At 37.7% G+C, this 104649-nt stretch overlaps 2 protein-coding genes across 3 annotated transcripts; one reads left to right on the top strand and one right to left on the bottom strand.

Moving 5' to 3' along the window:
* Positions 1-4940: 4940 nt before the first annotated feature.
* Positions 4941-48952, top strand: LOC149963066 (E3 ubiquitin-protein ligase SHPRH). Its single transcript, XM_090180363.1, has 20 exons — positions 4941-5178; positions 6209-6458; positions 8419-8662; positions 9711-10005; positions 10617-10968; positions 11587-11821; positions 12596-12799; positions 13359-13522; positions 13591-13945; positions 24889-25450; positions 28962-29132; positions 29329-29525; positions 29595-29665; positions 30466-30609; positions 31505-31606; positions 31949-32203; positions 32702-32794; positions 33107-33199; positions 33630-33808; positions 48791-48952. The coding sequence occupies exons 2-20, from the start codon at positions 6210-6212 to the stop codon at positions 48948-48950; spliced, it is 4125 nt and encodes a 1374-aa protein (XP_090036489.1). The 5' UTR covers positions 4941-5178; position 6209; the 3' UTR covers positions 48951-48952.
* Positions 48953-49295: 343 nt separating this feature from the next.
* On the bottom strand, positions 49296-93055 carry tor (tyrosine protein kinase receptor torso). Of its 2 annotated transcripts, XM_090170445.1 has the most exons (18): positions 92900-93055; positions 89785-89845; positions 89159-89352; positions 87685-87808; positions 86566-86670; positions 86405-86484; positions 85107-85278; positions 60709-60890; positions 60504-60633; positions 60316-60440; positions 59520-59718; positions 55209-55393; positions 54453-54555; positions 54209-54250; positions 51991-52067; positions 49834-50051; positions 49629-49766; positions 49296-49570 (listed from the first exon to the last, which is right to left on the bottom strand). In XM_090170445.1, the coding sequence occupies exons 1-18, from the start codon at positions 93047-93049 to the stop codon at positions 49444-49446; spliced, it is 2412 nt and encodes an 803-aa protein (XP_090026571.1). In that variant the 5' UTR covers positions 93050-93055; the 3' UTR covers positions 49296-49443. The 2 variants fall into 2 exon arrangements, with proteins under 2 accessions (XP_090026571.1, XP_090026572.1); XM_090170446.1 differs by lacking the exons at positions 49296-49570; positions 49629-49766 and having other exon boundaries at positions 49883-50052; positions 51984-52067.
* Between the last annotated feature and the right edge of the window lie 11594 nt (positions 93056-104649).

Genomic DNA, 104649 nt, shown 5'->3' with positions numbered 1-104649 from the left:
ATACGTAAATAATTACATAGTAAATATACGAACAATAACGTTGTCGTGTGTACCCCAGAATCCCCGCGCCTTTGCGCCGGATACCCGCTATAATTATAACAAAAAGCGCCAGGCTGTGGCGACATCGCGTTACAAACACTATTACTAAGACGCGCGCGATATTCAAATGTTAGACCCCAAAACTTGCCGCATCGTTGAAGACAACAAACTCATAGAGAATAGACAAAAGTTTGAAAAACTAGAAACATCGTACGCGAGAAGTTATAACAACAAGGTTGCGAGGCAACATTTAAAAAAAAAATCAGATCACTCATCTAATTTTGAAATATGAAAAACGTAAAACTAAACACAGTCTAAATCGTTTTTAAAATCACCAAATTAGCGTTAAACGAGGAGAGCCATCGTTAATCTGAAGAGATAGACCAATAACCTCCGCGGAAAAAAGATCAACTCTGGAGGGGTAAAAACTAAAATTGATTATGATAAACGCGGTACTTCGTCCAGTAAGATTTCACTTGCAAAGCCTATCAGTCGAAATATAATATCACCATAAATAGTACAAAAACCATATACAAATAATAATGAACGAGGAAGCTTTTTCTGTGCTATTTATCTCTACAACTTATTACAGTATCGTGCAACGGAAAAAATTATAGGACATATATTAATATTTCTCTTCAGCGACCCTTAGGTACCGTCGGCATTGATTGTTTTAAGTTTTGTTACTTTTTCTTACTATTTTTACCAGTCATTTGCTAGTACAGGCTATTTTAAAAATTTGGTTTTAGCTTCCGAGAAGCATTGGTGATTGTATTACAGGCTTTTCATAATTATCAAACGCATAATAAACCTTGGTAACCAGGCAGTGTCTTTATTTCGGCGCGAACCGGCAAAGCGTATTGAGAAATGAGCATTATGAGGGGGACGGGACGGAAACGACGATACCGGACATGGAACTGAATACAACGGTATAATATTTTCGTGAAGCTAATCCTAATCATCATCTTCAGTTTCAAGTTCTTCAACCGTACGAAATTTTTGTAGATAACAATGGAATGCCACATAATATTACACAGGTATGCACTGGTCAGAATAGGCCAAAGTGAAAAGCTCTAAGGTACAGAATGTCAGTTTAATATGCGAACATAACCGTGCAGAACTGTATGAAATTTGAATAAAACGATAGTGATAATTAAGACAGCAGGCCCGTAGCCAGTATTTTTCAGTTGAGGGGGCCCACCAAATTCCTAAGGGGCACCCTTAAAATCAATTTGTTTCCAAAGACCTATGAGGCTACTTTAAATGAGCTTAAGTGGCCACACTGGCGTTATTAGGCGTTGGAACACGTGGTCTAAAAAATAGAAACTAAATTGATATAAAACGTAAATCGAAATTGAATTTGCAATCACCTTAGTTGGTCTTTATTTCTTTGTGTTTTACCACAAATTTATCCATACTTGGTCTTACAATGAATTGATTAGCAAATAGACTACAGTACTACGGGAAACTAACCTTAGTTAGTATAGTCCAATCAATATTTGTACTTGATTACGTGCCATATTATTGTTTCTGCTTCAGCTAAAACTTTCAACTTCAAACGAGGGAAGTGATACTAATATAGTATATTACGCAAGGTACACGAAATTAAATGATATAGTTTGGACAGTTGGACTTAACTCAATAGAATATAAGAATAGGCTATTTTTATTGATTTTGTTTATTTACTTTGATATTTTTCTCTGAGCACAATGATATTTTTGAGGGGGCAGGGCTTCTCAAGCTACGGGCCTGGATAATCCGTAAAAAAGCGAGCGAGCCATTGGTCGTGTATCCCGAAACGAACAACCGTGGCATTACCATACAGGCCCACCCTTCGTTCTCCCACATTGATTTACGCTGTTGCTCGGAGAAAAATGATATTTTTAAGGGGCACTCTCAGATTTTTTGAGGGGGCACAAATTATTTTTGAGGGGGCTGGGCCCCCTCAAGCCCCTCGCTTCCAAATTTACTACGCTGCTTGAGCGAGGGTGAGGCCTTGGGTATTAGCCTAGCTGATTATTATTATTATTATTATTATTATATACTGACCAAAGTCGATAAAAAGTTTTCATCGACTTTGTGAGTGCTGGTGGGTGAATGGCGGACAAGTCGAAGGTATCGGTGAGGGCGCAATATACGAATAATGTCTTCTCTTCATCAACGGAGGATTATTTCCCTTAGTGGTGTGTGGTTTTGTGGGTGAATGATATTGTTGAGGTCTGGATGCTGGGTGTTCTTCCAGGGAGATGATTTTTCAGCACCAGGTGGAATTAGGTATTCCTGTTGAGAGTTGGCCGGTTTATTCACTTCTTATAGAGGAATAGGTGAGGTCGCGGTAGAGGTTTCGTCCGCTTGGCAAATAGTGATCGCCTGGAGCGAAGTAAGATTTTGTCGGGTAAAAAGGTTTTTTTTTAGGCCAGCTTTGTAAATTAGTATCTGATGTAGCACAAGAGAGTCATGAATTGGTTTTAAATAGCAGTTTCGGGCTTGAGATCGCCACGAGTGTCCCTAGCCTTGTCCTCACGTATCCCCCCGTTGGCGGGGCCGTTACACATATCTCGCCCTGATTAATCAGATGGACGAGAGGACTGAATTGTCCCACACGTTACAATCAAATAAATAAAAGATGGTACATAATTTAAAAAATTGTATATTGTATTGTTTCTTTACTATTAATTACTATAATCAAGCTAGTAGCCTGATATACTAGTCTTTTATATCCCACTAGTCTTATAAGGTTACTAAAGTTGTGGAAACTGGTTCATTTAAATTAAAGGAATATTTTTCAGCATTAAAAGTTAGTTTATACTATGTTTATACTCATTTTAAATTTAATTTCCTATAGTTTCTTCAATAAAAACCAGCTAATAATAACACGACTCGACTTCAATATTACTCGACTCGAATACTCGTTGAAAAAAATTCGTACTCGATACCTGACTCGATTGCCTAAAACCAGTACTCGCACAACCCTACCGGAAGTGTAGGCAAGTAGGGCTTGATACTACCCTCCTAAGCATTGTAACCCGGCCACCTGTTTAAAGGCAGAATAAATAGCTAGATGACTTGGGGCGTAAGGTGGTTCCTTGGGTATTAGCCAGTTTAGCCTAGCGGATTATTATTATTATAACAAGAACCAGATAGCTGATTCTTGTAAGAACGAGACGGGAAAACGTAATTTGATAAATAGTTTCGTCATTGAAGTTAATGTCGTTTAGAAAGATCTAAATAGCTTCCATATTATTAGCATCGGCAAAAGATATATAGTAAGCGTTAAAGGGAATATAACCTCTGGTATTTCTGTCGCCCTCCGAGGGTTCCGATATTGTCCGCTAGCTACCATAGCTTTTCACACTAGCGGCGCTGATAATCGCGGATTGTGAAGGGAATAAAGGAAATTGATGGGGTCTTCCATAAAGAACGCGTTGGAGGTTCTATTCCCTTTAAACTGTTGATCTTGGTTGCCCTCTATAGAGAGGTAGCTACCACCAACCTAACATTCTGATCTAAGTTGGGTGGAAGTGAGGAGGCCTGCATTTACTTACGTAATCCATCCATCGTGGTCTCAAGTTCCGGCAGTTGAAGGCGAGACTGAGTTTGTCGGAGCAATGGGAAGTCGGAGTAATGGGAAGTCGGAGTAATGGAAAGTCGGATAAATGGGAGGTTGGAGTAATGGGAGGTTGGACAAATGGGAAGTCGGAGAAATTAGAAGTGGTTGAAACGGGAAGTGGTTGAAATGGGAAGTGGATGAAATGGGAAGTGGTTGAAATGGGAGGTCGGACTAATGGGAAGTCGGAGCAATGGGAAGTCGGAGTAATGGGAAGTCGGAGTAATGGGAAGTCGGAGTAATGGGAGGTTGGAGTAATGGGAGGTCGGACAAATGGGATGTCGGAGAAATGGGAAGTTGGAGCAATGGGAAGTCGGAGTAATGTGAAGTCGGAGCAATGGGAAATCAGAGAAATGGGAAGTCGGAGAAATGAATCCTCGGAAGAATGGACGAGTCGGAGAAATGATGTTGAACCCCGCCGTCTAGTAGCCAAGTTCGGATGATCGCACATAATGACCACTATTGGCTCTCCGTCATCCAACAAAGAGGAAATGTGGATTCTGTTTTAAATCCTTTTCTTCGAGGGGCTTCTCTAGACTGTTTATTTTTTCTTTAATTTGAAACCGTGTTGTTTTGTAATTCTTTCGTCTGTCTTGTAATCAAGTTCAGTTTTCTTAAGTGAATAATTTTCACTTAGAATTTGGACGCACCCCTTATGTTTGTGATCATTTTGTCCATAGAGATAGAAAAGAAATAGAGGCACTATTGTATCTGGCGAAGTTGACCGCGAGTTCCGACCCCTTTTCGCCAGTGTAGGAAGCCATGAGATGGGCAGATTACGTGGCGCCATCGACGCGCGGTGAAATGAAATACATTATGCCTTTTGGAAAATCAACTGTCTTTTGATGTAAACAAAGAAAGGATAGATGGCGTTGCAAATTCTGCCATCTGAGCTTTCATACATGCGTTGGGGGGGTTGAATTTTCCCGGTCAAAAACAGGGATGCCTTAACGCGGTAATCTTCCCTCTATTTCTTTTCTATCTCTATGGTGCCGACCCCCTTTTCGCCACTGTAGGAAGCCATCAGATGGGCAGATTACGTGGCGCCATCGATACGCGGTGAAATGAAATACATTATGCCTTTTGGAAAATCAACTGTCATTTGAAGAAACAAAGGAAGGATAGATGGCGTTGCAAATTCTGCCCATATCCGCTTTCATACATGCGCGAGGGGGGATGAATTTTCCTGGTCAAAAACAGGGGTGCCTTAACGCGGTAATCTTCCCTCTATTTCTTTTCTTTTGTCATTTTGATTTTTATTATATGTCGTCTGCTATTGAAGTGAAGTCTGCTATATAGTCCCTATCCACTTTTATCCAGAAATGAAACAAAAATAAGGAAACTAACTTATGCGTTTATTGTATAATTTATTATAATTATTATAATTATTGATTCCGTAACTCTCTGAAGGTATCTGTCGAATATCAAGTTTGGGGGAACAATTATCTTAGAAAAAAAAAGGGTCCTTCCTAGATATAGAAGCATGACAGTCCGCGGCAGCTACTTATGTTCCAAGAAACATACTGAATAAAGTAATATAATGTATCACTATACTTATCGTATTATGTATGTTGTTTATGATTTTGTCGGCTTATTCCTTTGGAACAAATGCCAACTAAATACTAACTAAAAACCACTTAATACCAACTAGTCCAGACTTAAAACCAACTCAATTTCGCTTAGTGGAGCCCACTTAAAGCCAACTTAAAACTAACTTAAAAATAATATGTAATTTTCTGACCACTAAAAACCAACTAATTACCAACTTAAAAAAAAAGAAGTATTCTCCATCCAACTTAATAATAACTTATTACCTCTTAAACTAGTTTATTAAAATATGCTGACCACTTGAGCCTACTTAATGTCAACTAAAATGTGAATACCAACTAAAATCCAACTTATTTTTTGGTAAGGGTATCGTTCTTAAAGTTTATATATGGTTCCTACTGATTCAGAGCTAAAGCATCGTAAGTGTTGAAGGCTCTTAAAATGTTTTCCTTTTCTTCTTTTTTTCATCCCATTTGTTAGCTTTCGCTCAGACCATCATATACTTTAACCAAAATCGCAATCACCGTTTTAATTATCTGGGGCAACTTTATAATAAACTAATAGAGTAGTGTCAGTGCTACATCACGCAACGTCACCCATGCTTTTTCCTATAGAGAAAAAAACGCGCCTAAAATGGCGGCCATGGCCAAAGCTACGAGGTGATACTACTCTATTAAGGCAGTTTTTCAATGATTTCTGGAATATATTGCATTATAGTTTGAGGTGATATCCACTTCTGCCACCAAATGTAATATATTTCTTACTGATTAAATATACCTGAATAAAAAGTTTACCGACTCAAAATAATTTTATTATCTCTAACATTTTATCCGAAAGCTTTATGACTCTTCTAAACCTAAAATCTAAATCTCCCAACTAAATGTATTTTTGAATTTTACAATTACAGCTTACACATTTCATTAGTTTTGCTGTAAATACTTCTTTTCACTTGAATTTTTAAAATACGTTTAAAATATATTCTTGCAACAAATTAATTCTGTTTTCTAATTTTAGGATGTCAAAGAAAAGAAAATTAGATCCTGTTCTTCAAAATTACTTAGACAATTGTGATTTTTATGTAAAGATTTCACCTCATGAAGATCAATTTTTTAAAATAGGGAGTTTTAATTTGAAAGTGCATCTATCCGAACAAAATTTATTTTTAACTCATAACAAAATAAATGATGTTCTATATTTATATGTAAGTGGAGATCCTGAAAAGTGTTTCATTTACTATGAAGAAATATATGATAAAAACAAAAAGGTACGATTTTAAAACTATTATGTAAAAACCAAGCATGGAATTCTTTAGAAATTGATTTACTTCATGTAGATTTTTATATGAATTTACTTATTTGATGTGTAGAATGGTGAATTTTTAATTATTAAAAAAACTATGAAAATTTTTTATAAAACATTTTTTTATTTGCTATATTTTTAAAAGTGGTTTATAGTAATTAAGAAATGTGTTCATTGAATTCCCTCCAAAAATCACGGGTCTAATGGGGGGGGGGGGGGGGGCGGGGGTATCAAACCTTATTATGTGAGCAATAATTGGAATGCTTCTTCATCAATAACTTGAGAGCTAAGCATCTAGTTTTTCTTGATAACGAATTTGTAATTGCACACATTTATTTAAATATTACCCCTTACCAAAAAATGAGTTGTCTTTCAACTACTTAAAGATGGTTTTAAGTTTGTATTTGAGACAAATACCAACTAAATATTAACTAAAAACAACTTTACACTAACTAGACTACTAAAACCCAACTAATTACCAACTTAAAGAAAAATATATTTTCCCACCAACTTAATAACAACTTATTACCCCTTTAATTTGTTTATTGAAGTATGCTGACAACTTGGGCCTACTTAAAACCAACTTAATATCAACTAAATACAAACTAAAATCCAACTTATTTTTTGCTAAGGGACTACTTTAAAATATTATGAATAACATTTCATAAATTAAAAACATTTGTATTTATTCTTTTTATTCGAAGCATTTCAGTGTGTCAGACTCATCAGCTTTATTTGAAAAACTGGTAAATGAAAAAAGTTAGTGTCATCAAAATTGGTTAACCCCCGGTAGCCATCCCTTCTTGATTAACATGGAATTACCTAGTTCCAAAATAAAAAACTACATGTATTCCCTTACCAAAAAATAAGTTGGCTAAAAACCACTTAGGACAACTTGTATTTTAACTTGGTTTTCAGTTTGTATTTGGGACAAATGCCTACTTAAAAATAACTTAAATCCTCTTTATTAATCAACTTATTTCCAACTAAACCAGAATCAACATTTACATTTAACTACTTAAAAGCAACTTAAATCCTACTAGGGAAACATATAAAAACCAACTTAAAAATATTATGTAATTTCCTGACTACTAAAAACCAACTAATTATAAACTTAGCAAAAGCAGTATTTTCCTACCAACTGAATAACAACTTATTACCCCTTTAATAGTAACTTGAAATATGCAGACAACTTGAGCCTACTTAATACCAACTCAATATCAACTAATAATGTGTATACAAACTAAATACAAACTGAAATCCTACTTATTTTTTGGTAAGGGTTAGATGATTTTTATTTTGGATCTTGCCTGTTTTTTTCCTTAGCATCCCTTACCAAAAAATAAGTTGGCTAAAAACCACTTAGGACAACTTGTATTTCAACTTGGTTTTCAGTTTGTATTTGGGACAAATGCCTACTTAAAAATATCTTAAATCCTCTTTATTAATCAACTTATTTCCAACTAAACCAGAATCAACATTTACATTTAACTACTTAAAAGCAACTTAAAAATATGTAATTTCCTGACTACTAAAAACCTACTAATTATAAACTTAGCAAAAGCAGTATTTTCCTACCAACTGAATAACAACTTATTACCCCTTTAATAGTAACTTGAAATATGCTGACAACTTGAGCCTACTTAATACCAACTCAATATCAACTAATAATGTGTATACAAACTAAATACAAACTGAAATCCAACTTTTTTTTTTGGTAAGGGATTTCCGGTGTTTTTATATAACTTTTTCATGTACCTGGTACAAGGTCTGATTTTTTTGTTAAATTTCATTTATTTATGTTACACAAATCTAGAAAAATGGTAACAATTGAAACCAAAATATTTTTTTTGTGGGACTAAAAATGCTTACACTTAATCAGTACAAAAAATCTGAAGATATACGTTTTTTTAAATTAATTTCAGATTTGTTTTTGGCCAGTGTCATGTCCTCTTTCGTATGATCTACTTTATGGCATGAAGAACTGCTTTTCTCTTTCAATTTCAAAAGTACAATCAGTTGATGTATGTGCACTTGATCTCACTATTAGCGTTCAAATAGGAAAAGACATAGTGAAAGAACATGAATTAAGTGATCCAAACGATAAACCAAATGAGTCACTGGTAAATGTGATCCAGAAATTCACTGATGATATAATTGTTCCCCAAGGTAATATCTGTGATTTAATATATTCAATACTTAAGGTTAATTTGGTCAAGAAATAGATTTCCTGATCCATGCCTAGTGTACATGTACCTCTCAAACAAATTGACATAAACTCATGAAGTTTATTCCATTTTGTAGCTAAGCAATTGTAGACTCCTAACGAAATTGTAATTATTTGTATATTCCCCCATCTTAAACGTTTTATAAGATTTGAGCTATGACCTCAATGGTTATATCTGAAAATGTCTTATTTTAAAAGTTTTTGATTGAGGAGTTGAACAATAAATTATTTTCTCAAGATAAAAATAATTCTTTGAGATTTTAATTGATTTTGGTTAATCAATATATGTATCCTACATCAAACTATTATCCCATTTCAAATAATTAAAGAGATTTCTCTAAGAATTTTACAAAAAAATAGTATTACAAGTCCTTTGAACAAACAAGATTATATAAGTAAAAGCTAACACAGTGGTAAATAATTAAAAAAATGTAATTAATTTGTTGTTTCGAATTAATTTCAGACAGATCAAGAGAAGAATACTTATTTAAAAGTCAGGTTTCACTCGTTTCGAGACTTATAATTTAATGTGAAAATTTACAAATGGTGCCAAAGTAGCTTCACATAATTTTATCATTTAAGTGGTACTAGTAAAGCAAGAATTGATGTTAATATTTTTTTGTGATATTATCAAATAATAGACCATAAAAACATTAACAAGAGTTACATTTCAGTTTTAGAATGGGCAGCATCACACTAGACAATGAAACAAAAAATTTTACTATTTTGGTATTTTTCCACAAATTGGATATTTTTTTTTGCCCACAAGTAAAATTTTACCTGTAACTGATAAAACAATAATAATTACAAATTTAGTTGCTGCAAAGGAATAGGAAAGGGAAAAGAGTATAGAGGCCAAGACAAAAGTCGGATGAAAAAGAAAACAAATGATCCTGGGAGTGGGCTGCTGGGGGAGCTGCATACATTTATGAATAATGATATAAACATTTTAACTTATACTCACAACCTAATAAATATACTTTGACTTAGGTAATGAAGAGCGTGTGGGAATCTGTGATGATACCAATTGCACAAAAAATTCTTTTGAATTATTCTATGACCAAATAAGATGTATTCAAGAAAACCTGCCTTCGGAAAGTTTGTTCTGTGAACTTCAAGATATGTCCGCTCTTACAGTAAACTTAAGACCATATCAAACTCAAGCCATTAAATGGATGTTAAAACGTGAAAATGTTAATGCCAATTCTAGAGATTTGCACCCATTATACCTTCAAATTAAAACTCTGGATGGGAAGATAATTTACATTAATAAGTACAACGGAAAGTAAGTGTACTTGGTACTTTTGATCACCCTCTCAATTTTGGTAGGGCTTGTAGGTAATTTTCATTTTAAAGGACCCCACCAGTTTTTGAAATTCGAAATAAAGCATTAACCGTAAATTTTTTGAGAAATCACTTGGTATGCAGTGTTTGTATTGGCATAGTATCATTTGTGTCAATCCGTTGATCCATGGTAGAGTCGTTGACCGATTCTATGTGGAATTACCCTTAGGTTTCATTACCACTTAAGCTTAAATAAATAAATTCAAAAGAAGCTGTATGGGCTGACTCCAACTCTACCATTTTGTGTGCAACATGCCTCATATTGCAGCGAAAAACCATTATTACTTGGCAGTTAAAGAGGCAGTACGAATGCACAATTTAATTTAACACCGATTGTTTTAACAGATTTTTATAATGCCTGTACAGTAATATCAAGTTTGTAGAAGTTTTTTAGAAAATAAATGTGTGCTCTCACATCAGAATGACAAAAAATAATGGTTCGCGAGAGATAATCATTCCTAGGCTGCATTATACATTTCTGAATTTTACCCATCTAGGTACTCTATTCATATGTAAATTTTATGTAGTATTTTCATTATTGTATTTTTTTAGAGTTGTAGAAACAGACATTCCATACAAACAACCGAGTAATCCTGGAGGAATCTTAGCAGATGAAATGGGATTAGGAAAAACTATTGAAGTTTTATCGTTAATACTCTTAAATCGTAGACCTACTTGTGAAAGTAATGACGTGCCCTACCAGTTTTTACCAAGAAGCCACGATGAAAGTATGGCTTGCGAATTTCAATGCATTTGTGGATCATCAAATGAGGATGAAGACAGCCTTGATTATGTACAGTGTTTTCTATGTGGTTTATGGCAGCATGGTTCATGTTTCAATTATGATATTAATGAATGTCCAAATGGCTATCTCTGTCCTCACTGTTGGGTGGATTCCAAAACAGTAAGTGTTTCTTAAATTACTATCATTATACAGAAACTGTTTCATAATTTATTCATAATGCAATTTTCCAATGTTTCTTTCAATTTTGAATTTCATTTAGTTAATTTAAATTCAATTTAACTAACAAATTTTTAATTTAATTAAGTCAATTTAAATTCAATTATACTAACAAATTTTGTTATGGACAAAATATGGAATTACAGACAAATTTATCAAAAATAAAAATGGTATGAAACTTTCAGTGACATGGTTTTAAAATTGGAAATAAATAATTAAAATGTTATGGTGACCGGCTTTAATTATTGTTGAAATAAAACTAACAAACAATCTAGTAATTTTTTCACAGGACCCTTTGAAAGCATTACCCATTAAAATTTAGTTCTCATTTTAATTGGCAAATAGGTATTGATTGTCTCTTAAAATTTTGAATTCTTTATAGTCTTATTTATTCCAGTACCAGGTCATTTTATTTTTCCATTAATTATAGAATAGAAGTTTAATTATTTTACTGAAAACATAAAAGTGCAAAATGCGTTCATTGGGCCAGCATCATTTACATGATACTGCAAAATGAGGATAAAAAGAAAAAAGATATATATTAATTTATATTAATTATAGGTTCCATATCCTTCCAAAGCAACACTTATTGTTACACCAGCTTCAATAAGTCATCAGTGGATTGAAGAAATTACAAAGCATCTTTCGAAAGGATCATTAACGTGGTTCAGCTATGAAGGTGTTAAGAGAAATAATTACATTCAGCCATACACCTTCTCATCGTATGATATAGTGCTAACAACTTATGAAACATTTCGAACAGAAATTAATTTTGTAGATTTACCACATTGTAAAAGTACGTTTATTTTTAAATTTTTTTTCAAAAATATATTCTAGATTAAAATTTAACTGCTCAAGACCATTTGTTTTTAACCAATTTTAAAATTTACCCAAGAACTGAAATGAGATTTTCCTAATATTCTTCATGCTATTAATTTTAATTAGTTTTACAATTTTTAATTTAACTTCTAAAAATATGCCTTCTATAGGCCTGCTTAATAAAGAATATCAATAGAATGGAATTCAAAGAGTACTAAGAAAAAATGATTAAAAGACCAACTGGGCATTGGGAATAGAAAAAGACGCAAACCTCGGAACAAATTGGCTGTGTAGGGAAACTGTCAAGCAAACGAACAAACCATAAAGAAAAGCTGAGCCTAAAAATTAAAAATTTTCGTAAGGTTTAGCTTTTTTACCATTTGGAATTTTTTTAGTAATCTTTGAGACAAAGAAAGGTCTTGTAGGTAGATAGACAACGTAGGGCCTTATATATTGGGCAAAGTACTAAAATTGATGGTCTGATAGCAATTCTCAGTCACATGAAGCAATTACACAAAAAAAAAACACAATTGCAAATGAATCAGAAATTCACATGCAAATCAATCAAGCTATTATATGATACTCATCAAATCTATGAAACAGTGAGATAATTGGTTAGAATTTATTTTTAAACAAATTGATAGTGATGATACTTATAACGGTTAGAGAAGTAGAGGAAACAAATTTTGAGAGCCAATTTATCTGCAATACGATTAATGCACATCTCATGTCTTTTATTTACTATTGGTAGGTGAAGGTGGAACTAGACTAAGACATTCCAAGAAATTCATGACAGTCCCTTCACCTCTAACTGCAGTTGGGTGGTGGAGAGTTTGTTTTGATGAAGCTCAAATGGTTGAAAGTGGAAATTCTAAAGTGGCTCACTTAGCATTAATGCTTAAAACCATTAATCTCTGGTGTGTTTCTGGAACACCTTTACAGGAAAGCATAAAAGGTATGTTTCTTTTATTAATTTTATTTAGCAGTAGCGAGAATGTATTTATTTCGTAACTCTCATGGGTTACAGGATATCTGTATCAGTGCAATGTTGAAATAATGCCGACATGATCATTATCTTTAATTAACAATACTCTACAATAAATAAATAAAACCACAAATTAATAACATGACCTAGCTCAATGGTCCATGGACATGGAGTGTCTTACAATCCAAAGGACGTGTCTTACCATCTTTTTTTAAACAATACTAAACCACTATGCCTAATTTCATACAGTTAGAGTATTTATGACTTTTACAATTTATACTTAGGGATAATAATTATGTTGAACCCATTTTTAGAACTACTCCCAATCTGCTTCACTTGTCTGAAAATATGAGGCCTCCCCTTAAAAACTACTGAAATCAACCCGTTATCTTGTAAGACTAGAACTTTTGTATTCAAGTGCAATTAAAAGAAGCGGGTTACTTTTTATGCTCTGGTGCCCGCGGATTATCTCCACAAGTAAAAATAAATCTTTTTGGTATTAGTATTGCATAAATGTTTTTTTCCACAGATATTTTTGGTTTGCTTGTCCTTTTGGGTGAAGATCCTTATTGCTATAAAAAATGGTGGAAATTGTTATTGTATGATCCGTACAGTGAAGGTTTACCTAAGCCATTGTTAAGTGTGTTTGCGTCTTGTTTTTGGAGAACTGCCAAGAAAAATGTTCTAGATCAGGTAAAACATTATATATTATTTATGTAAAGGGATAATTAATATTTTGTTCTAATTGGTATGAAAATTAGATTGATATTCCACCACAAACAGAAGTGACGCATTGGTTGAATTTCTCACCTGTAGAGGAATATTTCTATGCTAGGCAGCATGAAAAATGCTCATCTCAAACTACAGAAAATTTAGCAACGCTTTCTAGTATGGACATAAAACTGAAGCATTTAGATCGATATACTCTTTCATTAGTTTTGTCTCCACTATTACAACTTCGACAAGCTTGTTGCCACCCACAGGTGGTGGGTAAGGGGCTTTATTTACCTTTAAAGAAAAAAACAATGACCATGGAAGAGCTTTTGGAATCTCTTGTGAAAAAGTGTAAATTGGAATGTGAAGAACATCACAGACAATTAATCTCTGCTACAAATGGTAAGATTTAAAAATATACACTATTAAAACTGATACAATTTTTTTAGTATAGGTATTTTTTAGTAATAATGCACAGTATACAATAAGAATATAAATTTATTCGTTATACTGATAAATATTGAACCGGAATACTATGGAGCTATTGCATTGTGAATTAGTAAATTGACAAACTCATTAGATAATGAATAAAGGGAGTGTTAGAGATGTGGTCCTGAGAGACTGTTGTAATACTCATTTGATTCGGATCCCCTCCTATTTTGTGACTAAAGGTTTGTCTCATTCTAGAGAATTTTTATGTTTGGGGTGATATGGGCCTTATCTCATGTCACCCTATAAGCTCCTATTAGTGTTTAATATAATAAAAAAAGATTAATAAAACTTATAATTATGAAATTTGTATGCACACCCATTTAATACAAAGTAGCCGCGGCCCGACTACAGCGATTTCTTCGGGGAGGCAGGATTAGGGTAATGTCCACCAACACTACTTTTTTCAGTCGGGATGTCCTACCCCAAAAGCAGTTGGCCATGCTATATTTAGTCGTACATGTGGTCAGAAATTTATATACCAGTGCTCCAAGCGTATCAACAGCCTACATAGACTAATGGATTTGTATACCTACATACACTAAAAGATTTGTATACCCCCGTACCGTTAAATACAGTGTGTCAGAAATTATAGCCCGGTGTACCTAGTAACAAAGACCATACCACCGGAGGCCTATCATCATAGTGCCCTACGCCAGCGTCCCCCTAGCCAGGACAGGTGACAAATCCAGCATGGGTAGCAGAACCCTACTACTGATGGTCTCACCTTTGACGCAAGCCACTCAACCCAGCAGAAGGTGCAGCAATGGGTGGACCAATCCCCACTTCGCACACAGCAGTGGGATTTAGAATGGATGCTATAGCAACTCCAGCCGACACCCTACCGTTAAATACAGCTGGCAGACAAGATAATTGGATTTTGACAAACTAATGCCTGGCCTATCAGCCAACCAATACCCCCCTAGCAAATCAAAGTTGCGCCAGCAGATTTTAATTAATTATCAATACGTCCTAGGGATAAAAAGGTCAACAGACATTATTTGTCTAATTCTCTTTAAACAACTAAATGTGTAAATGAATGAATAAAGGAAAAACCAAATTCATGATAATCTCCAAAAATAAGAAACACACCTTCAAACGAACTAGATTCATAAACTGGGATCTACAAATATTGAACATATGTAACAGTATATATCATTATTATTATTATTATTATTATTAGTAGTAGGGGTTGGGTGGTTGGGTGAAGCCCAGCCTAGCACTTTGACCAGAGGTCTATTGTGTAGTCCCAGCCTTTTAGACATGGAAAAGCCCAGTCTCCAAAACGAAGCACAAAATTTGCTTAGCCGAGGTATTGGAAAGATCTCTGGTTTCCAACCTGTGCATACCAAGATGCTCAAACCTTTGAGCCACATAAAAATCACAGACACAAAGGACATGAGAGGAAGTTTCATCCTCTGCAAGGCATACCCTGCGCATAAGACTCTCACTGATTCCAATCAGATGCAGATGTCTGTTTAGCTTGCATTGACCTATTATTATTATTATTATTGATGAAGGGGTGAAGGGCTTTGGAAATGCCCGTTCGCGCACGTCGACCAGAGGTCCATTGTGCAAAACCCGAACCTTAAGACTTAAAAAGTCCAATATCCGACACAAAACGGAGAATCCTCTTGGCCGGCATATTATAGAAATCAGAAGTTTCCAGTTGATGCATACCAAGATGCTCGAATCTTTGGGCCGCGTAGTAATCGCACCTACAAAGCACATGAGAGGCGGTTTCCTCCTCAGCCTGACATGCCCTACAGATTGGATCATCACTGATTCCAATCAGGTGAAGATGTCTGTTAAGGAGACAGTGACCTGTTAGTAGGCCAATGACTAACCTGATATTAGATTTGGAAAGCGAGAGCAGCTCCTTAGCTCTCTGCCTAGAGGGGCCCGAGATAAACTCTTTAGCCTGCCTTTGGCCATCCATCTCAAGCCAAAGCTTGAGTTGACGGTCAGTCATGGAGTTAGAGATAAGGCCGCGAACTAGGCTAGAGGGGATAGGAACGGCAGGTTCAGGACCAAAGAACCCAGCCTCTGCCCCCTTCTTGGCTAAGACATCGGCCCTCTCATTACCATAGTACCCCCGATGGCCAGGAACCCTATAGAGCTGAACTTTATTATTGGTGCCTAGCTCCGAGAGGAGGTTCAAACAGCTGTAAACCAGTTTTGAAGAGACCTGAAACTGGTTGAGAGCCTTGAGGGCTGCTTGACTATCCGAATAAATTTGGATAACCTTGCCATGAAGCTTCTTCTTAAGACAAAAATCAACACGGAAGCAGATAGCGGCAATTTCCGCCTGGAAAACACTAGCATAGACACCAAGGCTTTCAAAGAAGCCGAGATTGCTAGTAAGGCAATACATCCCCGAACCTGAGCCAGAGCGGGTCTTAGACCCATCGGTAAACCAGACGATTTCTCCTCTGGCCCCGAGGGTACTATGATTGGCCCACTCTGTACAGCTCGGAAAATAAGTATTGAAGGACTTACTAAAATGCAGCTTCGTAGTCATCAAATCAGAACCCATGAGATATACAGGTAACTGACATGAAATTTCCCGAAAGATCTTGGTGTGGCTATTATCCCAAGTATTCGCCTTCCACCAACCATTCTGGTTGAGCCTATAGGCTCCCATAGCAGCAGCTTCCTCTATAAAAAGATGAAGAGGAAGAATGTTCAGGAGAATTTCTAGAGAAGCACTTGGGGCTGTTCTCATAGCTCCTGTGATGCTGACACAAGCCAGCCTTTGTAGGGTGCGCAGATCGCTCTGCACAGTCTTAATTCGGACTCTTGGCCACCAGACCACTGCAGCATAAGAGAGCAGTGGTCTGATGATCATGGTGTACAGCCAGAAGGCCACTTTAGGGCTAAGCCCCCATGACCTGCTAACTGCACTCCTAGTCCTCCAAAGTAACATCTTGGCCTTCTTAACTACACAGTCAAGGTGAGGCTTCCACGTTAGTTTGTTGTCAAGAATAACACCAAGGTACTTCACCTCCGTGCTTTCCCTCAAAATAGTCCCAAATAAGGAGATATCATTAAAAGAGTTTTGCAGCCTTTTACGAGTAAAAGGAACAAGTACCGTTTTACTAGGATTAACCGTAAGACCAACTTCCCTGCACCATTTTTCCACTGATGCAAGAGCCCTTCTCACTAAATCGCTAGTAGTGTTGGGGAATTTTCCCGTAAAGATGATGGCGATATCGTCGGCATAGCCGAAGCAGCGGCACCCATCCCTGTCTAGCCTCACCAAAAGCTCATCCACAACCAGGCACCACAGCAGAGGTGATAGAACACCACCTTGCGGGCAACCACGGCTGGTGGAGATCATAAGGGATTCACCGAGCAGGGAGGATACCACCACAGGATTCGCCAGCATAGCTTTGAGCCAGAGACACAGAGTGTCATTAATGCCAAAGCGCTTAGCAGCCTTCATGATGACTGCGCTGGACACCTTATCAAAGGCGCCCTCAATATCAAGGAACACAGCTAATGCTATTTCCTTAAAGTTAATAGCCCTTTCAATGCAATTGGTTATGCCATGAAGGGCAGTCTCAGTAGATTTGCCTTTTTGGTAGGCATACTGAGCCGTCGAGAGAGGTGTATGAGAAATAACCTCTCCCCTAATATAGTTGTCTACCAATTTCTCCAAAATCTTTAGAAAAAAAGAAGTCAAACTGATTGGTCTAAAAGCCTTAGCCTCGAGATAGTTAGATTTCCCTGGCTTCGGAATAAAGATCACCCTAGAAAGTTTCCAGGTGCTAGGAATATATCCAAGGGAAATACAAGCCCTATAGATTCTAGTCAGCATTGGGCAGACAACGTCAATGCCCTCCTGCAACAGAATGGGAAGTATCCCATCCGGCCCCGGAGACTTATAGGGCTTAAAAGACTTTATAGCCCAAATAAGTCTCGAGTGCGTGACAATTTTATTCGCCACCGCCCAGTCCTCCCTTTTGGTACGTGCAATCCTAATAGGAAGGGGGTCAGAATCAGTACTGTTTGTAATTCTGGAGTCGGGAAAGTGTGCATCTAACATATGAGTTAGAGTCTCCTTACCCGACGAAGAATGACTGCCATCTTTCAACTTGATAGTGTCAAGATGTTTAGTCTTATCGTTGGCCATAATTTTCATTAACTTTGCCGTACTAGGAATATCAGAGATATTCTCACAGAAATTCCTCCACGAGTCCCTCTTGGCCTCGCGGATGGCCTTATGGTACGCAGTGAGGGTTTGCTTGTAGGCAACCCAGTCACCCGACCTCTTAGCTTTGTTAAAGAGCCTCCTAGACTCTTTGCGAAGCCTGCCAATCTCAAGGTTCCACCAAGGAACTAGCCTTGGCTGGTTGGCAGACTTCACCGGACAGTTACGGTGGTAGGAGTCGATAATGGCATGTTGCATGCGATCAACAGCCAAATCAAAATCCAGCACCGATGACAGCCTAGGCTTATCATCCTTCAGATGAAGATTTAGATCATCCCTAAAACCAGGCCAATTAGTTCGCCTGGGATTACGAAGTTCGGTACAAACCTGAACCACTTTCATCCTGACTGTATAGCAAATGTGTCTGTGATCCGACAGTGATGGTTCACTAGACACATGCCAGTCATTAATAAGAGCTGCAACATTTTCTGTGCACAGCGTGAGATCAATGACCTCACTTCTGTTACGAGTAACAAAAGTTGGTTCATTGTTCCTATTAAGAATATGGAGTTTCGTACTAACCACATATTCCATTAGTTTATCACCACGATCGTTGCAGTTACTGCTGCCCCAGATAACATGGTGAGCGTTTGCATCACAACCTATAATGAGTTTCTTTCCCGACCGCTCACAGTGGTTGACCAGATTGGTCACCTCCTGTGATGGTGGGGGCAGAGCATCATCGTAGGGAAAGTAAGCAGAAGCCAGCGTGAGTTCATCATTCTCATCAGCAGAAGGGGAAATGATTTTAACCACAGCAGTGTCCCTAGAGTGATAGATTGAGAGCGGAAGGGCATGAATGTCCTTGCGTACCAAAATACAAGCTCTAGGAGAAACGGAATTATGGTCATAATAGATATTACCTGCACTATTAAGACCAAGGATTTTACCCCTGGCAATCCAAGGCTCCTGAATAAGAGCAACATCAATTTGCTCCTTAGCAAGCCTTCGACAAAGTACAGCGGAGGCTGCCTTGCAGTGATGAAGATTTATCTGCACCACCTTAATGCTCATGGCGACGGGCCTAGATTGGAGGTTGACCAGTGACACCGCCCCCTCCAGTGGGGGGTGTGGAAACCACACCACTCCCACTGGTTAGGTTAGTACCACCAGTCTCCCCCACCACTGCTCCATCTGGCTGAGCCACCATGCCTTGGACCTCTTCACCGTCCGAGACACTGAGGTTCTTGATGTCCTCTGTCAGCGTATCCCCTTCCGAGTAATCGCTGAGCAGAGGCTCTAGGTCCTCTAGTCCTGAAATTACCGAGTCGTTAGACTTGGAATCATTAATAGGTGTAGGATTATCCACACCCTCTACAGCACTTACGACTGAGGTTTGATTTGGTTGACTGAGTATCTTAAAGATACCCCTATCCAAACCTGTCTGAGCGGCAAATCCTGCCGCTTTGATGGCCTTGACTGACTCACCATCCATTAGAAAAATCCAACGGATGGCAGCCGGTTCCTCGGATTTGCCCAGCACCTTCCAGCGGCTGGTGTTCAGCGCACCGTTGAAGGCTTGAAGACGCCTGAGGAGCACTTTAGGGTCCTTCGTCCAGACGTCCCTTGTACGGAGAGCGACCTTAAAAGGTTTCGGCAGGTCACTGGCTTTTGTTACCAAAAGCTTCGTTCCCTGGAGAACCTGTTCGTTGCGGTCGAACTCCTGGCTTAACCATTTACCTGTGAAGTCATCCTTACACAGGTAAGCCAGGGCACCTCCTTTCAGCTGGAATTGCAGGAATTGAGGAAGAGGGTTACCCGAAGGTATCCCGTCAATCCTCTCCAGAACTCCACGCTGGATGGTGCCCATTTCTGCCTCGGTTAAGCCGTTCGAAGGAAAGCCTTCTTTAATGATGGCCATCCGCATCGAACCCACAGCTTCACTGAAGGTTAGTGGTTTGGACTTCTTGGCAGCCTGTTGTTGAGAGCTAGGAGAGTCTTGATCTGACTCCCTTGTTCTCTTGTTAGAAGAGGAGTTACCCTTTGGAGAGTCGTCTGCCACCTTCTTGTTTGTCTTACGACGCCTGTTCCTCTTGCGAGTACGAGCATTGGAAGCACTTACCTTGCTTCCCTCCGTCGGGGTACTGTCTTTGGTAGACTCCGGCTTCTGATGCTGGGTACTGCCAGAGGCAGACCCTAGCACCATGGGCTCGGTATCCTCCACGACAGACCCACGACCTGAACTTGTGTAAGGGAGGGTAGTATCCTGAGATGCCTTATTATTATTATTATTGAGTGGGGTGGCAAGCCAAACACTTCGACCTAAGGTCCATTGTGCATCCCCAAACTGGTTGACTTAAATAAGTCCTATTGCCGACATAAAGCTTAAAATCTGCCCGGCCGTGATATTAGAGACGTCATACGTCTCCAACCGATGCATACCCAAATGCTCAAACCTCTGGGCTGCATAGTAATCGCAGCTACAGAGTACATGTGAGGCAGTTTCCTCCTCAGCTAGACAAGATCTGCAAATCGGGTCATCACTGACCCCGATAAGCGTTAAATGTCTGTTAAGATGGCAGTGACCTGTTAGTAGGCCAGTAACAATCCTAATACTGGACCTAGAGAGCGAGAGTAATTCTCTAGCTCTCTCCCTAGAAGGGCCAAGAGTGAACTCTTTGGCCTGCCTTTGACCCTCAATTTCAGACCATTGTCTGAGTTGACGATCCGACATAAACTTGGAGATTAAGCCGCGTACAAGTCCTCGGGAGATGGGGAGAGCAGGTTCTGGACCAATGAACCCAGCCCTCGCACCTTCCTTGGCCAAGGCGTCGGCCCTTTCATTCCCAAGATGCCCCTTATGCCCAGGTACCCAACAAAGTTGAACTTTATTGTGCAACCCAAGAGTTGTGTAAGGGAGGGTAGTATCCTGAGATACACCCTTCCCCTGGCTAGAGCAGGGTGCTGTCAAAGACAGACCCTTGCCCGATGGTTTTTTGTTTTGTTTTTTGTTATTGGAATTCATAAAAGATCCCACGAGAAAAGAGGAAAGTAGAAGGTCACCGCCCTTAATCCTCTGTCCGGGCGGAAGGCTAAAATACAACGGGGTGTCGCCTGGTTCCCCGAGGGGATCGTTCACGATACCGTAATTTCGCTTCCCCGGTACCACTCAGCCCTCAGCACGATACCACCCACCTTAGCTTAAGGAAGAAGCAGAGCCTTAGTTGGCCAGCATGAAGGGTTGCCCCTCCACCTGTTACTCCCTTCCACCACGAAGAGGTACAAGGTTGCAGTTTATGGAAGGGTGCATTGACCTAAGAGTAGGCCTGTAACCACCCTGATACCACTCTTAGAGAGCGAGATTTAACTCCTTCGCCTGCCTCTGACGATTCATCTCAAGCCAATGCTCAACCTGTCTCTCAGCCAAAGTGCCATGCACATGGCTGCGAACCAGGCCATTGTGTATTGGAATAGCAGGTTTACTACTCAAGAACCTAGCCTCAGCACTCTCTTTGGCCAGAGTGTTGGCCCTTTCATTACCATGATCCCCCCCTATGACTAGGCACCGAATAGAGTTTAACCCTATTATGGGTACCCATTTCTGAAAGGAGATCCAAACAGCTACGAACGAGCTTAGAAGTAATACTAAACTGATTAAGAGCCTTAAGGACCGCCTGGCTGTCCGAGAAAATTGCAACAGTCATACCCGATACTTCTTCTTAAGACAGAAGTCTACCCAGAAGCAATGGCAGAAATCTTTGCCTGAAAAATCGTAGCAAAAACACCGAGGCTCTCAAAAAGCCAAACTTCTTAATCTGACAGTAAACACCAGGTCCCACCCCTGAGTGAATCTTGGAGCCATCCATGAACCAAACAATATCACCCTTGGTTCCAAAAACTGTTTTGCCAGTCCAGTCTTAGCGACTTGGAAAGTAAACACTAAACAGATTTTCAAAGTGTACCTTTGCAGCCATGTTGTCAGAACCCATCAATAAGATCGGTAAATGACCAGAATATTGTCGAAACAATTTGTTGTGGCTACATTCCCAATTAGCAGACCCCCACCAACCATTATGTAGTAACCAATAGGCACCCATAATTGCTACCTCCTCTATATTAAGATGGAGCGGTAGAATATTCAGGGGCACCTCCAGAGAAGCGCTTGGGGTTGTTCTCATAGCTCCTGTAATGTTGACACAGGCCAGCCTTTGCACAGTGCGTAATTCAGCCTGAACTGATTTAAGCACTACCCTCGACCACCAAACCACTGCTGCATATGATAGTATATATCCAATAAATAAGCTTTGGGCTAAGACCCCAAGACTTGCTTATGGTACCCCTTACTCTGCAGAAAAACATTTTAGCCTTCCTGTTACTAAGATCAAGATAAGGCTTCTATGTTTACTCTTGAGAATGACACCAAGGTATTTTACCTCAGTTGACTTGACCAAGAAGGTCCTAAACACAGAAATATTGTCAAACAAGAACTGTACCTTCCTCCGAGTGAAAGGAACCAGGCTCGTCTTTTCAGTATTGACAGTGAGACCAACCTCCCTACACCAGCATTTCACAGAGATGAGAGCTTTTTTCATCACAGCCGAAATGGTTCCTGGGGAATAATCATTGCAACATTGTTGGCGTAACCAAAGCCGTGACAGCCATCCCTGTTTAGCCTCACCAAGAGTTCATCCACAACCAGGCACCACAGTAGGGGTGAGAGAACACCCTCTTTAAATGCAGCCCTGGCTTAAACTTCGCTATATAAAGCGACGCATTATTTGTATATAATTTATTCGTTCTCTTAATAAACTCTCGTTTCGTTTGTTTTAAATGAATCGTCTCAATTACTTTAGGATAGGAATCTATCACCAGACCCTACTGCGTCACTGTAGGACATAGGAGGCAAATGCTCCTTAGCCTTTTTGGCCACGGATTGGAAGACCCAGGTGAGGGATTGGAGTCCTCCGACCTGAGCCTCTTAAGTGATGGGGTTTCTTTGTGACTGAACCTCCTTAGCAAGCCTTGTGGTATGCATTGTGTGGCGATGTTTTAGAGGGTCGGGTAACATTCGATGATGACCCAGACTCCCCATCAAGTCGGTTACTGCTGGAAGCAGACCCTTGCCCATTGTGGTTTGGTTTTTGTTTGTTTGAATCCATGAACGATCCCACTAGTATGGAGGAAAGTAAAAGGTCACCACTCGGTAGCGTTAAAACGGGGTTTCGTCTGGTTTTCCAGGGGGACAAATTTAAATACATATAGCTGACTGTTTCTAACCACCGTACGGAGTGGTCTAATCACAAAACCCTCGGGGCCTGAGGAGAAATCGTCTGGTTTACCGATGGGTCTAAGACGCACTCGCTCAGGTTCGAGAATGTATTGTCTTACTAGCATTCTCGGCTTCTTTGAAAGCCTTGGTGTTTATGCTAGCGTTTTTCAAGCGGAAATTACCACTATTTGCTTAAATAGAAGCTTAATGGCAAATTTATTCAGATATTTAAGCGGCCCTCAAGACTCAACCAGTTTCAGATCTCTTCAAAACTGGTTTATAGCTGTTTGAATCTCCTCAGAGCTAGGAACCAACAATAAAGTTAAGCTCTATTGGGTTCCTGGCCATAGGGGTTTCTATGGCAATGAGAAGCCCGATGCCTTAGCCAAGAAGGGGGCAGAGGCTGGGTTCTTTGGTCCTGAACCTGCCGTTCCTATTCCCTCTAGCATAGTACGCGGCCTTATCTCTGATTCTATGACTGACCGTCAACTCAAGCTTTGGCTTGAGATGGATGGCCAAAGGCAGGCTAAAGAGTTTATCTCGGGCCCCTCTAGGCAGAGAGCAAAGGCTGCTCTCGCTCTCCATGTCTAATATTAGGTTACTAACTACCTTCTTAACAGACATCTTTACTTGATTGGAATCAATGATGATCCAATCTGTAGGGCATGTCAGGTTGAGGAGGATACCGCCTTTCATGTGCTTTGTAGGTGCGATTATTATGCGGCCCAAAGATCTTGGTATGCATCAGTTGGAAACCTCTGATTTCTATAACATGCCAGCTAAGAGGATTCTCCGTTTTGTGTCAGATATTGGACTTTTAAGTCATAAGGTTTGGGGGTTGCACAATGGACCACTGGTCGAAGTGCGTGAATGGGCTTACCTTTAGCCCTTCTCCCCTCACATTAATAATAATAATAATTATACTGAATTGTTCTATATTGTATTCAACAGGTCGTTTTGTAGTCAGCCCATCAGTCTGATAGATATCCTTCAAAGAGTCGGGATAAATGTTGAAAACCAATCAAAAATTGAATCCTAATCGGAACTGACCGTCAGAAAGCCCGTATGTTTTATAGCAGTAAGGTGTAGGAAAATTGGCGGTAATTATTATAATTTAGAAAACAAAGATTGGTATTGACGACCCTAAAAGGTAAACCTAACCAGCATGGGCAAGAAGTCGGCACATACAGCTTAATTTAAAGGAGACTGTCAGAAAAACTAACTGTTCTAGAACCATTTTATGTTCCAATGGCACAAAATACAAAAATTTAACCAAATGTTTCAAGAATTTTATATTAATATAGTTGTGTAAAGTCAGGGAAACTGACACGAAGGTTAGCAGACTTTCAACCCCTTAACCGAATGCTAACTGATTGTACTGTGCTGCATGGGCAGTCATAAAACCGTATTAAAGCTCATATTTTGTTATTCTAGGGCTAGCTGCTATAAATCTTATTCTTGGAGATGTTAAAAGAGCTGTTGAACTCTATAGAGAGGTTCTTGTACTTGAAAAAGAGCATTCGGGAATGTTGAAAACAGATAGAGTTCAAATTCTGCACACACTCTTGAACCTCGCTGATGTTTTAGAGAAATACATAAAAACTAAAGACGAAATTGATAGTGAAATATCAAAACCCTCTAAATATGATGAAGAATCTGAATTCATAGACAACAATTCAAGAAGTGATTTTGAGGAGAATCCATATAATATTGGTAGAACCCTCGAAGATGATAAATTAAGGGAACGAGCTGAAGATCTTAAACACCAATATTTGGACAAATACCAGGAGTTAGTGGATAATGCATTGGAGAGTTTAAAGAAATGTAGAAAAGTAGTTGTGGAGGATTTTAGTGAAGTTTCATCAAATAAGGCTAGTGCTTGGATTTTTGAAGCATTAACACATGCAGAAGGAACTAAGTCTGATGATCTGCTTATAAAGAAAATAAAAGAGTTTCTTAGTGAAAAACAAACCCAATCATCGAAGCTGAGTAAGACGTAAGTATATTTAAATTGTAAGGAGCTAAAGTCGGCCTTATGTTAATTAAGGGTAATAACGACGATTGCGTATTTACATTTAACAACTTAGTTTTATTTTACTCACATATCTTGTTCGATACTCGTTGTGGTCTGGGGGTGCTTCTTGTTTCGCTGCTGCTGCTCGCTACGGCGCCCCAAGACTCTCTGCCAACTCCCGACAAAACGTCCCCTGGGCTCCTCTAAAGGGGCTAGGTGGCGCTACTAATTAAATTCACCGCCTCTATGGCTTGGCGCCACATAGGGGCCTTACAAAATTCTTTCTTTTTAAACGAGGAAAAAAATTGTATTAGCTAGTCTTGCATTGAGCAAAATGTAATAAGTTATGTATAATTAAAGACCCTCCTGGTACTTTATTTCACCACCATTTATATAGAAATTTAAAGTAAAATATAGCATAATTTTTGTTTAAATTATAGTATGATATAGCTTTCAAATATTTACTAAGTTAAAACACATGCTTCATAAAGGAAATGTGGTGAAATAATTGGATAAGCAAGCAAAACTTTCCAATGTTGTGGGAAAACGTATCTTGCAATAACCGAGGTTATTTCAGATAAAATGCTTTTTAACTAAATAACAGAAATGTGAGAAGAATGACCAGTTAGGTTTACACAGTGGTAAGACAATCTCTGAGAAAGATTATCTGTTTAGTTCCTACCATAATTTTTACACCCTAATTTTTGCTGTGATTGGGAAATTGATTCGTGCATTGAATGATTTTTGAATTATATTAATTTTTATTTAACTTATAAATCATTTATATAAACCAAGTGGTCGTTATATGAGCAAAAAATATATATAATTTTTAGATAAGCCAGAGACGCTTCTGAATTTAGTTAGCGTGACCATGAATATATCTAGCTATGAATATACAATAGCAATAGCCTCTCTAACCTCCCGCTAAAATTTGGGTTGGGCTTATCTAGTCACGTGATCAATCACATCTGCTCCGACCGAGTGAGGAGCATGCCGTCATTTCCCTCAGTCTCCTGATTGGCTGAAAACGCTTCACTGGTCTCGAAAGTTGCCACCCAAATCAAATCGACATGATAGAAGGGCTATATCTTAGGGTTGGATATTCATAGCTAGATATATTCATGGCGTGACTCAAATAGTACAGGCAATCTGGGGTTTAAAACAATAAACAGTACAAATAATTATTTTTGCAAAATATTACGAAGTGGTGAAACCTCCCCCAATAAGCCGTAGAAGAAAATAATTTTCAATAATAATATTGGCCTTAAAATCCTTTAATTTTAAATCAGTTCTCGGTGGTATAGGATAATCGATATCCCAGGTGTACCCACTCAGGACTTTTTAAACCTAGATTACCAGTACTAAAATGCATTGTGTGTATATACGAAGGCAGTGACTGTCACTAACAAAGAGACTACCCGAGGTGTAACTCATCGATTTTGTTTAAATTCAATGATTAAGTAGACCTTCATGAAACTTAAAAAACCCCAAAGTGAAAAAATGCGATGGGCTTTAGTTTTACCATGGCAACCGAAAACGTTTTTGACAAATAAAATATTATATTTCTATGTTAATTAACATGGCAAAATCGAAGATTCTAAGGGTCCCCCCTTATGAATTTATTCAATTTTTTTTCAAACAAAGGTGGTTAATAATAAAATTAAAATAACACAACTGATACTTCATGGCTTTAAAAACATTATTTTTTTTTAAAATAGAGCTAATACCCAAGGCACCACCTTCGACCACATAAGCAATGTTGCTTGTGCGTGATCAAGTGACAGGTGGCCGGGTTACAATGCGTAGGAGGGTGGTGGCAAGCCCTTCATGCCATGCGAGCCAACAGCTCCCTACACTAACTATTACCGTTAACCTCAGCAAGTTTTTATGGGAAGGGGAAACCGAAGATCTCGGGGGAAAACCCCTTTAACCAGTGGGGAGATAACTTACAAACTCTAGGCAGAAGGAGTGGTTAAAATTGCGAGCTTTCGGGTACGTGACCCCTTGTCAAGCACTAGGTTTACATGTTTTTAAAGCCATGAAGTATCAGTTGTGTTATTTTTAACCATGGATACAAAATTCAATTTATATGAAAGGTGGTTAAATTTGGGTATATATCTAATTTTTGCGTAAATATCTAATTTTGGATAAATATCTAATTTTAAGTAAATATCTTAATTTGGTTAAATGTCTAAATTTGGGTAAATATAGAAATTTGGGTATTTAATTCTGGATAAGTATTTAAATTTGAGTAATAATTTATGTAAATTTTGGTAAATATTTAAATCAAATTTAGGTAAGTATTTAAATTTGGGTAAAAATTTAAATTTGGGTATTTAAATTTGAGTAAGTATTTAAAATTGGGTATTTAAATTTGGGTAAATATCTTAATTCAGGTAAATATCTGAATTCGGGTAAATATCTAAATTGTGTAAATATCTCAATTTTGGTAAACTTATAAATTTGGGGTCATTCCACGACAAATCGACCAAATGTTTTGGAATTTTCCACCCTACCTTTTTAGATTTGGATAAAAATTAGTCTGAATTAAAATATTTACCAAAATTTACATATTTACCAAATTTAGATATTTACCAAAATTTACATATTTACCAAATTTAGATATTTACATGAATTAAAATATTTACACAAATTTAAGTACTTACCCAAATTATAACTCAAATACAAATACCCAAATTTAAATATTTACCCAAAATTAGATATTTACCCAAATTTAACCATCTTTGTTTAGAATTTTTTTGAATAATTTCATAAGGGGGGACCCTGATTGATTTTGCCATGTTAATTTACTTAGAGAAATATAATATGGGATCCTGAGAATCATCGATTTTGCCATGTTAGTTTACTTAGAGAAATATAATATTTTAGTTGTCAAAAACGCTTTCCGTTGCCATGGTAAAACTAAAGCCCGTCGCATTTTTTCCCTTTGGGGTTTTTAAGTTACATGAAGGTCTACTTAATCCCTGAATTTAAACAAAATCGATGAGTTACACCTCACGTAGTCTCCTTGTAAGTAGAGTATATATATATATGTTTTATTTCTATGAAAAGAGATATGCTAAAAAAAAGGCTGACACCCCACCGACTATCTCAGGCTTACAAATTGTACATCATATTCTTTAAATATTTTGTAAAAACCTCAACTACACTGAACATCCTGACACAATCTCTTTAATTGCCTATCAGAGTTATTTTAGTTGCCAAATTTCATGGATAATAATCACACATCTCAGCTGTGTAAATCAGGAGTTTCCTTTCTTTGGGATTTGCAAGGCAATGTTTACCAGGGGGAAATTCACTTATAGTAAATGAATTGGAAAATTGGATGTAAAGAAAATATCAGCTGCAGTACAGTTCAATTTCCAAGTTAATTTCTGTGATAACAGATAAGGGTCTCTATATTTAGTACAAAAAACTTGGCTGACTTATGAAAAAATCAACTACTCTGAAAAATGTTTGTTTGGTTTTTCAGATTCCACTCTATTATTGGTTTAAAATACATATTGGTCAAAGAAATTGATAGCATTCGTAACACCCGAGAGACTCTATCAAATTCGATTGAAAAAATATCATCAAAACCATCAAGGGATGATATAAATATGGCTATAGACTGTCACCTAAGACCTAGTGGGTCATTTGTGAAGTAATTTGTTTTTGTATTTTTATAATATTTTTGACATATTTCTTAATAGGTTTAATGAGTTTTTTTTAAACTTTTTACATTATGATTATGAACAATTAATGCAACTAAAAACATTTGGAATGAAGAATTTAACTTGCTACAAAATGTACCCCTCTTCAAATTATATAAATCATAAACTTGTCATTATATTTTTCAGATGTAAATATTGCCAGATACATGAGCTTTTTAACGAATATGAAGCTTGCCTTTTTCGTTTTAAAGAAGATACAAGTTCCCTTGAACCTTCGACTTCTGAGGAAGCTTTACTAACTGAACAAAGAAGGGGAATTTGGGCTGATAGCGAAATGGAAATGATACTCAAATGTCTCCATAGTTTTTCAAAACAACTTAATTGTAAGATTAAGGAATGAACCATTTATTTGGTTAGTGCTTAGTTAAGACTATTTTTAATGTATTATTTAGGTTCATTATCTGTTATTGAAACAGGCTCTCTTCATTTGAAGTTGCTAGATACATACAAAAAGGAATTTAGAGTAAGTACCATTAATAAATTATATCTGATCTGGAAAACTACAATACGTTTAAATAATGATTAGCTTAACAATTAAATGATCTTTTCATTACAAAAGTATATACTTTCTTGAAAAAAAATTAGATTTCAGAACTGCCAGTAAGTAAAAAAGATCATTTTAAAAAAATTCATTAAAATAATTGCGAAATGAATTTATTAAAATCCAAAAATGTGGGAAATTTTTAAGAGCAGCCACTGATTAGTTGGCGCCACTAACAAGGAGACAACCCGAGGTGATAATCAACGATTTTGTTCAAACTCGGGTATAATGGACACCTCCATGTAACTTAAAAAACCTGCAAGGGAAAAGTTGTGACGGGCTTTCAGAATGAGTTAAAATGAAAAAATATAAGAGAAAATGAATAAAAATGCCTGTAATTGGCTAAATATTCTGAACTTTTTGTAAATAGTCATATTTTCAAAAAAATATATTATTTTGATTAAAATGGTTAAAAATTAAAAAAATCTAAAATATTAGGGAAAATGAAGAAAATGATATAATTGTCGAACAAACATCTAATTTCATTTTAAAACGATTTTAATTAAAAAAATTGTTAAAATAGGTTAAACCCTCAGGTCGTCTCCTCGTAAGTACTAGGGAAGTTAAATTATTTACACCAATGGTATAGCGGGTACAATTATTTTCATTACTCTATTGACATGAAAATGTCACCAGATAATACATGGATCCTAGAAATCAAGCACTTTTGCTTTGTTAAAAATTAATTAATAATTTACTAAGATAATCAAACCTCATTTTAGGCTATGAGATCAGTGTGGATGAATGTTAGAGATTTTGTATCAGCTGTTGATGAAGTTGAAATGGCAAAACTACGACTGCGACTAAGATATCCTGATGAAGCAATTCCGGACCCCCCTGTTCCATACATCCTAGAGAAGTCTGAGGTATTATACAGTAATTGATATGGATATAATACAATATTATGTATCATATAATCACTCATAGATATGGCTCTGTTTGACATTTCCATATTTCAGTGAGTCTTTGTTTCACATGGAACATACAATTAGTATGCAATTCTTATATTCCTTGTGCTATTACCATGAAAACCAAATCTCATGATCATGAGGCACAAGCTAAACTATAGATTTTCAAAGCCAGAATTTAAGACCTATATTAACAAAACTTTGTGAGCACTGTTTTTAATTTTATTTTGTAAAAAACATGCATATATGTAGGTTGAACATGCAAGAGATTTACAACATTCAGAGATAGGACTTTTATCTAATGGTTTGGGTAGCACAATGGACCTATATGGTAGGAGTGCTTGATCAGGTACCTATTAATAATAATTAGACAAAATACATCTCTTTTGGGCTCAACAAATTGGCTCTGTCTTTTGCTTTTGAAGAGAGGATAATTTGGTAATGCTTGAGTTGAATATTCATGGGTTAAATAAAATCATGCCTATAATCTATACCAAGCAACTAACCAGCAAACAATTTTCGTTTTGGGTACATTAAAGGGAGTAGAAACTAAATGAAACAATCATCTGCCAGGGCCGTAGCCAGGACATCGATATAGAGCGGGCGAGCCATATTTTAGGAGGGGCGAATTGTCCCAAAAGGGGGGAGTTGAGTTGCAGAAAAAGCTAGGTCGGGCGAAAGAGATCCCCACTCTGGCTACGGGCCTGTCATCTCCTAAAATGTGCTTTGGCTTGTTCCTAACATAATTAGTATTTCAAAAACGGCATTGTAATTACCGTTTGGTAAAAAAATCACGTGTGATACTATGGTATCCCAGTACATAATTTGTATAGAAAGAATCTGGATTTTTTAGGTGTTTTCTCAAAACCTTCAACTTAGATCTGACCAAACTAATGCAAGATTGAATCTGAAAAGGAAAAAAGGACGCCTTTTGTACTTACAAAATTTAATGAAGGCAAGTTCCGTGCATTTTCTCAATTTTTGTATTCATAAACAGGTATCATAGATTAAATCACTTGTCAAATTAAAATTTTGAAAATTGTTAAACTTGGAACTTTTAATAAATCACATTTAGTTTAAAAATTAAAATACCACTGTTGCATAGTGAAAAGTTAAAAATATTTTATTTTAAAAATATTCCCACGACTAGTTTCGTTAACTGTACGGTAACATCATCAGGTGTGTACTGGGTAATGCTTTTAATAATTTTCAATGAAACAAATACGTGCTAATGGTTTGAATAACTGGGGATTCTGTGAAATTGCTATTTATTACATTATTTTATTTTTGCTTCTAGTCAAACTTTTGTGAAAATGGAGGAGTAAATCCGGAGAAATGCCCAGTGTGTGTCAAAGAACTTGGAACAAGCTGGTCTGTCTTGCAGTGCGGGCACTGTTTTTGCATAGATTGTATCCGGATTTTGATCAACATGAAAAATAATCGAGTAACGCAAAATGTCCGTTGTGCTGTGTGTAGACAGAAAACACTTCATTCTGAAATATGTTATGTTAACTCAAAAACTGAAGATTGTGCTGAAGATATGGAAGTTAAGGTAACCTTTAAATTTAATATCAGTAAGTTCAAATTGTCTTACCAAAAGAAACCTGCTATTCATGTCTATATTTAGTTTTCATTATTGTGTAGTGGCGTAAATTATTGGAACAGTAAAAAATAGTTTTAAAAATGTACAAAAAGGTCCTTTTTTAGCTAAATTGCATTATGAATAATAAGGTTCTTAGAATGTTTTAAGATAAACTAAATCAGTCTTTGATTTTGTGCAGCTCATGCTGTCTATTATTATTTTCATTTTATTATTATGAAAAAATGTATTTGCATTATCTAAAAATTTCATCTCTTATTTTCTGTGACTGAGAAATGTACTTAAAATTTTACAATTGGAATAAGTTTTTCAACATCACAAAGATGGGTTTCCTTAATTTCTGCCACCTATCTTGCGAGTAATTTTTGGCAGTGTGGCTATCTACTCGAAACACAGGCTGACCACAGTTGCAAAAATATGTATCTAATTAAAACATTTTTTATGTAATAGGGAAGCTATTCAACAAAGATAGTTGGAATTGTAAGGTGCCTTATGCAGGTTTTAAAAGATGATCCGAAGTCAAAAGTCATCATTTTTTCAACGGTAGGCTTTTTAAAAATAATCTATACTTTACTGTTTTGATGTTAAATGCTTACTTTCAAAAGTACTAGAAATAAAATATATTGAATGCATAATCTCAAAAAGTTACTTGTGGAATCAAACTTGGTTTTTCAAATTGAATTCTTGTAGAAATGGTAGATATTGATTAAATGTTTCCCATAACAGTAGTGTATCTGTTGTTTAGTGTATTTATCCAGAATTATATTTTTAATTCTATTGAGTTAAGCTTAATTAACTAGGTTCTTAATGCTATTTAATAACACAACAATTTTCCATATTTAAATTTTCATTTAGTGGTTGAGAGTTCTAGAAATACTTGGAGAAGCACTAGAGCAAAATGATATTCGCTTTATACATATTTCTGGCTTCAAGAAAAAGCATTTTCAGGTATTTTAGTATTTGCTTTTCTTCCCTTGCAATAAAGTGTTATTGGTGAATTACAAAACATCTAATGGATATAAAAATAAGAATAAAACCATTTGAGGTGAATGAAAAGTAGTTAGTCTTAGTTTCTCCTTTTAATTCTGATTGAGAGGTTTTAGGGCAGACTTCAATATTTCACAATTTTTTTATACTGAGTAAATGTAATTTTGACTAATGTTATACATTTTGCATACTATATAGGAAATAGCCTAGTATTTAAAATTCGCACTCTTTATTAGGTATAAAATAACATCTTATTTGTGATGAGTTAAATCAGTTAATGTTTAACTGTTAATTTACTTAACATAAGGCAGGCCATTTTTTTTAAATTCTATGCTTGTAATGATTTGAAAAAAGTATCATTTAAAACCTTAATTTAAACCTTGCTTTCCAGCAAAATATTTTAAAGTTTAAGCAGCAACCTGAAAATACAGTGCTCCTGCTTCCCATAAAATCGGGGGCCAATGGTTTGAATTTAATAGAAGCTACTCACGTAATTCTAGTGGAACCACTTCTGAATTCAGGAGAGGAACAACAAGCTTTGGGTAGAATCCATCGTCTTGGACAAATGAAGTAATTACCATTATTTCAATAATGTATCAAAATTGTCATATAGCTAGGTCTTTTAAGAAAAATACAGAATTCCAAATGTATTACTCATTTAGGTTTTAAAGAGAAATGTAGTCACACATGCGCATAAGCTAAACAGTATGCTAATAATAGTAACCAAACTTATGTTTCTGTACATTTTAATGTTTGCAAAGGCATATTTTGGCCAGAATTAATTTAATTTTAATTTTGTGTTCTAAACAAAGTTAAATTATTAATTTATTGAATAGTATCAAATATTACTGACAAGTACAATACCAACAAGTTGTGATGCTTTTATTTTACCCTTGATTAATGAACAAAAGACTTGGTCAGTGGAAAAAATTCAATATGATGATATTATAATGGCAAATTATATCAAGTATGCTTATGGTCCAGCATTTCTGAATGAATATTTTATTAGCTATATTGAAGTGTTGGTTGCACGAAAAGTAAATAGTAATTAAATCAAATGAATGAGGGCTTGTTTTGAAGCCGTGGAAGTTCTTTTCCAAAAATGTCGAAACAAATTTCCAAGCCTAAGTGTACTAATTTTGGGTCCGAAACTGATTTTTTTCGCTCCCCAATCCAGAAATTTCGCGCGAATTTTTCTCCTCTGTAGCACGAGTAAATCGAAGCTGTAGTTATATTCCTAAAGTAGAAGGAACTTAATATATTTTCGTCGTCGCTGTTATTCAAAGATTCATTATCACTATATTCAATGCTTGAATTGTTGTAAGATAAATCCGAAGAACTATCGCTTTCACCAATATTTGAATCTAAAGTTTCATTATCATCATTTTCCCCCAGAAAGTATAGATTTAGGAGTCATCTTAACAATAATGAGTAAACAATTTAAGCCTGGAAATTATCTTTTCAAATCACGCGGCGCGAGGAAAATTCGGTTTCATATCATTTTTCTACTACATAGCCTTGTGTATGCCTATTTCAATTACTACTGCGTAGGATTTTTTCCTGGGTGTTAAATCAACCTGTTTTTAATCCCAGATTTAAAGAAATGTATTACAGACCATTAGCCAATGATACACTTCGCATTTTTTGATGTCACGGGTGCCAAAAACAATTTTAGAAGTCTGGAAATTCGCCGAAAAACTCGATTCCCACTATTTTGACTTCTTTTTGTAATAATTCAAGGACCGCTTAACCGATTTTGATGGCATTCTCTGTACTTGCTGTAAAACGTTTGCTCTTTCTAAGGAAACATTAACTATAGTCCAGCGGCATAGCAGAATGATTGTGCACTTTCGTATAAAAGCATGAAATTTTCCATGATGGCTAGAAATGCCATGAAAAAAAATATAAGAAATCAAGCCACTTAAAATTTTACCCATGAGCCTCTGTAATCCAAGATGGCGGCCAAAACTAACCAATTTTTGTTACTGTCGTCCAATTTGATTGATTTCCATGTTAGACATGTATTTTTGGACGCCGAGTACGATTTTGAAGTTGAAAATAACATTAATGAACATTTAAACTAATTAAATGAGCCTTATAATCCAAGATGGCGGCCAAAATGAACCATTTTTATATTGTTGTCCGATTTGATTGATTTTCATTTTGGACGTGTATTTTTGGGTGCTGAGTACGATTTTTAAGTTTAAAATAACTTTATTGCACATTTAAATTTATTAAAAATTCAAAATGGTGGCCAAAACCGAGAGCCTAAACTAACATTTTTCGTTTATTATAATCCGATTTAATTGATTTTCACCAAACAACTAAAGAAATATTTCGAATTATACTTAAACAAGATTATGTCAAACCACTTGTTTCACATAATTTTCATATATGATAAATTACCTTTTCTATAGATTAAAAAAATTAACACGTAAATTTATAAAGAAATGTCTAACAATCTCCGTCACATCCGCACAGTCCGGACACCGAAGTTCAGCTTTTTTACAATTACATCTATGCCCCTCACAGTTTTTTTTTACATTTGCACGATATCAGCTCAAACATGATGCCAGAGCATCGGGTAGATCAGTCCAATGGGGTTCATGTATTCCACCATCCGTTTTATTCCATCCCCAATTGATTGGTGACGGTAGGTCAGGATGTGCAATTACACTCTGACCCCACACATGACCTCCCTGATACACTGCTCTTTTTATGTGTTGTCTAAGAGCGACTTTTGACGGCGGTATGTTCTGCACATTAGAGTTCTTTGCAAATAATATTTTCCTCACACTGTCGATGTCACTGTGTGTATAAAATTAAAAAGAATCAAGTCCCTCGTTATATCTTAGATAGATTCCTCCCCCCTCCCCATAATATTAATACGAGAGGAGCTAATGATAACTTGTATATAGAAAAAATCCTCAAAACATTTCGGACAAAAACTTCTAAAAGTGTTAAAATAGTAGGCTCCCAAAATTGGAACAAACTTCCAAATCTCTTAAAAAACGTTGAGAGCATTAATCTCTTCAAAAACCTAATCACCACCCATTATTTGACTTATATTAATTCGTCATTATGGTGATTTTAGTGACGCTTGTTGGAAATTTCTCCTTCTTAATTTTAATTTAATTTAATTAATGTATAACTGGACTCTTATGTAAAGAAGTTGTAAACTTATATGATGATCCAATGAATAAATCTATTATTATTATTATTATTATTATTTGTTCGATCGTAAAGTAAAATGACGAATCTCTCGATGGTTTCATATACGTTATCTGAGATCTCTTTTGGCGCACATGACATAGTTAGAAGGGTTCCTGATAATTCTGGAAATACCTTCCACGTGGCCCATGCCTTCTTTTTACCGTGGCCGGCGAAACTAGATACCGTATCGCACCCAGTTAGGGCGTGGAACATCGGTAGAGCACACGACTTTGAGGGCCCAAGACTCTTGGCTATATTGTGGGCAGAAAAATATCTCACGTTCTTGCCCGTACCAAATTCCACCCAGAGCTCGACTGATTGAGAGAGTTTATTGGTAGCATTTACCGCTAAAACAATAACGTCTGTATCCACAGTACGTATAAGAATCTGGTGGTGGCCATTGTTGGCTGCGTGAACTGCATGTAATATAATCCGAGTATCCGCCTCCTCATGAGTGCAGGGAAATATTTCTTCGAGAATGGTTAGAGGTGGGTTGCTGAGAACCATCTTTCCATCGGTTACCACTAGCTGTTTGTCTCCCTCGCCTAATGGATGGCGCATTAGTTGTTGAGACAAGAATGAAAACAGTTATTTTTTATTTTCGTTTTCTTGAAGGAAGTTTTTCCAATTGGTTGGAACCTTTGATTCCGCAACCACACGTCGTCTTGTCCCTTTCTCCCGTTTAGTTCTTGCTCCAGCTTTTAGAGAGCTTTCAAAGTAATTGTCCCAAATCACATCTAACCGCGTTACATTTCGAAGCTTGGACACTATATATGGAATGAATATTTCTTTGGCGTAATGACAAAGTGTTAGATATATTTCTTTCCAAGTCAATAAAGAAGACTAATCTTTGCTTAGAAACAACTCATTTAATGTTAAGTTAATAAATTATATATACATTATAATATACTGCGCATTAAAACAGTGGGACGGGAATGTGAGCTGCCATACTATTCAGAAACCAATCCAACACGAGACTAAGGTAAATAGCAGATGACATAATTACAGAGACATGACAGTGTTGCCAGTTAGTATGATAAATAATTCCCTTACACTGTCAAAGCACAAACCACATATTTTAACACTCCCCCTCTTTGACAGTATTAATAATTACTTCAGATTTAACATTCTAACACAATTTATGAAATTCGTCTTAACTAACAATTTGGTCAGTATATCTGCAACATTATCAGTAGTTTTTATATATTTCATAACAAACAATCCCTTTCGTACATGATCTCTAATAAAGTGATACTTTATGTCAATATGTTTCGATCTATGATTTTCGATATTATCTATAGAAAAAGCAATAGCTGCCTTATTATCACAATAAACAATTGGAGTATCAAATATTAAGTTAAAAGTTCTAAGTTCTGTCAATATTGGTAATAACCACAACAGTTCCTTCACAGCGTCAGTCACAGCAATATACTCTGCTTCCATTGATGACAATGATATGGCTTTTTGTTTAGCTGATCTCCAAGATATGGGACATGATCCATAATAAACCACATAGCCACCTGTGGATTTTCTCTCATCGCGGTCTGAAGCCCAATCACTGTCACTGAAAACTGTTATTTGACTGTTTACCTCATACTGGTAATGTAGACTATAATTGACCGTAGACACGACATACTTCATCAGTTGACATAAATGAATCCAGTGTTGATAACCAGGATTGTTATTAAATTGCGATAAGGCGATCACCGAGAATAGTATATCCGGCCTTGTCCGTTGAGCGATAAATAGTAGAGAGCCAATAAGCTCACGGTACGGTATTTTACTCATGTGATGTTTCTCATCTTCACTCTGTGGGCTGTCTTTTCTTGACAAAATTACAGTTGCTGGCATTGGTAAGCTAACAGGAACCTCAGAGCTGATCTGGAACTTTTCACTAATATGTTTAATATAACTTGACTGATTTATCTTCAATGACCCGTCTGACTGAAAGTCAAATTCGACTCCAAGTAATTTCTTTACTGGTCCAAGACATTTGATGTCGTATTTCGTAGACAACAGTCGGTGAATACCTTCCATAATCGTTCCATTCCTAGCCAAAATGACTAAATCATCAACATACACCAGTATGATGACTTTACATGGGATAAGATAGATGCAGTTGGTTCCAATCAACTTGCTAAAGCCCAATTCTTGAAACGTTTTATCTAACTCAAGATACCACTGTCTCCCACTTTGTGGTAATCCATATAAAGCTTTGCGTAGCTTGAGACAGTATCACTTTTTATCCTCCGTTTCGTAACGAGGTATTTGAGCCATAAATACTTCATCGTTCAGGTCGCTATATAGATATGCATTTTTGACATCCATATGATTGTGAACCCATTTAAAGGTGACAACAAAAATAGCCAGGAAGAGTCTGATCAATGAAAAGTTGACTACGGGTGAGAAGCTCAAATCATAATCAACTCCTTCGGATTGGTTAAACCCCTGTGCCACGAGTCTTGCTCTATATCGAAGAATTGTCCCTTCACTATTTTTCTTAAGCGCATACACCCATCGACAGCCGACTATCTTTTTGTTTTCTGGTTTCAGCACCAATTCAGCAACATCTCTTTGCTTGAGAGTACCGACCTCTTCGTCCATAGCGGCTTTCCATTCTGTAGATTGTGGGGATTTCATTGCTTCGTTGAAATTATTGGGTACTTTGACCTCAGCGCAATAAGCCTGATATACTTCATGTACATCTTCTTCATTTGGAATACCCGTCATTAATGATGATGCTAAATTCCTCTTTGAGAAATCGAACACATCTGGATCTAGCGGTATATTGTTAGCTACTATGTGTTCTTTCAAACTTTTATGGGACCTCCAGACTGTTCCATGTGGGTCGTGATAGTAAATGTCTGCCATTCCTTGAGTTGCTCCCGATCCCCTAATCCTGACTTCCCTACGCCAACCATTAGGTAAATTTCCGCTTGACTCAGGTGTTTCTTTCGCTTCAATTATGCGCTCTTTCGCTTTTTCTTCAATTATGCGCTCTTTCGCTTTCGGCTCGACGTTCTCAATGACTGTTTCCTCCTCGTCTTTGTTATCTTCTACGGTTTCTATTACTGGACCTTCATTATTTGCTTCATCATTTTCATCATCATCCTCCTTCGGCCACTTCATGATTGCATCAATCTGAATATTATGTTTTTTAATCCCAAGTACATTTTCATCAAATGAAACATATTTAGTTTCCATCACCCTTTTTTCATTAGGGAACCAAATTCTATATCCACGAGTACCTCTTGCATATCCTACAAGGATTCCCAATTTGGCTCTGTTCTGGAATTTGTTCAGTCTACGTTGAGCCGGTATGTGTACAAACGCTAAACAACCTATACGTTTGAAATAACTGACAGTGGGTTTATATCCCATCCAATACTCAGCGGGTACTTGTTCCAGCTGTGAATGCCGTAATCTATTTCGCAAATGAACAGCCGTGATAAGTAATTCTGCCCATATACTAGATGGTAGCTGTCCATCTTCCATCATGGTACAAACTGTATTCAATAATGTCCGATTTACTCTCTCAGCCACCCCATTCATGGGTGGGGAATACACGTTAGTTCGTTCGTGTATAATACCCTCCTGTTGGCAAATTTTATCGAAGGCTGCAGAACAATATTCTAGACCGTTATCAGTACGAATAGCTTTGATTTTCCTCTCTGTTTGACGCTCTACCAGTTTTCTGTACGTATCAAAACAATCTATAGCTTCATTCTTCTTAACCATGACGAATACGTACATAAAGCGACTTCGGTCATCAATAAATGTGATGAAATATCTTCCTCCCCCTATCGACGGAATGGGAGAAGGCCCCCAAACATCAGAGTGAACTAGGTCGAGAATGTCTTTGCTTCTAACATCTGCAAGTTTCTTATAAGGTTGTCTCGTACTTTTAGAAATATTGCATGGGATGCATGTAGAGAGATTTTTTGTAAATAATTGCAATCCCCTTATCATTTCATGTTTCCCCATGTATTTCAGATCTGCTTCGTTGACGTGACCCAAACGTCTGTGCCACAGCTCTATACCTCCTAGCTTCTGTGCTTCTTCCGAAACCGCGGAATGATAGGACTCAATCTTTGCCTTATCCCCAATCGGTGACGCCAACAAAACTTTAGCATGGATAGTATAAAAATTATCCCTTGACAATGTTGCCTCAAATGCCAGACAACCGTTTGGAAAATAGGTCTTGAACGTCGATTGTTTAAATACTCCCGAATATCCAGCCTCATCCATTAAACGTACAGAAATTAAGTTTTTTCCCATACCCGGAGCGTATATAACATGCTTTAAGAGAAAATAACTTGGTGACTCATCTATGATTTGAATCCATATGTCTCCATGTCCTTCAATGCGGGATTTGCCTTCGCCAACAACCGCTTCAGATGACAAAGGGGAAAAAGAAAAGAACCAGTCTCGACGATTCGTGAAATGATGGGTTGCGGCACAATCCAAAATCCAAGTGTCCGCGGGATTTGAAGTTATCATTGCAGATGCAAAGAATGCACCATATTTCTTCCCTTCTTTCCAAGATTTTCTTCCTCTCCCTTTTCCTTTCCGTTTACATTCACTTGCACGATGTCCTCTAATTCCGCATTCAAAACATACCCCAGAGAAATGTCTTGCCTGCGTCTGTCTCTTGTCATGTTGCTTGTCTGACTGCTGAACAGCAAAGGCATCCACAGTCTGTTCTGGCGGTTTTTCTTTCTGTAACTGTCGCCCTTGCTCCGCTATTAACAGCTTCTTAATTTTCTCTGGTTTGAAATCCGCATCCGATGACTGATATATCTGGTATGACAGCGCTTCATAAGACTCAGGCAAGGATCCAATAAGTTGATAGGATAAATCGTCATCACTAACTGGCCTACCGGCATTTTCAAGTTGATTCTTCACGTTATATAAGCGGCCAATAAAAACAGCCATATTCTCTCCAGCTTGATATGTTATACCATAAAATTCCTTCTGTAGCATCGCTATCCTCGCACGTGACTTAGGCTCAAATGTTCTAGTCAATGTTGCCCATATGTCTATAGCTGTGGTGTCTTCCTCAATCAGACTACGGAGATCTTCACTTAAAGATAAGGCTAGAGTGGCGTAGGCCTTTGACATCCTCAATTTGAATTTAGCTTTAGCTTCCTCACCAGCAGTACTAGCTGGTGCAGTTTCGGTTCCCTGGACTATCTCCCATAATCCTTTGTTCCTTAAAACCATTTGTATATCATATTTCCAGCTCTTAAAATTATCCATCGTTAATTTGGATACGACCTCTCCGCCTTCCGCCATGATATTCCACTGTCACCGCCGGTCCAATGCGTAGCTTAAGCCTTGTCTTCCAATGAACTTGGCACTTTCTTTAGCTGTCGATCCCCAGCAGAGATGCCATTGTTAGATATATTTCTTTCCAAGTCAATAAAGAAGACTAATCTTTGCTTAGAAACAACTCATTTAATGTTAAGTTAATAAATTATATATACATTATAATATACTGCGCATTAAAACAGTGGGACGGGAATGTGAGCTGCCATACTATTCAGAAACCAATCCAACACGAGACTAAGGTAAATAGCAGATGACATAATTACAGAGACATGACAGTGTTGCCAGTTAGTATGATAAATAATTCCCTTACACTGTCAAAGCACAAACCACATATTTTAACACAAAGTCTTTGAGTGAGGTGGCAGCATTTGTACAATGACTGCGCCGTCAAGAATTAAACAAGTAACTTCGGGGACATCTGATTGAGGTTCTGCCTCCTCTTCAAGACATTTAAGGAGATCGCTCTTTACACCAAAACGAAGCTTTCCACCATCAGAGAGTGATGGAGGAAAAGCCTGGTTCTCATGCTTAAAGAACAAATCCAAATCACCCCTCTTGTTTGGCAACCAATGTAGAGGCGAGAAAACAATTCCACGTTGTTTTTCATTGACAGTATCTGTTGCTTTCCTTTCGTAGAAGGTTTTGCTTTTGGCGTGTGGAACAGACGAAATTTATTACGTTTAATAGGATCATCAAGTGGTTTACTTCTATCAACGAGACGTTCAGTAACGAATGTTTCGAATTGTTGTTTACCAATTGTTCCTACATTGGCTATAGACTTTATGACGTCAGCATCCGCAATGTCTTTTGTATTTTAAACAAGTAGATCGTTAGTTTCCTCCAAAAATGGGTTGCCAAATTCTTCTATGGTTTCAACAAGGGAATTTAAATTTTTTAAAAACGACGCCTGAACACTTGTTGCTTGTTCGTGGTGGGGTGCAAAACAGTGACCTCCAATTTCATCTTGAAATTCGTTGATGACTCTGGCCACTTCAGGTCCCGCCACCATCCAACGCCTGAGGGCATTTGGGTTGTCTGTAAGTCCAACAGCTCCTCCATCGCCTTTAATAACCGCATTATTTTGTTCGTGAGCTTGGTCAAGGGGTATGGCGGAGAAGATCCGATTAGTCTTTTTCACGGTGAAGTTTCCAGCGCTGAACTCTGTGAATGGTAGGATGTTTGATTTCCAGCTCTGCCATGTCTCTGAGATGTACAGGTGTCCAATGAGCGTAGTTGGTGTGGTCCAATGCAAAGAACCAGGGTGTCAGCTCGGCCAACGCAGCTACATACTGTTTAAAGTCCGCTTTTCGCAAAGAACGGACGTAGACAAACAAAAGGATTTCTAATCTGATCACATTGTCCCAGTATTGAAATTGAGGAATAGATTTATTTTTTTGATTACGCCATTCTGAAAACTCCAGAAGATCATTTTCTTCACTCAGCTGTTGACTTTGGTAATGTTGGTATGCACGATTCTGAAGTATGTACAGTGCCGATACTGTTACTTCATGCGCCCTCCTTGTACGTTTAATATGTGCCGCTCTCAAAAACGAATCACATACTCCAGCTGTTCCAACACCAGCTTGTACCAGAGCCTCAACCCAGCCACTGCCTTTAAGCCAATCGCCGATCGTTTTCAAGAAAGCCATTTCAAAATGTAAACCACCCATCATTACCACAATCTTGTCCTCTCCGTACGTATCAGGCCACTTCCATTGAATTTGTTTCGACAATGTAAATAACGGCTGATCAAAAGCGATAACCGGTGTTTGGCCAGCATTCAGATGCTGAACGGTGTTCTTCAAAACGTCCATTGAATGTTTGATCATTGCTATAGTATGAGCACTTTCAAGGAAAAGAGGAAGCAACACACTGGGACCTGTAACAAATTCTTTCGTTGTAGGAAGTAGGCTAGCGTGGTATGCAGACCAGGATATGTTATCCAAAGTATTATTAGCGATAGATTCCTTTGCATAATCTAGCCACTTGTATTCTGCTATTTCGTGTTCCGGAAAATTTTCATTGTTTAACGATGCAATACTCGTTGGTGGAACTGCTGATCCTTTAACACTACAAGCAACTGGATGCACTTCTGTGAAGTATTTTGGAAGAGAGTCCATAGTCTTAGATACATTAGTACCCGTAATTGTGGGAATGTTTCGGTCAAGGCCCTCGCCATTGAAATTGGGGTGCTGAAAGAGAGAGATAGAAGTGCCATGAAATGACTCTTTTGATGTTGTTGAGCTTGGATTATGGTCTATATTATCCACTGCTGCAGTTGTAAACACACCACCCCGCATTTTAGGGGGGCAAACGACTTGTTCTATATTATATTGTTGACACACTGCATTTCCCATTTCTGTAGAAATACGAAAAACTCTATCATATGATATGCTTACTCCCAGACTTGAAAGTCGATCAACAATTTTCTTTGTGCGTGTTTGAGCATGTACCATTAAACCTATGTAAATGGGTACAGGAGTCTCCTGGATTCTCTTGTGCTTCATATGTGTCGTCTTAATTGATCTTTCATGCTTGACACTATTAAACTTTAAAAGTTGAGCGATCATTAGTGCTACTTGAGACCTTGTTTTGAATGTTCGGACCCTCCAAAATCATGCTGACAAGTTGAAGCAACAATGGGTGTATGGATTTTATCTGCGATTCCTCAGAGAAACCATTTAAGAAGCAGTTGTGTTCTTCAAATATGTGGCGGCGAACAATCTGGGCTGCATGTGCTAGTTGAAGAGCACCATTCTCAGAGTCTAATTCACAAGCTTTTGTCAAAGCAGCTCCGATATCGTCATCGAAGGCCAAGTACACATCCCTCCCGGTTTTTTGTGGGCGCATGTCTGGAAATTGAAGCAACAGGCGTTCTTTTAAACGTGTAGAATGAATTCTTGAACCACTACATCCGCCTAGTTGTTCCATCCTTGGATTGTATAGGCTTGAAAGATCGGAAAGTTTGAAAACATTTGCTACGTTTTTTTCTCTTAGAGTTTCTTTAATAAACATAACAAGCTCTGCAAAGACTCTTCCTGATATCAAGTTTTGGGCTTCAGAGCTTGGTGTTTTCTCGGCAGAAGCTTTCCTTGCACGATAGTACAGTGAATTTAGGCAAATATTATGATACATTGCGTCAATCGCCACCATGTCTCCCGAACTAAGACGACCCAGAAGTTTAGTGTCCCCTAGCAGAAGTGCACATTCTCGAACTCGGCTATCAATTTGGAAAGTACTTGCTGCGTGGTCTTTCTTTGCCATCTTCTTTTCCACAGAAAAAACATTGTTCTTTTATTTTATAATCTGATTTTTGACTGGATCGTCTTCTCTTCAAAGGTGAATCTCTGTCTTGAGTGGGGTTATTTTTTAAGGTTCGTTTTTGTGCTCTTTTTAACTTGGTTTTATTATACTTCAACTTGCAAGATAAGTGGTATTTAGCACTATTGGCCACCATGGACGCTTCTATACCTATCCCTTCATTTAGTCTCGCGAGTGTTTCATCTGAAAGTTCTCCAAGCTCGTTAAATGCTTTAACGTTTTCAGCAAATAATGCGTAAACGGTTTGTTCTACATCTTTCCTCTTCCTTTTTGCTGGACATGTTAACTGTTCCTTGGTGTTTTCTTGGCATAGCATACACAAGCTCCAGTTTGTCTTTATTTGTTTTTGGGCTGAAAAGCCTGAAGTTGATGGCTGACTCGGGTCTACTAATTGAAAACTTTTGGACATATTCACTAATGTGCGTAGTACATATAGACTTATAAAAACAATACCTACCCGTAACACGGTACAATAACTTTAGCACAGTATTACTCGGACAACTCTACCCGTTTGCAACGACAACTCTTCAATAAATTTTCAACGCGTTGTTTTTTGTGTATTTTGACCTGTTGACGTCATTTATAATGGGCAAAGCATTACCAATTGGGAATCTAAAAAAAAAGAAGCCTTTGACCTCGTAAACACAATATATCGTATTATGTTACCGGACCCGTAAAACGAAAGGACTATCTAGACTACCACGGTGAAATGGAGATATATATTCTTTTATTTCCCAAATTGTTTTTATGGGAAACCAATTATTTATAAAACAAGTTAATTTTTGACCACTATTTAATTAGTTTAAAAATGAAATTTGTAATCTTTAGCTTCAAATTCGTCCTCAGCACCCGAATATTCTTAACTTAAGTGAAAATGAATGAAATCCGACAACAATAATAGAAAAATGTTCATTTTGGCCGCCATTTTGAATTAGTTTAAATGTACATTAATGTTATTTTAAACTTCAAATTCGTACTCAGCACCCAAAAATACATGTCTAAAATGAAAATCAATCAAAACGGCCAACAATAATTAAAAAAAAATTTGGCCGCCATCTTGGATTACAGGGACTCATTTAATTAGTTTAAATGTCCATTAATGTTATTTTCAACTTCAAATTCGTACTCAGCACCCGAAAATACATGAAAATCAATCAAATGGGACAACAAAAAGAGAAAATAGTTAGTTTTGGCCGCCATCTTGGATTATAGGGCTCATGGGTAAAATTTGAAGTGGCTCGATTTCTTATATTTTTTTTATGGCATTCCTAGCCATCATGGAAAATTTCATGCTTTTATACGAAAGTGCACAATTCATTTAATTTCCGGAGCTATGCCGCTGGACTACTATCCATAGCTAAAATTTTATGCAACCAACAATTTAAGGATGAAGCGAGCTTCAAATAGTAAAGAGAAAATGTAAGATTCAGAAAACCCTCCTGATCAATGAGTGGTTTTGCAGTGTTGATGCAATTGAAACTGAACTGCTGGCCTAGGATGTGCCAAAGAAATTTAGCAAATACAAAGATATCAGTATTATCTTGGACTGCATGGAATTGAAAATCCATCAGAAATCCACCCCCTTCAGTTCCCCCCAAATCTACTGAGACTACCCTTCATGTCATAACTAATTGCTTTGTACATGTAATTGAGTTCAAAGAAATAGCGTTAGGGGGCTTTTGATAAAATATCTAAAGCTGCTAAGGGTTTCATTACATATGGTTGCAATTATGAGTGCCTATTAGTTACTACATAATGGTTGGTGGAGGTCTGTTAATAGGGAATGTCGCCACAACAAATTGTTTCAACAATATTCTGGTCATTTACTGATCTTGGTATGCACAGGCTGGAAACTAGCAATCTTTCCAATATCTCAGCGAAGCAAATCTTAAGCTTCGTTTCGGAGACTGAGCTTTTCTATGACTAAAAGGCTGGGGCTGCACAATGAACCTCTGGTCGAAGTGCTAGATTCTGCTTGACCCAACCACCCAATCCCTACTAATAATAATAATATGAGAGATATAGCAGTCTGATAACTTTGGTTTATTTACTTCTGGTTATTATTATAAGTCAATCAATTCATCTTATTATCATACCCCATATACAGGTTCAATTTTGAGCTAGTTATTCTACCTCTCCCTCATATTAAACCACAGTTCACACTTCAATGAATTTTGCTAGCTCTAAAAATATTTTCTAGTTTTGAAAAAATATTTCTTGGCTCTGTATAAATTATTCTAATTTGGTTTTTGAGTTCTTCATTTAATTCTGTCTTCTATAGATGAAGTAGTTAATGAGGGAAAATTAATGCCTAGGTCGAAATTGGTCTTATCCACGTGTTGTGTAGCTATTATTTGGATTCAAATTAATTTGAGATGTTATTTCAAGGACATCTTCCAAATTAGACGTTCGAAAACTTTCTCAATCACTTTCCGATAAATATTTTAGCTAAGCCTGCAACAGATTTTGTTTGTTGACTTTGTTCAAAAGGGGAGTAAACTTTATCACCAGTGCTTTGGAGATATCATAATTAACCTACATATTTGCTGCGAATTCAATAACAATGTATTCTAAAATTATATTATAATTAATATAGGGATTTAATAATAATTTAAAAAAATGCTACCCAACCTACAGTAACCATGAAATTATTAAAAAATTTTATATTCAAACTTTCTTCAACATTTTCGGTAATAAAATACTAGGCCTATTCCAAAGTATTCCATCCAGCGATATTTCCCCATCAACCTAATTGTATTGTTAATGAAAGGTTAAGGTATAAGAAAATTTCAGTTCAGGGATTAATTAAAGATTAGTAATGCAAGCAGGTGGGATTTAATTGTTTGCATCAGGAAGTATATTTGGCACTCTTATTTTTTATTTTAAGATTAATTAGTGATATAAAGATATTTATGAACAATTTTAAATTACTTGTGAGAAACATACCTGAAGACAAACACTTTTGAGGGCTAGCATCGATAGAAATAGATCTTTCACTCTGTATAGGACCTTATTTAGTCTTTGTTTTAACTACTTTTTAATGACATTTTAAAATTTAAATTTCTTCCAATTCTATTTAAAGGTCTTGTGTTCAAATATTTTTTCAAGTCTTTAACAGTTGTTTTCATAAAATCCCCATCAAAGAACTGCTTAGGAGGTGGTATACTCTAGGAAGGGATTGATTTTCCAGGAAACATGTTTGTCAGCCTGTAGACATACGTTCATGGGAATTGCGCCAATGGTCTTAGAACTAGAACGTACTGAATGCCCATCTAAGACTGAGGGGGCAATTTAAGTCAGGGGGAAACAACACAGCCAGATTTTATGTTACTATCCCATGCATTTAACTTGTCTGATGGTTTACGGGATCGAGCTCATACTGATTCCACTTATGCGCAAATTAGTGTTAAAATTAGAGAAAAGGCTCTTTTACTATGTTAAAATGGTTTTGCTCTTCTTGATAAAGTTATATTTACCTTATTTTTTGTATGGGTTTTCATATATTTTTGGGAGACAGAGTGAGATATCTAATAAAACCTCAGAATTTTACATTAGTTAAATAAACTTGTTGCATAATTGGCCCAGGTTACATAGGGTATATTATAAAATAACTACAAATATTTGACCCCTTAAAAATGTTATTTATAGAAAGCAAATGATATTTCAAATTAATTCTGATTCTTTCAGAGCCACAACAGTTCACCGTTTCATTGTTAAAACTACAATTGAGGAACAAATTTTTAACTTCCTTAATTCCAAAAACAATTCAACTTCTACAAAGGAAGATAAGGAAATGTCGTTGAACGATTTAGCAAACCTATTCACAATTCAGTTACATAAGAAATAATATCAACATGTATTTAATATAATAAAATTCATCATAATGTCAGAAAAATGGGATACATCGAAATATATGAATTTGATTTAGTTCAGTACCTATATCCTGTGGTTGGGTTCAGAACATGTCTATATAATAAAACCTTTATATTGAAGACTTTATTGATCTGCACCAAATAGTTTACTCAAGTTTAAATTTCCAGATGTTTGGTAATTCTTAGGTAAGTAAAAAATAATGATTTGCTATTAAAAAACCTTTTTATACTCTTATTAAATTAATTGAACAAAAGAGTAAATTTTTTTTGATATTTCACAACAAATTTGGTGAAAAATGTGGAATCTTTTATTTCATTTCAATAATCTTAATCCATGATGCAAGTGGTACTCTAAAATCACTGTCACGCTAGTCTTTAAAATCTTAGAACATAGTCTGGCCATTGGTTAAAAAATCATTTAGTTATTATAATAACTATTTATCAACAATAAAATCTGTTCTCTAGGGACTAATATGCAATGACATTATCATAAGTTTCAAAACTTTCAAGAATATTTTCTATTAACAATTTCAAATTTGTAAAAGATGGTCTTGAATTAGCATTTTCATTCCAACACGTTTTCATTACGTCAAAACTACAACATAATCATTGTTAATCATAAATAATTTAAATTTAAATTTTAATATTGTTACATTTCATCTGGAACATGATCAGGCTTCCCCATTCGGTAGCCAGTTTGTATTAGAGAAATGACTTCTCGGTTCGAAATTCCAGGATATGGTGTTCCACCAATAGAAAATATTTCCCAAAGAAGAATTCCAAATGACCAACTTTGAGAAAAAGTCACAAATAAAGTGTCCATCTTCCCAGAATTTCAAAAACTAAAATAATACTTACACATCACTTTTACTCGTATAAGTTTGACTAAAAATGGATTCTATTGCCATCCATTTCACTGGTAGCATGCCACCATCTGTTTTTTTACAGTAGATACCATTCTCATAAATGTCTTTACTTAAACCAAAATCAGTAATCTTTACTTGATCTGATGTCAAAAGAAGAATATTTCTAGCAGCTAAATCTCTATGAATTATTTTATTTGATGCCAAGAACTCCTAAAAAAATTAAAAGATAATTAATTAAGACAATAATGACTTAAAAACCAGGGTTATCCTGATTTTTAATCCATTGATTAAAGTATGATTTAATAATAATAATAATGAAAGCTTTTATTAAGAGATCCTTTTCAGTGTGAGACAAGTAAACCGATTTACAAAAGGGTAAGAATCCAATAAATACTTTCATCAGATAATTTGCTTTAAGGCAGTTTCTACATTCATTGTAGCAGTTCAATTCTGCATTTTTGAAGTGATTGAGTTACATTAAGGTAACAAATGAAATTGGCATGTGCTCTGAATTTTGCAAACTAATTTCTAATGTCTTGATTGGTAAGCACAAGTCAATCATATTTGCTCACTCCTGTGAAAGCACTCATTATCATTGTCTATTTTACAACACTGTCTGAAATTTCTCTACAGGGGTTTCAAAAGTGATCCTATATTTTTAAAATCATTTATATTTCAAATGTGACAAGAAACCTTTGTATATGTGTTAACACAAATTTCTATGTTAATTAAACGAACAATATTAAGCCAATGGAAATTTTTGACTACAAGTAACTTATTATTCCTGAGATTCTTAAAAATTTATTATTTTCCAAGCCATTGGACATGTGATGAGGTGGCCCATTGCTGTAGGGTCAGTTGCGTAAATAAGTATTTAATAAAATCAGAAATACATTAACCGAAATTATCAACGACCTCCTTTATATTGGGGGGCATTTTCCCATACTGAACTGGTTTCAGCCCACCCGCGGGAGAGGAAAAATTCTAGTGCATCACGGGTAGATTACTTCGACATCTAGTGAGAGGAAAGATCAATAGCCAGGTGGCGTACTCAAGTAGCCTTGGTGAAATCGGGAGTGGCGGAATTTCGAGGGGGGTTTTCTCCTCCTTACTAAATAGAAGGGGGGAATGGGAACTTGCCTCCCGTGTTAGAGGAATAGGACGTTGATAATTTCGGTTCATGTATTTCTGATAAAATTTTATTTTACATATAATAACTATATTATTAAGTAATTGTTTTTTCTTCAGCAGTTATTTGAAAATATTTCCTAGTGGTACAAGAACTGTAAATTAAACATGTTTCTATTAAAACTGGTCACCTCAGTTTCAATTGAGACATGTTTAATTTAAATTTGGATGGCGCTGTATGTTCTTTATAGACCCGGCACTATACGGTAGCCATATGTCAGTCAGCAGCCATATTATCTATCTATCTATATAGAAATTGTTCCTGGCTCCAACCTGTATATAAGGAGATGGATAGCATAATTTAGAGGTTATAGTCAGAGATACTTTAGCGGCTAGCGTAAGAACTCCAGTGATAACGTTATCTAATAGTGGTTAACTCCTCGTTCTGGTTAAAGTCTAGTCTTCTTTCTCCTGATGGCAGTGGGTGACTTATGGTGAAGCTGGTTCTGGGATTTAACATGGTATAGTTGCATCATAAGCCTCTAATGCCTCAAAACGATAAATTGTTTTTAAACTGCAAAATGCATTACTAATTTTAAACATGCTGTATTCCATATGATTTCAAAGTTACATTGGTTTAATGTGCCCATTTAAGGTTCTATTCAAATCAACTAGCATCCCCTTCTAGTAGATAAGGGATGATGAAGAATAAATAATAGTCTAAGTCTAAAATGGCGATTGTGCTTTCACCTTCATTACACCATTTAATTTGTTCTTGAGAAGGAATTGAAAGGAAAACATTTAAAATAAGTGTAGGATTAAACAAAACAGCACTTAGAGTTCTTATTTTATACTCAATTATCTTCGTTGATTTAATTTGGAGGAAGTGTTCCAAAACGGTTTAGTAGAAGTGTGACTTAATAGACAAACCCACAATACTACTTTAAAATACCCACATTTAGAAGCCATTGATCAGATAGCTAGCATTAATGTTTGAGATTATTATAACTCATCAACTTACCATTCCAATAGCAATTTGTCGGGAAAATGAAATGAACTTCTTGTAAAAGTGATCCCAGATTTTCGTAGGTTCTTCATCTTTAATAACAGAGTAAATCTTTAATTTAATTTTCTCAAGTGAGGTAACAGTCTTATAGCCATAAAATTCAAGTTATGTGAGAAATGGGGAGGGAAGAATCCAGGTAGTTGTCATGCATTTTAGCACAACTCCCACTTATAACCCCTTTCATTGGTATAAAACATGACTGCCAAAAGAGAGACCCTCAGAAGGGTACCAAAATATAATATTTAAGTTATTTGCATGAAAATTAATATTAATTAATATTAGTTTTATTGTTAAAAAACATCACTTTCTAATTCCACTACTAAATATATTTTTGTTTGTAACGAACCTGTTTAGTACATTGAAATATAGTTAATAATAATCAGCTATTCCAGAATTAGATTAGGAGAAGTTACTACAGAGCCTGAAATTCTGGAAGCGCAAATGCCTTACAAAAGCGTGGGGGTTAAGTTTCTTTACCATTGAAAATTCCACCCCCCTCAAAAGGAGAGAAGATTCTCGAGTGGAGCTGGGTAATGATTCTGCCATCTAACGTGAGCTAACGAAAGAAAAATATCTGCTATATCGTACGTTTTACAAGGCTTAGATATTAAGAGTTGTTAGACATGGAAGCGTGGGACTGGGATGGCACCTATTTACCTAAGTTACTAATATATTTAAAACAAGATGTAAGTTTATTTGTTCAGTCAAGAACTGCGTTATTTAAAACATTTATCTTCAATGCCAAAATTCCTATTTCATAATTTAATTCTACATAATTAACCTATGTCCCAACTACCACTGATTCCGTAAGGGTGGATTAACTCTTCATTTTGATGTCAACATTGGTAAATTTGTTAGCTTTTTATTCGTTTTCTTTGTAATTTCCAGCATAAGAAACCGATTTAAAACTTGGCGAAGGCTTGGTATTATTTGCCATTTTTTGGTTACTATTTGCCAATTTTTTATCGAAATTACATGCTACACTTATTTTCCGTTTTCGATTTGCTAATCAAATAAAAACTTTATTGAATTGATGCAACCTAGGAGGTTGGAAATTCATGTTCCTAGATTCATCTGTCTCACTTTCTAAGCTGTTAATATCCATAATAGATCACAAAGACGTTTCAGCGGTTATATCGGCTGCCATTTTCCAGTGTTTCTATAAACTTGTACCAGGTACTGATCTCGGTCTTACTCCCGTGATAGGGTGGCCAAAATTGTCATCCCACCTAATCTTCCCCCTCTCTCTCTCTCTGGTAAGTCAAATGCGCCCGCAGTGAGCTCTATGGCTCTATAATAACTTCCTCTAATCTAATTCTGGCTAGGCTAATACCCTAAGCAACACCAGAGGCCAAAGTCATCAAAGAACTTTTAATGCCATTAATTCAGGTGGCCAGGCAACAATGTGTAGGAGAGTGGTAGCAAGCCTTTCAAGCCACATGAGCAAACAGCCCCTAATTCTAATTTCAGAATCAGTCAATATTGGCCGATACTTATCTTATTTTAAGTTTTCCCTGAAAATAATACAATTATATCAAAAGTCAAAATTTCAGCCAGAGATTCCAACAGTAGACCGGTTTCGCCCTTTTGGGGCTCATCAGTACTGTGTAGGAACTCTGGCTATCCTCGGAAATCTGCCGATATCAGTAAAACTAATAAACATATAGGGCACTCTGATTGTTTATTAAGATAATTATTTAACTATAGATATGCTCTTGTAAACTTTTTTTAATGAAAAATTAGGATGTATGACAGTACACTGAACTATCTTTTATAATGATTTTATTATATCGCTTACCAAAAAAAAATAAGTTGTCTAAGAACTTGGTTTTAAGTTTGTATTTGAGACAAATACCAACTACAGCTGCAGTTGCAAAAATAAAATTAAGTAAGCTACCAGTGTGCACGGTGCAAGTTACTGAATGTACCCAATATATTGTGAAACGACAAACACTGACTCAGGACTTCAGCAACATAACTTCGTAACACTTCAAATATAAGCTTAGAGAACATTAATTTTAAATGTTTTTATTAGCGCCAGTTTTAGGTTCATTCCTAACTCTCATAAAATTATCTAATATATTGACATGGTTACAAGGTATTATATTGCTTTTTAGAATTTGAAATGTTATGATGAGTTGAAATCTGAACTATTTTTTCAACCTTTCCTTACCTTCTACTCCTGAAAAATATGATGGATTTGATACTTCTGAACCTATGAAATAAAAAAATGATTAAAAATACTGTCAATAATATTAACAAACAAAATACTGCTCCCAGTTTCATCTATAACTTTTCCATCATATGCGAATGGAAAAGTGCTCTCAGAATTAACTTGGATAAAAGTTAGTCAAGTGGCATTACTAACAAAAAGTGTCAGACTAAGCAAAAGCAAAATTATTTAATAATAACAATACCAGTATCACTCAAAAATGAATCTTGAGGATTATTTTCAACAGACCATGAATTCATGGATCCAAATCCAGACTCATCATAGTTCATTAGAGTTGATTTCAATTCCTAAAACAAAGAAATGATACATGTTTTCACATTCATCATGACAATAGCTGTTTGTAAAATATGTTGCATAACTGACCCAAAACAAATAATAATCAGCTAGTCTAATACCAGGCCTAAGTCATTAGCGACTTTTATTGTCATTAATTCAGATGGCCGGATTACACTGCGTGGTGCGTAGGAGGATGGTGGCAAGCTCTTCATGCTCTTAATATTACCATTAACATCAGGTTTTTGTGGAAAGGGGAAACCAAAGAGCTTTTACGGGGGAGCCCCTTTACCCAACCCAGAAGGAGTGGTTTCGAGTTTTCACCCAGTGTCCTAAGCTGGGATTAATAACCTATTGCTGCTCGACGAAAGTGATAAAACCAATGTGCCACCTCACTTTAACATATATATCAAAACTCATGAAATGGATTAGGCTTTATGATTTGGAATTTTCTTATACAGACATTTCGAGCTTCCCTATGCCCCATTATAAGATAAAAAAATTCCCCTTCCGTAGAGGGGAAACGATATTCGCAGTAAGTGGGAAATATTGTAAACAAAACTAGGACTGGTAAAAGGGATGCACAAACCACCAATGTATATATGTGTAGCTAGGCACTGTCAACACTTCTTGTATAAAAAATACCTTATATTGAAATCATCTTTACCTTATTTTTTATTTTATCCAAGTAGTTTTTCAGGTCTCCTAAAGGGCAGAATTCAACCAAAAGAGCCAGTGCAGAACCATTTATAACATAGGCTCGTAAAGTAACAATATGAGGATGATGGCCCAAAAACTTCAGCATTTCAATTTCTTCAAGTAAACATTTTTGAGCTTCCTCAGATGCATTTTCTAAAAATATTTCATGAAATAAAAACCTACTATGAGTGTATCCTATAAAATGGTAAGCCAATTTTTAGTGTTTTTTTTTCAGTTAAATAAAGGAATGGTACAAGGTTGCCTCATATCCCAATATAAAAGTGAAACAAGGTACTGAGCTACATGGATAATTTAAATTTTCATTTTTCTCATGAATTCAACATAATAAACTTTGACCTCTACTATCTCAGCCATTGAGTTGGGAATATAATACTTCTAGAGCCACAATTTTTATCTACTGTGGCTGTAGTCTGGAGGAACACTTTCTTGAAATCATGACAAAGCTCACATCTAGTAAATAGTAAGTAATATACTATAGAGACAGATACTTCATGGTTTAAAATAAACTTTTATTAAAAAGAATATTGGGGAAGCTTTTCGAGCCCACTCGCTCCTTTTCAACCCAGATAGAAATGGCGAAAAATCCAAATACAAACAGATAGCAAAATCAGCGTACAGTTCTTTTTGTTGAAGGCGCTCTTCCGTTTTTAGGGCCTAAAAACCTTTTAAAACTGCCCCAATTACTCACTTTCACCTTTCCCCCATTTAGGTTCATACCCCCTCTGTCAGCAATAAAAATGCTTTCTTTGAAGGTCCGTCTGAACCAATTTTTTTCTTTTTCTAACACTCTCGCTTCTTCCCACTTGATGGCGTGTCCGTCGCCGCCAGAACTCCACATGTGTTTGGCTATCCCGTTCTCCCTTTTGCCCTCTTTTACACAATTCTTATGCTCTTTAATCCTTACATTTAAATACCGTTTTGATTCACCTATATATTTTTTCCGCATTTGCAACCGATCTCATATACAATTCCAGTCATTTCATCAAATTTTTTATCCGATTTATTTTTAATTAAGAGCGAACCCAATGAACCTTGGTTAGAGCTAACAAGTTTTATTCCTAATGGTTTTAATTGGCGGTTGGTTTTTTCGGTTATTGATTTTACATAAGGTAACACTAATATGTTATCATTTTTCGTTACCGTGTAGTTTTTATAATTTTTTACAAGATTTGTCGCAAAAATGTCTTCTACTAGTTTTTTAGGATAATTACAATTTAATAATTGTGTTTTATATAGCGCTTTATCTTCTATAGGCCAATCCGATGTTTTAACTATTCCTACCTTTACACTCCTGGGATGTGACGATTTAAAATTTATAAAAGATTGTGCATGAGTTGGTTTTTGGTACATTCTACTTTTTAGTTTGTCACCTTCCCTAATTATTAAAATATCTAAGAACGGTAACTTCTTATCCTTTTCTGTCTCATAGGTAAATTTAATGTCATCGTCCAAATTATTCATTAGTCCGAAAAGCGTGTCATTATTATAATTTGGGTCCTTGACAATTAATATATCATCCATAAATCTTTTCCAAAAAAATATTTTTTCGTTAAGTTTAAGCTGCGGATCCGTAAAAATATCTTCCGCTAAATTTTCTAAAAATAAATTGGCTATTACCGGTGATAAGGGACTGCCCATTGCTAACCCATTCAATTGTTTGTAATACTTATTTTCAAACCTGAAGAAAGAATTTTCTAAACATAAGCGACAGAGTTCTATGATTGTATCCACACTTAAATTCGTCTGTGCTTTAAAAATTTTTTCATGTTTTAATTTACATTCTAATATTTTTAACGCTTTATTAATCGGGATCCTGGTATATAAATTTATAATATCTAAACTACCTAATTCATAATTATCTTCCACTTTTATTCTTCTTAATGTTTCGACTAAATCTTAAGAATTCTTGATACTGAATTCATTATTCCCAACAAAAGGATTAATCACCTTAAGAATTATTTTGGCTACATTGTACAAAACGCTATTTTGAGAGCCCACAATTATCCGTAACGGTTTATTATCTTTATGTAATTTTATCAACCCATAGGCATACGGACATTCCAAACCTTGACTACAATATAAAAACCGCTTTTTCTTATCTATTTCCTTATGATTTACTGCTTGATTAACCAATGATCTTAATTTCCTATCTATACCAGCAGTCGGGTCTCCTTTCAATAAACTATAGTCCGGCCCATTTTCTCCTTGTATTCTTCATAATCAATAATTACCAATTTTCCACCCTTATTTAAGTGTGGATACAATCATAGAACTCTGTCGCTTATGTTTAGAAAATTCTTTCTTCAGGTTTGAAAATAAGTATTACAAACAATTGAATGGGTTAGCAATGGGCAGTCCCTTATCGCCGGTAATAGCCAATTTATTTTTAGAAAATTTAGAGGAAGATATTTTTACGGATCCGCAGCTTAAACTTAACAAAAAAATATTTTTTTGGAAAAGATTTATGGACGATATATTAATTGTCAAGGACCAAAATTATAATAATGACACGCTTTTGGGACTAATGAATAATTTGGACGATGACATTAAATTTACCTATGAGACAGAAAAGGATAAGAAGTTACCGTTCTTAGATATTTTAATAATTAGGGAAGGTGACAAACTAAAAAGTAGAATGTACCAAAAACCAACTCATGCACAATCTTTTATAAATTTTAAATCGTCACATCCCAGGAGTGTAAAGGTAGGAATAGTTAAAACATCGGATTGGCCTATAGAAGATAAAGTGCTATATAAAACACAATTATTGAATTGTAATTATCCTAAAAAACTAGTAGAAGACATTTTTGCGACAAATCTTGTAAAAAATTATAAAAACTACACGGTAACGAAAAATGATAACATATTAGTGTTACCTTATGTAAAATCAATAACCGAAAAAACCAACCGCCAATTAAAACCATTAGGAATAAAACTTGTTAGCTCTAACCAAGGTTCATTGGGTTCGCTCTTAATTAAAAATAAATCGGATAAAAAATTTGATGAAATGACTGGAATTGTATATGAGATCGGTTGCAAATGCGGAAAAAATATATAGGTGAATCAAAACGGTATTTAAATGTAAGGATTAAAGAGCATAAGAATTGTGTAAAAGAGGGCAATAGGGAGAACGGGATAGCCAAACACATGTGGAGTTCTGGCGGCGACGGACACGCCATCAAGTGGGAAGAAGCGAGAGTGTTAGAAAAAGAAAAAAATTGGTTCAGACGGACCTTCAAAGAAAGCATTTTTTTTGCTGACAGAGGGGGTATGAACCTAAACGGGGGAAAGGTGAAAGTGAGTAATTGGGGCAGTTTTAAAAGGTTTTTAGGCCATAAAAACGGAAGAGCGCGTTCAACAAAAAGAACTGTACGCTGATTTTGCTATCTGTTTGTATTTGGATTTTTCGCCATTTCTATCTGGGTTGAAAAGGAGCAAGTGGGCTCGAAAAGCTTCCCCAATATTCTTTTTAATAAAAGTTTATTTTAAACCATGAAGTATCTGTCTCTATAGTATATTACTTACTATTTACTAGTTTAAACTAACCATGGTTAAATTTTGCATTTATGAAAGCTCACATCTATCATTAGTTGGTGGTGTCACATATCTTTCAAAGGAAAAATATTATTTTAAATATCCTCTGCTTATACTCTGTTCATGCTAGTGATAGATAGCACCACTAGCTGAAATTACTCTCACTGTGGCTTGCGGTAGATGACGCCACCAACTAATGATAACTGTTTCAGTTCGTACATGATTTCAAGAAAGTCCATCAAAGAAAAATTTAAGCTCGAAACTCATGATCTCAGCACTCTTTTCAACAAATATATAGTCCCTTAGTGTTAACATGGTTGACTTGAATGTATAAAGGAAAAATTTCATTAAATCATTAGGTTGCCTGTCAGAATTAACATGCAGACTTTGAGAATTCATCAAAGTTGGAAATCAATCATTGGTTAATTTGTTTTGCCCTGGATGTGCATTCTATTTGACTAAAGGATTTGACAATATCCTCAAATTGAATTACATATTTGGTTTTCAAAATATATTTGTCAATTTATTGATTTTTAATCCATTAATGCTATTCTGGGATACTTCTGGGCAGAGGGGGTTTCCCACGCCCTAATTTTGTTACTTTGTCAAACCTTTTTATTTCTTATAATTTAGTTTGTTGAAGCTTTTTCGGTATTTGCTATAATTATCCAAGTATTTAATGTAATTGTCAAACAACTATCATAAGAATTAGTCATAATATTACCTTTAAGCATTTTAACTGCCACCTTTTCTTCAACTCCTCTAATCATAGCTGTACCTTCATATACCACTCCGAAAGCTCCAGTGCCAAGCGAGTCTTTGAGGCAAACTAGATTTATGTCAATCTGATAAGGACATTCATTCAGTAACTTCTTTTTTAAAGGAGAAACCCAATTATCTTTAGAACGTGATGCAGCAGAGGTCTAGAAAAATACTTCATTAAGTAAAATAAATATCACAAATTTATAAAGTGTATGTAACCCGGCCACCTGTTTAAAGGCATTATAAGTCGCTAGATGACTTGAGCATAAGGTGGTGCCTTGGGTATTAGCCTAGCTGATTATTATTTATCAATTAAGTTTTTGATTTAAATCGGATTTTTTATATTTTACTGAATTTATTGATTTTCATACAATTAATGGCTCTTTTTCCTGTTATTTTACTTTTATCAGTTAGCTAATCTTAATTAAATTTATTATTTAATATTTTAGTTCGCTCAGGTATTCTATGTATTTTAATTTAAAACCCTATTTTTTTCCATTTTCTTATTCCTACATTGAAATACACGGCATGATTTAAATAATTTTTTTTTTAAATCAGCCAATACTGCATTCTAGCTGTTCTCGACATTTGGTGGCTGAAGAGATAAGCATTATTATTTTGAGCTACTTAGTCAATGTATTATAGTTATAAAACCTTTCATTGTTTATTACAATATGATATCCCCATCTCTTATAAAAAAAGTAATGTTTTTTACTAACTTCTCTCATTTAGTGATTTTACTAACAAATATCACTTACCGATAGAAAAATTAATCTTGCATTCAGTTTTTTGCGAAGTAGAAAATACATCAATACTGCTACTGGAATCAAGCATAAAATAACCATAGAAATGGCTATAATTCCTGTTCTATTTATCATGGTACCTATATGAAGAGTATTTTGGTTAGAAAAACTATTTATCAGCATAGTTTTTAATATTTTGATACCCTGTTTATTATGAAGGTAAATGTAGTGAACAGAATCACCAATTCCACCTTGAGATAAAGCAGATACACTTATTTTCAAAGATGAATAGTGTTGTTGTTCATTTAAAGTAAATTTAAAGCAAGATGTGTTCTAGAAATAGCAAATGCATTGTGTTAAAATAATGGTGCTTTTAAGTACTTTCTGTTTACCAAATAGTCAACATACCCCATCAACAAAATGAACTTCAGGTGTCTGATCTTTAGATCCAGAGTGAAAATCAGTACTTATATCCACTTTGTACTGATTGACAATGTTATTTCGAGAAATGTACTTTGGAGGATCCCAAGTAATGGACATCGTTTGATCAAAAAGTAAATTAGCCAGTAAATTTTGAGGTTTTGGTGGACCTTAGAAAGACAAAGGATTGAGCACACACTTTAACCAGCATATTATCAAAGTTAATACAAGGGGAAAGTAGAAATAAAGGAAAGGAAATTTATCTTCCTCATTTTTGAACCTGTCTGAAGTGCTAATATACATTAGTGGTAGTTTAAGAAATTAATAATCAGATTGTCACACCAATTCACATGTTTCTTCTCACATATGCCACCCTTATTAATTATTGACTAAAATAATTTGAGTGTGTTTTATATTTACATCTAAGACAGAGACCTTTAGTTAGTTAAGTAATATGCCTCATTTTTTATAATAATAATCAGCAAAAAAGTCATCTAGCAGCTTTAAATGCCTTTAAACAGGTGGCCGGGCTACAATGTGTAGGAGGGTGGTGGAAAGCCCTTCATGCCAAGCGAGCTAACCGCTCCCTACTTACTATTACCGTTAACCTCTACAAGTTTTTATGGAAAGGTGAAATCAAAGAGCTTGGGGGAAAACCCGGCAAAATATCAACACACCAACGCATGTCCAATTTTTTTTTGGATACTCTAGACGATACTGAACATTTCTGTGACAACACTATTTTGCGGAAATGAAATTTGCGGAGATATTTTGTAAAATTAACGTTTTTTAGCGTTATTTTCCGCTAATATGCGGGCTGCTAAATTGTTGTAGGTTTAGTAGGATACGCGATGGAGGCAAAATATCAACACACCAACGCATGTCCGCTTTTCTGGATTATTCGACCAGCTTCATAGTTGTAGGTGAATTAAGACACGTGATGGGCTTAAAAGAAATAAACGTGCAATAAAAGCAAAGCACTGTCCAATTTTTATTTATGAAAGTTAAATTGTAAGGACCAAGGGCTCCTTCTAATAAATTACATCTGTAAGGCCTAATTTGGCCAAAGGCCAAATTCCCCACTACCGGCCACTGATGGCGCTACATTAGCTATAAATAGCAGAGAGTCGGCCTGATTGAGGGGAGATGGAAATGGAAGGTATGCAGAAGAGCAGACTAAGCTCCCCGGTTCAGGAAGGCCTCCTCTATACACAACACCCAGACCAGGAAAGTTGTGAGAATTATTAGAAGGGTTTTCATTTATAATAATTTTGTTAAATTAGTCCCTTACAGATAATAAATAGCTCTCAAGGTAAAGGTCAGTAGATAAGATATTGAATGGGTATATATAGTAGGCTGCCTTATAATTTATGTGGTTGTAATAAAATGTAGCTAGTATTCAATATGTCTTTATAATAAATCTAAGTTAACTTCTAAGTCTGTCTGCCTTATTCAACCGCTGGTCTCGTCATGGGCTCTAAACATTGGTATCATCAGAGACGAACTCGGTAATGAAGAAAGGTTCATTACATTATGGTGCCCCGAGTGAGGACTGGATGTACGGGGCAGCGACGGCTTTAAATTTGGTCCAGAATCAACAGTGTGGCCGCCGAGCAGTGCTTCAATCTCAATAAGCTTCAACCTACTCAGTTGTCCTGTAAGTACACTGCGACCATGTGGCAATTGTTTTTAAGGATCTGTTGCTTTGGTACTTGTGCTGTTCTCTGCCTGCCTGCTGTGTCTGTCTTCAGTCATGAATCCTGTCTCAGAGTGATTCTTCAGGGTCCGAACAAGTGTCATCAGCACCTAAGTGCGTATAGAGATGTCAATAATTCCTTAGTGGGTCTTTTAAGAGGCATCTTGGGACCATTGTACAGACGGACGACAAAAGATTAAAACCTCTACAAGCCAGGCCAATCTCAAAACATATCTCACAAAAGATGTACCAGGTTGCTTCATGGACATAGCGTGCGAAGAAGCTGACAAAGAAGACGTGATAAATTACATCTACAGCCACTAGATGGCGCCACCCTTACCAAAAAATAAGTTGGTTTTTAGTTGGTATTCACATTTAAGTTGATATTAAGTTGGTTTTAAGTGGTCAGCATATTTCAGTAAACTAGTTAAGTTGGTATTTAGTTGGTTTTTAGTGGTCAGAAAATTACATTATTTTTTAAGTTGGCTTTAAGTGGTCTTTATTAAGTAACATTTTAAGTAAGTTTTAAGTTGGCTTTAAGTGGTCTTTATTAAGTAACATTTTAAGTAAGTTTGTAGTTGGTGTTAAGTTGTGTTTAAGTAGGTTTTTAGTTGGTATTTGTCTCAAATACAAACTTAAAACCAACTTAAATAGTTCTTAGACCACTTATTTTTTGGTAAGGGCACCCTTAGTAGATATAGATAATAAATAGGTCTCGAGGTAAAGGTCAGTAGATAAGATAAAGAATGGGTATATATAGTAGACTCTCACTAATGTACATCACTCCACACCTAACCTCCATAGGATCTAGGCCGCCTTGTAATTTATGTGGTCATAATAAAATATAGCGTAACTTTTCCAACAGTCAGTGTAAATTATCGACCCAGGTTTCAATCAAAGGGATTAAAGTGGCAGCGTCCCTTTTATTGACAGGGATCATGAAAAACGCTTTTGTTCCCTTGGCACTCTGCCGACGACCCATTGTCCTTCCACTTATCATCCTTGATGAAATATTCGTTTCCCGAATTTCGACTCGTCTAACTCGACAATTACTCCTTGACCACCAATCCTCTCACTAGTCATAACTTCCATGCCAGCGTGATACCACGCACTGCAAGTGCTTTTTGAAAGATGGAGTTCATGGCTTGCAGAGGTTTGGGGGACGTTATAGATGAAGGATATAGCCATAAGTATATCACTCAGTAAAAGCGGAGTTTGAGAAATCCAAAAGTCCTTTCGAATGGAGCACTGGGTGTTGCACCGAGGTATTTTCCGTGTCCACAACTGCAGTAGATCGGTTGCACCTGAAACGGGGAGCTGTTTTGGGAAGCCTCGGTGGTTTTACTTATTTACAGTTCGTGCATGAGTGGAGAGATGGCGCCACCAGTGCGGCGGCGGACGGCTTATCTTGGGTTAGAGGGCGGTGGGCTTTTGAAGCTATATAAGGGGCGTCCAAGGGAGGCCGGTGGTCATTGGGATTCCAAACCGGGATTACTAATATACCTCTTTTAAATATCTCCTGAATATCACGAGTACGTTTCTGTAAATGTGTTTTCGGTTCGCGCAATAAAGAACTTATTGAGGCAGTTATTCTGTGTAATGGGGTTTTAATTCCGTTGGACTAACAAGAGACTCAGTGATCAAACCTTGGTCCCTCGTACCGCTACATTTTTGGAGGCACCGCCGAGATTGTTTTTTTTTTTGTTTGGTGGTGGTGAGTAGGAGTTAGTTTCCCTGGGTTCGGTCCAGAGTTTTCTCTTCGTTTTGGGGACCTGTGGCTATTGCTTATTTCTAAGTTAAGTTTTATTGGGGTTATTTACTTTTTACCTGTTAAATTAATTGGTGTTTTTTGGGCTTTTGTATTTTAGTTATTGGGGTTTTTTTCGTGTTTTTATTATGTATTTATGGTTCATAGTTGTGTTTGGGTCCTTGGGGGTTATACTTGGCATTTGGCTGGGGAGCTGTTGGGCGGATCCCTTTCCGGGTCGTCCTCGGGATCCTCGGTTATCACGTGGTAGGGGCCGGCGTCGGTTGCCTGGTCGGAATGATCACAGGGAACGGAGGCGGAGGCGCAGAGCTCATCATTCGTCTGATAGTGAGCGGCCCTTTTTGCCGGGGGCGTCTAGTTCTGATGGGGATGTCGAGTATCGGGCCACGCGGAGGGAGGCGCTAGATTTAGAACTCTGTAGACAGCGTCTGGGGGATAATCCTGTCCTGAGGAACGTGGATAGGCATTTAGTTGCTGGGCATCCGTTGGCTCCGGGTACGTTGCCTGTCGGCCAGCGGATGTGGTTGTGTCCTTGGAAACTTTGTCGGTGGGTGCGGTTCCGGACGATATTGGAGTGGGGCGGTCTGGGTCTTCCCTATCTCACGGTCATCAGGGCGAGAGTGGGTTGGTAGCTGATCTTTGCCGGGTGTTGACTGAGTTGGTACAGGGGTTGTCCAGTAGGGTTCCTCGACCGGAGCTGAATGGACATAATCCATTTCGTCCGTCCTCATCTTCGGGGGTGTCGGGGTTCAGTTGGGAATCCTTTTTCTCATTTGGGTGCTAATGGTCTTGGCTCAGGGCCGTCTGTGCCTGCGGGGGGATAGGGCCTGGCACTCTTCGGGGATCTGGGGTTTCCATGTCTTTGCCTTCCTTTTCGGGTATTCCTCTGGAGGATCCTCGGGTTTTCTTGGGAGATTTAGACGATTATGTTTTGTTTCATGGGATTGGTCCTCAGGCGGTGGTACTCCTGTTATCACCGGCATTACGGGATGAAGCCGGCTTGTGGTTTCGCGACCTTAAAACGCAGCTGGGGGGGGCGGGGCGATGACCTGGGATATATTTACTCGGTAATTTCGGGATCGATTTCTCTCTCCCGATAGGGAGAGTGCCCTGAGGGCTTATCTTTGGGGGGTTGTCCAATCGGAGGGGGAGAGCATTCCTGCTTTTCGTCGGCGGGTGATTGCTTTGAATTATCTTTTGGGGAATCCGTTGCCTGAATCGGAACTTCTGGGTCTTCTGTTGTCCAGTGTCGATCAGAGGGTTCGAGTCTGTTTTTCATGGGCGCCCTGTAGGTCTATTTAGGAGTTTGACACCGTGGTTAGGAATCTGGGGTTGGAGAATGGAATACGGGGAAGGGTTCATCTGGATGATCCAGCTCGGTTTCATACAACCCATGGGTTTGGTTCGGTGTTTAGGCCGTCTGGGGGTGTGGCGCATGGGAATCCCTCTCAGTTGTCGGTCGGTAATTGGAATGGGGGCCGGACTTTTCGGTATGGGACGGGGACCACTTAGAATCCTCAGACTTGTTACGGGTGTGGCTCTTTGGGGCATTTTAGAAGGGATTGTCCAGGGAGTAGGACAGGCTCGGCTCCGGTTGGGAATGTCAGTTATTGCGTGAACACTGAATCCACGGGGTCGCGAAACTTATAAGGGGGTCTCCTGGTGGATCGGGGTAGGCTTCGTCGGTGGTGGACGGTCCAGCAGGTGTTTATTTGAATTCCTTGGATACTGGGCAGTTGAGACGGGGTTTGGGTTTCTGGATCCGGGAGCTGACGTCTGTGCAATTTCCTATGGTTTTTGGAGAGGATAGGTATTTCTGGGATGGTGGTCCGTGAGCAGGGTCAGGTCTCTCAGGCAATGGGTCCTACGATGTCACCGGTGGGGCGGATTTCTCTAAGTTGACCTGGGGGGAGATATTGGCATCAGGCCGATGAATTTCCGGGTGATGGAGGGCCTTCGTTTTGACGTTATTCTGGGGATAGATTTCATTGACGATTTGCGGGCGAAGATCGACTATGCGAATAATACGCTTAGCTGAGCCAATGGTTCGGTTCCATTGCTGGGACTTTATCGGAAGTTGGGCTCGGGGTCTGTCCCGGAGTTGCGGAAGGAGGAGACGGAAGCCTGTGGAAGTCTCGAGTCGTTAGACATAGGGAGTAGGAGTGTCTAACCTCTTCAGGGTTTTTCAATGTACAGGTAGAAAGGGGGTCGGCACCGGAAGTCCCCGCTTCCTTCCCCCTTCCGGCAGGTGGCGCGCGGGGGGTCGACATTTTCTTCCCCCTCGGGGTAAGTCACCGAAGGTCATTGACCTCCGCAGAGTGGCGCGCGCTGATTGGCTGGCGTGGTAACTACGCCGCGCGGAGACCACGTGGTAACTACGCGACGCGGATACTGCGCGCTGATTGGCTGGCGCGGCGCGTGTACTGCGCGCTAATTGGCTGACTCGAAATTATTCAAAATGGCGCCGATTGGTTGGCGTTTTGGCGCGAAAAGGGGTCAGTACTCCTTTAAAGGAATTCCCAGGTTCGCTATACTCGGGCATTGTTAAGGCGGTGACCGGTTTGATTGATTGAGCAGGTGTTGAGCGGCGTAGAAATAACTTAGCGGCGCAAATACCTTTAGTGACAATACCGAGAGAATCACCTATTAATTATGTTATCGAATTAAATTGAGTCGCGCATTCGCTGGAAATGCGTTAGTGAACAATCCTTTCGCATAGTCATGGTAGAACCGGTTCATTCCGCTTTCGTTAAGTAATTAATCATTTTGACAAATTGAATACACCTGTCACGCGATTATTTTGTTCTTTCCCCCTTTACCTTGCGAGTATAAAAGAAACCGCGCAACGGTAAATTTCGCAGAAGCGACGAACACCGCCCTTACTCTCCACCGACGACTCAAGAAGATCAGCAAGATGGTAATTATGTTTTTAAATTTTTTTAAGCGAGATTAGTTTTTAATCTCTATATGTCTTAGGCAGCCTGAGACGACATTAAGCTCGATTATGACACTCCCCCAACAGCACCAGTGAAGTTGCCCGAAGTATACGCTAGAAAATCAAAAGTCGGTGAAGTAATTAAAAAAATAAACCTCGACAATTATTCGCGGGGAAAGGGGCTAAACAAGACCAAGAAAAATTAACAAAGAATACCACTTGGCACGATATTGTATTAGAATTCTCCGAGCTCGGAGATTTGGGCGTTAAAATAACGACCTTTGACCAAAAAAATATAGATATAAGGCGTTACGCCACGCACGTAGCATCCAGTCTTCCGCAACCGACTAAACAGGGTGTATGCGTTAAACTAGAATCAGGACCCCAGCTTAAAGCAGCCTTAGAAGACGTCAAGGACCTAGACGCCGTTTACCTAATTGAGGGTGATAAATTAGAAATTCGCCATAGCCAGGCCACCGGTCACACTTGCTTGACCAAAAATTCTGGTTCCTCATTTGCAAAATCGCTGACCCTATACGGCAGAAGAGACATTCACGACGTCCTGCGGTTATTGAGGGAAGTGACTCTACGCTACGACGAAATTCGTAAATTACAATGACTCAAGAAGCCCCTCTCGATTTAAGCACCAGGTTTCGACCTGAGAACTATTATTCGGTTACTAAAATTATCTCTCGGACTTCCAAAAAATACAAATGTAAAACTTTAGAATTCAAGTGCGAGTTCAAAAATTTGGACGATCTCAACCACGCGCGAATAGAAACCCAATTAAACGAAATTTTCCAATCCCTATTAAACGAAATTAGCGATGAAAATCAGGGTTATAGTCGTATCAGAATAGCGGTCAGTTCGGACGAACTCGAAGGGCCCATTAATTTCCAATTTATGAACCTAAACGAGTTGACGGCCGATAGAATTTTAAGCGGTATCGAGCAGGTAGCCCAGTCCCATAAAAATTTATACTTTGAAGCCCCCCTAAAATTCGACATAATTCTTCTGCAAGACACCAATATGAGTGGTATTCGAAAAAGTATTCGTAACAGGACTATAGAGTGCTTAGAAAATTACATTGAACAGGGCAATACCTTTATCCCGATTCGCAATTCTGATAATCTGTGCTTTGCGAGGGCTGTTGCGGTAGGACAGTGTCTCGCCGACTACCAAGAATTAAAAAATAAAGGCCAATCCAAAAATTTTAATATGAATGATCTAGATTATATTCGTAATGTCAACCATCCAAAACAAAAAAGCGGCCTTAGCATTACACAGATTATCAAAAGTTCCCCCAGGTCCTGTTGAAATAAAAGACATTCCTAAATTCCAAAATGTCTTGCCCGATTATCAAATTATCCTACTCGATTCCGATTCCAATTTTGACCCCATTTATTTAGGCCACTTTCAACCCAAAAAAATCTTTCTCCTTAAATTAGGAAACCACGTCCATGTAGTGAGGTCTTACGCCGCCATGTTCGGGGGAATAGGGTACTGTCCATTTTGTTTGAAAGTTTTTGGGAATATCAAAGAAAAAAAGCAGCACATTGCGAGGGCCCCGTCAGCTGTAAGCGGTGTCTCGACACGAATGTTTCCCATACCGAAGCTAGTCAACGTTGCGCCACCTGCTTTAGATATTTTGCGGGGAATACGTGCTTCCAAAAGCATATAGAATTAGGCACGTGCGACAAACTCAAACGTTGCCTAACTTGCGGTAAAGAGTTTGAAGGGGACCACGTATGCGATTTGAAATGTCACTACTGCAAAATTGAGCACCCGAAAAATGCGTGTTTTGTTCAACCTATCACGTTACCGGAAAATTCCACCAGAATCCTTTACTTTGATTTTGAAACTTTAGTCGACAATGACGAGATTAAACCCGTTCTGCTAATTACCGCTATGCAAGACAGTCCGTACTCTGAAACGTACGATTACCGTACCTTTACCGGCTTTAATTGCGTCGAGACGTTTTTAGATTACTTATTGGAGAGTCAGGTCGTTGCAAAAAAGGGTAAGACCAAATATTCAAAGGTCGAACCAGTTTTTAAAAACATTACGTGCATTTCGCATTTTGGATCTGGATTTGACAGTTTACTCGTATTAAAAGGAGTTCTGGCCCGGTCAATAACCCCCGAAGTTATCTTTAAAGGCTGCAAACTTCTCGCGATGTTTCTTTCCAAATACAATATAAGATTTATAGATAGCTTTTCTTATTTTCCAGCTCCTCTCAGAAGCTTCTCCAAAACCTTTAATTTAAGCGAAAGCAAGGGATTTTTCCCGTATTCTTTCTTAAAAAAAGACACCTTAGACTATATCGGCGTCGTACCGGAAAAATCCTTTTTCGAAGTAGATAAATTCACCCCCGACCAATTGGCAAATTTCGAAACTTGGTACGACGCCCAAAAATTTACCGTTTTTGATTTAAAAGAAGTGTTGACAAAGTACGCCATTGATGACGTCAAGCTGTTACAGAGGGGTTTTGACCGGTTCAGAAATCTTTTTAGAGAAAAGGTCAATTTCGACATTTTGGCGGGAAAAAGCGTGACTCTACCCGGAGCTTTAACCGATTTATTTTTGAGCCGGTATCTGAAACCAAATACCATAGCTATTATCCCGCCGGCAGGGTACAGGGGTAAGCATTCCGTTAAAGCTCTCAGATGGGCGGCTTACTTGGAGCAAAAAATGCACGTAAAGTTTCAAACGGCGCGATCGTTGGAGGGAGAAAAGTATTTAGCTCCTTACCACCACGACATTTACAGCGCTGACCCTTTAATAATTGGGGAATTTTTCGGGTGTTTCTGGCACGGGTGTCCCAAGCACACTGACCATAATGGGTACAATTACGAACTTAAAGAATCTAATATCAATAATTACTTAAAAACTCTCAACAAAATCGAGTTTTATCGTCAAAATTACCCCAACGCGCGTTTAATTACCATATGGGAATGTGAATGGGACACGTTTTTAAAAGAAAACCCCGAAATAAATTCTTTTTGCGACGAACTGGCTTTCTCTGACCCGATCAATTCGCGAAGCGCTCTGAGGGGCGGGCGCGTTGAAAATTTTTTACTGTATATAGAATCCACCCCCGAGAGGCCGATTAAATTTTACGATTTTAACAGTATGTACCCGTCGGTCTCCATGTCCAAAAATTACCGCTACCCCAAAGGGCTCCCCGAAATCTTAACTAGCAACTTTAATTACGAACCCGATTTCTATTTCGGGCTTATTAAAGCGACTCTTCTCCCACCCCAAGATCTGTATCTCCCCGTCTTGGGCTCCCTGATTGGCGATAAATTAATGTTTACGCTATGCAGAACGTGCGCCCTCTATAATCTAGCCGACTGTCGTCATACCGAGGCGGAACGCGCGATTACGGATACGTACACTACCCCCGAGTTTTATTTATCCCTTCAATATAATTATAAAGTTTTACAAATTCACGAAGTGCAGCATTATCGCGAAACTTTCGACTCCGATTCACCCCTATTTGACGATTATGTCAGAGATTTTTACAAAATGAAAACCCAATACGCTGGTTTTCCTAAAAACGTTGACTCCTTAGAAGAAAAACAAAAATATTTAAACGACTTTTGGGAACAGGACGGGATAAAAATAGGCCTAGAAGAGGTTAGCTCTAACCCGGCTCTAAAAGCGCTTGGCAAGCTTTCCCTTAACCAGCTTTGGGGGCGTCACCTAATTCAATTACGTCAAAATAATAGTTCTTTTATAAACTCCTACGCTGACTTGGTTAAAATTTTAACTGATAAAACGAAAGAGCTGACCGATTTAAAACTCCTAGAAAACGGAATGGCTCTCGTGACGACCAAATATCACGAAGACCATGTCCCGGCTTATCGTAAAGGTTCCCCAACTGTGGGCATTTTCGTCGCCTCTTATGGGCGTATTAAATTATATAATCTTATGGCTAAAATCGGGCCTAATTTGGCCTATGGCGATACGGACAGTTGTATTCTGATACACGATAAGAAATTAGATTTAACTTTATCAAGCAGCTTGGGTGGACTTACGGATGAATATCCTAATGACCCCATTAAAGCTTTTACCACGATAGCCCCCAAGGGTTACTCTATCTTGTTCGAATCGGGCAAAATTTTAACCAAGATAAAAGGCGTCACTCTTACTAAAAAAAATCAGACCATCTTAAACTTTGACACGATAAAGCAGTTGGCGCTCGAGAACCGCGAATTAAAATACCGAGTCGAGATTCCCTTTAACCTGAAAAGACAAAAAACTGGGCACTTGTATCTCAGACAAGCCGAAAAACTCGTGGGATTTACGTCGACGAAACGTATATTTTTCAAAGACGGTACTTCTATTCCCTACGGATATTCATGTCTCTCACACGCCTAAAATTTCAAACCCCCTGTACCTTTCTTTTGGCTGGCCCCAGTAAGTCGGGAAAAAGTCACTGGACGTTTAATCTCTTGAAAAATAAAAATTTAATGTTCGACAATCCACCCCAAAAAATTTTATATTGCTACAATCTTTGGAACGATCAATTTGACGAATTAATAACCCTCGCCCCCGAAATTGAATTCCGTAAAGGGCTCTTTAGTGAAAAACCCGAAGATTTGTTTGACAAAAGACAAAACAACCTCTTGGTGCTAGACGACCTTTCGAGCGAGTGCTTAGACAACGCGCTGGTATCTGAACTTTTTCGCGTGTGTTCGCATCATCTGAATCTGAGTATTGTATTCTTATGCCAGAACGTCTTTGGTCAGGGCAGATTTTCTCGCGACATTTCGCTTAACGCCTCATTTATAGTCCTGTTCCGAAGCCCCCGTGATCCATCACAAATAAAACATTTAGGTCGTCAGATCTTTCCGCATAACCCTAATTTTCTGAGCAACGTTTATAATTACGTAACGTCGGATACGCCCTATTCTAACGTGGTTGTTGACCTGCAACAAAAAACTCCCGAATTTCTAAAAGTTAGAACGCAATGCCTCATGGAAGAAGGACCAATGTTAGTATTTACCGAAAATTAATTTTTTATTTTATGTATTTATCATTTTTGGTAGAGGAAAATGTATATTATTGTAATAATCAGAATATATAACAAAGTGTTTATTCGAATTTTACGTCATTCTGTAAAATGCCTTTGCCCAGGTCAATTATAGAAAGCCGCCCGTATCTAACTTTATTGAAAAAGGCTTCCCCAAATCAAAGACGATTTTTACTGAAGAACGCCACGCGAGATCAGGTTGGCTCAATCGCGAATATCTGTCATAATATTTGCCGCGGAGCTTTACCCGTTGGCGAGCATAAACGACGGCAATTACAACGATATAAAAAATCTATTAGAAAACTAGGTCAAAGAGATCTCAGTGATCGTTATCGACGAAGAATTTTAGTCTCGCAAACGGGCGGTTTTTGGGGAGCGATTCTCGATTCGCTCATCCCGCCAATCTTGGGTCGTATAATTAATCCGGCGCGATGAAGAAATTTGTCTTGCTACCCGCGCATAGCTATTTATCCGATACCGAAAAATTGCTAAATTTAATACAAGAACACATGAATAGTATTCTTAACAAACCCGTTCGAGACGGTAGTGAAGAAGAAAAACTACGAGAATATCTGGCAATGTTGGCGCGGTATCTCAGAATTAAAGACTACGACGGCGCTCCAGCCGTTCAAATAAAACCGCCCCCTTTACCTCCTTCTTCGAGTACGTTAGCGCCGATACAGCACACAGTGCGATCTACCAGCCTCCCGCTGTACCTAACGTTTCATTCGGTAACCCGCCGCTCGCCTCGCCAAGTGTTTTTTCGCCTCCCCAAACGCCAAATCAGCTCCATCAACTATTCGCCGCGCCGCAACAGGTGCAAAGAGCCGTACAGCAACCTCTCCACCAACTGGAAATGGCTATTAACAGGCCCCTCCCAGCATCACCGATAAATCCTGGAATTTCTACACCATGGCAGAGTGTCTCCGGCATTTCGGGGTTGGACGAAAGTCAATCGCCCGATTACGCCCATAAAACTTTAATTGCAGCCCCACCGCATCTCGTGACGTCACGAAATATTCCATTCAAGCCTGACTTTGCGAGTACTCCAGGCTACCAAAAGGGAAGATGGTAGAACGGCGCTAGCAACGTTTTCACTTCGCCCGCTCGAGCTGAGCTACGTAAATCTCGAAGCGAAACGAGTCTCGATGAATATAGCACGCCAACTTTCAAAGACAGCAGCTATAAGCCTTCGGAATCCACCCTTCGTAATACGACCGAACCTGTTTCCTTGCCTTTCGTAGGACCGCTCTTGACAAGAAAGGAATTGCCAACCCGACAAGGTCGCAAAGAAAGACGCCGGGCGTATTCTAAAGATCGTGAAATTAATGATTGGGAAATTAATGAATGGGAAAATTAATGTTTTTTTGTAAAACCATGTTTATTAAACACTATTGATTACAAAATCTGTTTTCGTGATTAAATAAATGCACACACAATGCCAATAGCGAAATTACTTCGTTCATATATATTTCATTATTATACATTTTTAAAATTTTCTTAAAGCTTAATCCAGCAGACCTATTTAACAGAAACGAAGCAACGTGCAAACCGCAAGTTTCTTGGTTCATATCTTGAATTATATTTTTATTATAAAACCATTTCTGAGCTAAATGATCCAATTTAAAACCGTAGACATCAAAATGTTGACCGAAAGAACAAAAAAAATCTCCCACGCGTTGTCCTTTCCTATTTTTAGCACTGACGAAGATTCCTATCCAATGGCTTCCCGGCATTGATGAGTCTTGTACATTGGCCACCAAACAAAAGGGCTTTTTTTTCGGACAATCTCGAGGTAAAGTATCTTTGGAAAATGTGCCCAGAAAAAAAGGTTTGGTTCTCGGGTCGCATTTTAAAAAGGCGTCCAATTGAAAAGTATTCATGGCAAAACTCTTTGAATTTCTTCGGGGTAAAATGACCCCAATATTTTCTCGTTATTCTTGTCCTTGATATGGTAGAGTGGGCGGGGTTTATTTATCACCTTCGATATGGTGAAAACCTCTTTACCCCAATATCCTTTAAATCCCTTACGAAATACTTTGCTGGTTTTTGACAGGCGCACGTGATCGCCAATCTTGAATTTCGGTTCCTCTCTTTTCGCTTTCTTTCCAAATAATTTTTGCCAAACAAGATGCTCATTGGCTAAGCTTACTTCGCTAGGTCTAAATCCCGTCGTGCGATGAACGCTGTCGTTATAGGACTTTACAATTTTTGGTAGTTCTTTTATAAATTTTTTTCCTTTACTTTTGGTAAGAAATCTGTAAATTTTATTTTTAAGCGTCCTATTCACTCTCTCGCATACGCTGCTTTTTTTATCGCCGTAACAAACGAAATGCTTAATCCCCTGGTCCTTGAAATAGCGTTGCACTTTATGATTTAAAAATTCAGAACCTTGATCAGTATTAATTTTCAAAGGCTTACGTTGTTTGTGGATTTTTTTGAAAGCAGCTAATATATCGCTCGCTCTCTTAGTTTTCACGGGAATAGCGAATAAATATCGGGACAGAATATCGATATTAGTAAGAATATAATTAAATTTATTAATATTTTTTAATTCGTTTAACTCGATTAAATCAGCCTGGTGTTCTTCGTTCAAGCTCGTGACATAAGTCCTATTTCTAGGAAAATTAAATTTTCTATCTTTGTGCAACGTATAGGCGTCTTGGGTCAGCGCCCAATCTTTAATTTTTTTCTTGGAAATAGAGGGTAATTGTTCGGATAAACGTTTTAGTCCTCCCAGACTTCCGGGATTTTCTGGGTCAAAATAAATAGATTCTATATTCATGTCTTGACAGTTCAAAGTGTGCTACATTATTAAATGAAAGACCAGCAAAGTTTACATTTTTATACATTTTAATGGAAATTTTTAATACATCAGCTCTGATAAAATTTCAGATTCATTTTGCATGATATTATGATATAAATTTTCTACCCCCAGTTTATAGTCGGGAAAGTTGACGTAAAAAGCCTTAATTACGTTGTCATAGTTCATAAGGGGTATCGCCATCTTGACACTTTTTTCGAGTCTTTCGCAGAAATGTGACGCGATCGGTTTGCAGCTAATGTGATGGGCCAATTGATTATGGCAGGGCAGGTTTGGGCACGCCTCGGTTAACGTAAATAATACACTTTTTAATTCGTCTAAAATAGACATTTTCATTCCTTCAAAAGCGTCTTTTCGGTCAGTTATTTCTTTGTCGAGACTCGTACGGATAATCTTCAAACGGTCCCAGGCTTCTTTATCTAGGGCGACCCCGTTGGCGGAGGAATACACAACGTCGTAATTTGAATTAGACCCGCGAATATAGCCGCGAATATCAATAATTCTTCCACGCTGACAGAAGAATCCTTCCAACTTGACATTATCCGACAACCAGCTGTGAAAACGTATAGCTTCGGTAGTGGTATTGAAAAATCTTTCAATTTCTTGTTCATAGTTCCAGAGATTCTTCCACACTTTTACGCTAAAATTGACATATTTTCTATGTCCTTGACGGTTAATTAAAATTTCAGGCTCCGCGAGATTCGCCGATAAAAAAATGTCGAGTTGGTTGGAGAGAAAATGGGGGCGTGTCATGCTCAAACAAAAGCTCGCGTCGAACTAATCGAATAGAAAACAGGGTGGCTCATTTTATTCGATACTATATATCACCTTTCTGTCCCGGGTAATTAAAATCTCGTTATCAAATTCAAAGTACATTATACACACGACATTAGTCGGTAGGGGGTCTTTCAATTGAACATCTAAACGTAGAGACCCCTGTCGAGGAATACTCGTATGATCAGCCGAAGCATTCTGGTCCGGCGACATATCGAAAGTATAGATCGTGTACCCCTCCTTAAAATTCGCAAAATTTAGATAATTACCCCTATCTTCGGAAGCTATGCCCATTGACTCGAATAAAGACTGAAAAGGTAAACAGTAATTTGAATTTGCATAATCCATTTGAAAGCCGTCAGGAGGGTATCTATCCGGTCCGACTGACAAAGATAAGTCGGTGATATTTAAATGTTCAAATTTCAAGCTATTTGTGGTCAATGACCCGTTGAAAGCTTCTTCTTTGACAAAAACTACAACTGCCCTTTTTGGTATTTTCCCGAGTATAACGTTATCGCGATTTATGTTTTTCAGACCCTGAGCGATAGAAAAACTTTTCATAATTGTTTGCGTAATGGGATAAATCGCTGGTATTCCACTTTCTAGCATCCTAGCGTGGGCTAAACTTATCTGCGGAGCCACCTTGACTTTAGTAACGTATAAATACGCCTGTTCTAAAATTAGCTTATTATCTTTTCCCTGCTCTAAAGCTATTATACAAGTTAAACGTGGGCTTCTTACTAAGCGGAATCTTACGGGTAGTTGATTGACAATAAACTTATTCATGTGACAAATATCGAGGGGTAAATGGCCCATTAACTCAAACGTGGTCGATTCTTTCGTTCGCGCGCATCTCTTCAGCATTCCGTTACGATCATTGTTAAAAGCAGGTTCCCACATGTCTTGCGGGTTACAGGCCAAGTTCATATAATACATTCCATTCTCCAGTTGCGTTTTCTTAGCGTCTTCACCAAAATTCAGCAATTTCGCCAAGTACGCGTTATACGCCGAAAGATTATTTGTAGATTGTACCGACGTGTCGCCCAAATACGCGTCGATTTGCGAAAAAAGAGTTCCAATAAGATTATTCGTGACCCCGACTTTCACTTCAGTGGCTGGTACGTCTGTACCGTCGAAATGCACGAGTTTCATTTTTAGTTTGAGCATAGTTTTGGATAAATCAATGTATAAGTCATCAGATGCCGGAATAAAAAATTCGAGAGGGCCATTGTCGGTTATGTTATTCGTGGGCAGATATCGTATTTCGGTTGTAGCTAATATGTTGGTATTTAACACGGGTCGTTCGAACAAGTCTAACGAACTTAGCATGCCTTCTCGAAGCGCCATTGTTTCTTATCCCAAAAAATCGTCTTTCGTCCTTGATTTTTTCGTTTTCTTTTTCCGTTGTCTAGGAGGCGCGCGTCTCTTACGAGTTCCACTGCCTGACTGGGGCTTACTCATTCTGTCAGCGGCTTTATGTAACAAATTGCTTCCGGCTAATCGTAAATTGTTGCGGATAGCCAATTGCGGATCTACACCGGATTCCAAATCACCGAACATACGCTTTCCGAGACCTAGCGCTTCGCTGCGTAAAGGTATTACCATCGGTGTAATATATCTCATTAATTTCTTAAATATTCCACCCAAACCACGCCCTCTCTGGTAAACGGGGCCGGCAAACACTCGCCCCCCATATTGAGACTTATAGTAACGGAAATAACTGTCACTCTCTGACATCTTTCTTGAAATGAAGTCGAACGACCGTCTTCCCCGCGTTAAATATCAAATTTTCTCCAAAATCAGTTTTTAAGTCTATCTCGATCAACTCTAGCTCTCTTGCTTTAACCGGGTAAGTCTATTTTGTCGTATATAATAGACTTATTACTAGACTGATCATTGCTCGCTAACGGTATAATTTTCATGAGAGGAGCGAAAGTATCTCCGGTATACTGGGGATATATTAAATTCGAATATAGATAAAGCGTACTCGCGCCTCTAGATAAATCGGCCGGATAAGTACTGTCGTGACCAACCAGGTCAAAATCGAAATCCGTAAATCCTAATAATTCGCCTAAGCCTTTCTTACTCGATTTGAAGAAAATAGTCACAGCCCTGTGATCAGCTCCTACATGGATTGTGCCATTGGGGTTTATACCGAAATGAACAAGGTTTCTCACGTGATCAGGGATAGTGTTTGACATGGCGTCTAATATTGCTTGAATACTTAAATAAGTTCCAATCGGAATATTACAGTCAACTTCTACGTTGCGTGTAAAAGTCATATCGCGTAGATGATTTTCTTTGATTTCAATATAATTTAGATGATTTAAAATTATGCTCCTCGTATAGGGGGTTACCGGTTTTGACGGCTGATATACCCCCGATTGATATCCCGTGTCATCCTTGCTCTCGAAACATAACAGTTCTTTCAAAGGTCCGTCAGGAATAAATAACTCGAAATTGGTCTTCATTTTCTTGGTCGGGTCAGCCGGATTATGTATTGTCGGATCGTAAATCCAATAAAGTCCATCGGGTTTTTCCCAGATTTTGAACGAAATGTAGGCGTCCAGTCCATTTTCCCTTATTCCTTCGTTAATAGCGCGTACAACTTTTTTAACCAGACTATATTTGATGACAAATCCGGCAGTGTCTTTTTCGGCTTCCAATTTAGCAACTTTTAATGAGATTTTATAAATGTAAGGTCGTTTTTTATAATAGTCAACCGCCACCGTTTTTAATTGAAAATTATTAGTTTTATCCGTGATATTTTCCCAGTTGGGAGGCAAAATTACTTCCGACACGCCAACAACAAATTTGTCCGGTAGTGTTATAGAACGACCCAAGTTTACTTTAAAGTTTGACTGAGTATTCGCCGGATAGAGGTCGCTAGAGGCGTTACTCGGTAGAGTTACGTAAAAGTCGTCCATTTTTATAAAAAGAATGACGGTCTCTTATTTGAAGGGGATTCGAACTCGTGACTATTTTAATTTGCTATTTACAAAGTTGTTCGTCCTACCAAGTAAGCTACCGTCATCCCTACTCGAGATTAGTTTCGTTTCCTACAGATTCTCCTTTCATGAAAGGGCAAAGCGGTATCTTTTCCAAGTGTCGAATGAGTGCTACGCTTTTCCAGTCGGTTATGACTAGCGGACAGAAGGCGCACTTTACCGAAACGCTGTCTGGTAACGAATAAAACCCTTGCGCGGCCAAGTCTGATTTATGTACACCTGGTACCTTCCAATTAACGAAACTCATTAAAATTTCTTTCGGAAAAAAAAACGATTAAAGGAATATCGTGGCTATTTACCGTAGCCATTTTTTCTTCGAAATTTACGTATACAACGAAATCGTCCCGAATACAAATCTGGAGTTTCCTCTAACAGCGTACTGGGTAACCTAGCAACGGCGCATTCCTCGATAAACACCTGCTCGTAATCAATCAAACCTGTCACCACTTTAACAATGCCCGAGTATAGCGAGCCTGGGAATTCCTTTAAAGGAGTACTGACCCCTTTTCGCGCCAAAACGCCAACCAATCGGCGCCATTTTGAACAATTTCGCGCCAGCCAATTAGCGCGCAGTACACGCGCCGCGCCAGCCAATCAGCGCGCAGTACACGCGTAGTAACCACGTGCTCCCCGCGCCGCGTAGTTACCACGCCAGCCAATCAGCGCGCGCCACTCTGCGGAGGTCAATGACCTTCGGTGACTTACCCCGAGGGGGGGGAGAAAATGTCGACCCCCCGCGCGCCACCTGCCGGAAGGCGGAAGGAAGAGGGGACTTCCGGTGCCGACCCCCTTTCTACCTGTACATTGAAAAACCCTGAAGAGGTTAGACACTCCTACTATAGGGTCGGTGGTTCCGGAACAGAGGGCGGAGTTGGGCGCCTTATGTAGGGAATTTTCGTCTATTTTCGGAAAGACCTAGGAGGACGAAGGGGATTTGTCAACATTAGGTTGAGGCCGGGGGCGGTTCTGGTTTCTGGCCAGCCCTATCCGCGGAGTCAGAGGGATAATGAAATCATAGATACTCATGTGGCGGACTTGTTGAGGCAGGGGTTGATTAGACCTTCGAGTAGTCCTTGGGCCTCTCCTGTGGTATTACAGAACAAGAAGAATGGGGAGAAGCGGTTCTGTGTCAATTATATCGCCTTGAATAAATTGACGGTGGCGGATCCTTAGCCGATGCCTAGAATTGATGAAATTATTGACCAGATAGGGAAACCTAAATATATATCTCGTCTTGATCTACGTTCGGGGTTTTGGCAGGTTGGGATGGCTCCTGAGGATGTTGAGAAAACGGCTTTTGTGACTAGAGAAGGGAAGTTTGTATATTTAGCGATGCCATTTGGTCTCACGGGGGCTCCGGGGACGTTTCAGAGGTAATGAATAAGGTCCTGAGGTATTCCCGTAGGTATGGGGTTGCGGTATATTTGGACGATATAGTCATAGCTTCGCGTATACGGGCATTACGTTATGTTTTCTCTCAACTTCGTCTTGCGGGTTTGACTTTACGGTTGGACAAATGTAGTTTCGCCCAGTCGGAAACTGTCTTACTTGGGTATAAAGTTAATTCTGAGGGGGTACGGTTGATTCCTGCGAAGATTGAGCCAGGTTCAGCGGTTTCTCGGTATGTGTGGGTGGAATTCACATTTTATCCCTCAGTTTGCGGCGCTGACTGGTCCTTTGAATGGGTTAAAGGGAAAGAAACGGCGTTGGAAGTGGGAGAGGGAGCATGAGGAAGCTTTCCTTTGTTTTAAAAACGCGGATTGCGGAAGCTGCCATGTTGCGAACCCCCGACCCTGAGGGTAAATTTTTTGTGACGACGGACGCTAGCGGCCAGGGCCTTGGGGGGGGATGTTGTCACAAATTCAGAATGGGGTGGAGGTGCCTTTGGGTTATGTCAGTCGGTTGTTACGGGGGGGGCTGAGTTAAATTATAGTACGCCTGAGCAGGAGAGTCTGGCTGTGGTCTATACGGTGGAAAAGTTTCGGCATTATCGGGAGGGGCGGGAATTTACGGTGATCTCTGATCATCAGGGACTGTGTTGGCTCCTTCGGTTGAAGGACAAGAACAGTCGGTTGATGAGATGGGCCCTTCGGCTACAGGAGTTTTTACCGTTCGACACATGCCATCGAAAGGGGAAGGAGAATGTGGTCGCGGATGCCTTGTCTCGTTGTCCTCTGGGTTCCGGTGAAGGGGTCGATCGTGTGGATCGGCACGAAGGTCCTGAGGTGGGATGTATTAATTCCATGGTTTGTAATGAGGCTAATGCCGGAGGGGTCATGTGGCCGGTTTCCTTGGATGAGATAAGGGAGGCTCAGAAGCGGGAACCTTTTTTGGGTGGAAGTTCGCGGTCGGCTGGAACGTGGGTTGGAACCTGACGAAAGGGCCTATGAGGTGAGGGAGGATTCTTTATTTCGGCGGGCTGAGGGGTTTAAACCATCAAAAATAGTCATTCCTTCGGCAGTTCATGCATCCTTGTTGCTTGCTTTTCACGAGCATCCTATATCTGGTCATCGGGGGCGTACGGCTACCTACGAGAAGTTGGCTGCTAGATATTTTCACCCTAAGCTATATACTAGAGTCTGGGACTATGTGCGTTCTTGCGGGACTTGTCAGCAGTATAAACACCTGAATGTTAAAAAGTCGGGTGTAATGCTGCCCTCTACTAAGCTTTGTCCGGGGGATTTGGTGGGTATCGACATGATGGGTCCTCTTCCTGTGACCAAGAATCAGAATAGGTTTTTGGTGGTGATCGTCGATTACTTCACTAAATATGTTGAGATTTTTCCTGTGCGTAAGATTACGTCTATATCGGTGGGTAAGGCTTTGGTCCAGTATGTGTCTCGACATGGTACGATGAGGGCGTTGCTGTTAGATAATGGTCCTCAGTTTATTTCGGGGGTATGGAAGGATGTTTGCCGACTCCTGAGGATTAAGCCTAAGTTAACTACGCCGTATCATCCTCAGTCTAATTATACGGAGCGGGGGGAGATGATCAATATTTATGTGGGGAATTGCCATACTAAATGGGATGAGGATCTGCTTTTGAATCAGTTGGCCATCAATAGTGCTGTCCATCACTCCACGGGGTTTTCTCCGTTTTATTTACACCACGGTCATGAACCGAACTTACCTTGGGACAATCGCGGAGGTGGGGATCTTCCCGAAGTGACGGAGGAGGACGTTGTTGCTTATGAGCGGGGACCTTTACGGGACTTGCAGTGCGCTCTGGATCGGGCCATCGATATTAATTTGGTGGCTAGTGAAAAACAGAAGTCATATTATGATAAGGGGTACAAGGATGGGTCTCTGAAGGTGGGGATGCTGGTTTGGAGGGTTAATCACCGGATCTCGAAGGCTGCGAATCAGATATGTCGGAAGTTTTCTCCTCGTTGGTTGGGGTCGTTCCAGGTGGAAAAGCGGTTCACTCCCCTTAAAGTTTTATTAAAAAACTAGACGACTAGTCCAGGCGATAAAGCACAATCGGAACCCAACGACGTCCAACTCCGGTCAACCACCTCCTCCACATCAGCCACCACATCCAAGTCCGAGCTCGACAAATACAATTTCAATTGATTAATATGCCAAGTACCAGCCGGTTCGCCCATAGAACGTCCGTCAAAATGTAAGAAAGGGGAGTGATATAAAGTTGAGTGACGGCACTTGTACATATAAATATTGAAGGGTAAAAATTAAAAAGACCACTGTGTGTACAATAAAATTAAAGTTTTATTAAAAAACTAGTCGTCTAGGAGGTGGTTGACCGGAGTTGGACGTCGGTGGGTTCCGATTGTGCTTTATCGCCTGGACACTCGCAGGGGGATTTGGTTCCGGCAGGGGCTGATATCCAGGGGGCTCCTTCGGAGGGCTCGGGTGGCGTATTGTCGGACTGTTCTCCGGTGTTATCGACTCCTGGTGTTACCTCGGATGGTTCAGGGGTTGGATCTCTGGTTCCTGGGTTTTCAGCTCCGGGTGACGAGGACGGGAGTGAACCGGGTTCTGGGGATGAGTTAACCTTGCCGGGTCGTTATGGGAGGACCCGGTTGCTGGTTGGTCGGAAGGTGGGTCATCGGCGTGATGTTTATTACGTTACCCCGGGGCCGGTTCGGGAAAAGTTGCGGTCGGGTCCTCAGGTTGCGGCGTATCTGCGGGATCATCCTAGCCAGGGCCCGGTGTTGAGCTTGGATAACTTTACTTTTTCATATCAACCGGTTGGGGGTCCTCAGTTTGAAACTGTTAGGGAGGCCTTGTGATAATTCGGTTGGCGGCTTTACGGACTTGTGAGGTGGATCCTTTGGCGTTAGTTTTATTGAAGAATGTCCAGGAGTTATATGGTATATATTTGTCAAATAGGATTTTTTTCGGATGGTTTTTTTTCAAATAAAGGTTTTTTGGTTGGTTTTTCTTGTTGGTGTGCTTTTCCGAGGCTTCCCTTTTTTGGGGAGGGGGAAGATGTAACGGGGAGCTGTTTCGGGAAGCCTCGGTGGGTTTCACTTGTTTACAGTTCGTGCATGAGTGGAGACATGGCGCCACCAGTCCGGCGGCGGACGGCTTATCTTGGGTTAGAGGGCGACGGGCTTTTGAAGCTATACACTGTGTCCACTAAAAAATGAACCAGGGCGAATATCTCAAAATCCGTTTTAGGTACGATTTTGAAATTTTCATTTCGTATACAAGATGTAGGGGGAAACCTACTGCGAAAATGTCGATGACCTTAAAGAAACTAACTCGAGAACCGTAAGTGTTACAAAGTTGGTTCCAATTAGAAAAGTGTTCCACGTGACTTTTTAAGTACAAATAGCTTTGAATTGATCGGATTTGACCAATAGGAAGCCGATAAATTCTAGATGAAAAACAAGAAGTTCGTTAAGTTGATAACGTGTCGAAAGCGAGATTCGGGAGCTGATAACTCTACAGATACTCGTGTTAGAGTACTGAAATTTGCTACACATCCTCATCAGGATTGAGGGTCTTTAGTTGAAAAATTTCAATGACCTTGAACCATGTCGTAGAGGTCATCCAAAAACTAACGCGAGAACCGTAAGTGTTAGAAAGTTGGTTCCAATTAGAAAAGTGTTCCACGTCACATTGTAGGTCTAATTAGCTTTGATTTGATCGAATTTGACCAATAGGAAGTCGCGAAACTGTTTTTCAAAATCATAAAGATCGTTAAAATGAAAATTTAAAGAAAACGCACATAACTCGAAACCAATTCGTGTTACATCGAAATTTGCTAGACAAACTCATTATGGTGGGAGTTTTTCAAGGATGTAAAACTGGATGAACTTGAAAAACTCCCACCATAATGAGTTTGTCTAGCAAATTTCGATGTAACCCCATTCTTGCTATCACGATGGGCTGTCTAGCATTGCAACCTAGATGACATATTACCAAGAAAAAAATAGGATATACTTTGTCCAAACCCAATATTCCAGAAACGAGAAATTACACCACAAACGCCAAAGTAACGCTAGAAAACGTTAATTTTCAAAAATTAATATCTCTGCGAATTTCCATTTCCACAAAATAACTTTGTCACAGAAATGTTCAGTATCGTCTAGAGTATCAAAAAAAATCAGACATGCGTTGGTGTGTTGATATTCAGCAAAAAACCCTTTAACCAGAAGGAGTGGTTCAGAGTTTTCACCAGTGCCACATGCTTCGATTAAACGGGCTCCTCTTGCTGCGAGGCAAAAGTGCTAACCACTCCACCTTATCGGTTAAATTTCAACTTGTTTTATTTTGCTTTAAATATCTCATTACCCTATCAATATGCAGGCTCTTTGGCTATGGTAATAGTTAATCAATAATTATCAGCTAACTAATATCCAAGGCACCACCTTAATCCCACATCTATCAATTTTGAATGCCGGGTTAAGCTGCATATCAGGGTGTTGCAAGCAATTATTGCCACGCGAACCTACAGCTCCTGACACTTAACCTCAGTAAGTTTTTAAGAAAGGGGAACCGTAAGAACTAGGGGGGAAAACCCCTTTAACCAGTGGGGAGAAAACTTGCAAACTCAAAGGAGTAGGTCTGAGTTTTCACCCAGTGCTACAAACCGAGATTGAACTAGGCTCCTCTTGCTGTGAAAGTGCTAACCACTCCTAGAGGTGGGCAAAACAGATAAATTAACTGCCAAAATATTGATTAACCATAAAAATTGTGGTTAACTGTTTATTTATAGATATTATCCACGGATAGAAAGGGATTTAACACGCAAAAAATAATTTTATTTTTCGGATAATCGTCGGTTGTGGATAAAAAAAGAAGGGATTAATTCTTATCCAAACGCCGACCTCTAACCACTCCTCCACCCCACCTCTAGTATAGAAATCATACATACCACACATATTAAAACTGTTATTGTTGAGCTCAAGACATGATTTAGTTTTCACAAAAAATGATGAATATTCACTTTCTTGGCTATTATCAAAGTTTGTTGCAGATATTCTGATGTCATAGACAGTACTATAAGATAAGCCTCCTACCACTATTGGCTTCAGAAGCTCTTCAGGCTAAAAAATGAAACACAAATTAGAGGTTGCTACAAATTTTTTAAATTCAAATTCCCCAACCTTTTTAAGACAAAAATTAGAAATAATTCTAACGTTATATTTTACCAAGAGTGTATTTATTTATATTTAGGAAGAATGATTATGCTGCGACAATCGCCGGGCACGTTGAACGCCTTCCCCCCGTCTCGCGCGGGGGGGGGGGGACAAAACGTCACCAGCGTTTGATTTCCATCGCGTTAGGTGACCTAAATTTTAAGCAGCCAATGAAATAACGGGACTATTCATTTTATTTTAAGCGGAGGAGCGTACTGGGGGGACCAACGGGTGGATTGAGAGAAAGGCTAAAAACCGTATCGACATAGGCATTCTCCCTAGGTATAAATAAATACATTCTTGATTTTACTATAATCAAAAAATTATGAATTTATTTATATAGTTTAAAGGGAACTCTTCAGGTTATGTTTTAAATAAAATACATTGATTTCACCATTTAACAAACTTTTTTCCCATAACCTTTATTAAATTTCATAATATGAATTTCCTTAATTTATAGAAATTCTTAAAACTCCCTGACCAGTGGCCACCCTGTTAGGTTAAAAGAGTTTAAGAATTTTTACCTACACACTAAATTTCAAAGGTTTTTTTTTTAAATCTGATGTGGTAGGTGTAAATAATTAAAATGACAAATTTAAGAACAATATTCCTGCATATTGTCAGTCTAATTTTTATTTATTTTGTGAATCTCTGAATATAGAATGTTCTGTACTTCTGGCCCAATGTACATAAAAAAAATTTGGTGTAACATTTCGAAACCAAACTAAAATAAAACTACGAAAAAATTAAGTCAGGAATTGCCAAATCACCCAAACATACACAAAAAACATTATAACAGAAATTGCCAAATATCCCAATAAGTTACTTTTAACCACTCAAAATCAGAAACTATACAATTACTGCCCATTTAAAACGTGAAAAAAGCCACCCAAATTCTCAACCATTTAAAGTGATGGGCTCTTTTGTTGAGCATTTAATTTTTCGCTCCTCTTATTTCCCTTTTGCCCTTACTTCATTTTGGCTTAAAGTATTTGTACACAATATTCGATTGGAAATTAACAATGGCACTTACATTTCTCACAATTTTTTCAACGTAAGCAGCAGAAGTGGAATTCACCGCAAGACAATAAATATTATAAAAACAAGGTGCATCTAAAAATAAATCAGAACTGTTAGAATTAACTTAATATTTTGCAATTCATAAAATGGTACCAACAAGCATAGATTATTTACCAGTCAAATTAAAATCCAACCAAGAAATGTCAATTTCCACAAATTTCCCTGTTGATTGTAATTGATTATGAACCACTAGAAAACCAGGAGCAGCTAGACTGTCATCTTTTTGAAAGAAACAAAAATTTAACATTAAGTATTTAATACATCACTATTAGGGTAGCATCCTAGACTTCTTCGGGGCAGGTTTCAAACCACATAAGTGATAAAAATTATACATGGCAATGTAAAATGTAGAATTTACAATATGTCAAGATCCCTTACCAAAAAATAAGTTGGGTTTTTAGTTGGTATTCACATTTAAGTTGATATTAAGTTGGTTTTAAGTGGTCAGCATATTTCAGTAAACTAGTTAAGTTGGTAATAAGTTGGTGGGAAAATGCATTTTTCTTTAAGTTGGTATTTAGTTGGTTTTTAGTGGTCAGAAAATTACATTATTTTTTAAGTTGGCTTTAAGTGGTCTTTATTAAGTAACATTTTAAGTAAGTTTTAAGTTGGATTTAAGTGGTCTTTATTAAGTAACATTTTAAGTAAGTTTTTAGTTGGTTTTAAGTTGGTGTTAAGTTGGTGTTAAGTTGTGTTTAAGTAGGTTTTTAGTTGGTATTTGTCTCAAATACAAACTTAAAACCAACTTAAATAGTTCTTAGATCACTTATTTTTTGGTAAGGGTGGACGATTTATGAACTATATTTAGACAATTTAATAGTTTTAAAAAGCCACTATAACAGGCTATTCTAGAGAAAAGCATTTTGAAAAATTTACAGGAATGTACATGTTTTAATGAAAATAGCTTTAACTGAGTAGTAAGATGCAAACTTCGCTGTTAAATAATATTCAATAATAATCCTTAGTTACGCTAATACCAAGGCACCACCTTAGGCTTAAGTCATCTAGGGACTTTTAATGCCTTTATTTAAAGAGCTGCTGTGTATTATTTGTAATTATACGAACTACAATAGATTAGAGTGCAGAAACCAGTTATTTGTAGTTTTGAAGTATCAAAGAGAACAAATTTAGTGAACTTACTAAACTCAATATTGCAAACTAAGGGAACCATGATTTATTTGAAATGCCATATTTTCTAAAATGAGAAAGACAAAGAAAAGAGGATATGTATACCTTTTTTGGTCCTAAACCATTTGCTCTCAGCTACATCAATAGCCCCATCTTTTGTTACAGCAGTTACATTAAACCTGTAATCTTGGTAAGGTTTCAAAGCAATTGAAATTATAGTGTTATTTATCTATAAAGAAAAAAGCCAATAACTTTGTAAAATTGATCATACACACAACAGATCTAGGACAGATCTATAATCATGGGTGTATATAAAAATCCCACCAAGGATCGAATATTTCCCTGATTTTTCCAGGTGCCCCTTATCAAAAAGTAAGTTGGATTTTAGTTTGTATTTAGTTTTTATACACATTTTAGTTGATATTAAGTTGGTTTTAAGTAGGCACAATTTGTCAGCATATTTCAATAAACAAGTTAAAGGGGTAATAAGTTGTTATTAAGTTGGTGGGAAAATACCTTTTCTTGTTGGTAATTAGTTCGTTTTTAGTAGTCAGAAAATTACATATTTTTTAAGTAAGATTTAAGTTGGTTTTAAGTCTCGTTGCACGGTTCATACAATATTTAAAAAACCTTTTTCCCTGATATTTCCAGGTTTTTAAGAGTAGTTTTGAATATTTTCCAGGTGTACTTTTTAAAACAATAGGGGTCTAAAATGTTAAAAGCATTACTGTTACACTTTCTAATATAATATAAATATAGTCAAGATTGAACGTATGAATTCAATACTAAGTAATAATTTCAGTAATACTAAAACAAATTGCACATAATTTTGAGTTTTCATAATTATTTTCCCTGATTTCCCTGATTTTTTTGCTTTAAATAAATTTCACTGATATTTCCAGATTTTCACTGATTTCCATGTTTGTATGAACCCTGAGTTGGTGTAAAGTTGTTTTAAAGTAGGTTTTTAGTTAATATTTAGTTGGTATTTGTCTCAAATACACACTTAAAACCAACTTTAAGAAGTTCCTAGACAACTTAATTTTTGGTAAGGGGCAAGATAAAATAAAACTAAGATTTACAGAGTAACTCATTTCATGATTGTAATTTAAGTTAAAATGGTTCAATATTAATACAGAAGAAAGAAAGTTCAATCTTTAATAAGAAAAACTTATTGAGGTAAATTTGTAATCATTAGGGGCAAATTTTCTGAACCCTCATAAATTACCCTGATTTATACTAAAAAAATTCGAATTTCCCTAACTTTTCTGTAAAAAATCAAATTTCCTGATATTTCCAGATTTTCATACCATGAGATTAACGGTAATAGTGAGTGTAGGGAGCTGTTGGCTCGCGTGGCATGAAGGGCTTGCCATCACCTTCCTACGCATTGTAACCTGGCCACCTGAATTAATGGCTTCAAAAGTCGCTTGATGACTTAGGTCTAGCTGATTATTATTATACCTAATTATTATTATACCTAAAACTCATTAGCTTATTCTGATTGACTCCACTTGAACAGAATCAGATAATTACTAATAACAAATATTAATATAAAATTGTCACAGATGGTACTTACAATTCCAATTTGAAAAGTTTCTTTTTGTTCTTGCAAATTAACATTCTCAACATCAATAACAAAATTAATTAATTTTGATTCAATACTGTCATTATTTCTCAATGACCAATACAAAACAGCTATGATTTCCAATTTATCTGCAGTTTGACAAAGAGAGCTTGGATTGTAAATGTAATTTTTCTTGTTTTTGTAATCTGCTAAAATGAAATTAAAATTAATAAAAAATTTGGGTTCAAATCCAATGATCATTTCCTTGAATTTGCAAATTATAAAAAATCCAAACTATTTTTTAAAATTTCAACGAATTTAATAAAAAAAAAATTTCGGGATTGGAAATTTTTCTCTTGCATTTTATGGATAATTTGGGGATTTACAGCTTGAAACTATGCATTTTGGCCAATTCTATTAGAGTTTTAACAAAAATTATCTACTGGTTAATTTTTTTTAAATTTAAGATAGTACACTATTAAAGGATATGGCACCAAAATTTTTCAGGGACCTTATTTTTTTTAATGTTAACAATTGTCCAAAATTTTAAGTAAAAAAGTAAGCCAACTATCATTCTCATTATACAGCCAGTTACATGGGTATCCAAAAAATAAACTTAAGAAATTAATAAACATTACCTAAATAAGAGGTATTTTCTTTTAATAAGCAGGTTTTAAGACATGGGCCAATTTCTTCCGCCTAGAACATAAATTAAAGAAATCTATAGGATTTTGGAATAAACTGCTACGTACATGATTAAAATTCTATTAAAAGGCTGGAATGCTGTTACAATTTTCAATAGATACATTATTAATTGTATGTTAAAAAAAAGTTTAATTTTTACACCAACAATTACAGTAAAAGAAACCTGGAAGCCTATATACCATGTCACCCTCCTAAGCATTGTAACCCGGCCACCTGTTTAAAAGCATTATAAGTTGCTAGATGACTTGGGCCTAAGGTGGTGCCTTGGGTATTAGCCTAGCTGATTATTATTATTATTATTATTATTATTATTATTATTACTACTCAACCTGACAAGCCCTACAGATTGGATCATCATTGATTCCAATCCAGTACAGATGTCTGTTATGTAGGCAGGGCAGTGACACAGGGCAGTGGCCTGTTCTGTAGGCAGGGCAGTGGCCGGTTCTGTAGGCAGGGCAGTGGCCGGTTCTGTAGGCAGGGCAGTGGCCGGTTCTGTAGGCAGGGCAGTGGCCGGTTCTGTAGGCAGGGCAGTGGCCGGTTCTGTAGGCAGGGCAGTGGCCGGTTCTGTAGGCAGGGCAGTGGCCGGTTCTGTAGGCAGGGCAGTGGCCGGTTCTGTAGGCAGGGCAGTGGCCGGTTCTGTAGGCAGGGCAGTGGCCGGTTCTGTAGGCAGGGCAGTGGCCGGTTCTGTAGGCAGGGCAGTGGCCGGTTCTGTAGGCCGGGCAGTGGCCGGTTCTGTAGGCCGGGCAGTGGCCGGTTCTGTAGGCCGGGCAGTGGCCGGTTCTGTAGGCCGGGCAGTGGCCGGTTCTGTAGGCCGGGCAGTGGCCGGTTCTGTAGGCCGGGCAGTGGCCGGTTCTGTAGGCCGGGCAGTGGCCGGTTCTGTAGGCCGGGCAGTGGCCGGTTCTGTAGGCCGGGCAGTGGCCGGTTCTGTAGGCCGGGCAGTGGCCGGTTCTGTAGGCAGGGCAGTGGCCGGTTCTGTAGGCAGGGCAGTGGCCGGTTCTGTAGGCAGGGCAGTGGCCGGTTCTGTAGGCAGGGCAGTGGCCGGTTCTGTAGGCAGGGCAGTGGCCGGTTCTGTAGGCAGGGCAGTGACCGCCCTTACCAAAAAATAAGTTGGATTTCAGTTTATATTTAGTTTGTATACACATTATTAGTTGATATTGAGTTGGTATTAAGTAGGCTCAAGTTGTCAGCATATTTCAAGTTACTATTAAAGGGGTAATAAGTTGTTATTCAGTTGGTAGGAAAATACTGCTTTTGCTAAGTTTATAATTAGTTGGTTTTTAGTAGTCAGGAAATTACATATATTTTTAAGTTGGTTTTTAGATGTTTCCCTAGTAGGATTTAAGTTGATTTTAAGTAGTTAAATGTAAATGTTGATTCTGGTTTAGTTGGAAATAAGTTGATTAATAAAGAGGATTTAAGTTATTTTTAAGTAGGCATTTGTCCCAAATACAAACTGAAAACCAAGTTGATATACAAGTTGTCCTAAGTTGTTTTTAGCCAACTTATTTTTTGGTAAGGGCGGTTCTGTAGGCAGGGCAGTGGCCGGTTCTGTAGGCAGGGCAGTGGCCGGTTCTGTAGGCAGGGCAGTGGCCGGTTCTGTAGGCAGGGCAGTGGCCGGTTCTGTAGGCAGGGCAGTGGCCGGTTCTGTAGGCAGGGCAGTGGCCGGTTCTGTAGGCAGGGCAGTGGCCGGTTCTGTAGGCAGGGCAGTGGCCGGTTCTGTAGGCAGGGCAGTGGCCGGTTCTGTAGGCAGGGCAGTGGCCGGTTCTGTAGGCAGGGCAGTGGCCGGTTCTGTAGGCAGGGCAGTGGCCGGTTCTGTAGGCAGTGGCATTGTTTTTGCCGAGACATGTGGGAAAAACTGGTAAACACTCTTTTTAGGGTAAATTAATCATTGATATATGTATTAAGTTACTAATTGGTCATTACAAATAGGGGAGATGAAGAAAAGCCAGAAGAAGAGTGAATAGAATAGAAGAATATCACTGCTTTTATTATTTATTTTTTATTGAATTTTGCCACTAGAGGTGGAAAAAACCATGGAAATAAGATAGTAGGGCAATGACCAACCTGATATTTTACTTAGATATCGAGAGCAACTCTTTTGCTCTGCCTAGAGGGGTCCGAGATAAACTCTATAGCCTACCTATAGCCATCCATCAATCATAGAATTTGAGATAAAGCCGCGCACTAATAATCAGCTAGGCTAATACCCAAGGCACCACCATAGGCCTAAGTCATCATGCGACTTTTGAAGCCATTAATTCAGGTTACAATGCGTAGGAGGGTGGTGGCAAGCCCTGCATGCCACGCGTTCGAGCCAACAGCTCCCTACACTAACTATTACCGTTAACCTCAACAAGTTTTTGTGGAAGGGGAAACCGAAGATCTTGGGGGAAAACCCCTTAAATTATGCTAGAGGGGATAGCAATGGCAGGTTCAGGGCCAAAGAACCCAGCCTCTGCCCCCTTCTTGGCCAAGACATCAGCCTTCTCATTACCATAGAACCCCCGAATAGAACTGAACTTCATTGTTGGTGCCTAGCTCCGAGACGAGATTCAAACAGCTATAGACAAGTTAAAAATCTCAAACTTCGATCTGCTGTTGAGTTTCTGACAGTCCATCTAAATATTGTAAACGGGTTGCACCAGACACTATATGAAATATACAAGTAATGAAGTATACCCGCTGGGCCAACCTGGACGTTAATTCCAGTATTTTCTACCAGTGAAGATTGGCTTTATCCTGTATACCACTGTTGTCTGCCCTCAGACAGGTTTGGAAGAGACTGTTAGAACCCTTTCAAAATTACTAATTGAAATATGATTATTCTAACAAAATTTCTACAAAGCAATGAAAAAATCACAAAATTAAAAATATATGTTAACATTTGGTTCTTCATCAAAACAGGTTGTTAAACTGATTTTTGTACCCCAATTAGTTTAGACAAATAGGTGAGCTCTATTTAAATTAAAACTCAACAGTTTCTACCTGTAGATTTAAAAAAATATTAACATTTGTGAATAAGAACTATTTTATATTATCACTTACAATCATTGCTTCACAAGAAATGTTACACTTTGATGACGAATTGTTTTGCAAAACTGAAGTTCCATCAATTTCATCATATTTTAATGAATTAACTTGGGAAAACATAAAAACGAAAGTACTAACTAGATATATGTTAACCCACAAAGACATTGCTTGATATTCGATAGTGAATTGGTTCAAATACACCTCAAAAAATGTTGAAAATTGTCTCTAACCAATATCCGGTAAATACTTTGGCGAACGCACATTTTTAAAAGGGCTTTGAAGAATGACTCATTCCAAGGACTATGATTGTTACGAGCGAGCTACAAAGTTTTGTCTGTGGAAATATTAGACCAAAAAGGGCTGTGACCGAAAACTTTATAGCAACGGTCAAGCTATGGTTCACAGTTTAAGCTAGATTGAATATCAGTTTTGGCGAAATACATGTAGATCTGAGATGAAATTTGATTGATTCCACCATGGCGCCATTTCATACTATGTCCCCTTATATCCCAAATGGGTTTAGCTATGCCGTTGAGCAATTAACCTTCTTTAAAGCATTTTTTATGTTATTTTTTTAAATTGAAGTGTTTACCTAAAACGCAAACCCGTCTTGGCCCCAGATAGTAATGAAATAGTTGGATATTCATGGTTGAAATTAATACATTAATGATATAGTGACTTGGCAGTGCCACGTCACAGTTATTTTTTCAAAAGTTTTTATCGTGGGGAGAAAAATATGACCACAATGGCGGCCATGGCCAAAGCTACGGAATGCCAAGTCTCTATTGGATATTAATTAAATTCTATGGCGTCTTGGGATTGTTTCCAGTAAATCCGAAGCCATCGGCACCACGAGCTGTTTCGGATAAGGAGTGGACTTCCACCAATTTTGAATGCCTATTAACTGGGCAATTCGCTACCGAAAACTACCGCTACGCCCCCTTTGGTTCACCATTGAAACCTAGATGGGTAGCGGGTCAAAGACTATATATACGTTCGCTTACTAGACAGGCGTGTTCTACGGCTCAACTTGCATACGGATTGTGGCGCCCTCTCGACGCTGGTCAAAATTTTCCCCTAGCTTGAGCTGTGTTACTAGTGGCGCCTCTAGCCACAGGTCAAAATATTACCCCAGCTTTTACAGTGCTGCAGAGGTGTTAACAGGTTTTTCCTAGGAACACGCCTGTCTAGTAAGCGAAGCGTATATATAGTCTTTGGTAGCGGGTATAGCCATAGAAATCGGATAACAAACTAGAACGATTTTTTAAATTTTGTCGCGTGGTCCGATAAGAACTTTTAAAAAACCCTGCCTTCAGCCCATGCTTTTCGTTTGGCTGGCAACGAAATAAAGTGATTGGAAAATCGGAATAATGGGTCACTTCAATTTAAATTCATATTTACTGCCGTAAGGATTATTCACAATGCTGTTCGACATGTAGAAAGCGAGCGAATCAAACGTATAATAAATTATATTCAATACTTTCAATTAGTATATACATTGTGTATTATTTCAACGCTAAATGTAGACCTCAGAGCCAGCAAGAATATACTTATTTAATACCTTATATAATCCTTTAGCAAAGACAGTTTCTCTAAACAAAAGTACATCTAATTTTAACAGAAGCCAACTGAAAGCTACTATAAACTAAGTATTATAAATAGTTAGGCCTATGCGACCAAGGTAAAATTCCCAAACAAACAGAGAAGAAAAATTTAACTTTTGGATATGAGCTAGCTAGGTAACATATAATTGCATAACATTAGCTTACAAGAGTGACAGAATTAGATAGCAAAGGCTAAGCCTAACTAGCCCTAAATACCGCAAACTATTTATTAATAATAAAGATAAGTTACAATAATTATTCAAAAGATAATCTATAATCTCGTAAAATAACAAAGAAATGATGTATTTACCTTCGAAAAATATGAATCTGGAAACCACATCTTGCTTTTTACTTACAGATAAAACCGTTAAAGAAAGTGGAAAAGACCACTAATGAATCAACAACACCTGTAAAAGGTTTATTGCATCAGTGCCTTCGTTATTCACATAGTAGACCTGATCACTAGTTAAAATAAAGCTTCGTGCGCGCGGTGTAGATGGTGTTACTGTCGTCTTAGCTAAGAATCTAATCGGTGGTCTGCCAGCCATTCGATTAAGCGTTCTAGTTTGTTATCCGATTTCTATGGCCTATAAGTATAGCAGACGCTACAGTTTTCCCTAATACAATTTTTCCCACGTTTGCTTATATTTTGATAAGTTTATTTAAGGAAAAATGTACTTAAGACTTTTTAATATGTCAGTAGCAGACGATAAATCGTGGGCGCTACCCAGATTTGTAAATAGCGGCAGTCCACGCGTCAAAAACCCCTGAACCACGGGACGAAGGGGTGATTATTTCTCGTTTCGGTTTGTCTCTCCGTCAGAAAATTGAGAGCTCCTCTAGTCTTGTTAAGAGGTTTAGTAAAGCAGGTTTTAATGTTAAAAGCCTAATCTGGTAATCTGATTTTTAAAATAGGAAATATATATTCGAAATAAGTTCCAAAAACCAATAACCCAAGCCATTAGGGGTAAAAAGTAGTTAAATTTAAGAAGTACTTTAGACACAGATAAATTTCTTTTTTTTTTCAATTAATTACGAACTCGAGGTAGAAACTACTTCATTAATTTTTTTGTTTATTTTAGTGAAAAACCAAATATTTTACTTCCACGACTTTAATTCATTTACGATGGTATGATAGAAAAGGAATATAGGTGGCGCTCAAAGCAAAATAAGCTAGTCTAAAATTCCCAAGACACCTCCCTAGGCCAAGGGGTGATTATTCCTCGTTTCGGTTTGTCTCTCCGTCAGAAAATCGAGAGCTCCTCTAGTCGCAGTCGCGTGTGACGTAGTTGGATCCCTTCTTCGAAGCGCCTACGATCTAGACACAATAATGAGGCGTCTTACAATCTCAAAACCATGTATAAACTATGTCTGTCATTTTAAAAACTTCAATCGTTTTTGTAAGAATTTAGGACTATAAGGGAACTTATGGCACACCAGTCCGTTCAGGACTAAACTGCCGTGATTTGCACAAAGGCATTAACGACCATTTTTGACATTTTAATGTTTTAGTTTTATCTGGGTAAGTTGGTGGTGCTGGTTCTGAATCTGAAATTAGTTTGTTTCTAGCCCTCTTAGGTTTTAAGATATACGCTTGTCACAAAAGCATTATTTCGGTACTTTCACGGAACTACTTCGCAAATAGGCATTAAGCGCCATCCTTTACTTAGCACAAAAGCATTTTATGGGTTTATACAATCAGCATTAAATGCTTTTGTGCGAATAATTTAAGTAATATGAGATTACCTTTAAATAATTTGCACAAAACCATTATTGCCTTTCTGAACATTTAAAACTCAAAAAATACCATGCACATCGGAATTTAACTTAAAAAGCGGGATAAAGGAACCGCTAGTTTCAATTAGGAACTATAAATTTAAAAAGAGCAGAAAAAATACTACTAGATAAGATATTTTCCAGAAAATTCTGAGGGAAAGTTTTTCATTGATAAAAAAAAGCAACAAAATTGAGTTTTTCTTAAAATGACGTTTTGGTCGTTAATGCCTTTGTGCAAATCACGGCAGTAAATTCAACCAAAAATATTTATATATTTTTTGTAAATATAAAGGTGTTTTTAAAATATAAAGGCGTTTTTGAAATATAAATTACTTTTCAAAATATAAGGCGAATTCGTCTAAGACATTCGAGGCCAGTTTAAGAAATGTACTACCTACCTGGAAGGTACAAACGCACTATAGTAACACTGGAAGGTACAAACGCACTATAGTAACACATACCTCACAGGCAGGGGCCTTAGACAAGGGGGATTTCCGTGTCACCGCCCCCATTAGGCCTACGTTTGACTGTACTAAATTGTCCTCAACCCTCTTTGACGAATTTCTGACTACGCCACTGCTTACAGCCTACAAGGATAGTTTTTTATGTTTATTTCCTGCAACTATGTATTAGGAGACAGCAAATAAACCAAAACTTTCTCCTACAATGCAGGAAAAATGGAGTACACCCTAAATGATTTCTCCTAAGCATACCAATGGAAAAAGGACAAAACCAGAGACCCTATATTTTAAAAACACCTTTATATTTTAAAAGTGCTTTATATTTTATAAACGACTTTATATTTAAAAAAATACCCCCATATTAACAAGAAAATCTCAATTTTTTTATTGAGTTTTGTCCTGAACAGCGTGCCATAGGAACTCTTATTTACATCTAAATAATCCCAAGTTTATATTTTCATAAAAACACTTTAATATAGACTAAACCCAAAAATAGTTCTCAAGTACAGAAATATTTATCACACAGGCATGTAAAATGATAAAACACCTTTCAATTAAATTATTAATACTAGTTAAGTGACACCTTTCAATATATTAAAGCTTTTAATATTTTATACATTCAGTAACTATATAACGTAATGTGATACCTTTATTATATAAAATTATAGATTTTTACTTTTACGTATTTTAAAGTATATTAATTATACATATTCAAAATTTACATTAACAATCAACTAGAACTTTAATTACCAATTTTATAATATAACACCTTAAATTTAAAATTTTAACATTAACAGAAATCTATACATTCCTGTTACTTTAGTCAATTTTAAATTTGTACATATTTAAACTTTAAATAACACGCTACTAATACTTTATCACTTTCTTTGTACTATATTTCATTTCTTGTTCTTTTTTGAAGGAATGGCAGTGGGTATTCAGAGCCTCTTTGTATTGGGTTCATCAATTCTACTCTCAGATCTCTTGGATAATCTTCTTCATAGAAATGTTCTGAGCAAATCCTTGCATATTTCACATTTATTTTGTCTTGGGAACGTCCGCAAGCGATTATCCATTTTTGCCTTATAGTTATTTGAGATGGGAATCGATGGTATGACAAATTCTTCTTTCGGGTGACAATTAAGGAATTATTGCACCCGAGAACCGAGCATTTTAATCCGTGCATTACTGTATTATGTTGAGTTCATGACAACTTGACAAGCCTTTATTAACAAAATTCAAAATAACCGCCTTTAAAATATTAAAAGTTAAGCCTCGGCTATAAAATTCATGGTTTAAAATAGTCAAAAATACTATTATTATATAACTATACCATTTAACACTAGTAAAAATGTAATACTATAATGGATCTAATTTATGGGTAAACGATTAATGCTTACCTGAATTTTAATTCACAAAGGAATTTTATAAAAAGGCGGACGCGGGCTGCCGGCCGAAGAGGAATGTTTACAGTCAGCCGTATTTTGTCTATGCAGTCAGCTCTCCCGCTTGGCTGTCTTCCCACCGCGGAGTTTCTGAGTAAAGCCTGGTTTTCACTTGGCGGAAAATCACCGACAGAAAGTTCGACGTCGGCGATATGGTTTTCGACGTTTCGCTCACTGTCGGCGTTTAAGCATTTTCACTTGGCGTTTTTTTTGGGCGGAAATAAAGCGATTTTGTTCCAGCGAGTTCGTCGGTTTTCGTCTGATTGTGGAGATTTAAGCCTAGGCCTAAAAATGGATGATTTATCTGATCATAATAGTGAACTATTGATTAAAGCTCATGTAAGCATTTTAAATTTAATGTTATTTTACATGATCTATCGTGTTCAAAGAAATATGAGTTATGAAAGATCGGTTTGTGTGAAAGAAACATACTGGAAAAGAAGGCAACAAGGGTATCATGAAAAAAAAACACGTTAAAAAAATTCACAGAAAAGCATTAACCATCCCCCCTGACGTCACAGTCACCTTTCGAAAATGGTTTTTGATTGGTTGAAAAAGAGCGAAATCGCCCAACTGAGCGAAAAAAATAGAAATGAAAATCGCCACACAAAACCGAAAACCGACGGAATTTCCGCCCGGCGTCGACGGAAATTTTCGCCCATTTTCCGTCGACGCCGGGCTTTTTCGCCCAAAAACCGCCAAGTGAAAACCAGGCTTTACGCGACGCCTGTTTATTTTCGTTGTAGATCGTTCGCTGGGATCCAGCTACGTCACACACCGGGAAAAAACCGTGTTTTCCCCCCGTTTTTTTCTCAGCAGATATCTCTATTCCCGACCCCGCGTTATATGCTAACCTTATAATACACAGTATTTTTACCAACCTTGCCACGGGACTCCCTCAAACATAGAAATCTCATAGGTAACTGGCATATGGACCAAACGCCGTGGCAGACGATAGCCAGATCTCAGACAATCAGAGCCAGCCTTGGAAATAAGCGGTGGTCACTGGGTCAAAGACCAGTTTATTAATTGCTCGGACCAGTTTTTTTATTCAAAAGCTAGGGGTTCACTGGTCCAGTGTCCAGTTTATTAATTCAAAATTATCTACCGTATTATTAACCAACTGGTCTACGTGACCACTTAAATAATTCAAGAGTTGGGAGTCACTGGCCAAATAGACCAGTTTAGAAATAAACCTTATTTCCAAGCCTGATCAGAGCTCAAAGAGTGGTTCTGCCTAAAATTTAATGTCATCAGAGAGAATGACGTCACCTAGCTCCCGCGATAGTAGCTGAACCGAGCTGAACAAAGGAAGTTTATTATCCTCCTTAGCGGAACCACTCTACGGCCTCTCATTGGCTGAAGGTTCAAAACGAACTGGCGATTTCTATGCCCTCAAATTATATGTAAAAAGAGGGAAAATTTTGAGAATTAAATAAAAAGTAGAATTATTTTTATCTTTGAGGCATCTGTATAGTGTATACTGACCGTCACTATTTCAGCTCTCCTCTTTTAACTTAAACAGGTGTGGACCGTGTGGGGAATAATTTTCATACTTCGTTAGTCTTGCTCTGTATTCCATTAGGCACAGTAATTGTAACAGTGCCATTGAAGACGAAAATTTTGCTTTATTAAAATGAATAAAGGTAGAAAAAAATTAAGCTCTATGGGTTTGGAATGAAGACTTTAATGGTTAAATTAATTGTGAGAGCAAAAACACGAGAACCACCAATGGTCTAGAGAGTGAGGAGTAAAAACGCGAACAAGTAAAGAGACCAAGAAGTGGGGGAGAAAACTAAGCTTTATTGGGGGAAAATATGCGGTACTTCGGCCGATAGTCCTTCAAGGCGACGCTTAGTTTTCTCCCCCCCCCCCCTCCTTCTTGGTCTCTTTACTTGTTCGCGTTTTTACTCCAAATTAATTGTGATAATATTTACGAGCATTTTAATTTACCCGATTACGATTATATATGAAAATATGTAAACTTTGATGCTGCAGTTCGATTTCTGAAATCCCTGTCTATTTTATAATTACCATAAATATTTTATAGGCTTTGCCTGGTGAGGTGCCATTTATTTTCGAATATAATATGGAGGAATAAAGAGAGATTAAAGAACATATAAATTTAAACGAGGGGTGGGGGGGGGCGAAGAAAGAGGGAAGAGTCCTGGACTCGTCGAAAAAATAGATCGGCGGAGGGGTCCGGGTCCAGTGTACTCTCTTAAAAATGTACACTATTTACAAGTCTGGCGCTACCTCGGAGAAGCTAGCACCGTTACGCCACCTAGACTCATTTCGGTCACGAATAGGGCTTCTGGCCGGGAAGCTTTGGGTGGACGGAGTGACATTAAACAGGACTACACTAACGTTGTCTCTGTAGTCGGCGTCGATGACACCAGCCCCGTTAAGGAAGCCGTTGACCAATAAGCTGTTCCTCGAGGAAATACTTCTATACGTTCCCACGGGAAACCGGAAGGCTAGGTCGAGGTTGACCAGTTGCTTGGTGTATGGTGGCAGGTTTACTTCCTAGGGGGCTTACAGATCATATCCTGCTGCGAGTTCGGATTATCTAGTTGGAAATATAAGGAATGAGTCAGTTGTAATAAGAATAGCGATGATTTATCTTGAAGTAGCTTTTTAGCAAATCCACAGTGATAGTAGTAAAATAGTCACTCGATGTAGTTAGTTGCAAGATTTGACTCATGTATGGGTCGTTTTTTCTATGAATTTTGGATTTTAAATTATGTCGAAATCCAGCGTATACAGGACAATGGCGGATAATATCTTCAATACTTTCTACAGTTTTGCATATGTCGCTGTTACCCTACTTAAAGGGCAACGTGAGTGGCCATGCAGGGGGTTGGGGGGTGCTAGTTTTGAAACTATGACTTGTTTTCTTCTCGAAGTCGTAAGTTGGATTTCCAAGGAGGATTTTTTATCGCCCCTAAACCTTATTCTCCTTGCTGTAGCCACTTGGTGCAATTTCGCTCCTCATTTCTTAGCTCACCACCAACGAACCTAGGAATTTAGGCTAAGCTTAATTTATTTATTATGAAGAAAATAACTGAGTTAGTTATCGAGAGTTTGACGTTGATATTTTCAATTTAACAATGTTTTGGAAAAAATTATTGGCCAATTGAATGTTTTTAATTATGTAGGTTGAAACATTAGACCTTGAAGCGGGACGCGGTCATAGACATAATAAATAGGATAGACCCCCGGGCGCGGCGTTTGGGTTGGCAAGCCTTTATTACACGCAAGTGAGAAAAAGCAGACGCAGGGGAAAAGGCCGGAAATTCGCCACCTGCCGGTCGCCAAAAATATTATTATCCTATTGGTTACTGAAATTGATATCAAGCGCGAAGTTCAAGTTAAGCCTAACTACACGCAAAAAGTTTGATGGTTACTTTTACGTGAAATTGTTTTTTTTAAATGGTTTAAAGTTGTGCATTTGTTCAAATGTTTCCAAATTTATAAATTAACCACCACAAATCCGAGCACAAATGTTTCTTTCCATAGGTTGTAACAGTTTGTAATATTAAATGTAGGCCTATAATTGTAACTATAGATTTCCTTTCTCTAAACCTGAAACGCTTTCAAAGTGAATAAAAGCTGTGAACCGTGATGATTGGCACCCAACCAACAATGACTTGGTTGTAGTGATCATTTTTTGCCCGAAAATATTCAATATACAAACTTTTACACGACACCATTCTAACTGAGAATTTAGTTGATGAAATTGAAATAAGTGACATTAAGCGTGAAAACTTATTACTATGGAGCAGAAAGCCCTCTGTTTTTACTTTTTAGGACATTTACTAGTATTTTTCTAGGGAAAGAAAGATATTCTGCTCCATGGATTAAAAGGATCCATCAGCCTCGTAAGGGGATAAAAGGGGGGGGGTGAAATCGAACCATTTTTTAAACGCGGAAGGATAAACTTTTTGAAGGGCAATGGTGGCTTGCATAAACCATTACAACGTGTTCACGAAATAGGTCACCTCACAGAATCTTGCATCCGACAAAACATTACGGTATCCATGCCCTGCAATGAGATATCTTTGATCATTGAGCTTGCAGTTCTTACCGAACACATGTTTGATTCCAAAGTGGGCATAGAACATCACCGAATAATTTAATTAAAAAGATTATTCTTTTCTACAAACCTGCTACAGATAAAAATTTGGAATTGAAAGGAAAAGCTATTAGGCATAAATTTTCAAAATTAATATTATTTCAAGGCCAATAACTTACTTTTATGCTAACTTTATAGTTAAATATCGTAGAAGTTACTTAAGCCTTGGCTTAATATTATTAACCTACAATTTCAAATGAATTATTTGAAACCAAAGATATTAATAAATAAAATTAAACATTTACATACCTTTCGTATAAGTTATCATGACTTGAAATTAACTTTTTAGAGTTATAAACTCTTTACCGCGAGAGGAGCATTTGTATAAAATAAACGCGGCAAATATGGTTCTGCTTTTTTTTACAAAAGGAAAGGCTATGGCAGATACCGCATGCGCAGTCGTTATTTTTTGAACTATAAGATAATTAACCCCCCTGCATAGCCACTTGCGTTGCCCTTTAACTTTTCGAGTAAAGCGTGCTAAAATACTGCTTGTGGGAAAGCGCCGGCAGTTCTTTTCGTGGGCCCTGGATATTGACTAGATAGTCGAAAAAAAAGTCAGCTTGAAATGTTCTTAGACTCACATACGACGATGGCTCCGACTTGATGTGGTAAGGAACGGGCATTTGTTTTTGTATAGTCTTCCCAAGGTAAACAGAAGCCATAAGGACACCGTATTTTCCTCGGCGTCCGTTTAGTCAAGGCGAACGACTGTGTCATTTTCTTCAATTGGAGCATGGCCCGGACATCATAAGAAAGAAATGGTTGGCAGGTAGTTTTAACCATGAGATTTTGTGTCCGAAGTTGATACGGAAATAACATGGTTTTTGAAATTCCAATAGCTGAATGGCTTTTTAGACAGCCTATCCTTAGACCAAAAAGGATAAGGTCTAAGGCTTCACTCAGTTTCGCCCATGCATTTCGCCCGGGGCTGCGAGACCTCTAAGCACGGCCCAGTCTATAAGATAATTTACCCCGTGCTCCCCTGCATGGCCACTTCCGTTGCCCTTTAAAGATCAAATATGAATTTACTCGATTTGGTATTTATCACCACTGATGGATCTCGTGATTGGCTATTAACAGTGAATCAGATTTTCGGTGAAAATTTCATATAAAACAACTCTTTATTGCCACACAAAACAAATTTATACTAGACTGGTTTAAAGGGCAACGCAACTTGCGTTACGCAAGTGACCATGCAGGGGTGTAAAATATCTTAAAGATAAAAAGAACGACTGCGCCAAGGAAAGTGAAGTTTCCGAACTTACCGACAAATCGGATCATTTATACAAAAGAAATGTAATAAAACAAAGATAAATATTCTGTCGGAGTATAATGATAGGGAAATTGTTAAGGGAGACGGTTTATAGGACCAAGTGTGTGAGGGCTTGGATTAAGAATATCCAAGGTGAGGCTAGCGGCCGAGATATACCGCGTCCAAGGAATAATGTTTCAACCTCCACGTGGCTACACCAAGGAGAATAAGGCTTTCACGCGATATAAAATTCTCCTTGGAAAACCAACTTACGACTTGTAGAAGAAAATATAGTTCCAAACCAAGCGCCCCCCTACATGGCCACTTGCGTCGCCCTTTAATGCTCCGAACTATTAGATCTGGTTAAACAAGGAAACAAAAATATTTTTTGTAATGTGAATCATGTACCAGTGTTTAGGCGCGTGAAGGGAAAAGATACAATGGGCCATGCAACCAAAAATGTTTTTGACAAATAACAATGACAATTTTTCTATTTAAAGCACAGTAATTTCACAGATTTTAAAAATTTCTAAAATTGGGAATTTAAAAAAAAATCTAAACTTCAAATTTGTAACTATTTGTGTAAAATTGGATACATGTTAGTAAATTTGGGTAAATATGAGCAGTTTAAGGAAAATTTCGGTAATGTCTGATAAATTTTAATAAATAATGAGGAATATTGAATATTTTGGATACATTGGATAAAATTAGTTTAAACAGATGAAATTGGGTCAATTGGATGAAATTTGGAAAAGGCAAAAATTTCGGATTTTTTCAACTTTAATTAGTTAAAATGAGATTTCCAGCATATTGGTTTTCAAAATTTTGGACAAAATTAAGGAAAGTTGCGTAAAATCCATCAAAGTTTGGGAAAATTGTTTAATCTCATAATTTGGGTTTAATTACGTTTAATTATTTATTTTTAACAAAAATTGGGAATTTTCAGTTATATAGGTAAATTTTAGTGGTGTTAGGTAAAATCGTTCACAAATTGAGAAAAATGGATGAAATTGGGTAAACTTTTAAAATATTTTTTGATATAAGAAAAATTAAACCAATACAAATAAATAAGCATTTTGGATAAAATTA

This window comes from Leiobunum rupestre, chromosome 1, assembly GCF_980474605.1.
Source record: "Leiobunum rupestre chromosome 1, qqLeiRupe1.1.hap1, whole genome shotgun sequence".
NCBI lineage: Eukaryota > Metazoa > Arthropoda > Arachnida > Opiliones > Sclerosomatidae > Leiobunum > Leiobunum rupestre.
Note: the sequence above shows the minus strand (reverse complement) of the source record. Positions and strands in the feature narration are given on the sequence as shown.

Excerpts from the sequence above, each read along its gene's own strand:
- tor (XM_090170445.1), bottom strand. The coding sequence starts at position 93,049 with ATGTCTTTGTGGGTTAACATATATCTAGTTAGTACTTTCGTTTTTATG. Across the intron at positions 59,719-60,315 it reads CAAGATTAATTTTTCTATCG|ACCTCTGCTGCATCACGTTC; the intron begins GTAAGTGATATT and ends GTATTTTTCTAG. Across the intron at positions 49,571-49,628 it reads GATCATGTTCCAGATGAAAT|TTTTGACGTAATGAAAACGT; the intron begins GTAACAATATTA and ends ATTATGTTGTAG.
- LOC149963066 (XM_090180363.1), top strand. The coding sequence starts at position 6,210 with ATGTCAAAGAAAAGAAAATTAGATCCTGTTCTTCAAAATTACTTAGAC. Across the intron at positions 13,523-13,590 it reads AGAAAAATGTTCTAGATCAG|ATTGATATTCCACCACAAAC; the intron begins GTAAAACATTAT and ends TATGAAAATTAG. Across the intron at positions 31,607-31,948 it reads ACTTACAAAATTTAATGAAG|TCAAACTTTTGTGAAAATGG; the intron begins GCAAGTTCCGTG and ends TTTTGCTTCTAG.